This window comes from Telmatherina bonti (assembly GCF_933228915.1).
Source record: "Telmatherina bonti genome assembly, chromosome: 2".
Taxonomy (NCBI): domain Eukaryota; kingdom Metazoa; phylum Chordata; class Actinopteri; order Atheriniformes; family Telmatherinidae; genus Telmatherina; species Telmatherina bonti.
In genome coordinates, this window is record NC_136620.1 from 28,942,028 (window position 1) to 29,086,206 (window position 144,179).

Here is a 144,179-nt window from a genome sequence, read left to right on the forward strand (position 1 = left end):
TGTAAAAAGTCCATTTCAGGAGAGATTCTATGTTTGTATCAGGCTAATTAACTTCTTTATTTGTTGAACAGAATTTGCTCATTGACTTTGTGAATTTCATTTCACCCTCTGTTGAAGCAATAACACGTTGACAATCGATGCACACACAGTGTTTCATTGTTGCCAGAAATTATGATGCCATCTTTAACCAGTGTAGTAAGAATTGATCCTATTTATGTGACTGTTTGTCCTCCGAGGACGGTTTTTATAATTGCTGTCATATCAAAGCTGGTTGTTGTTTTGGTACCTAAGTTTGTTTCAAATTAAATGCCTATTCTACCATCAGAAAGCTGTCTCAGTCAGGTTAATACCCTGGATAATTGGAGATAAAAATCACTTGATGAGGGATTCCAGTTTGACGAACAATAAATACAACGGGATTACTGCAATTACAGAAGCCTTTAGGTGAGAAATGTTATTGCCACACATTAACCGTTATTTAAACTTTCTGAATTCATAAATGTGAACATTTTGCTGAGGCATGATCATCGAGACTTTTCACAGAACCAGTTCTTGCTTTTTGGTTTTACACTGCAATTCTGTGCATCTTAAGATTTCATCCACTTTATCATAAAGGCAAAACTCTGCATTCATTAAACTACCATATTTTCTGTGTTTTTAAGACGTTTTTGACACTTGTGCATATTATCACTGTTTTCTAATCAGTGAAACCAGTCTGTGCAGCTTATCACTGCCTCTTCCGGTTAAGTCTTGAACCTGATTCACCTCAGATTATCCCCAGCATCATTTACGACTTAAAAGTTGTGGCCAGAAGTCTGCAGTTTTCCACCTGGAGCCTGACTATACATCACTGAGGTGATACACTGTGGAAAATCAACAAAGACAAGGTTTCTAAAGGCTTTTGAACGACTTAAGGATTCTATTTTCTATTCACACACATACACCAAATTGCATCAGACAGCACAATTTGATATTTAAACTTTTAAATTCTATTAAAAATTAAATACAATTTTATTTGTCTAGACTGTGTAGTATTTATGCATTACATCACATCATAAGTCTATAACATAACAATGTTTCTGATAGTATGCTATAGGACTGCAGACATTTCCAAGGATCACATGCTAGTTCAGGTTTTTAGTGACATCGTCCACAACATGAAGAACATAAAATCATTCAACCCTGAAATACATGTAAAAACAATATCCAATTTAGTGTTTAAAATTATTTTCTGCAATCGTAATAGATGTGGAACTTGGACTCATTGGCGATAAACACTATTTAACTGGGAGAAACTGCAGCGAGACAGTTCATCACTTGTTAGGTGTTCCTCAGCAGACCTCCTAAGGCCATAGATAATCAAAATGCAGCGCACCCACCAACCACCACCAACAGTCAACAAGCACAGAGTGATACCCCACTGACAGGAAATTGAGCCCGTAAGTCAGGGAGATTTAAGGTGAGCTAAAAAGAAAGAGAAACTAAGTGACGAGGTCACACTGTACCAAGATGAGAATTCAGGTATATTGATTTTGCAGCTTGATGAAAATGATCACAATACATTTAAAAAAAATCTATGTGCTATTACACCGTCGGGGCAGAGAGTCAAATACAGCAACAATTTACTTTTATATATCTCAGATTAAAATCTGAAAGATGAAGTAATTCTGCTTCTCTGTGGATCCTTTTATATAGGAGCTGAAAATATTGAAGCTGCAGCAGGAGAGCCATGCTGCCTTTCAGCTGGGTCACTTATGCAAGAGACAGGAAATGTTTTTGATTTCCTGAGCTTTCCAAGACCTATCTTGATTAAATTTAAATTCAAAGTGTGTCATCAAATATGCAGTTACAAAAGATGCAAGCCCCTATCCTGCTCTAAGGATCGCCATGTCCTCAGTTAAACATATCTACCCTCCTTTGCACTCCATCATTTCTGTTCAGTCAGTGTCAGTCGGGATTCATTTGCTTTTTTATAAGCACATATAGGCTGTTTAAATTTTAAACATGGTATTAAATCAGTCCTCATGCTTGTGTTTTTTTAGGTATTCGTTCTATTAAAAGACTTAAAAACACTTAGTAGACTTTAATCAGTATAAAACAGTTATATCAGTTCCTTTCAATGGAGTGAAAAGTCAAATTTTTCAGGCCAATTCTTGGATCATGATGTACAATTCATGACTCATTTTTTATTTAGAGTGAAATTACTTGCTAGTAAAATATTTGCTTAGAACAAGAACTGTAGTCTGTGTCCACTTCAATTACTTTGAGAGTGTTTCTCCAGCTGCAACAATAGTGATGGGGATGGGTAAAATAATAAACAGCTATTTTAAATAGAAATTCACAATGTAAAACAGTTAAAGTAAGATTAAAGGTGATCCTTCTGGTTGATACTTGGCCTGGAAGGGTTCATTCTTCCGTAATGCAAGTGATGTGGTACAAAATTTAATCTTACATGCTACTCTGTGGTTACACCCAGATATATCATTTAAGAGAATCTGTCAGATAAAAAAGAAGTAAAAACTTTTCCTCCTTCTTAACAGCACAGTGTCAAGAAAACCAAAAATGTGGACCTTTATAATCAAAGGTAAAACTTTAAAAGATTGTCTTGATTTGTGTAACATGTCCTGTTAAATTTTCTCATAAGCATCCCAGACAGAAAATATAGATTAGAACATATATTTATACCGAACACAGGCTGCGGATTGTAACCCCCCCCATCATTTCCAAATGTAATTGTGTCAGATAAGTATCTCAGGATGAAAAGGAAGGATGATTAAAGTAACTAACAACTCTTTCAACATTCATATCATCCTTAAGCAGCAAAAAAAAAAAATCCACATGTGTACTGCGCATGAAATAACAGAGCTTAGAGAATTTGCATTTAGTTTAGGCTATCTTTAAGATGATTATTGACATATTAAAATATTGAGGAGCTCAATAAAGAGCTGCAGGGATTTTCCCTTATTAATGCGAGCTCTAGGCACAATTAATTTTCCCGCAGCAAGCCTGCCAGCTGCAGCTTTCAGCTAAAACTGTCTTTCACCTGAGCTTTCACCGAGAAGAAAGTTTACCTTTACAAACTCTTACATAAAGCACTGTCTGCTGGCCACACTGCTAGACTACCTGTAACTTTTATTTACCTTACATCAGCTTTTTAGGGCTAAAATGGTAGATTTATGAAGGAAAAAGGGTATAAAGTAATTGTGAAATGTGTAAAATGACCCACAAACTTTACACAAAATATTATTTTCCCAATAATATTGTGCCAGCAAATCAGTTTAACCGTGCTTTTGTTTAAATATTCATCCTCTGGCTGCACTCAGCTGAGGCTAAATCTGTAGCAAAGCTCAGCTGCAGATCTTCATTGTTGTCACGTCTTGCCAGAACTGTGGTGATCCAACAGACCGGCGCTGGGTCTTTACTCTGTTATTCTTAATGCATAATCAGTATTCATCTCAGTCTGGTGTATAGTTTTCATGTCTCTATGTCTCTTTCTACCCCTTTTCTGGATCACCATGTACCTTGACAAGCATAACTGCAAAGAAAAAAGCCCTTTTAGCAAAGTAAGGTTAGAACAGCAATTAAATGAATAATCTGAATCACTTTAATTAGCATCCACACATCTGCGAGAACTTCTCAGAAAAAACTTTCTAATTACATCTAAAAGAAGCTCAGTTTCTAAATAAAACAGACCATGTACAAAAAATTGTCAAGCTATCTTAACTGCTTTTTTTTATTGCTATGACCAAGCTACTGAGAAATGAGGCACAGATATAGACCTACAATGGCCAATTTTCAGCTCAATGACATCACTTAGCAAAGAATGAAACAATTTGAATGGAAATATTCATCAGTATTTATCTGACACATCCTGGTCAAATTGAGCTTTTTGCTTATACCAAAATTTCTGGCAGATTTTTGCTCATTAAATAAAGTTTTATGAAGGACTAAAATACCTTAAAACAGTTAATTCCGTTTATTTATGTCACTGCTTAATTTAATTAATTTATTGTTTCTTTTAAATGGCAAAGAGGACAAATGACAAAACAGTTATTGGTTGCCTGCTCAATAATTATTCTCATCATCAACGCAGACTGTTAAGTTTAGTTTGTGGACAGAGGAAACAGAGGTAATATTCAGGAATCAAGTATAGGATATTCTGGAGGTTTTGTAATGTTGCAGACCTTTTCTGGCACTTCTTGTTATTCAGGAATCATAGAATTAGAAGGTTTTAATTTTCACAAATAGATTCTTGTAGTACTAATTGACAGTAATTATTAATAATAATAATTTTTATTCCAGACACATCGGTGTATATCAGCAATTAATAATAAAAGAAAGAAAAAAAATACACAAATATAATTATGAAAACATCCGTAGAAACACATTCATTCCAGTGCTTCCAAAAACAGAAGAAATATCTCTGTCACTTAATTTTGGCTCAGTCATAACCATTACAATTACATTTTTTGACTCCCTTAGTTGTCACATAAATCTATACATGAAATTCCTCAGTACAGCATGAAAGGTAGGAACATTATTTAAGACAAGCATCTGACTTCCACTACATCTTGGAAGTAACAACAATATTCTAAAAGCATCATGAAATGCCACCTGAAGCTTTTTCATTTTAGCTTTGCTAGTATTGCACCATATATGAGCAATAATTCTGTTCAGTAAAGATTTTGTAATTTTAATGTGATATTATAAATATTATAATTATAACATGCTGTAAACTGGTGTTCTAACAATTTTAGCTTCATGCTTCCTGGACTATACACACAGCAGCATTATTGCAAATGATATGCAGTCATGATCAACTGTATTGGGACTTTCCAAATAAGTTACAAAAAATATAGAGCTGTTACCGAATTGGGTTCAAATAGACAATAAATAAATAAAAATAAAAATTAAATAAAACATTTTTCTAAACAGCCCTACGAGGGAGCCACTGCCATCAGGCATTTTCTGTAATTATCAACTTCTGCACCTCATGGCAAGTAATGTGGTCTACAGCTCATCAACAAAGTGCTTTAAATGGTCAGTAACAGTTGATTATTATTCTGATTATTATTATTCTGATTATTCTGATTATTATTATTATTATTATTATTTTTATTATTATTAACAATAATAACAATAATAAGAAGAAGAAGACAGCTACAGATGTATATGTTCATAGATAATATCTCCTCATCTTGTAACGCGCTGTCATGTGGTTCCATGGTGTAATGGTTAGCACTCTGGACTCTGAATCCAGCGATCCGAGTTCAAATCTCGGTAGAACCTTATGTATTCCCATTAACCTTTTTTTTGTTGTTGTAAACTTTTGCTGTCAAACAGATCTCTATCTCTATCTCATTTTAAGGACTTATGGACTCAATTCTCACAATAGAAAACACAATGCTGAGACACTGCAATAAGGAAGCAATCACCCGTTGTTTATGCAAAATACTACTTGCTGCTCCCTCTTTTTTCAAGAAACTAATTTTAGCCCATGGTAAAGATATGGTAAAGATAGGATTCGGCTAGGGGTTACATTGGTAAAAAATAATGTCAGAGTCCAGTGATAATTGTTCAGAATGTTGATAGAGGCAGCAACAGGAAGTCCGGGCAAGATGACATGAACGGATCTCAGAAAAGGAACAGAATGTGTTTACATGTTTCAAGACACTAAGTGTCATGATGCACAGACAGCAATCTTGAAAGGACAGAATTTCCAGCTTAGTGTAAAGTGAACTTATAGAAGCATGAGCTTATAGAAACAAAAACAATATCTCTATAGGTTGCACCCATATTTTCTCCTTGGCCAGCTGAGCAGTTCACGTAATAAGATTTTTTTCTTTAAACCAGTCTAACATCTGTTGATTTTTTTGAAAAATTTTTTTATTATTATGGCTCAAATCGAAGTGTGAGTTGTCAGTGTGTGTGGAAAACAAACTTCCGTGCTTTTTGTGCATTTTTATTTAATATCTTGATCAAGTAACAACTTATGTTTGTTAGACTTGTTCACCCTAATTTGTTTTCCTCTTTCTGATGGTAAAAAATCTTTTTGGGCACACATCACTGGTATAAGCTTGCTGCCATGGATGCTCTTTTTCTCCAGCTTTTGACAGCTTCTGCATTGAAGTTATTGTCATCTTCAGATTCTCATTGTGCTTGTAGAAAGGGTAGCACCTGCAGTTCTCTTTTTGATCTGTGGCTCCTGAAATCATTCTGAGCTCCCTACTGAGATCAAACCAGATCATGCATTGTCAGCGCTGAGCACGAATGTTTCTGTAGAAGCTTTAAAACTTCATTTTCTTATGTTTTAAAGAGAAGGAAGTCTGAACAAAAGATTATAACTGCTTGCCAAATGTTCTTACTCATCAAATGTGCTCTTTCGCTGCAACAAATTTATATTAAATAACAAAATAATTTACTGAGCCATGATGAGTAATAGATGAGCAGAAATTATATTAAACATGACTGCTGTTAGCTGATGCAGATGGATATTAAATATTCACACTCATCAGGGTGAGTCTGAATCTATTTTAACTCACAAACTTTTAGGCAGTTCCAGTTGGTACTGGATGAATAAGCTCTTTAAAAATCCAAACAAATGTGGATAAATTTAACTAATTTTTCACATTTTCTGTCATGCTGAATCCTTTGAAATGAAACCTTTGTTAAAACTGAGTGCAAAAGCAAATGTGATTTTTAACAATTGAGTATTACAAATTAAATCCACATGACTTTGCTCAGCCTTTATTAAGTTAAGGCAAGGAAAGGCAAGTGCCTTACATAAAAACATCAGAAGTGTTACAGACGTCGTAAAGAAAAGACAGCAAAAATAGCAAAGATCACCATAAAATAATAAAGATTAGATTTAATTAAGGTAAGTAAAATCAAGATCAATTAAAAGTTGTGCAGATTTTATGCATTGAGGACAACACAATAACTCAAATTTGAAATTCCTTTGAATGTATGAAATGCTGTTAATCTAAACAGTCTAAACGTGTCTTTATAAAAACACAGGAGATCCTCCACACATCTAAGAATAGTTTAGATGTGTGAAATAATTAAAACTTTCATTCACTTTTTGAACTTGCATGTTGAACTTTTTCAGATTTCTTGGCTGTGAATGCCTTTAATATCAAGTAAAGTCTATGCAACACGTAGCCTCAGGTCAGGTGAAGGCAGATCTGTTTATGTTTGATTTAATCTTAGAACTGAATTCAATTCATGAATACTCCTTCTAAGCATTCATTTTATGCATTCAAGTCGTTATTTCATCAGTTCGGATTTTTTTCTATTCAACAACAGTTTTTCTACATGAACCGCTATTGTAACAAAGGCAACATTCAATTTGCTACAGATATTTTCACATATTTACTAATCTATGCCGGTGTTTTAGATTTCTGTGAAATCTTTAATCGGTGTTCTGATGTGACTGTTGTGACTTTTACACTACAAAACTGCAGCATCAATACAATATGGATATCTGTGGATTATTGTTGTCATTATTTATGTATCATTGCTGCAACATCAGAAGATGACACAGCAAGATAATATGAAAATGGAGATCACCTAAACTGTAGGTCATACTAACTACCACATGAGGGCAGTAGAGGGCATTTTACTGAACAAGGTCAGCCTTTGAATAATTAGTAAAGACTAATTCATTTTTTCCATTTGAGCACTAAATCACCACTTAGACTAGGTTTATCTGAGGATTTAGCTGACAGAAGGCCGACTGGGTGGAAATACTCTGGCAAAAATATCTTGACTGTGTCACAACAAATTTAATACTAAAGGCATGATTGATAGGGAGTTGCCCAGTTCCATTATTTTATTAAAACCAACTAGACTGTGTGTACGGTGTTGTATGTTGAGTGTAGCTATTCCTTATAATTTATTTTTCCAAAGAGAGACTATATATATATATATATATATATATATATATATATTTATTTATTTTATTTATTTTTTTGACACAGCACAATACGTAGCAATGATCTCTTTAGATCACTGACCACTTGCAAATTTTTATCATATGATTAAGTATTACTTTATGTAAGACACATATAACTAATTTATTATTATTATTATTATTATTATTATTATTATTATTATTATTATTATTATTATTATTATTATTATTATTTATGTCTGCTTCACGCACGTAATAGTGTAGAAATATTTCTTCACCGTTTCAGACGTGGTTCTCTGTCACAGCTGCCAGCGGTGTCATCAATGACGTAGGTAAGGTTTGTAATCAGTCACGTGGGCATCGCAGGTCTGGATAAAACGCTGCCCAGGATAACACCGACTATACAAGTCCGTCTCATCTACAGTGATTTCTTTATTATTTTTTTACTGCTACTACGTAAGAGAAAAAATAAATAAAGACCATAAGAAGCAAACCAAGGAATAAATATCCATTCTCTCAACAGAAACCTGTTTTATTTGGACGTCCACTCATATTCGACAGATCATCTCTCCATTGTCGTGATGTGAGTAAATTTTTCATTTTCTTTCAATAAGAACAAACAAAGCCCCCACCCTCATAATGAATTTAGATGCCCCCTTTAGTCATTTTTACAGTATTTTGGATTCGCGATCTCAGGTATAATGTTTGCTGTCTGTGATGCGCTTAACGTGATCCTTTGCATACGGCTATGATTTAATTATTTAAAATATAATACAGCGCACAGACAAGTTTAACTGGTGTGATTGTTGACATGCAGATGTTTTTATGGAATGAGTAATTTAAGGCTTTATAACGAGCATCGCTGCCTCTGTGTGTGATCTGCTGTGCGCCTATTGGTTACATGGAGACCTATGGACGCTTATTTTATTGCGTCCCGCGCTGATGCTCCATAAGATGGCTTCTTCGGATGTGGTCAAAGGAGAAATCCCCTGTTGTTGTGGTCGATATTTTGTCAGATGATTTTGCCTCCCATTTGCAAGCTTCCTACACCTTTAAACGGAATATTGCCCGTGCACGTGATGCTAGCCTTTGCAGGCTTATCCTGCAGTGCTCTTGATCGTTTTTTTTTTTTTTACTTCCAGCCAGCACCACCTTGGAGTATGTTCACCTTCATCGTTCTGCTCTGTTTATCTTGGGTGTGTGTGGTCGCCTCATCGAGCAGGCGGGGTCCCCCATGTCAAACATCAGGAATGCAAATGGCTGGTGAGGGTGAGGGTCGCCTTCTTTGCTAAGGGGGAACAGATGCTGAGTGAAAAAAATGTTGTGGTGGTTCCCTCTCAGATCAGGCTGCCCATCCTCCCTGCCCTCCTGCTGTTAACACAGCCCTCTAATCCCTGCACACACTCTGACTGTCACAATTACAAAAACACGAGTCAAAGTCATAAATCTTGTTTCACATCCCAAACCCAGTAAATCTTTTTTTTTCTTCCTTTTCCTTTCTGGTTAATTTAAAGTTTTATAAGAAAATAGGAAATGTTCCTGGTGATATGTTTAAAGTCTCATATTTCAATGTGATCAGTGTTTAGAAATACAACATTCTTGCTCTTAAATTGTATACTTGTAGCATTGTTTATCTTAGTTTCATCTGCAAACACTTTGGCAGTTCCATCTCAAAAACACAGCCTCCACTGGCAGCTAGTAAAATAAACATTCGAACAGCTGCCAGTGTTGTTGAAATGTTTTCTCCCTTTGGTGCATCGAGCCACAAACATTATTCTTTCTTTCTATACAAGACAACAAACAGATGTAAAAAAGATTCCAATTAAATGGAAAGAGCTAAACAAAAATGTGACTTAAATATCCACAATTTCTTTTGTAACTACGCCCCAACTTAAAAAATGACAGGTTGTGTAAAGTTGTCACTAGGAAAGGAGGGCACTCTGATGTTCTCAGTGACTAGAGGTTAAATGTTAAATTTGAGCCTCTTTGAGAAGAAAGTCCCACTAATCAAATGATTGGGACATTCTGGCACAAGTGATTAACAAATGACTGCTAAGCTGACAGTTCCAGATGACTCATGAACACAATAGTGGATGTGAATGGAGAAGTAGTTAGCTGGCTGGCGAGAAAAGGAAATCCGCCATGTCCTTATATGTAGTGTTATTATGAAGAAAAGTGTGGTGAATGAGGAGATTGCAGTTCCTGAGGAGCCCATGAGTCACTCACTTCCAGTCTTGAGCTAACGGAGGGTTGTCACAAAGAAGGTGTCAAAAAAATTTAGAAAAAGGATCTTTCAGATTGTTGTAATAAACATTAAAACTTATTAAACACAGTGCAGAAAGGAAGAACATGGCACCTCAGCAGAAGGAGCTACAGCAGCTGTTACTGATCTATCAGTATCAAATGCTGAGAAAATGTTTTCCAGACAACAACAACCTGGAAAAACGTAACTGTCTGCGATGATTAGGAGATAGTGATAAACTGTGATAGTTAAAGGTTATTATTTTAGCTAAATGTAGGCAGAATGTTCTTACAGAAGGGAGAATGATTAAATCTTCACTTCACTGCTCACTTTTCATGTTGTTGCTATGGAGAGGATTTGATTTAAATTTAGATTTGTGCTTCCTGCTGGGGGGGGGCAATGAATGCTGTTGTAGTTGGAAATGGAGATTATGCCTATATTTAATGTAGAACCTTTCAAGTATTATATGGCACATGTGCCCTGCTATCAGATGCATATCTGCAGGGCAGCATAATGACAGATTTATGAAGTAACTCAGAGCCGGTATTTCATAGACTGGCTGAGGTGTTATGTCACACTGAAGAAGAGGCGTATTAGCTGGACAGAAGAATTTTAGATCATTATATGAAATAGACTGTTAAGACAGATTACAAGGCCTTTTCCATTATACATAAATTGAGCTTGCTTTTGAGTTTTGACATCGATGATGTAAAATCAGTGATTTTAAAGCAAACTTACCATATTGTCTGAAATTATGCAAGTCTATTCTTAAAAGTCGTGCAAAATGTAAATAAAAATGTTTTTGTCAATAGCCAAGTTATCTGAGGTTTACATTTAAATGTAAAAAAAAATTATGTAAAAGGCTACAAATCAAATATTAAAGAGAAGATATTTTGTAAACTGAAAACTTAATGGAAGCAGTATATTTAGAGAAACTGAGGCAGAGATATACTTAACGCTGTGTTGCATCACTTCTTTCATCAATACTTGTAGGTGTTTGTGAACACAGCAAATGAACAGAATAAGTGTAAAGATTTTTCTGTTCTGATGTGATATTAGATTTCAGCTCTTCTTCATGCTTGTTTCATAATGCAGCAAAAGTCTTCTAAGAGCAACAATTTTACTTCCCAGAAGCTGCTGGAATCTGTTCCTTGCCTTGTTGAAAGAAGTAAGACTTTCTCTGAAAAAAGGTGTAACATTTAGTCCAGGACACAGCATCTTGCTAAAAAACAAAACAAACAAATAACACAACAGCTTGTATCTTTGCTTTGGCTCATCTTCACCGAGCTGGGGTCCAAAATAGGCTGACTTTTAGAAAATATAACTTTTTGTTTGATTTTTTTGTTTAGTTTTTCTTGTATTATATTTCTGTATTTGACTTGTGACACAAATGTATGGAATGTGTTTTGTGTCAGGCTTTTCTGAAGTATTCTTGCACCCATGCAGATCATGTCACATCTTTTTATCAAGCGAGCATGCCTCCTGTTCCAAACATCACAGCCATTCGCAAGTGCTTTTCCGGAGCACAGTCACAAGGAGTGTCTGGAATCCAAATCATTTATGAGACATTCCTCTGGCAAAGTAATTTCTTTATTGTGTTTGACACCAAATATCACAATTCTGGTATTTAATGTAAAGCTAACTAAGTTTTTCTTCATAAAGATAATCCAAGAAAATTTTACGAAGAAGAGAGAAAATAGCTATTACAGGAAGCCTAGAATAGCTATTTACCTTATATTACCTTTATACCTGAATGGCACCTAGTCGCCGAAGCATTCATTTGGTTCATGCTCAGTGTTGAATAGTAAAGAAAAATTTATTTGTTGCATTGATTTCTTACAAGTGGGGTTGGTATATTTTGTGTAGATTTTTTTTTTTGAGAGAATAGAAAATGAATTTCTTAGTTTCCTTCAGTGAGAAGTAAAAAAACAACAGAGAAAAATGGGACAAGTTTGGTATCAACATTATATGAAGGAGTCGCTATCTGTGACATTTTCGACCTTTTAGTTTGTGTTTGTTTTTTAGTCATGACCCAGCAGTGAAGGAAGTCAGGAAATAAAAAGCTGCAAACACTCCTGCTGAATCATCAAGTATCCCCATAGGGCTCAACAATGTAGCCCTCAAATAACTCAAACCAAAGAGCCATCAGCTACTAATGGAAATCTGGACATGAGCAAATGTCAGTTAAAAGCCTGCAAGGCCACGAGCAGCTTCATGTTGATGAGTCATAAATTATAAAACCCTTTTTTTCCAAATGCAGTAAACAGGTTTATGAAACAAGATAGACATTGAACTAAATAATGTTTCTAAACCGTTTAGAACGGCGTTAATTATTTCAAGTAGTGATTACCCAGATGCCTAAATCTAAACTGTTGCTGGATGTATGACAGTCTAGCCATTTCTGACCAGCCAGTCATACATCTCCTCTTTTGGCTGAAATGCATGACCTTGCATTGGTTGATTATGTGTTAAGCCAGTAAGTGGTGACTGGCTATCTGCCCCACCGTACAGCTGCTGGGAAGAACACCACACAGATACATCAGCTGTAAAACTAATGGTGCCAAAGTCCTGGAACAATGCTAAAGTTTTCATTGTTCAACATCAACATGTCCAGCACAGAGGAGGGGAAAGGCTTTCTGCTAACTCACACATATCACAGTGGTGGAAATAATAAGCAGCTGTTTGTTTGTGAGTGTGGAAGAACCTCTAAAAGAGATAAAGCAGCAGGCTCTTCAGCTGAAGCACTATAAGCTGGCCCAACGTTCAGGGGGCTTTCAAGGCTCTATGCCTTGTGATAAAACCATAACAAGCTGATTCACAAGTGCTTCTACTATTCTTTTCATTTATCTCTGCAATTCTGAGCCCAGAATAAATGCTGTCTGATCATTACCTCCCTACAAGCTCAGTAAAAGCTGTTTTCTACACAGCAGAGAACCCACACTTCATTTATGCTTGTTTACTGTTCTGGTTCTCTCCACATGTTCTTTCTCTCTTTCTTTCTTTTCCAGACGCATGTGTTTTACTTTACATAATCAGTCATGGCATATACTGTAGGAAGGTCATTGGTCTTGCTGAAATATTGTGTTTTGGCAGACAGGAATGTATGTTAAATGCTTCCAGATGCTCTCATTACATCTTGCTATTTCTTTGCTATGATGTATATATGTACTGTAGGTGGTGTAGATGATTTCTTTGCTTTATTGTAATGATGCTTCATGTAACAGTCTGAGCATCAGACAATCATTACTGTCGTACTCATGCAGGGAATTTTAATGTGACATTGTTTTACCCGGCTTAGCATGATTATATCATACAGACAAAAACCTTGTTTTTAAGCTGGAATACATTCTGCAGTGTTAATATAATGATTAATGGAAGCCCCCTCCCTGCTCTTTCCCTTCTCTCCAGCCCACAGTGTGGGAATGGGAAATGATGGAGGATAAAGGGCCTCGCGTAGCCGACTACTTTGTGGTTGCTGGCCTCACCGACTCAACCAAGCCTCTGGAAGAGGACCTACACTTTGATGATGCTGGTCCCAGGTCTGTTACACCTAAAGCTCCCATCACTGATGTCGCTGTGGTGATCCGGTCCCTTGGTGAAGAGGTGCCCCCAGGATTCACCTGTGTGGAAAGCACCCCCTCTGGTCTCTCTGCTGAGCTAAATGGAGCCAGCCTCAGGGGCCCACAGATCTTCTTGTGCTTTAAGAGAGGCAGAGATAAGCCTCCACTGACAGATCTTGGGTAAGAAATAATCCCCGCTCACTGACCCTTTACGCACCCAGCACCACTAATCACTTTGCTGCCTTAGGCCACAGTAATCTGCTCTTAAACATATCCTTTAGCTTGACATCTTTTCCATTCATTTTAATCAAAACACTCCAGTTCCACAAACCTCGTATAAAAAGTGCAACACTGCCTTGTATCGCAGGGTCCTGTATGAGTGGAAGGAGAAGCTGAAGCCTGGATGCCACATTGTCCAGACCACACCGTCAGGTCGCCCTGCCAACATCAGCAGCTCATCCTCCCAACGCATCTACATCACCTACCGTCGGGCCCCAAAGAGCCAGCCTCACACTTCGCTGGCTGTCACTGATGTCTGTGTCATCATTCCTGGCAAGGGGGAGACACCCCCTCATACCTTCTGCAAGGTGGACAAGAACCTCAACAGCAGCATGGTGGGAAAAATATCCACATATATTCAGTGTGTGCATACAAAATGCTGGTTTTAACTACTCTGTGTTGGTTTTTCTTTCGCCATTTCACAGTGGGGATCCTCAGTTTATCTTTGTTATAAGAAGTCTGTGGCTAAAGCAAATGCAGTTGCATACAAAGCAGGTAAAGAGTGCAAAATCTGCATCATCTGCTTTGTTTTAAATGTTTCAGTCCTTATGTAAACTCTGTTTGACTGTGTTGTGTCCAGGTCTATTGTGTAGGTACCCCGAAGAGGACTATGAGTCCTTCCCACTGCCTGAGTCGGTGCCTATGTTTTGTCTTCCCATGGGGGCCATGATTGAATGCTGGCCGGCACACACCAAACATTCCTTGCCTGTTTTTTCTACATTTGTACTGACTGGAGCCTCTGGAGAAAAGGTAAAATACTTACTTATATCTGCATTATCAAAAGCCATATATCACTTTAAGACTTATGTGCACACAGAAGACACTTAGAATTACTTAATGTTATTGTTAAGAAAAAAGGACTCATTTCCTCGCAGTCTAAGTTTCATTTACATCATCAATAGTTAGAGTTCACCAAAGTTCACATCAGTTTTTTTTGGCTTTTTAATAAATGAATTCTGCTTTAATTGCCTTGTTTCATTCAGTCTACCCCCCCCCCCCCCCCCCCCCACACACACACACACACACACACACACACACACACACACACACACCCTTGCCCCTCACAGTGCATTAAGATCCCTAATGGATTACCTTGTTGATGAGCTGCAGTAGTATTTCTAAGAATAAGAAACAACCTTAATCAGTTTCTTCAACTCTGACTGGAATAAAAATGGTCTAGAAGCTGTGTTTAGAATCCTAAAAGGCTGTTAGCAATGCAGCATAAAAGATGCTTTTCTTTTTTTCTTTTTTGTGTGTAGCTCATCCTCTGAATAATAGATAGCTTATGCACCACTTGGGCTCGGGGCTGGTGTGCAAGTTTAAATGCCCGAGTGCTCAGTCCTTTTTCCTTGCAAACTCTTGTTTGCAGGCTAGTCTCTCAGCACTTCATGCCCAGACTGATTTGTTCATTTACTTAGGATAATGACCTTCAAAGGACGAAGCAGGGTTTGACTAATTCATTATATAGGAAATGACCATATGAAGGAGTCAAAACAACAGACCTTAGTGTACTCAAAGGACATTAGGCTAATATGGGGTTTGTCTTTGTAATATTTTCATTGCAATAAGCATCCTTGTTGTCATAGTATTGTTCATGCTGATCACCCAGCTGCTATTTGTGTGCAGGTGTATGGAGCAGCTATCCAGTTCTATGAGCCTTACTCTGAGGAGAACCTGTCGGAGCGTCAGCGCTCGCAGCTTGGCCTGCCAAGTTCTGATTTTGGACCTGATGGGACCAGAAATGTTTACAGCAACAAGAGCATCTGCTTACTTTCTCATTGGCCCTTCTTCCAGTCCTTCAGGAGCTTTCTCACTTTCCTCTACAGATATTCAATCTCTGGACCACATGCACTACCTATTGAAAAGTTAGCAAGTTTGCAGATTTTTCTTGCTTTATTTTTAGTTTTGTAATCAACATTTTGGCTCTTATAGCTTTACTTAACATTTTTTTTTTTTTACTAACAGTTTTTTTGTTTTCATTCCCTCACAGGCACATCTCTCACTTCATGCAAAATGTGCCGTTTCCGTCCACTCAGAGACCACGTATCCTTGTGCAGGTCAGCTTGAAAATGAAAGAAACCATTTCAGTTCTGGGTGTCTTATATACTTTGTTTGGCACACTAAAACCAAATATTTATTTATCTATCCATTGAAGCACAAGCCTTTTAATGCCTTTTTGTTTGTCTTTTACAGCTGTCTCCACATGACAGCCTGATCCTGAGCCAACCTGTGTCCTCCCCGCTGCCTCTTAGGTAGACAGTCATAGATTGCATTGCACTATTATAACATGACAACACAGTCTCCTTGTAGATTTTCTAATAATCTGGGTTATTTATGTGCTTTTGTGTGGCAGTGGTGGGAGTCTCTCTACATTACTGCTAAATCTGGGCCCCAAAAATGCGGCCACTCTGCTTGTACTGGCTGTCACCGAACACAAGATCCTGGTTCATTCCTTGCGTCCAGCTGTGCTCACCAGTGTTACAGAGGCCCTCGTGTCTGTAAGTTTTTCTTTCCACATTCTCACAATATTCCTGCAAAAACAGTCAATTTATGTACATAGAATCCCACTAGAGAAAACTGTATATTATAATTAGCAGAAAATGTCCTCTGAAAACAAACATTTGCATGTAAAATCTTCATGTATGAGAAAAGATATGAGAATAATGAAAAGATAGGAGTCAGTATCAGAAAGAAAAAAAACTACAAACTACAGAATCCTGCCTTATAAACCCAGCAGTGTGTACTAATGATATTTATTCACCGTGTTGCTGGATATATCGCTTCTCTTTCAGATGATTTTTCCTTTCCACTGGCCATGTCCTTACATCCCTCTGTGCCCGTTGGCTCTGGCTGATGTGCTCAGTGCACCATGTCCTTTCATTGTGGGACTGGACTCCAGATACTTTGACCTTTATGTGCCTCCAGCTGATATCAGCTGTGTGGATCTAGACACCAACACCATCTCCCAGTAAGTAATCTCTGACCGAAAGGGGTCTGTAATAAATGTCTACCTCCAACCTTATTACACCCAGCAAAAAAAAAAAAAATCTTTATGGTTTAAGTTCATATTGGTCATGACTGAAAGCTATTCCCCAAGGTTATCAGTGTTTCTCACTGAGAGCTTCTCTTATGCAATCATAAGAGCTGGAATGTGAAATGTTCTTACTGTACATAGCACACTTGGCTCCCATATCAACTCAAACAGTTTTGTAAAGAGATTAAGTTGTCAGTGCTGATGTTGGTGTGTCTGTTATATCTTTTTACAATGTTTCTCAACTGTCCACCTTTGCAATGAAAACCATATGGTGTTCTTTCAGAAAAGACGACAAGAAGGCTTTAACGTGGAAAATCTTGCCCAGGAGAGCCTGCAAAAATCTTTTGAATACTCTGAATAAGCTCTATCAGCAGCTCGCAGAGGGTGAGTCCAGTCTGATGCTTTGTCATTTTCTAAATGCTTTCATGCATAATTTAAGTCGCCTACATGAATCTGTTGAGTCAGCCTACACCGTTGACTTTACAGGGAGACTGCATGAACTCACTGTTACATAAAGCCATTTGTGCTCTTATTGCATTTCAGAGCATCGTGCAAATTTGCCATTAGTCACTTCTTTACAGGAACTCTGGACAGGCATGGAGTATTGCAAAACTTTACATGAAGGGCCAAGTTTGATCTTCTTTTTAACCCTCTTTGTTAATTTATTTGCCTCAATATGGACACATTATTTTGTAACAGCCCTAAATAAAAAATAGCACAAACTTTATATTTAACAGTGGAAAAAAAGGAAGCAAGAAACATTTGCCCTGCTGTTGTGCTCATTTATAAACCTAGTTTTTATGCTGTTATTGATGTTTGTTGAGTGTAGTGATTGATCCATTTTTTTCTAAGAACAGTTTTTGTCTCCATTCAGATGTTTCTCCTGTGGGTCAACCCGTCAACAATAAAATTAAATTTACATTACAGTCCACATAGTTACATCTCTCTACATATCCAAAAATGGTATCACAAGGTAAAGTTTAATATCCAGAGATGGAAATGTTTAGGCTGTTTTGTATAGTATCCACATGTCATTGCAGGTTTGCTGATGCATGAATATCTGAGAAGTTATATGTTGGGATGGGTGATACCAAAATTCTTTCTGTCTATATGATACCATGAGTTTAATGTACCCTTTCTTTCATGAAAATCATGATGTACAGCATACATTAAGTGCTCACTGTACAATCAATTTATTGCAAGGGTAATATGAAATATAACTAAAACTCAAGAGCATTGACACTTTAAAGAAACGCTTTGAAAACAATAAAAATTAAACTAATGAAGAAATTAAACAAAATAGGATTAAATCAATAATTTCAAAATTTTGAAGTAATTACACTACATATTCATTCACTCATTATCCAAACCGCTTAGTCTGATTAAGGGTCAAGGGGAAGCTGGAGCCTATCCCAGCAGTCTTTGGGCGAAAGGCGGGGTACAACCTGGACAGCTCGCCAGTCCATCGCAGTACACTACATATTGATATAATATTATGGAAAATAAAAAAATATGTATATTATGTAAAAGTGATATAATAAATCATAATGTGCAATAACTTGCATTAGATCAGTAAATTATAAAAAGAAAATCAAAACACCATCACTTACCATAGCAGTAGCATCGTGACATCATGACATCTGACAGGTTACCATAATCATGTGACACAGAAGAAATATACTGTGTCTGGGCTTCACGTGCAGTTTTATTGCCTAAAACTCTCAAAGGTAAAAAAAAAAAAAAGGCATGTTTTGTATCAGAAGAGTGGTATCTTGATACTCAAAAAAGTAAAGAATGGGATTCTATACTTTTTTGAGTATATAAAAAAAAAAGTATCGATATCCAATATTTTGAGCAGCTGATATCAAAGTATCAACTCCGGAGTATCGATACACTAACCCGAGTAAAATGTAGTTTTCAGAACATATTGTAACCCAGGTGGAAAATTTGCCCTCTTACTCATCACATTCCTGTTAAGATGTTGCTTCCATATAGGAGGCAAAATATGAAGCTTTTATGCAGATAGCAATTCTTTCTATCTAGTTGTCTAATGCTTACAGATTCTGAATCATCATCTCTTTTGCTCTCAGGGGGTCATTTGAACCGTGATGATGTTCAGATGGACCACACAATGACTGACAGTGAACTTTATGGTGGAAAAAGCCTTCACACTCTGGAGTTAGAGATCCAGGAAGCCTTCCTTCGGTTCATGGCAGCCATCTTACGAGGCTACCGCTCCTATCTGCAGCCCATTACCCAAGCTCCGTCTGAGAAAACTACTGATGCCAGCTCACTTTTCGACCACCAAGGTAAGTTTCAGCCCCACCCTTTAGTTCAGATGCAAGAAATAAATCCCTGAAAGTTAAATGAAAACAGTTTTTTTTTCTGTAACAGGTTTAGTCAGACAGCGATTATGTACAATTGTATGTTAAAGGTCAGACCAAATTTTATGAGGGGAGTATTCTTAGTTTTTGTAATCATGAAGGTTGTTAGCAAATTGTTGTTTCCCTGCCCCTGTAATTTAGTGTAGGTTAGGGGGTTGAGGTCTGAGTGTTGCTGCTTGCTTCAAAATTTGCCCTAAATCACTGGCAGTGATTTAACTTAAGCCTCAGTGGAAATTAGGCTCTGATGACATTTTCAGAGAAGCAGCATGATTAATAGCTCAATGTCCCTGCACATCTGTGTGCTCTTATGCAAACAGAGCAGCAGAGAACAACTTGTTTCATACCACAGTGTTTATTTCCTGTAATGATAACTAAGTGTGCATCTTAACCCTGGAGATATTTTATAACAGAATGTGACATAAAGGTCGGCTATTTGCAGTCATATATTTGGCACAGATATCCCAGTATTTCCCACTTTTCAAGTTTGTCGACATTGTTTATTTATTTTCCATAGGTTTTCTGAAGAGCAGAGACCGCTCCCATCAGAGATTTTACACCCTCATGACCAAGACTCAAATGTTCAGCCGTTTCATAGAGGAGTGTTCGTTTGTCAGTGATAAAGATGCTAGCCTGGCTTTCTTTGATGAGTGTGTTGAAAAGGTAAGGTTTGTTTTGTGCTTTTTTATTTTTTTTTTTTCTTGTCTTGTGTTTTTGTTTTCTCATTTTCTGCTTTTTGCTCTTTCTGCCCTTTGATTTTATTATGGCTCCTTCCTCGTAGTTATTCACCACTGGAAGCAAGGTAGGCCACTAAGACCTTAGTAACACTTCTTACTTCTGTATCAATGCCACTAATTCCAGTGAAGCTTCTCATGACTTGCTTGCTATTTACTGTCATTCCATGTTTTTCTATTTCCTTAACTTTTTTTTTTTTAGTTATTTGTTTTTATTGTTGAATCCTCAGAGATATGGCCATATTGCACTCATGAACAAATTATTTGCAGATGTTACAGTATTTATGACCAAAGCCTGTCAACATGCTTTATTGCACACATTCAAAAGACAAAACTCCCCTCCCCCTCCTCCTCCAACTCCTATCCAAAGCAGAAAAAAATCTATCTCCGCTTGCAAACTTGTGCAATCAGGAAGTCACATTTACATCCTGCAAAAACAGTTCTCGTGTTAATGGCCACTGCAGTTATTATTAAGAAGAGGAAGCATTGATTCATTCAGTACTATTGGTGCTGGCGTTGACAACATGTGCGTGATTTAGAAAGAGCTCTTGGGTGCAAGAGGAAGGACAACAAGTGGAGAAGCTCTGAACAGAATTGAAGTGAGGGCAAATAGGTCAGTCAGTTGCCTGAATCATCCACTCAACTGAGTGGAACAAACCCTGTAATTCAGTACCACCAGGGATCTATGCAGCTACTGCCATAATATGAATGTTTTGTGAAACTTGTGTGTGAGATAAACTAAAATCAATTCATATAAACTACGTCACTGCACATCAGCTTTGTGGGATTTTATGATCTCACTTACCTATGTTGGTGCTGTTCTTCTGTGAAAGGCTGGGAGAGACGTTTTCTACACTTCTCTCTAAACAGCAGATCAATCAAATAGGAACTAAAACTAATGTGACACTTTAGCGTCTAGGACTGCTGCCAAAGCAGCGCAGTCAAATGGTTTCATGTCTCTAGAGCAGCACGGCATCAGTTTTGTCCAAGTCACTGCAGCCTAGTCCCATTTAGCCTTGGAGGATTTGTTGGACCAAGCCTGTGTTATGGCAGTGCCCTTTAGATGAATGAAGTTGGGGTAAATGCCATATTTTAGATGTAGCCATGAGTTCATTAGTGACAGCTGTCTGCTTTGACTGACCCTCACATTCAATTAGATCTGAGTTCTCATACAGTTGTATCAGTGAGCCTCAAGTCAGCCTGTACATCTGTAGTTTTATATTCATCACAATGTTAGGTCAAAAAATGAATAACAATGACAAATATGTGCTTGTGTTGCAAATCAGATGGACAGCGACCGGCCGGAGGATACCAGACTTATTGAGCTGGATGAATCCCATCGCAGTGAGCACACGGTCTATATCAACCCTCCAGAGCTGCCTCCGTTGCCTCAAGGAGAAGAGCATCCACTCTGCTATAGGTATCAGTCTGCACATCGATCTTTAAATAACAATGCCAATACAAATGGGTTTTTTTTCTCTCTGCTTTGTACCACTGGGTGAAAACTAATGCTGTTCCCAAGGGAAAGGCTCGGCATAAATTTGTTCTGTTGTTGAATACTTTGTGTCACTGCTGCTGGGAAGTATGATTATTTTTAGCTGGAACACTTTCAGATTTGCATATTAATGCTCAAGCTTCAGAACAAAATCATGGCACATGTTACTTGCTTTTCTAGTATTATTGTGGGATCGATATCTATTACAGTTAATATTATATTATATTATTATGTCTGTTTGCAGCTACTCTGGGTTCCCTGCGCTCAGTGCTGAGCTCCTCGAGCCACTAGAGGTACAAAATCTGTCATCGGCAGCCATAGCCTCACGTCACAGCAGCCCAGCCAGCCCAACGGCCATCTTTAGACGCTCTAAACAGGTCAGCTGTATACACAGAAAAAATGCTTTAGTTAATAAGCTGTAATTAGCATGATGTTTGCCTGAAACCCTAAAAATAACAAATGATGCTATAGCCATTTACAATCCAACCAATATTTTCCTTGAGTATCAAGCTTTTTTTTCCCCATAACTTGTTTTCTGATCAAACAAAACATAGATGACTAACAGGAATACATGTCAGATTTATTATTCGGTTTGATTCTTTTGTAGCCTGTTTGCAGTTTAATCTTATTTCTTTGCTGTTGTATTGAACATGAAAGGATCAGAAAACAAAATGCTAATCTGGCTGGAAACATGAATTACCTCCTCATGTGTGCTTTCTAATTGCAGGAGATCAAATCAGCTCAGAAGATGGCCAAAACATACTCATCTATGCCACAGATGTGGTCCAAGTGTCTGCTGCGCCACTGTTATGGTCTGTGGTTTATCTGCCTGCCGGGATTTGTTGGCAGCTGCCACTCCAAGGTGCGGGCTTTGCGCACAGCTTATGATATACTGAGGAAGATGCAAGACAAGAAGCTGCATGCTCCAGAAGAGGTAGGAAACCAACAAGTGAGAAAACTGCAGCGCAGTTCAAAAATGCTTCCATGTTTTTCACCTTGTTTGTTTCCGTTTAAGGTGTGTTACCGTGTGCTGCTGCAGTTATGTGGCCAGTACAGCCAGCCTGTTTTAGCAGTCAGGGTGTTGTTTGAGATGAAGAAGGCTGGAGTTCATCCCAATGCTATTACTTATGGGTACTACAACAAGGTGCGTGTTGATGGTGCACACAAAACCGAACAAATTCATTTAATGTGGCTCATTTACATTTAAACTGTGTTGTATTGTGACCTTCAGGCAGTGTTGGAGAGCACGTGGCCTTCCACCACCAGAGGAGGCTATTTTTTGTGGGGAAAGCTGAGGAACGTAATCTTAGGTGTGCTCCAGTTCAAGCAAGCTGGCATAAAACAACGGACTCCACACAGAGACCCCCAGCTTTCAGGTGAGAAGACATAAACATACCATCTCAATGAAGCTGAGTTGGTATTTTTTGTAACTAAATCTGTTACTTGAAAAGCCCATAATCCAAAGAAAATGTAAAGCCAAACGCCATATGGCTGTATTTCATTTCACTGCAAATGTTAAAATAAGCAATAAGGGTCAATAGATTTTACTGTTTCCTTGAGGAAAAATACATTTTTATGAAGAACACGCAGTTCAAACTGAGCTTCCTGAAGTCATTACACATATATTTTCTTTAGAAATGCACAGAAAGTTATATCTGGTGCTACTGGTATACAATATGCACCATAATGAAGGAAATTGTACATTTCTACACAAACTTATCCAATTATTTCACAATAACAGAAATGTTTTTTACACCTCTGGAGTTATTAAATATAGATGAAACCTTAAAAACACATAAAACTGATTCATACTAACCTCTATATATTTGGTGTTAGAGGTTCAGTAGTAGAATAAAATATGGACAGATTTAGTAAATATAATGTTGATATATTCTAATTAGTTTCTATTACTTGTTGTTGGATTCATGTAAATGAGTTTGATCTGAGTAATTTTTAACATTTATCCAAAGTCTACTTTATTATTCTCAGTTCGCATTTCTTTAATGACACAGTTATGTAAGGATAATTTAACAAAGTGAAGAAGGCCCCCCCCCCCCCCCCAGCAGCACAGGTTAACACTTTTCCAATGTCTGACAACAAACCAGAGTCTCTACTTAGTATAGTGACCCGGGGTGAGGCTGATCCAATGAAAACACTGTGCTTTACACCATAAACTATGTGTGGTAGTGTTCATTTTGAATTGATCCATTTAGCAAAGTGAAAAGTCCAGAAGTACGCATATGAAGCATGTTTTGTAAGTTATTTCAGTGAATAATCTTATCTAAATTCACAGTTTGTGGAATGCAGCAAAGTAACTTATTTCTCATTTTGCTGTGGCTTGAGTTCAAAATAAATCATAAATCTTTAAATGTTTGCCGTCATTCAATCACGCTGAGAGCGGGATGGCATTCAGAACATCTCTGTATCTTTGCAGTGGTTGATAACTTTTACAACACAGTTCATAAAGTGTTTATATGTTGGCCTCATGTGAGGAGGGCTGCTGGTATTCTGTCATTTTTTCAGCTTCTCATCCACTCTTTCTTCTCTTATCTCCCTCTAGACGGCAGTGATCTCGACACAGTTAGTCATGGCAGTTTGGACAGCGCTAATGACTCTGCCGAACGCACATCCATCGACACAGACTTCACTAAAATGGACTCCAGTGATGATGGATTTAGCACAGGTGGGGCGATAGAGCACTATTTCTTCTGGCTGTTCTCATCTCAGTGTACTTAAGTACTTTATTAGCGAATAATAATTGCTGCAAAAGAACATGTTTCTATCTTTTTCTGTAGTTTGACCTTTTAAAAACAATTCTGACTTTGAAGACTTCTTTTCTTTCCTGCTTATCTTGCATTTTTTATTCCGGTGATGTTGCAAGCTGTAAGATCTTAGCAATGTCACTGCACCCTTTTGAAGAAAAACTCTCTGATCAGCTGTCTCTGAAGCACCTATAGAGACTAAAAGCACAGTTTTAATACACTACTCTTACTCTAAATAAAGGAAAAAAGCGTGAGGGGGAAATGTTAAAATAATAAATAAGAAAGAAATGTGTACAGATTTAATACTCAGAGGAGTAAAGCATCTATTTGTTTTTCAGGTGGACAGTCTGACCAAGGTTATGACTCCCTATCCAAAGAGGAGGAGAGGTTGTGCAGCAGAGAAAGTGATAACACACCACCGGTGGAAGACAAAGGGCCACAGCAGTCCAGTAAGTTGTGGATAGCGTTTTACTTCTGCTTTCCATTTCATGACCATATCTGCAGAGTGAGTCAGCTTAGAGCAAAACGAATGTTCTGCCTGTAAAAGCTGAGGAATGATATCACAGTGTGGGTGTAAAGTGTGCTGTGGCCATCTATCTGCTGTTATATTTAGTTGTTTTCAGGAAAAGATTCTTGTAATGGACGTGTTACATAAACCAGTGATTGTTCAAGATTTGTTTTGGATTTACTTGTGAAAAACATGTTCCTTTTCCATCTCTTTCCTGGTCTTCATTATGTCACTAATTGGCCTGGTAGTTCATTACAGGTTTAAATGGGTTATTACTTTTTGTCATAGAAAACAAAACATATTCACTCTCAAATGCACATTCGTCCCTGGAGGATGCGGCAGGTTTTCTTTCTCTCTTCCCACTGAAATAGCTTCATGTTAGCATGAACAGCTTCACACTGGTGACACTGAATAATTGATAAGTGTATCAGTCATTTGTGATTAAAAAAAAAAAAAAAAAAGGTAATTTAAGAATTCTACAAATATACATTACTAATAGATTCAGACTGACTGGTCAAATATTAACAATAGTATTTCAGCTTACCATTTGTTTTTTCTTATACAAATGATCATTTTAATGATGTTCCAACAAGCAGCTTTGCTCTTTCTGCCTGAGGTTGCTAATTCAAAAGATACAAATTTAGTTAAATTGAGTAAATTTGTCATAATGCTATTTTAAATGCATATGAGCAGCACTTGACTTTGATCTGAATGTTTTGTGATGTGATCTTTTTTCATCACAGGCAGTGGAAGCAGGCTGGTTTCCAGTCCATCTACTGACACGCCTTCATGTGGAGTTTTGCCAAAGACAGAGAGGCCCAAATCTTTAGACTTGTCAGCTGGGCAGGGATTTGTGAGGCTCACCGTCCCTGTTCTCAGCTCAGCCAAGCAGCATCATCATTCCGCTGCCGACAGACTGCATGGAGTAGAGGAAGAGGAGACAGAGACTGATAAGCAGAAACCTCTGCTGGAGAGGAGTGCCAGCTGCAGTGCCGGAACTGTGAGAAGGACAGGCATCGAGACGGGGTTTGATCCTCTGTCACAGATGGCTGCAGCAAAACAATGTAACCGGGACAACAGCAGCACACCTACCACCAGCAGAAATCTTACCGAGATGAATAACAGAAACAACCCTCTGAGCAGCCGCACTCCCAGTATGGACCTACAGAACCCTTCGAGCCCATTGTTATGTTCCACCTCATCTGCTCACACTTCTCCTCAGTCCTCCAACATGGTCCGTTCCAATACTCACCTCTCGTTGCCTGCCAGATCCAAGGAGAGGCTAAAACCATCGCCGTCTCTTCCTCTTGGTATGTGTAGCAAAGACAGGGACAGGCCTTCCTCTCTGGTTTCCCCATCATCACCTACTCCTTCCACCTCATCGTTCTCCATGGACTCACTGTTGACCCCAACTCTTGACATCTTCAAGAGCAGCGTAATATCAGCAGGGAAAGGTGTTGCCGAGAAGGCTAGCCGCCTCTACTCACGCTTGTCCTCCCAGACGTCATTAACTCAGGTTAGATATGTGATATTTTCACAAATGTTTACATCACAATGCTGGGAACTGGTTCTGAGAGAAGCTCCAGTAAAGTAGCTGAATTTTTCTTTCTTTTGACCCACAGGATGCAAACTGTGACCGCATGAGCGTTTCGTCCCTGACCTCAGCAGAGGCAGAATGCTCCTCGCTGCTCGATAATGACTCCTGTCTAGACCCAGATGGATTTACTTCTCCCCAGCATGGGAGTGTGTCCCGGCTCAGGAGAAGCCCAGTTGGGGCTTACCATACTAACCTTGGCAGCCCCGGCAGCCCAAACAGAGTGTTCAGACACAACTCCTTTTCTGGTTTGTTGCATTTCCTTTTTATCCATCCGTGCATGTAATAGCATTGCTGTAAAGTTGGTAGTTTTCTGTTCAGGCATTTATATCTCAGCGTTTGTTTTAGAGGAAAAGAACAAAGCTTATTCCCTGTCATAACTGTACCTTTGTTTTGGCATGAGTAGAAACACTTCTTGACAATCTAAATTTAAAGTAAGAGTAGGGCTCAGCAATGGAAAGAGTTGAGTGTTGTTCTGGGGGAAACTAGGCCAGCAGGCATGAGGACTGATTCAGTATGTAGGCTTTTCTGCACCCAGCCACCGGCCCTATACTAAACATCAACACGTGCACATGCACGATTCACAAGAACACAGTCACATACACAAACGTGAAACCAAACGTACCGCACATAAAGAGAATTTTCAATGATTGTAGACTTGAATGAAGAGTTTGCCATTTCTTTGCTGTTTTGTCTTTGTTTATTCTAAACAGGTACATGTGTCACAGCAATTTTAATCTTGGCTTTGTCTGGTGTGTCTAATTGTATAATCCCCCACTTTATCCAGGTGGTTTGGCACTTCCATCAAAAGCTCCTCACACTCCAGATTCCTCCCCTGATGTCTGTCGCTTCCAACCAACCCCTAATTACACCATAGAGGTAAGATGCTTTTAGATAGAAACTCTCTACAGATACAGATCTGATCACGACTCAGCCTTTAATAATTGTTTTTTCCTCCCTAAATTCCGTTAAAGGTGCTGATGTCCAGCTGTTCACTTTGTAAGACATGTGACTGTCTGGTGTATGATGAGGAGATTATGGCAGGCTGGACAGCGAATGACTCTAATCTAAACAGCACTTGTCCTTTCTGTGGCACCGCCTTCTTGCCTTTCCTCAATATAGATATCAAAGATCTGAGACCACGAAACAGGTAAAATACTACCATCACGATCAGACTTTTTCCGCATCTTCCTTCCCCATCTGTCATTTTGTCTGAGTTCAGTAGTAATGACAGGTATAATATCTTTGATCTCTAAATGCTCGATCCTATTTACCAAGTTGAGCTGCTGTTTTCTGAACAAGCACTTGTGCACTCATACAGAGAAACAAAAGCGAAACATCTTTTATCCTTGCAGGCTGCTTAAACTGATCTACTCTGTCTCTCAGCAGGTCCTCTATGAGAAATAATCCTGTTAAAGAGGAGGACATACCAGCACTACACAGTCCTGAGGCCAGAATGTCTGCAGCAGACTGTCAGCAGACATTGCCATCTGCAGGTCCCTCGCAGAACCTCGAGAACAGTGGAAGGACTGGGATGACTGCACCTGCTTCAGCTGCAGTATCTTCCACTGATCAGGTGACAGTGCCGTACCTGAGCCCCCTGGTTCTATGGAAGGAGCTGGAGAGTCTCCTGGTGAACGAGGGCGACCAAGCCATCTCCAACCCAAGTGTGGTCGACCAACACCCCATTGTTTTCTGGAACCTGGTTTGGTACTTCAAAAGGTTGGAGCTACCGAGTAACTTGCCCGCTCTTATCCTTGCGTCTCAACACTGCAACTATAACGACCAGGTATGTGTGTCAGAGTTTGCAAGGAAAGCAGTATTTTATCATCTCTATTCTAAATGAATAGTTTGATATTCCAAAATACATATTCTTATTCTTATTCTATGCAATGCAACATCAATAGATATCTTTCATTTTTGGGAACTTAGTTAAGCTGAAAAACTTTTTTTTTTTTTTAATCTCACTCAACTGGAACATTGCCGCTCCCTATTGTTAGATAAGAAACACTGGAAACAGACATAATGTTGGAAAACAACACATCTATAAATAAGCACCTTTCATTGGTAAAATCTGATGCAATATGAGATTAATCTTCTTTCATTTTGATCTCTTCTAGACCTCTCAGATAATTTCATCTGAGGAAAGTAAGCAGGTGCTTGTGAGGACTATGTGGGACAACTTGAAGTTGCACCAAGACAAAGTTCAACCCTGCTACATCCTGTGGAACACACATTGTGAGTATATACAGCATTTACCAAGTTTTAAGCTGTGTCATAAAAGTTCACATAACCCTTAGAAATGTGTGTTAAAGGCGTTATAGAACGTCATACATAATTCAGTTTAGGTCTTGTTTGCGATGCCGTTTTTTTTGTTTTTTTTTTTATCAGTGCTTTCAGTTCATTTTGAGTGATGGAGAAGAATGAACCTTTGATCAGGGTGACTTTTATCTCTGTGTCTTTGCAGGTGCTAACTCCTTGATCCGCTCGGGGCTGTGTGAAGAAGGCCAGCTTTTCACGGTGGAGCTACTGCAGGGCTTTGTGAGGAGCATTAAAAAGAGTGACGTCTATCAACCAATGAGCCAGATCATCCAGCTGTTGGGGCCTGAGTTAGGTTTTAAGAGACAGAGGTGAGAGAGAAAAAATTATGCGTGTGTGTTGTATGTAAGAAGGATTAATGGGTTTGGAAATTCTAACTTATTTTTTTCTGTCTCTCAAAAAAGGAGTCTCTACAGAGACTTATTGTTCCTTACTCTGGTGGCTTTGGGGAAGAACAACATTAATATCAGTAAGTTTAAATACCTGACTTTCTCTTTGTCTGTTTTCTATGGCCTTTTAACTTGATGATCGGCCACTTTAGTCCATACAGTTAAACAAAAAAGGCTCAGCTAAAAATACATATAAAAGTAGGGTCAGGTCCCATATTTTTGGGGTCTTTGCAAATAATTAATGACAGTTATTTTTGAGCTCAGTCAAATACTGAGGAAAAATCGGATTGTCCAAACCAGAATAACAGGGAGCTACTTGTGTTTGTTGCTGTCTTATTGGACTTCTCTTTGTACCCACAGGGCAACAACCAATGAAATCATGTTAATGAAATAACCATTTTTGTAGTTTTTGATATGAGGTACAGATCCTATGAACTTTTACAGCAACATTCCCCCTCTACTTTTTCCTGCGCTGTGACAGAAACCACTTTTTTTTAGGATTACTTTCACAATGAGGTTTCAGCATTTTATTTTGGTTTATGATTTTGTCTCATTGAAAATGATCCATTGATGCAGACCGAACTATCAAAGAATAGCTATAGCTCACCATCTAAATACCTCCAGACATAAAATTGAACATCTCTTAAGCAAACTGTAGGATCACATTGCAGTAATTCCACTACCAAATAAATATCTATTTACTTTTAATTTTATTTCTTTTTTAAGTAAAATATTGGATTACTTTTTTCACTGCTGATGATCTAATATCAGAGCCATTTGTATGGTTGTAGAATTATCTTGTTTAAATAGACACTTAAACTGAAATTTGACTGCATATTTAATTTTGTGTCTCATTGCAGATGCTTTTGACCGGGAGTACAGGTTGGCCTACGACCGCCTCACCCCCCACCAGGTTAAAATGACTCACAACTGTGACCGGCCCCCCGGAGCAGGGGTCATGGAGTGCAGGAGGACCTTTGGGGAGCCTAGTTTGTGAACTTTATTCTTGTTCATTTTTCCCTTAAACCACAATAACTGCTGCTTTTATGTGGGACTGCTCTTCAGACTCAGGACCAGCTCATCTGACTTGGGCATGAAGCTCTTGTAAAGCACAATAGGAGAATTTCACTTACTGTAAAGCAACTGCCACGAGTTTCTAGCACTGTCAGAGCTGAGAGGTATGAAGGGACGGGCCTTGCTCCTGTAAATATTCAGAAAATCTACCATATTTTCAGTACACTTGAAGTAAAATGTTTGTACAGTTATGAAACAGTATATTTTATGCCTTTATTTCTGTTGAAGCAGTGAATAAGTTTGTAAAAGTAAATGTATGATCACATTGTTGGCTTTCCTCAGTGGTCCAGGTGATCTGTTCAGACTGTTGCTATGTGTGTGCGTGCGTTTGTGTGTGTGTGTGTGTGTGTGTGTGTGTGTGTGTGTGTGTGTGTATAAAATCTACTTGCTTTTAGATGTTTCTGTTTTTAAAAAGCACTTTGATAAAATGAGCTTTTTACTCTGTAGTTACATAATTCATTGGCCCAGCAGCTACAACCCCAGTCACATTTTATTTGGCGATTGCAGGAGTTACTGTCTCATACTCCAACTACAGTTATTAAACATACGTTCTACTGTGCACCCGACATGACCATGCACACATACTTGAACACACTAAAGTAGATTACAATGCAGATAATAAAACATTACACTTTCTTTACCAAAGAAAGGACCACTCACTAAATATATATTTATATGCACAGTGTTTATTTGTTTACCCTTTTGTCCACAGTGTATCAAAATAGCCCAAATAGGAATAATGCTTGTGATTTATTTACAGATTTTCAAACAATACCCCTTGAAGTTAACATTCAATTATTTAGGAATCGTGTGTAACCTCCAAGACTATCCCTTAAAAACAGTTCAATCAAACAAATAGTAGGAAAAAAAATGTTTACTTTTGTTGAATCAACATTTATATGCGATAAAGAACTAACTGACATGGTGATGCATCACGAAAAATGTAGAGAGTATTTGGCTCTTGTATTTTGTAGTTTTTGTTTTTGGTCTTCACTTTATGGTGTATCTGTCAGTATTAGATATTTGGACAACTGTGCACTGTTTCATGTAACATACGGAGAGGGAGAGAGAAAGAGAAGTTTTTTTCCACTTACTGTAAATTGCTGCCTTTTTGAACAAATATCAGTGCAGGTTTTTTTGCACTGTGGTTATTAAAAAAAATGTCAAAGCTCTAGCCTGCCCAAATTCACTATCACTTAAAAACGAGTGTCACAGTTTTGTGTCTCGATATTGTTGTTTAATAAAATCTGTCTAGATTGCATTTATATTGTACTGATTACTGGACTTCACAATCACTTGTAATAATAAAATGCTGGATTAGTTAAGGCTGTGTGCTTGGAAGTAAACACCAATCTCACAGCATGTAAATTTGCATTTCGACCACTTTGTAACAAGTGTCTGAAAACCACTGTTGATCAAAACATGACTTTATGTCTGTGTTGTTTACACTAACTGTCAATTTGAACAATGTTTCTGATGTATTGTTTATCATTTGTAACACTGATACAGATTTGTATGATTTATACATTTAAAAAAAAGAGAAGAAGTCAAGTTTCCCTGGCTGGATCTATAATTTTCTTTCATTTATGAGTAAACACATTTATCCTATGGGTTTTCATGTCTGATTATTTGCAACTTAACATTTAAGAAAACTCATTTTAAGCAAACTCAGAACCTCTAAAACAGTTATAAAACAACAGGTGGTGCATTTGGATTATTACATATCATACAAAATTCACATTAAGAAATCTACAGTGTTCCAGATGTGCACATACTTCTACTCCCAGACATCTACATTCATTCTATAGACGTTTTTTGGTTTTTTTTGTAAAAAGAGGAGATATCATGTAATATGTCTCTGTGGCTATTCTCGAGCTTTACAGTCTATGTACATTAGTTCTATATCACCTGGTTTAATATAAAAAATATATATATAAAGCTGCCTTTGTTACTAAAAAATTATATGTATTAGTGTTCTAAAAGAATTTGCTGTTAACCAGACATGTCAATCATAAAAACACAGATAACCTGCAATACATTTCTGGATGGTTTCAACAGACAGATGATTGGAAAAGTGAGTACATCTCATGGAGGTTCAATGTCTTGTAAAATCTCAGCAAACAAACATTTGATCCTCTTTGAAACAGAGTCCATACAGGGAAAGGAGGGAGCGTACTCTACAAAATTATGGCCAAAAACAAGTTTTTGTTGTAAGTTTTATGAAATAATAAAAAGCAAAACTTTCACAATTGAGATTTACGTGCACCTATATGTTACTTTAACCTTTAAATCCATAAAAATAGAATCTGGAGCTCCCAATTAGATATAAAACATTAGAAGCTAATAATCAGCTAACAGGTGGAAACTTTGACATGTCAGAGGTTACCTACAACCTCTATCCTATTTTCATTGACGCCTTTAATGTCATCATGTCAAGCTTAAAAAAGAAAAACTATTAGGTTAAGAAAAAAAGGTAGAGCTGCATACCAGTGTTTCAATTATATCACAGCAAAGAAAATAATTTATAAGTAATATATCAAAATAAAAAGTGGTCCTCCACCAAACCTTAGCCCCCAGGTTAGAAATTCTGATGCAAAAAAGACCAATTTAAAGATAAGGTGTGAAAACAACTGAAATATTGTGAGCATCTGTTAAACAGTCATGGTGTTAACTCTTCAGTTTTTTGTAAATAAAAGAATTGTGCATGAGCGAGGATTAGTTGGTTAAAAAAAAAAAGCACAATCTGTTTCTACCGAAAATTAAATCTGTTGAGCAGTAATTGTTTGGAAAAGTTGAAACATTAAAAAAATAATAATTTCCATGAGACATACTCACCTTCTTTACATGACTAGCTATCCTGGTCCTTGCTGATGAGATCCATACATGTGAGGGTCTCAAAAGTTCTGCTTCAGTGCAGAGAACGCCAGCCGTGGAAAGGTCCTCTGTTTGCACTTTCAGATTGAAACAGGGCAGATTATGATGCGGTCCTCCAACATCACACTGAGCACCAGGAAGATAAAGTAGAGAAGAAACATGGTGAAGCCAAGCCCCTTGTTCATCTTCCATTTACAAGCTGCGATGGAGATGATGACAAAGAGAAGCATGAGGAAGAGCAACACAATGGCACAGAAGAGCCCGTTGCTGCTGACGGCCACTGGAGCAAAACCATGGATGCCTGAGTACAAGAGCCACGGGACTGGTAAACTTTTGAGTTATAAACGAAGAAAGGAGTTGAAGAAAAAAGAAAAAAGAAAACAAGAAGTTAGTGGCATTTTCACCTTATTTAGAAAATAAGTAAGCAATAATAGATTTATCTAATGACGCTCACCCCACAGTAATGTCAAAGATGTTGCTGCCTACAGAGCTGGACACTGCCATGTCTCCCAGACCTTTACGAGCCACAATCACACTGGTGATGAGGTCAGGGATGGAGGTCCCTGCAGCCAGGATCGTTAGGCCCATAATCTCCTCTGAGATGCCAATAGTTTCTCCCACCTGCGTGGAGAAACCATGAGTTTGAAAGATGCTACAGAACTGGAATGGTTCTCACGTTTTTCTTGAAATTTAAAACATAAACTGAATATCCCTTTAAATCATAATCAGGTACAGAAGGGCTTAATTGAAAATAAGAATCAAATCATTCCATACCTGGATTTTGAGCTACTTTGTGTCCACGTACACAACCAAGAGGCAAAGCAAAACAAACTGACCTGATGGGCCCACCACACCATGAGGTAGGAAAAGATGGCGATCCACATAATAGAGCCGAGGAAAGTGAACACAAAGAACTTTCTGGATTTCTATTGGACAAAGTAAATGGGTGAAATGTGTGATTTTATGGATCATGGCTGATCTCTGTAAAAAGTCTGTGTCCTTAATGTCTCTTACCTGGTTGCGGACATCAGGGACAGTGAGCCACAGAGGGAAGACAATGGGCAACAGGAAGAGGTAGGTGGCTTGCTTACGTCGTGTCTCTGGCCAGCTTAAGGACAGAGGTTCATCTTCCTTTTCCTCTTCTTCCTCATCCACTTCCTCTTCCTCCTCCGCTTCCTCCTCCTCCTCTTCCTCCTCAGATTCTTCTTCACTAGACTCTTCACTTTCATCATCACTGTCCTCCTCATCACTGCCAGAATCATCTGAGCCTGACCCACCCTGTTCAGCTGGGACATCATCCTAAAGGGTAGAACACATCATGATAGATAACAGTAGAAGCACACAGACAAAACAGAAGCAAAGACATTTTAAGACAAAAGAGGCCAGTTGCAAAAAGTCAGAGCTCTGTACAGTGACTCTTACATAGACAGGTATCAAAGATTGACTTCTGGGCTTTTTGAAAGCCACCGGGACAGGATTGGGGAGTACCTTCTTGTCCTCTGGCTGTTCTTTCTTCTCTGTGTCTGTTGCTGGGGCAGCTTCTTGTTCTTTGGTCAGATCAGTTTTCCCTCCACTTCCTGTGAAAGGAATCCCAAACATTTGGTTCATTTCCTTGAAGTCTTATTCTCTCAACATGAACTCTAATGCAAAGACTGATGTACCAGATGCACAGAAGACTGCATGTTTTGAGTTAGCGCTGTCCTAATTGTTTTGATAGTTTTATTGTATGAACGTATCCTTACCTTGAGTAAAAATAAAAATGATTGTACAGTATATTGGAAATAATCTGATGCATTTTATTTATGTTACCTTGTAAATGCTTTATATTTATCTTCTGCAGTTGCTGCACTATGTTGTTGAGCAACATTTAGTGATGCAAATTTCCTCACAGTGCAATAAAATTCCAGTTACTTCTGCCAGTTTTCATTTGGTCAGTAAGTTTTATCTGGCTGGTGACAAAAAATGTCAAATAAATGCTGCTGATGACTTTTTATTTGTTTCTGAGTATCTATAAATTTATTGACAATTTATGAGAAATAGTATTTGAACAAATGTTTATACCCTTGACCAGACTAAGTGGTTAAGAAAATCGATGGATGGATGGATGGATGGATGGATGGTAGTATACTTTTTTGCAAGGTACAGTACTGTCCAATATGAACTTTTCTCCACAGACTGATTCTCATAGAACCTTGTCGACACCCACATAATTTTTACCTCCGCCAAAGAGGTTTTTACCTGCATTTATCTGTTTGTTTGTCTGTTTGTTTGTTTGTGTTCAAGATAACACAAAAAGTTATGGATGGATTTTCATGAAATTTTTTAGGAGTTGTTGGAAATGTAAAAAGGAAGAACAGATATAATGTTGGTGGTGATCCGGATCACCACTTGGATCCGAAAACTTTTTAAAGTCCTTTGCGGAGCTTTGCGCTCTCTAAGTACTTTTCTAGTTTCATGATGTTGTTTACTTTACCTAGATTACATATCCCATTGGTTTAATTGAATAAAATAAAATGCTTGAAAACCAGAGGAAGTAATGTTTCCGATTTGAAATAGTTTTATCTCATCCAACTTAGGTGGACTTTTAAAAATGCTAAATATTTTATTGACATGAAGAATTTCCTACTGAAATTGCTGAGTCTTTAGAATGACATTGATTGTACTGGCTAACCCTTTGGAAAAAGATCACCATTAAGATTGTTGAGCATAACAAACAACCAGAACAGAGAAAAATAACAACAAACCTTCACCTTAGTTTCACCGAAACAGCGATGTAAAACACCAAGCCAGGTGATTTAAAGAGAATAATGAACATTTTTGAGTGGCACAGAAATAAATGGGGATTGAAAGACTTGAAGATCACCCATTGTCTTTTTCATCTCTAGCACAATGTCTCAGGATCTTATGTTAACTATTTATGTTGTTTTCAGGTAGTCAAATAAACCTGTGCACTAAATAATATCTACCACAAGTAACTATATTATGTATTAATATACACAGATACATTACCATGCATGCAGCATCTGTTCAACTCTTTGATTTCTAAAGATGAGCAATTTTGATGATATGGCTTTAATATCAAACTGTATTTTGCAGTCTTCTTAATGATCAGCCTAAAAGGTTGAAAAAGGTCTCTGATTAGTAATTAACCATCATATTCTTTACTGTTACCTTCACTTTTGTCTTGAGCTTTTGGTTCTGACTTCTTTCTAGCCACACTTGTCAGAGATTCAGCCTTTTCTTTAAATTTCCCTATAAAAACAAAGCAAAAAAAAAACCAAGCAGGTTCAATGGAATTACCGTCATCAGAGTAAGATCATTACACACTAAATTATGAAAGAGAAGCAATCCATCTTGCATAAGCAGAGTCAGCACTATTAGGGCTGTTGCAAAGACCACAGCAGCGGTAAAAAATGAATGAGATTCTTGATGCAACAAGTTACACTTTTAAAGAAACTTGCAAAAAACTGATACATTTGTCCTTCGTGACGATACTGAGCTATCACAGATATAAGTTAAGAAAGTACAGGGTTGACACTTTTCCAAAATAAATACATGCAAACCGAGTTAAGATGCAGATAAAGATGACAAAACAGAAAGCGTTTGTCATACGTTGAGCTTTAAATCGTTCTTAAGTTTTATGAATGCACATGACATGACGTCTCCAGAGCGTGCACTGACTTATCACTAGCTGTGATCCACATTAATATAGGCTCATTCAAAAGCTGATTATTGTGCTGGAGTCATGGATCGTTTTCTGCCCTGAGGACTGTAAGTTGAGCCAACTGAGAGCAGGCAACACAGGAAAACAGTCAGACATGGCCCTAATGAGGGCAACCAGAGAATATAAAAATGTACTGTGAGATTCTTCTGGTATGATTTCCCTGGAATCACATCTAAAACTAACCTTAGAAACCTAACTTGGAAAAGTTTCTTGTTCATGAAAGACAGAACAGGCTCCATCCAACCCAACATTGTTTAACCAGCTATAATTAAATCTTTTCACATACTGTTATCTGTCTAACCTAACAGGAAACAAGTTTTGATATTATAGAGCAACAACGCCAGTGACAATGACTTTATGTTACTTTATGGCTCCAATAAAGGAACCTTCTATAGACTTAGGGTGGTGTTTATCTTCTTAGTATCAATCTGGACTTAGTGATGTCTTCATACGGGACACCTAGCTAATCCATTTTACAATGAGAAGCATATAGTACGCAGAAAATCTTTATAATAGAAGCTTCCAAGGTACACATTTATCAGTGAAGAGAGAATTAGTTGCAGTATTGTGGCACTCACCGTCTCCAAGGGGGTCTAAAGTGTGAATCATGAGTTGAAAGATGGTGTTTCTCATGGTGCTGTTGTGTAACGAAGCTGAACTTCCCCCTCGCTGAAGAGATGGCTTCAACTGGGGGAAAAAGATGGCTGAGGTCACGACAGCTACTTACTATACAGACAGTGAAACGTCACTGTTTGACAGTGATCTCCACTTGGATGTGAGGATATTCTTTATTACAAGTGCATGAACGTGATCGTGCACTTGCAGTGAGGTTCATATACATGATGCTATAATAGATGGAACTGCAGACAGACAAATAAAGTGAAAACACAAACATGTAGACAAAAGGTCAAAATAAACAATGTGATAACAGGGCATAATGGTGGTTTTTGTCACTCTTCTTGTTGGTTGATTGATGGATTTGTTTTATTTTATTTTATTTTTTTTACCTTTAACCGATTCTTGTCCTCTGGAACGGGAGGGGCATTATCTTCATCGTCCCCATTTGTCTGTGTGCAACAATGTTTTTTTCAGTGATAATTCATTTCATTTTTGGTAGAGTTGAAATATCATATATGTTAAATGGAATTATATATATATTACTTCTTCACAAACTGCACACATTTGGGCTCATACCAGCATTGCACGCCAGTAGTAGAGATGTAGCTGTGATCCACAATTTGTAAATAAATCTACCCTAAACCCACTTTAAAATTAAAAGCAGTAACATTTTACAGTGGAATGAAAAGGAGCAGCATTTTTAGTAGAACACCATTTCATTTGCATGCATGGAACCCAGTATCAGAAGCACGTACTGCTCAACAAAAGCTCTGATTTTGACCAAACTCTTCATCTTTACTTTGAGTAAAGTAAGCTTCAATCACATTTACCAAGGTTAAAGACAGTATATGTCGATGCTATAGTTTGTGCAGAGCTGCAGCTCCTCAGAGGATTAGTTGGAAGTGGCTGATCAGCTTTGGTTCGCCAAGGCCTACACTAGTAGCTACCACAAGTGCTGTTTCCCACTTTTGCCATTTCTGCATACAGAAAACTACAAGCTACAAGCAGATAAGATTATGCCAAAAGTAATGGCAAATGTGAATTTTGTGAATAAACTAAAATCTAACAAAAAAGAGACCAAATAATGCTACTTAATGACGTGCCATACTATTTGACAGTGCTGCTTTTAGGTAAATATAACTTAGCAGCACCTAAACGGGTGCCATGGTTTGGGTTTTTTTCCCCCAAGAATTTCAAAATAAGGTGTTTTGAACTAATAAAGACTAATACAGTTGGATTCTACAATGGTATACATGCTAATATATCTAAATGGACCTAAACAATGCCAAAGTTTGCAAAAGGAGAAAATCTCCTTGTGTTAACTACCTTAAAATAAGTTGTGTCAGAAGAGTGCTTACCTTTTCTGGTTCTTCCACCGCGATAACTTTCACAATGCTCTTGTGTTTGTGGAGTTGGGTCTTGAACGCTCGCTCCAGTTGCACATTGTACTTCATAAAGACGACATACAAACAGTAACCGGCCACCAGCATTGCACTCTCCCACCACAATATGACATTATCCAAGAAGAAGATGATTAGCATCATGAGATCAAATATGTAGAATGACACATCTCTGAAAAGTGGCCACCAGGTCAGATGAAGAATCTCCCGAGAAAACAAAGCACACATTCCAATCACAAACAAAATGTTGAAAACTGCTGAACCAACAATTGTGCCAATGCCAACATTGCTATGAGCAATGAAGACTCCTATCAAGGAGGTAAAAAGCTCCGGGGCAGAACCTCCTGCAGCCATGAAGGTGGCTCCTGCTACATCATCTGAGATAGCTAGTTTGTCTGTGATTACCCCCAGTGCAGGAACAAAGAACTCATCACAGACAATTGCAAGAGACACAAACATGTACATCATCCCCAAAATGTGGAGAACTACCCATCCTCGCCTGCGATCTTCAATAGAGAAGATGTCTTCAGGGTATTCCCCCTTGACATATGGGGCTTCACCAGGAGACGCTGGAGGGATGGTAGTAACTGGAGGAAATGGTGTGGGGGTCTCTGCTGGTGGTTCAGGGGCCACATATATGCAGTGTACAATAGTTCGGTTTGTGGTTGGCACCTGTGTAGATTCAGTGGGAGTGGTTACTTTGAAATCTGAAGTTGTATCAGTATTTGTTTTCATATCTGTATCTGCATCTGTATGATGTTCCACATGCATCGCTGGTGTTGTTGGATCTGTTGGCTCTATTTGAAGTGTTGCAGTGAAAAGTTCCTCCTCTACCCCAAGCTCCAATGTCGCCCCCTCTGCATCCTCTGTTGAACCTTCTCCAAAATCTTCTCCAATCTGAGGCATTGGCAAAGGTTCATATAATCGGGCACTGATGGACAGCTGGTAGAGGGTACACAGGAAAATTCCAGACAGAAGAAATAAAATCCGGCTCAGCTGCAGTCGCTTCCTCCTTATACAATGCATCTTCCTCCAAAGCAGTGTTGCTTATGGGTATGTTGAACTAGGCAGCATAAATGGGCTTTGGTAGAATCCAGGTCCCTCCCCAACAGACCATGGGGTAACAGAATTCAAAGCTTCAGTGGCAAGATTCATGTCACATGATTGACTTTTTGGAAAATCCAGCCTAAACACCAAAGATACCATTTTAAATATTCATGCATGCACTTGACACATAAAGTAGAGCCTAATTAGAGGTTTTCATCATAATGCCTGATTGTGATTTTCTACAAGAGTAATATGCTGAATTACAGAATTAACTGATAGAAAGGCAAAACAACACCATACAAAATGCCTCAAACTTCAATCTGAATAAAACTAACAAGACGCAGATTAACATCCTCATGAAATCCAATAACAAACAACCATGAATTTTGATTACAAACTGGCTTACCATGAATCTAAACTCTTGCCAGCTCAGGATTGGAAAAACAATTCAAAAATAGCTTTCCAGAGTTTGAGTTGCAGCGCAAATAAAAACTGGAGGCAATAGCCAAAGGGTTATGTAGGACAGACCAAGTCTTCACAAAGGATCAGCATAATACTTAACACCTGAAGTCTTCTAAGAGGATTACATGCATTGTCTCACTCTCACTTCATGAGGATATATTGGTGATAATAAAAGCAATGCAATTTTAAAGTTAAAAAATTATATAAATGGTTTCATGTTGATTAATATTAACATTCTGAATATTGTATGAAACTCCATTTTGACACTCTAAATTGCCCCTAGGAGTGAGTGTGAGCATGAGTGTGGTTGTTCGTCTCTCTGTGTGTGGCCCTGCGATGGACTGGCGAGCTGTCCAGGGTGTACCCTGCCTGTCGCCCAAAGCCAGCTGGGATAGGCTCCAGCTTCCCCGCGACCCTGAATTGGAATAAGCGGTTCGGAAAATGAATGAATGAATGAACTCCATTTTGAAATGCTTTATAGTAAATTACTCTCTATTGTAGCCCACTCATGTATAAAAAATCATGTATATATCAAAATTTGGCATTTACATAATTTTCTTTTTTAAAGTTTACTGAGTTTTTATCCAAAGTGCTAGAAAATAATCACATATAGGTATAATAGAGAAACATTTTTTTTAATGTATACTGCGTCCACCCGGAAAAAAGAAGGTGTGCATTTAAAATAGAATGCAATTTACCCAGGAGTGAAAACCCAATTTTTAAATAAATAAATCAAGACATGACTAAATATATAAATAAATGTTTGAAACATTGACATCTTTCACGTGCAACTCCAATAATTCTAATGTATTGACAGACTGCGCATCTAGACCTCACCCTGAGAGGAAGACAGGGAAAGGAAAAAAAGAAAAGGTCGACCATCTACCGACTTACTATTTTAATCAAAGGAAAAAAAAGAAAAACACAAATGAAACATGCTTATATTGAGCCTGTACTGCTTGTTATTATTGGATAATCAGCATGAGGGGAAAGAATAGAGTTTTGGAAAGTCTATTCACCCACACTTATTTATTTGATACTACATTACTGAATATTAATGCTAGAACTGATTCAAAATAGTACACCCTTAAACTCTATAAACCACAAATGCGAAAGGCTTTTCATGTAGAAATTTACACATTTTTGTTAGTTTAATAATTTCATTGACTTTTCTGTCAATTTTTTAGCCTCTAGAATTAATAACTTTGAATAAAATGATTGGATAAATGGATTTACGGAAGTCAGTGATCACATTTTGGGATTGAGTACTGAAAAATGGAGCAAATTGATATTAAATAGACCAATATGAGGAAGTTAACAGTTAGTTCAACTTTCCAGTTTCCTCAAAGTTAGTAAGTTTTCAAAATAAAACAAAGTGACGTAAAACAAAATTATCCACATTACACCTGAAATAAATAATATAGCATATAAATTTGTTTTTAAATCATTCAACATTGAGACCTTTAAAGGGGTTATATGCCTTTAATGTTCTTCATCTGTTTTAACAAGTACTAAACAAAGAGACAAAGGCCATTTGAGGGTAGATATTAAAGTTTTGTAGAAAAGAAAAAAACAAGAAGAGGTCAAAGATAAATGAAATCACCAAAAAAGTCAAATATGACTTATGTACCATATATGTAATGCAAATAGATTGTTGATAAATATGTTGATAAACATAATTTATTCTTATAAATATATTAAATATGCCGGGTTTGTGGGGGCTACAGTCTTATGAAACAGGCAGGTGCAGGAAAAAGCTTTTAACTAAAAGATTGAAGCCCGAGGTGGTAAAATAACATAACAAGACAAAAAATGACAATAAACTGGCAATCAGAAATGAAACCAAGGGTATACACATATGATTTAATAGGTATGGCCAATGAGCAAATCAAACCAGATGTACTACTGATGTACGACAATTGACAAGGGTAAAAACTACAAAATAAGACAGAACATATATATTTTTTCTTTGTAAATATATATATATATATATATATATATATATATATATATATATATATATATATATATATATATATTTAAGATAGATAGATAGATAGATAGATAGATAGATAGATAGATAGATAGATAGATATGCAACTATTATGTTAACCTTTCGAGAATTTAATGACATTCACAAAAGACAAAAACAAAACACAACAGTAATTTTAAGTTATGTAAGAAACTTAAAACAACTATTTCTAAATATCGTGGTTCACATTGCAGACTGTGAGAAGACAGTTTAACACTTAAATAATTTGCTTTTCACTGATGCATGATTTTATGTTTTTGTCTTCAATTTGAGTGAACACTACTTTAGTGACTGGAAAATGCACATGCAGACATGATAATACACACAAACATATTTGCATGAATACATTAACTGGTTAGTTTGGGAGCTTGAATGGCAACGTCTGCTATTTAAAATGTTAAAGAAGGTTAACACAAGCATGTTAAAAATCAAAACTTTATCCTTGTTATATGCAAAATCATATTCAAAACATTAAACCCTTTCACCAACAGGGCAGACAATGAAACGATATTCCAGCATTACGCTAACAATCAAAAACAGAAAGTAGAGCAAGAGCATGATGGAACCAAGCACTTTACTCATTTTCCACTTACAAGACATAATGGAAGTGATGGCTAAGAAAAGCATGAGAAAGAGAAGCACAGTGGCACAGACAAGCCCATTGCTGGTGACAGCCACTGGACTGAAACCATGGATGAATGAATATAGCAGCCATGGCAGCGGAAAACTATGGAATAAAGAGAGAGAAAAATGCAGGACAAACAAATCATATTACTGCATTCAACTGTCTAGTCCCCATTTTCCCAGATGACAGCTAAGGCTATCAACTGACCCCACAGTGATGTCAAAGATGTTGGAGCCCACATTGCTGGACACAGCCATGTCCACCAGCCCTTTGCGAGCCACGATCACACTGGTAATGAGGTCAGGGTTTAACATAGCTGCTGCAAGAAGGAGCACAAAATGTGGGATCCCAAAAGTCTCATCCACCTGTAAAAACATAAACCAATTAAACCAAGCAGAAACCACAGAATCCTTTTAATGATTTCACAGCTTTACTGTAAAAGTTTATCCGTTATTTAATACATCATAACCTTTAAAAAAAAAACCTGACCTGAAGGGCCCACCACATGCTGAAGCCGGAGAAGACGACCATCCAAAGGACAGAAACCAGATATGTCACCACATATAATTTTCTGGATTCCTGTGGGACAAAAAAAAAGATATAAAAACATATTTATCAACTGTGCCTCAAAACAGCATTTAAGGCACAGTTTACTGGAAATATCCACGTCTGTCTCACCGGTCTGCGAACATCAGGAACTGTGAGCCACAGTGGAAAGATGATGGGGAACAGGAGGAGGTAAATTGCTTGCTGGCATCTCGCCTCAGGCCATTGTAAAGACAGAGGTTTATCTTTCTTTTCCCTCTTCCTTTTATTTTCATCACCTTCTTTTTCACTGGGGCCACCGGTGTTTTTATTGCTGTCATCTTCACCACAGCCTGCAGGGCTTATAACACCATCCTCTCCTGAAGGCACGTTCCCCTCCGAGGCCGTTTGCTGAACATGAAAAAGGCATCCTTACAGTTACTGGCATGGCATCTACATTGTTTCAGTAACAATTTGAACACAGGTAAAGAGTATCTTTCTCCACTCGGTAGACATTCTTTTTCTGTCCTTTTACCCTCTGATGTAAAGATTGCCTGCGATGGACTGGCGAGCTGTACAGGGTGTACCCTGCCTGTCGCCCAAAGCCAGCTGGGATAGGCTCCAGCTTCCCCGCGACCCTGAATTGGAATAAGCGGTTCGGAAAATGAATGAATGAATGAATGTATGTAAAGATTGCACTGAACTTTTTACTTTGCTGTGACCCAGCAGGCCTCTTTCATCAACACTCATTAAGAGAAATGGGTGCATTTGTAGTTTAGCTTTTTTATGGACCTTTTTTTTTTACTGTAAAATGTAGAACAGGATAGCATTCCAGCCATTTTCACATGCTGATGCTCCTTTTAATTTGATCTAATTTAGTGCCTTTGGTACTTTGTCAAACTCATCAAAACAAACAAGAACATCATGTTTCTTCCTAATATATGATGTGTCTGCCTTTGTCCTTATTTTATCTTTAGGTAAATATTAAGGTCTTCACAAATTCAACTGCAAAGATTTACAATTCCTTTACAGATTAATACGTTCTGTTTTTAACAAATGGTTATACAAGTTCAGTTGTCTTCTAATTATCTACAATGCAAGGATTCAAGGATGCCTAGGTGTAACTTTTTTTTCCAGTTTCAGTTCAATTGCTAGACATAGCCCAACTCCTTTATTTATCTTAGTCTTTTTTCTCTTTAAAAAAAAATAAAATCAAGATTTAACAAGAGATTGTTAGTCAAAGGAGAATTTGGGGACAGAACACATCAGTTACTTGATGTAAGTGCTCAGTGCTTACCTCTTCATAATCCATGGCGATATCATTGGTCATAATGCTCTTTCGTTTGCAAACTTGGGTCTTGAATGTCTTCTCTGCTTGAGCATTAAATTTCATAAAGATACCATACAGAATAAAAGAGACTACCAGAATTAAACTTTCCCACCACATTATGATATTGTCCAAGAAGAAGGTGAATAGTAAGATCAGGTCAAATATGTAGAATGATACATCCCTGAAAAGTGGCCATTGGGTCAGACGAATAATCTCCCGAGAAAAAAAAGCACACACTGCAGTCACAAACAAAATATTGAAAACTGCTGAACCAACGATTGAGCCAATGTTCACACTGTTGTCGTTAATCAGAACTCCTATCAACAAGGAAATTAACTTTGGGATGGATCTTCCAGCAGCCATGAAAGTGGCTCCTGCTACATCTGTAGAAATGGCCAATTGGTTCATGATAACCTCTAACGCAGGAACAAAGAACTCCTTGCATACAATTACCATGGACAAAAACATGTAGAATAGCCCCAGAATGTGCAGGATCACCCATCCTTGTCTGCGATCTTCAAGAGAAAAAAGATCGACAGGATATATATATTTTTACATCTGGAACTTCACCAGCAGGAGTGGTAGCAGGAGTTGCAATTGACAGAAGAGTTTCCTGTGATGATGGACTCGTATCCATGTAAGTTACCACAAGATTCTCTTGTGTTGTTTTAGCAGTATACTTTAAACCATGTGTTGCAACGAGAGGTTCCTTGAGTCTTCTGGTTTCTATGGTAGTTTCTTCAACCCTCAACTTTGATTCTTCTCCATAATTATCACCAATCAGAGGTACTGGTAAAGGATAATCCAGTTGGGCACCAATAGTGAGTTGGTAGAGGGTACAGAGGAATATCCCAGAGCGAAGAAACTGAACTTGGCCCTGCTTCAGTTGCCTTAACCTAAACAAACTAACTTGCAGACTGTAAAACTCAAGCTGCAAAAATTGTTTGTTTAAAAGGCAAGTTTGCTTTTTACTCACAAGCAAACTGAGGTGACACAATCCAAACTTTAGTTGCCTGGTCAATTAACTTTTTTGGCCCCCTCGGAAAACCTGTGTAAACAAAAGGGAGAAATATAGTTCATGTGAGAAAAAAAAAAAAACAACTAATAAAAACACAGCATGTCTACCCATAACTGCATGCTGTATTTGCAAATAGTTAACGAAAGCCTATTTGTACAAACAAGCTTCAGTGCAACAACAAAGTCCTTAAACCAAGTCATACATTTATTGTTCAGAGATTTTTTATCTGCTCAATACTTATTCTCAAAGTAATCAGCCAAAAGGTGAGGAAATAACTAGTAAATTATGAAAAGAAATCGCTGTTATCTTTTATTTAATCTACATAATAATACATGTATGAATTGACTTACTTTCATCACACGGGCGTTTCCTCCGAAAATTCTGCTTTGTATCGGTGAAAAAACAAGATACTGTAATGTTACAACTGAATCTTTATATATCAAAGTCTATGGTGTACTTAAAGTGCGGACAGACGTTTGTACACATTTTCCACTAAATGGTGCATTAAGTAGAGGGCTGAGTTAAAAAAAAAAAAAAAAAAAAAAAACAACAAAAAACATATTCGATGTTGATCTCACTCCCACCGCCCCTATTTCTGCGAATAAAAAACAAAACAGTAAATTTGGTCTGACAGTCACAAAATTTACGATTAGCATTAATCGAGGTAATCCGGTTTTAAAGTAACTAATCCTCCACCTGTTAATTCTTTATAACTACTTTTAAAATATATGTAATAATAATCCAAAACACATAGGAACTATGTATTCATGACTAAATACACTTATCCGGAGGGAAATATCGGTGCACATCACAACACAAGAGTTGTATAGGAAGCAAAACGCGAAATGGTGAAGGGGTTTTAATCGAGTAACGTATCTTTTCATTTAATAGTATCATTACATGTAATTAGTCTTTCATATTCCATGGATAGTAATCTAAACATCTTATTAATTTGGGCTTTTGTCGTTGCTTTGCAGGATGCTAACTAACTAGCAAACAGTAGCTAGCAGTCCTGTGTTAACATGTTCCTGTCTTTGTAGCCTTTAACTCATTAAACAAGTGTTGTTTGTTTAAACCTTGACGACAACAGCTGTCCTAAAGAAGGATCTCGGTAGTGACACATCAGGGACACAATATAAGACAGGTTAAGCCCATTTCGACTGTCCCATTCTCCATCAGCAGTAGGCCATGCCTACCGTGATCTTGATGGACGTGTCCCTGTCCATGACACGACCCGTGTCTCTGGACGGCAGCGAGGAGTTTCAGAGGAAGAACCTGGCTGTCCACGGACTTAACATGCTGTTTGAGCACATGGCTTCAAACTACCGTCTAGAATTCACAGCGCTGATGGCATTTTCTTCACTCTGGGAACTATTGGTACCTTTCACAAGGGACTACAACGCATTACAGGTAAAGGGTGCCTTACATGTTATATTTGTGTTAAAAGCCAAAGCACATTGGTGACTTTTCTAAATTACTGTGTGTCAGTTTTTTGTTTTTTTTTTAAAGAAAAAGACCTGGGATTAAATATATTTTCTTCTTCTCTGTAGGAAGCCCTAAGCAGCCTAGAGGACTATGATAAGACGTGTGTTGAATCAGCTCTGAATGGAGTTAGTAACGTTGTTCAGCAGGAGTGGGGCAGTGCTTGTCCCTGTCAGGTATATTGACAAGCTGTTTTTAACTACTACTATAATTTTTACATGCAGCAATATGTATATGATTAAATCTGTTCATCCTATATAAGTTTGTGTTCAGCAGAAAGAAGTTGATGCTTTTGCTAAAGTACTATTCTGAGGTTCATTTGTTACGTTTTGTGTGATGTACTACACTTATTTTTCACTACATATCAAAGGAAAGTTTTGTACTTTAAACTCCTTTACATTTTCCTGACAGCTTTGGTTTACTTCAAACATTTAGATTGTACACAATGAATACTTTTAACAATCTTTTAAAAGATAATACAGTGTTTAAGGGGTTTTCAACATGCCTGCTTCAGTCATATCACAAAAAGCAGCGCTTAGGTAGGGATTGCTAATAGGTCCTCTAAGAAACAGCATCCACAAAAAATTAAATGAAAACAAAGAAGTGTTCACATGATCCAAAAAGTCCATTAAACTTTAAAAAGATTGTGCATCAGATTTGTTATTTTATTCTCTCCAATAAAATTTATCATCTTGATGCCACCAGATTCATCTGGTGCACATAATGTAGGTCAAACTACGTCCAATTTTAGCAGCTAAACTAACATGATGTTTACAAACTGACTCAGTAAAGTGCTATATTTATTAACGTTTCAGTCAAACACACTAAACCATTACTTGGTATTTAAATCCATTATTTTGTGCCATTTCACAGATTTCATAAATTGCACAGATTTACTTTTGCAGAAGTAGAATATTCATGCAGCAAAGAATATGAATCCTTCTCCAGTAATGTTTATGCACTCCCCTATTTTTTCCTATAGGTGGTGCTAGTTACAGATGGATCTCTTGGCATTGGAAAGGGTTCCCTGCGTCACTCTCTCCAAACCCTGAAACAACGACGGGATGACAAAAAGTTCCCACTTCCTTTCCCTTTCCCTACCAAACTGTATATCATGTGTATAGCCAATGCAGAAGAGGTACAGAGCTTTACCTTTTTGTTTGTTAATCTCTAATTTATTAAAGGGAAAAGTGATCACTCAGTGTAAATGAATGAAGAAAATATGATCAGGTGTGATCCATATTAATTTGCACATCATTTTCCCAGTTTGAGTTCAGAGACTCTACTTGGCAGCATTATCGTAGAAATATTACTTTATTAGATAAGTTAGAGAATGCCAGATTTCCGCTTTTATAGTTGTTTGTACACACTTCTTTCAACATTTTTGATCCACAAATCCTAAAATCTTTGTCAGAAAACGGTCACATTACACCTGTCATGTACCATTGTAGTTACAAATGACTGACGCCATGGACAACTTGGAGGAAGTGCTTCGTCTCAGTGGAGGGGACGGACAGATATTCACCATGGATGGACCACTTTGCATGAAGAGTGTCCAAGCCATGTTTGGGTTAGTTTATTGCTGAAAAAGTTGTGCAAGAGTAATTGCATTTTCATCTTTTAAAGGTATAGTTGAGGTATAGTATTATTATTATGTACATGTCCCCAGGAGGCTGATAGATTATGCATACTCCCCCTTCCATGCGGTGCTGCACTGTGGGAACCTGTCGTCAGATGTTCAGGTGTTCCCTCGTCCTGAGCCCGTCGTGGTGGATGAAGAAGTGGAGCCCATGCCTCGAATAGTCAGTACAGGTACTGAGCAGACTTTACACATTATAAATAAAGATAAGTTTAAAAGATTATAAAAGATTATATATCTGAAATTTTTTTTTTTTTTTTTTACACCTTTCAGATCTGGAAATTGTGGGGTTCATTGAAATTGCTGACATTTCCAGTCCTCCTGTAATATCCAGACACTTGGTACTTCCAATTGCTGTGATCAAAGGTTTGTTTTCATATTTTTACCATATCATTTAGTTCATATACTAACATATCATTAACAGATTCATTCTTGCTGAAATACGCGGAGTTAAACAGAAAAAACATTGATTATCAGATATTAACTTTCTATTTTGTGTTTACATATTTTAATAAATGTTGGTGACTGTGATGAAAATAAATTGTTTTCGATAAAAAAGATCCTGTCTTTAGTCGGGACAAAATAAAAAAAAGTTTCAAGTTTTAAAAAGCAATGAGTGAAAATGGGGGGAAAATAAAGGAAACATACTCCCTGAACCCCTACATAAAATCAAGTCAAACTTTATTTATATAACACTTTTTGTCCAAAAAAGTACAACAGAAAGTGCTTTACAAGATAAAATAAAATGAAAAAGAAAATAACAGCATATAATGAAACCTGAGTCCCCCACCTCCAGCCCAACCTATAGGTGGAAAACCACCTATAGGAGGCAATCCACACAGAGACGTTGCAGTCTGCGGCCGCAGGTAGCGCTACCACGGAGACCACCCCGACCCGAATAGACCAGAATAGACTCCACACGTGGTGCAGAGCCCCCCAGGTCCCTGTACCTGGGAATCAGACAGTTTCAAGTGTAAGGGCCCCAATTAGGAAGCACTGGAGCTAAAAACTTAAATTAAAAGACAGCAAGAAAATATAATAACAAGAAAAAGATACAATAATGACAAACTATACAAAAATTTTGGATTTTCAATGAAAAACTTTAAAGGTTGAATAGTCATAAAGTGTACATAGATTAATAGGAAGAAGATAAATAGATAAAAATCATTAAAAATATCTGAGATTTTAGAATAGTAAAATAAAAGAAACACAAGAGTAAGTGAAGACCGTTAATACGCCACTGATGACGTGATTATTTTTTACTTGATTTTCAGATGTGGATGAAGTTGGTGCAGGAGCCACGGATGAGCTGGAAGAGGAACCTTCTGCCAGCCAAATGGCAGGCAAAAGTCCAAATTTTTGTGTTCTTCTACATGGAAGTCTAAAGGTTGAGGGAATGGTGGCACTGGTCCAGCTGGGGTAAGCTATAATAGATGTAAAAGCCTTTCTTCAGAATAAAATAAATAACTCCTGCTATGCACATTTACACAATAATAGAGAATACGTTTTATAAACAGGTGGCTAAACTAGGTTTCCTTTTTTATCTCAGGCCAGAGTGGTATGGTATGTTGTATTCACAAGCAGACAGCAAGAAGAAATCAAACCTGATGATGTCTCTGTTTGAGCCTGGGTCAGAGCCTCTGCCTTGGCTGGGCAAAATCTCATATTTGGGACCAATTTCAGGTAACCTTTCCCCCCCTAAAATATGTACAATTTCTTTACAAACACAAACTAATTGTTTTCTTTGGGTTTGCAACACATCGATACAAGTTCTCATTATACTGCTGAAAAACTCCATGATAGTTTCAAAAACTCTTCGTGACATTTTTGAGAGATTGTGTAACTTACCATTAAACATGACGCTCTAGCCCTTCTGTGAATAAATGATTGTGTCGTCCAGAAGACCAAAGGGCTCTGTTTGTGTATATAATCATGCAGTTAATAATTATCCACCTTACTGCTTTGATCGTCATGTGGCGGATCGACTGTCCTCATTTTGATGTTCCGTGATCTTCTTGGTATTTTAGAGGCTGCAGAAAATCCATACGGTGAGGACGACAGTAAAAGTCCATTCCCTGTGCAACCACAAGTCAAAAGAAGCTATGCCCAGAATGTCACTGTGTGGATTAAGTCCAGTGGACTACAGGTGCTCTTTAATCACTGTTTATTTGCACTGTTAATTGTTGGAGAAAAGACTCATTAAGTAAATGCAGAGGATTTTTAACAAGTTTTTAAATCTGATCAAAATAACTTCTCAGAAAAGAATAAGATATCAGCTCAAAAAATGTGTTGGTTGCTGCTAACTAATCAGCAAGCTAATTTGCCTCCAGTTACAACTGCTGACTTCTCTTTGTAGCTGGTTTATGCTTATTGATATTCCACTAACTCGCATATCTTTTAAAAATCAGAAGCTTTTTTAATTGCAAGTAGGTCTTTTTGTTAATATCCAGTTTATCCAAACAAAACAGATATGTCCCATCACCACAAGTCCAACATTTAGTATTGCTGAATCCAAATTAAATGCACAGGGGGTTATATATGTCCAGCATCTACAACATCTCATAATCATATAATGCAACAATTTGTGCTATGGCAACCTTTCCCTATTTTTAGCCATTCATATTGTATTACTTGAACACAGTGCTACAGTTTTTATTATGCTCTTCGCTAAATTCATTTGATTTTCACCTACCTGGATTGTTTTCATATCGAGTCATTTCCTGTGATCAGACTTATTTTTATTATTGCACAGACTGATGTCCAGAAGATCCTTAGGAATGCAAGGAAATTGCCAGATAAAACACAAACCTTTTACAAGGTAGGTTTGGCTGAATTATCTTTCAGCAATGAGAGATAAGATTAGACTTCATTGTATAAAATATATGTAACTTATGCTTTGAATCTGTCAGGAGCTGAACCGTCTGCGAAAGGCTGCTTTGGCTTTTGGTTTTTGGGAGCTCTTGAAGGGAGTGGCTGATCTGCTGGAGAGGGAGTGCACCCTTCTGCCAGACTCTGCCCATCCTGATGCTGCTTTCCAGCTCACCCATGCTGCACAGCAGCTCAAACTAGCCAGCACTGGTGACTCGCAGTACGCTGCTTTTGATCACAACATTGCTCCCATGCACACTGATTTCTCAAGCTGAGCCAGGTTGTGTGAATGCACTGAAGATGGAGCAGCTTGCGCCAGCATGGACTGATGCAGGGCAGCACTGGATTTTTCCAGAATGTCTGTGGGTTTTTTTTTTTTTTTTTTTTTGTGAAAATAAGTCAAATGGACAAATGAAACCATTAAGTGTCTGTAAATATTTTTCCTTAAACATTTTTCTATGTTTTTTTTTTTTGTTTGTTTTCTTTTTAAATTGGTCAGATTGAAATTGAATCATCTTTCCGTATTATAACACCCACAAATACAGGACCTGTAAAAATTCAAGTCGTTGTCAAAATAAAACAGCAGAGTGAGACGCTGCCTACAGTTTTGAAATTGTTGGGTATTTTGGGCACATAATACTTTATATTTCATTAAACACCAGAATATATTTCCCTGAGTTTTGTGTGATGATTTAGAAATAACTGGGGATATTGTTTGGTCATTTATATAACAGTTATTTATAAATTAAAGCAGTGTCTCCTCAGTGCTCACAGCATTCCTGCAAGTCAAAATGCAACATTTAAAAAAGCAGGGAAAAAAAAGAAAGTTGAACAAGGGATGTTAAGCACTGTGGCTTTTCACATTTCTTCAATCTATGACACTGATACTTATCAGTACTTGATAACTAGTATGTGTCTATGCAGTGATAAAATACTGCGTTAGCTGGAGGGAGTTTGAATACAAATAACTAAGTCGACAGGAAACCAGCTTTGGAAAAGAAAGCATTGTAAAACAGAACTGAAATGGCTTGAGCAAGGTGATCTTAAAGTCTTCAGAGAAAAGCAGGCAGCAGAGGTGTTTGAGAATGTTGTTAAAGAGTTTTAATTTGCTTTCCTCTTCTTTGTGCGAAAGCGCCTCTTCCTCAGCTTGTAAAGGTGACGAAAGTTGATCAAAAGACCTGAAGAGGGGAAAGGAACAATTCTGATATCAAAATTGAAATAGGAACAAATGATAAATATCAAGATACGTGGTTTTATGGTGACTTACCTAAAAACATAAGGACAAGATAGATGTGGAGAACATGGGAGAAGTTGATAGAGGTACCGATGGCTTTTGGCAGAGGAATGCTGAAGAGTTTGGTTTCATCAAAAATGGGAATGGACTGTATCACTGCAACAGCTATGCAGGATGGAGATATTAATTAACATAATACATGAATGTATAGAAATTTGTATTTAGAGAAAAGCAAACATGCTCACCTTCTGCTAAAACACCTAATGGATACAGGGGTATCCAGACTGTGTAACGCAGCCAGGTGAGGGTTTTCCACTCTGTATTTAAACAGCCCAGCATGTAAAATGGATACCTGAAATTACAGCACCATGTTGGCTTTAGGCCGAGATGTAATTGCAATCAACCAACTCACATGTTTCCAGAACAATGCATCCTTGTAACAGTGTTATGACTACAAATGTTTCATCTATTTCCAACATTGTATAAAATTTTCTGTGAAAGGGGAGAAAGTGTTCACAAGTTTGGTAAGATATTATTTGAAAAGGGGAATTTGTATAAAAAAACAAAACAAAAACAAACCTCTTTTTACCATTACTACTGATTATGGCCAAATTCTTACCTAAAAATCTCGATAGCACTCCACAGATAGAAAACAAAGAACACAACTGGCTGGTTGTGCATTTCCTCCAAACTTCCAAAAATGATAAAGAGGATAAAATTCCTTCCAACCACCTAAAAAAAAAAAAAAAAGGACCAAAATAAGATTCTGTATAACAAATATATTCTAAAACTCACACAAAGCAACCTTTTTTACCTGTATAACAGTGGGGATGACACCTGTCCGGACTACACCAAAAGCAGCATTCAGGACCTCAACGGATGCCAGGATCTGGCAGAAGAACATCACGTCCGATATTGTGTGAAATGTGTCGTAAAGAGAATCTGAAAGGTTTCAGATACAAGTCTTATTTACAGGCTTTTTGTCATATTTACAACCAAAACTAAAAAAAAAAAAAAACTTTTACTAACAACAGTGGAATACTTCATACCTTTGCCAAAAATAAAAAGCCGCACAGTCATGTTAACAAAGATCCATGAAAATCCAAGAAACTGCACCAAGTTATAAATGAACAAAAAGCCAGTTTTCAGGCTGATGAACCCTAGAAGCAATGAAGAAGCAAAATGACAGCTGAACACAAAGTACATCCAGTGTTTAATTTTTCTTTAACAATTGAAAATAATGCAAAAAACTTTTAAATCACCTGATAGAATATGTGCTGTCATGTAAAGTATTAACACTTACCTTCTTGTTGATGCCTGAGAGCTCTTAGCCTGTTCCTTCTCTCCTCCTAAAAGATTAAAAAATGGATGGTATTTATTTTGTACAATTATTTCAGCAATAGTGGCATTTTGTGATATTTAGTCTGAATGTTATTTAACACAACTGGGAAAAAAAAGCACAGTGACTACAAAGAAAAAGGGTCACTGATGAAAAAACACTGAATCTCACCTTTTCCCGGATCTCCATCTCAGCATCTGACTCGTCTAGCCAGCGGTCAAAGTCTGGTGCCAGAAAGACAGGTTTACGCTCCTGCACAGTCAGCCTTTCCCACCAGCCTCGCTTTTCTTTCTGCACGGTGACGTTTACCTGCCGCTGTGTTGACTTGTGGCTCACCTGTGCATACAAAGCCATTGAATGAATACAGACAAAACAGACAGGTACAAATGTGAAAATGGGGAATTTAAAATGAATACATACCTCTGACTTCACTGGTAAGAGAAACTCCAAGTTGAACTCATATTCATTTTGTCCCTTTGCGCCACGCCCTTGGGCTACACATAAGATGAAAAAAAAAGTCACATATCTGTTTTTTGTGCTGCTTTCGCATCAAAATGTAGAAGGAAATTAAATATCTCACCTCGGAATTGAAGGACATTTTCATGCACTTGGACATCAATATTCTGCAGACAAATGAGCAGATGATGAGCATATTTCTAATTTAATGAGTTTAAGAACAACTTCCTGTGTTGTGCATTACAATACATTACTGCAAGACTGATTAGTCAGATCGAAATTAGGATAAGATCAGTTTAACAAAATAAATGTAAGATTTATTCACCAGTTACATTAATTTCCTTCATTGGAAAACTATTAGGGAAATAAGTTCTTTGACAGTTTCACAGAAACAACATATTAAAACTAAAAAATAAAATACTAAAATGATCGATAAAAGTGTTAAGGTGAGCTAACATCGTTCCCTCCCGTGGTGCCAAAGGGCATGCACGTGTGACCGACAGAACACACACACACACACACACACACACACACACACACACACACACACACACACACACACGTTTTCTTTAAACCCCGACACCACTAATTCCTTACACAGATAAGGTTTGGTGAGGTCAAACCTGGCAACTATTGACACGAGTATTGTAAAGATTTTTTTTTTACACCTAAAATAATTTTTGTAGTTATGTTCCAACATGCAAACAGAAAAGCTCACTTTTTAAAAACGTACAAGCCTGATTTGATATTCACCCTCGGAAGCATAAAATGAAGCTTTGGCAGCTCAAAAATGCAGGAAGGAAATATATTAACGCTCACCTGAGCATCTGTCAGTTCTACTCGCAGGTAAATTTCTTCATGGCGTTGAGCCCAGTAAACAAGAGGTGTGAGTGTCATTGCTGACTTTTTACATTGGCTGTTTATAATAAAAACGGAATGTGGGATTAATGAATGAAGTAGCCTAGCTGTATGCTAACTTCCTTGAAGCCTTCAGCCAATACCCAGAATTTTCTGTGGACGTGCTCGCTCACAGTGTCAGCGTAGCAACGTGCTCGTAATCGAGACAAACTGGAGCGATTGTGCTCTCCTCTGATTGGCTCGTAGTGAATATTTACGGAAGTGGAAACGAAGCGGTATTGTGACAGCTTGTTAATAATAATTTTTTACTATGCTAATATGCAGACAGACGATCGTGTATCGTCTCTAAAAAATGATTTGTTAAAATCTTCCGAAACATTTCGGATTCTTGTTGGTGTAACAGGAAGTGTCGCAGCTTTGAAACTGCCTGCTTTGGTCTCCCAGCTTCTTCAGCTCCCTGGGGTAAGCTCATTCTGAACTATATGTATAAAAGGAAAAAAACAATAATAAAATATAAGAACACAAGAATGAAAAGAAATTTACTGCAATTTTTCCTATCTGATTTTTTTCTCAAGTATGACCTTACATCCACAAACGCCCTTTATTTCTTTAACTGTAGCATGCATAGCCTCACTGTTACACAATGTAAAGTTGAAGGTATTGTACTTATCAGAATTTTGTCTGATTTACCTAAACAGAGTTGAAACTGTTTTTAATTATCTTCAGAACAGGTTTAGCTTTTCAGGGCTGCAAAACATCTCTTTGTGAAGTTGATATTTTCACAACAGTTAAAGATGTTTTAGTAATACTGATTGAAGCAATGAAAAACATCAAGTAAGTGATTAAACCTGTAAATGCATATTAAGTTGCACAACAGCGCAGGTTTTTGGTCACATTTTATCTTTTTAAATTTTGCCACAAATTATTTACTGCAGAAAAGTTGCAGACAAGCCAGTCCAGAACCAGTATCCTTTTCTTTACCAAAAGAATAAAAAATATGGTTTTGCAAAATATTGATGTTACTGAAAAAGATGCATATTGTAGGAAAAATATGTTGTTCTAAAATGTTAGTGAAGTATTGTATGTGAAATTTGTCATCCCATAATAGCAAAAAGGCTTTTGTCAAGAACTCTGAGACAGAGCTTTGTCACTTTATTCCAAGAACAATTCTGAATATTGAACTTTTTGTCCAGATTAAACATTTCACATGTATTATGTCCATCCCAGATACATCTGAGCTCAGAAAGTTAACACTAAACCCAGTCATGGTTAAAGTTGATGTTTGTGTAGAGTGAATCTTTCTGGTGAAATTAAATGCAGTCACATAATGATTGAGTCAAAAAAAAACAAACAAACTCCAGCTTCACTAATGAACATGCCAATATATTAGATGCATGATATGACTCTAGTAAAGTTTCTGAAAAACCCATAATACTGTCTTGTTTTGTGCCTCAGGTTGATGTAAGAGTAGTTACTACAGAGCATGCTAAACACTTCTACAATCCAGCAGAGGTCTCAGTGAAAATCTACAGTGACAAAGACGAATGGGAGGTAATAACAAGTTTGACTCAAGTATTCTTTTTTAGCCAATGTGAACTTGGGGCTACTATCGATAACTTAAATCAAAACTTTTTTCCATTAGTTTTTTTGCAGTAGATGTGACTTATGTAATATCTCTATACTGTCCACATGTCCTTTACTGCTTTCAAAGTTAACTATATAAAAAAGTTCTTATTAAAATCCTATTGAATGAGTTAAAGTGTAAGATGGCTTGTCAGTTCCTTGCTTAAAAGTTTTTAAAGTTATTTCCAAGAATTTTTAGACAGAAGAGAGACAGAAGAGGTTGTGAAATACTCATACATCCCCTAGAGGAAGTTCAGAAATACGTGTCTCACTAGTTGTTTGCCAAATATCCTGTCTCTTATTTAGCTTTGGACTCAGAGATCTGACCCTGTACTTCACATTGAGCTAAGACGCTGGGCAGATCTGTTTGTTATTGCTCCCCTTGATGCCAACTCTCTCGGAAAGATTGCCTGTGGCATTTGTGACAATCTTCTGGTAAGTGCAGAAAATTATTCTATTTATTAGTGCCTGCAAAATCATGCAATTCATCATACAGTTTCCCTGAAGTTATTTGCAGGTTGACAAGACTGTATCCTTTTCAGACATGTGTAGTCAGAGCCTGGGATACCAGTCGACCTCTCCTTTTCTGCCCAGCTATGAATACAGCTATGTGGCTGCATCCCATTACAGCCCAGCAGGTATCCAGACTGAAAGAGTTTGGATATGTGGAAATCCCCTGCATTGCTAAGAAGCTAGTTTGTGGAGATGAAGGTGAGTTAATAAACATGTTCAAGGTTGTGACATGCCATGGGGCTGCTTTGTTGACTCTGGTGCTGGTGGTATTGAAATTATGTGTGGTACAATCTACCAGCTGTGTTGATCTTGATGTTTAGTTTGAGCTGTGTGTGTTTCAAAGCTTTACTTGATTCTTTTCCCACTGCTCCAGTTTACTCTCTGAATCTGAGTTCAATTATCTTCTTGAATAACATCCATGGAGGTCCACTTTGGTTTAGTGAGCCTTTAATTTTGTAATTATACTAGCAGCTATGGTCACTTGAACATCAGATTGTTTGGAAGCGGTTGTTTTTTGGCAAATATTTCTTTATGTCACCAGATAAACATCATACCTAACTGTTTTACATGTATTGTTTCATTTACATAATCTGAATTACAAAACCCACATTGAAAATAGACAATAGTGTACGCTGAAAATCCTAGTAATTAAAATGTGTGTGCCACTTTTTTAAATTATGTCAATACTTTTTTCCTTGTCCTGTTCATTTGGATTTCATAATTTCACTTTCATTGCAAAAACATTTAAGTTGTTCATACATTTGTCACCGAAATACAGTATATTTGTGGAATTTGTTGCAAATTTCTATTCATGATATGACTTGCACGTGCTTGTTAGTGAACATTTTGGTGTTTAAGTGAGGCTGCAGGTAGGCTAGAGGAGAATCATGAGAATATTTCTTCCACCCTTTTCATATTAGAAGAATTTGTTCTTGATTGAAGAGAGTCTTAATGGTTACTTGCAGATCGGCTGATTATGCCTGTGAACAAATTGTCAAAACCTAAAAAGTTCAAAGATCCGTTTTATTTAGAGACCACATTTAATAACAACCTCCATGGGCCAAAGTGCTGTAAAGCAATAGTAGCAACATTATTAGAATAAAAGTAATGTTTGTGAAAAAAATAAATAAACAAACTCAACTAACACTGAACTGAAAGCCAGAGAATACAAAATGTGTTTTAAGATTTAAAAACAAATAAAGTTGGAGCTTGTCTTAGATATAGAGGCAGCTGGTTCTACAGTTTAGGAGCCACCTCTGGAAAGGAGTGGCTGATCACCTCTGATTTCCAGCCTTGACCCTGACCAACCTAAACCAGGTGATCAGCAGATCTGAATCATCTGGGGGGGCACATGAGGCTAAAATAGGTCAGACAGATAAAAGGTACTGGGCCATTAAGTGTTATAGGTCAACAATAAAACTTTAATATCTACCCTAAAACGAACAGGATGCCAGCGAAGAGAAGCAAGTGCAGGAGAGGTATGTTCATGCTTTCTTGTTCATGTAAAAAGCGAGATTCTCACCCTAGACCGATTGTAGCCAAGAGATCAAAGCCTCACTAACACCAACTTATAAAGAATTACAATAATGAAGTTGCAATGTAATAAAAGCATGAATCAACCTTTCAAAGTTCTTGAGAGTTAGAAAGGATTGCATCTTGGAGAAAAGCCTCAACTTAAAATATAATCTCTTAACCTCTGAATTAATCGGTTTCTCAAAAATTGAAGTTTGAGTCAAATATCACACCCACCTAAAAAGCTTGTTTGCATACAAAAACGTTGTTTTAAGAGAAGTGCATAAACATTGTTTAACCTATTCATTACCACCAGATGGTGATAAGATGTTCTGCTGGATTGCCAGCGGTTAAGGAAGTGGCTGGAAAAGCAGCTCCATCACTTTCTGGATAACGGGAAGGAGTGGGTTATGAGCATCACCAGTTCACATTCAGTAACACTCCTGTGTTTTTGAATGTGAAATGCTTCGAAGTTTTTCAGTCCATACATTAAGTCTCCAATTACAGGGAATGTTGGGACAAAATAGTTCATTCAAGACTTACAGTTTATGCTGTGGTGAAAAAGAGCACTTCCTGACAGAGTGGCCCCAGTTTCAGAACAAACATCACCGTAGAGCAAAGGAGGGCATGAATCAAAGGAAATGGTAAATGCCAACCGTGTGGGAGGTCACATCAACCTACTCACTGCACTGTGTAAGATTATGTCCTCAAGTAATGATTCATGTATTGTTGTAGGTTCCCTGATAGACATGTTTTGTAGGCTCATTTCACAACGCTCTGTGCTAGTGTAACCCGGTGTGCTTTAAAATGCTTTTATAATTGTCTGACACCCCCTCATTCCAAAGCAGGGGAGTCATTCCTTTGACTTCTGCAAAAGAACAAGTAAGCACACTTATACATCATTTGGTTTTGTTTTCACATTTCACCCAATATTGTATTTTGTTTAATTTAAGTAACTTGTCTATAAATGTGGCCGAAGCACAAGAGCTGAGTCTAGCCAGATAATCTTGTATCCATTACTGCTCTCTTTTTAATTTTGATGCTCAGAATGACAATACTGTTGTGTTAAATTATGCATTGATGAGATTTCAGAAAAGTTAGTTTGCAACATATTTTAACCTTTATATTGTAATGAACCTAGGATGCGTTGTGAGTTTTGATCATCAGTGTGCATCTTGGTAAACCTTCCCATGCATTGACATCCACCTTCCACAACTTGCCTTTGTTCATTTAGTCACATGTGTTTATAAATAGAAAGAAGGGAATGTTGGAAGATGCTAAACCAAGAACCTTTGTGTAAAGAATAACTTGTCCAGAGCCATCCGGCCCAGAGTTTGGTAGTTATGGCACTTTTCTGCTTCCTTTCCACTTGGTCCTTGTTTCTGAGACCTCACCATTCTTGAATGATGAGGTCTCATAATTACAAAATGCGTATTTGAACTTTTATAGAATTAAATGCTCAAGCCTTACATATTTTAATTCATAGGCCAGAATCCCATTATGTTGCATGAACACTGCATGTGTTTGCCTTTTGGCTGTGACCCTGTGTCCGCCACTCCTCCTGGACACCCCAGTACTTCTAATATGCCTCTCGTGTAAAGACTTGGCATATATTTCTCCAAAATAACATGGCAATGATCCATCAACAAACATCTTATAAATGATCCATGCTGGAAAGTTTTGACTTCAAAGTCGTTACTGCAAGAAGTGTTTAGTTTTTTTGTTGCTAAAAGAAAAAAAAAAAGGGAAGAAATATGAAAGAAAGAAAAGGGAAGCTTTGTCTTTAGGCCGTGTTTAGGCTGCAGTCTCTGGTCACACTGTACGAGTTGTATTCAAGGATTTTTGCTGAATTTTGTAGAATTAGAAAAGTCTGAGGGATCTTATGTAAAGGCTCCTCAATGAAGCTTAAATAAAGACTAAAAGTACAAAAATAAAACCATTTTCTTGAGTTTCCCATGTCTGCTTAGTGCATGTTAGTCCTCACCCCTCCCACCCTCACTCCCCTCACCACTGTGTGGTTTGGATACAGATCATTTTTAATTGGCCAAGCCTTCTAGTAACCCACTTTCTTTTTTTCTTTTCACTTGTCAAGTTCTCTCCATTTAGCTGCACATCTGTCTCTCTTCCTACAGCTGGGTGTATCCCAGATAGGGCTATCAAAGGTTCAAGGACTCTTATTCGAGGAACAGTGGCTTTTTTATTAACACGATTACAGTTAAACAAAATAACGTATGTCGTGGATTTATTTTCATTGCTAACATGAGGGCCATTTTTGGTGGTGCTGTGATTCAGTGGTGGGGTCGGATGCAGGTCTTTCTCTGTAGGCAGGCTGAATCAGACTTGAATGCAAGCAATGTGAGTGCACAGAAAAACGTACAAGCTTTGATGTATGTGTATGCGGTGAGCATAGAGCATGTGCAGAGGGATTTGAGTAGCACACGTTTATGTGTGTTTTTGTTGCTTATTGACTTGTTGTTTTCCCCTTCATATAGCACTCGCATAACAATTTTTTCCTGACTTTGCTGTAGGTAAGGGTGCCATGGCAGAGGTATCAACTATCGTCAGTGCTGTTGAACAATATCTTCAGAAATCAGAAGAGTCTTCACAGAAAGCATGAACATCACATCTCATAGCACGATCCAACAAACACCAAAGGCCGGTAGAAAATAAAGCACAATGGCTTGCATTCACATTTGCATGTAAAAGGTCCTGCACTTGTAGTACGCTCAACAAAGTTGTTTTCCCTTCTGTGTTTCAGACTCTATAGGTGTGTACAGACATTTCTAGTTTACTGTTGTTTTTTGATAGGGTAGGGCACTTTTGCCTGACATGTGACTCCTTGCATGTTTGGTTCAAACTGCAAAGTCTGTAGCCTTATCAGCCTGAAGCATAGAAGTTTTAGCTGTTTAAAGTTATCATGGGTACGTAATACACACACACACACACACACACAGATATATATGCATAGTTTAATCTACCTGTATTTCTGTTGTCTACAGTCGTATTGAACAATCTGATTATAAAATCTGAGCTGCTTGATATGGTTTATTTACTTTTGTGTCTTTAATGACGGAACTGAATAAATAGTGACAATGTAAAAAAAAAAAAAAAAAAAAAGGTCCAGTTTCATATATATTTGATGTGTTTTAATTCTTTTGTTTTACAGCAAAATGTAGTTTATTTTGTTTTGTGAATCATTATGAAATAAGTTTTATCAGCAGGGAAAAATTTAGGGAATTTCACCCACCTGAGACAGAATTGCCAGTGTGTTCAAACTGCACCTATTGTACCATGTTGCTTTTAAGAAAATACATCATCAGATCTTTCAGCAAAGATTCATGAAACCGATTGATGACATTTGGATTTCTCAGAAAACTTTAGCAGTTGGCAAATATGACATCCTACACTGATTGTGCAGACAAGATTGTGTAAAATCTTTGCAGAGGATCTTTACCTTTTTGTTTTAAAATGGCTTGAGTATTTTCTTTTTTTTCCTTCCAAATTCTTTCAGGCACCACTTCAAAGGTCAAAGGTCAGCAGTGATGAAACCCAGAAATCACATTAGTGTTAGACATGTTTACTGCTGTGAAAACCTTCCATCTCCCAACAAAGAGATACATACTGGTCTGCAGTGTATCCTGAATAGACAAGCAGGAGAATGGCAGCTCAGGCCAGGCGATGATTTGTTTACATCAGTGAGGAGAAGCAGACCGTAACATCTGTCCTTCCTGTAATAAACAAAGAACTGTATGCTGTAGGTGGGAGTTTTATTGGTTTTTCTCCTGTGCAGTATTAAGAGGCATGCTAGAAAAATTAAAAAATTAAAAACGCAAAATGCAATCTTTTAATACGATGATGATATAATGACTTATTGTACTCTTGAACACCGATTCTGTTATGTAGGTACAATTTTCATGATCTCACACACTGGAGAGACACAGTACTGCATTTGTTTTGTTTTATTTTTTTTCTCCACTGTCCAGATAAATATACTTAATCTTGATTTGAAGTGTTCTCACCAGATCCAGTGAACCAAAGTACATTTGCTTTACAAATAACCAGGGTGCATCGTTACTGTCGAACTGTCAAGGTTGCAGCACATGGAGCCATGTGAATGGTTCCCGAAGTGAGCGGCATCCTCTCCTTCGCCATCACCTGTCCCGCTTCTACTGGCTGTGGTGTCACTTTGTTAATGAGACCAGAAGAAAATGATGTGAGCTTTACACTGATGAGAGGGAGTGTCAGCATGGCCTTGACAGAACTGTGGTGTTTATAGCCTCCAGGTGCACTCAATTTGAATGAACACTGTTGTCACTAGCAGGGGAGAACATTTTAACACTTTAAATAGGTTTGTCTCACAAGTAATGTTAACAATCTGAAGTTATGAAGCCAATATTATCCCAAATGACAGAGATTTACTGTCAATAGTATTACCAAATATGATGGATGTGAGGAACCAGACAACTCAGCTTTGAAAACACACAAGAATAGAAGGACATAGGAATGTCTATACTACTGTACATTTGTAAATATAAAATAAAAGGGATTTCTTATGCAATGTTTGCTCTGTAAAGACAGATTGAAATCTTTAAGAATAGAAATAAGAGGAAAACGTTTCGCACAAGTCATAGGTGTGAATAATAAAGACAGAAATGTTGCAGAACTGCAGTGTTAATACAGCGGTCGAACTGTTATGTGGGCAGAGTCCTTCAGTGAGTAGTTTATTGCAAGAAGAGGAGGACATTAGCATGATGGTATGTGCTGTCATCCTAATTAAAATGAATTACGAAACCCTGGTTCACATCTCATAAATTTGCTGTGTCAAGCAGAACTTGCTATCTTTTATAAAAATGCCTTATTTCACAGCTTACAGCCTGCTCAAAACTCAAATGATGGCTGAAGCTGTACATAAATATACTGCTTATATTAAGATAAATGTTGATATGCAATTATTGTGCTTCAGTAAAGAGTTTTTTATTACTGGTTTTATTTTACATTATGATGTAAAATATGGTGATGATGTTCTTTAACACAGTATTTGATTATGTGCAGAAAATATTCATTTAATAAAGAATATTCACTGAAATAGAAAGTAGATAGAATAAACATTTTTGAGAGCTGCTACAAAAATAAAATGAATACAAATATAAATGAATTATCTTTGAGGCCATGTGATGAAGTTAAATAAGTGCATTATACTTCAATGAAACACTTATTCATACTTTATCAACTAGTACTAGTTTCTCAATCCTTTATTTTTATCAGTGAACTAAGTGATTCTTTTTTTACTTGCACCATAAAAGGCAAACTCTGTACTCTTTCACTTTTACCACAAGACAGTTTGACAGATGGTTTTACTGCTAAAGTGACTTTTTAACTGTGCTGAGGTTAACATTAGTTACTGGTGAAGAAGTAAGTCTTGCTTTGTTTCTGGAAATAAACAACACAACATTTTCATAACATCTCGTAACTCTAAACATTTCAAATGTTTTTAGAAGCTCTTTAACATTTTTTTCTTTTCTTTTTTCTTAAATTTAACAGCGATCACCAGGATTACAGTTTACTCTGTAAAATCCTTCTGTTTCCTAATAAAGTGAGATGAACTAGTCTGAAATGTTTCCAGAGAAGTCCGACAAGATGATGTCAAATAAAACCAGACCACCACAGTAACAAGAGTAAAGTATAATTTCAACTTGGTACACCACCACTACACATCTGGAACAGGGTATACAAGAGTGATTATTTTCTTCATTATTTCAGAGGCGTTAAAGAGGTTGTAATCTGATTTTTATTGTGTTTACAGTGTGTTTTTTCTTCGACTTTTAGCCAAACATTCCCACCACATGGAGTTATTTCTTCCCACACAAAACACAACTTTTGAACTTTCAAACACACTTTTATGGAAATCAAGCTTTTTACACCCTTTTAAGAAATCTAACATCACAGTGAAAGACATATGCATTTTGCGCCAATATCATTTGGTTTAGCACAACGTCAAAGGAAACTTGTCAGAGCGGCTGGGAAGAGTTTGGTTAGTGGTGTAGTGGAATGTTGAAAAGATCATGTTTTCTGGAGTGAAAACACAAATTAACTTTAAAAAAAGAACATCAAGTAGAGAAATTGTCATTCATATTCTATTTACAAATCATTTATTCTTATTTTTTGACACTTTTTCTCCGGTAAAATGGCCTGTTCTTTTATTGTGTTCACTACATTTTTTTTTTTTTTTATTTTTTTTTTTTTTTAACAACAATGGCTTCCTGAGCTTAGTGAAAGAGTAGTATGCTTTTTAGGAGAAAGGCCATGAGAAGAAACAAATTAAACAGAGCATTTGAGACAATTATGGTAATGTGCCCATTGCTCAAGGAGGCATGTAAACCTTAACACAAAATCGAGTTGTGAACTTGTCAATTAGCTTTTTTTTTAAAAACACAGTTTCTACATTTTACAAGTTCTAACTGTACACACAAAACCATTTATCAATATGATTGATTTAATACATGTATGAACATCCTTGCAGCCAAATGACTGCATCCATTCTTGAACTTACAGACTTTACTGAATCCTGAGTTTCCTTCTTTGAGATATTTCACTGCAGCTGCCTTCAGATGATGCTTGTTTGTGAGTCTTTCTTCCCTCAGTTTTGTCTTCAGTAGGTGGAAGAACACTCAGCTATCTTGAGATCTGCAGACAGTCTTCCATCTAAGGACATTCCAGTTCTTCACCATTATAAACTTTTGGGTTACTTATGTGGTATTTTTTAGCTTTTTATCTGTCGTTGCCAGCCACACATACTCCCAACATCACAGTCTGTTCCATGTTTGACAAAAAATTTAAAATATTTTGGATCATAATTCCCTGTTTTTCCTTTGCAGACACGTTTCATGTCATCATTCAGTTTGGAAAAAGTACTGGTTTCATATGTCCAGAGAATTTCATGTCAGTACTGTTTTATAGTAAAGTAGACCTTCTGTTGTAAAGCATTAGAAGGGGATTATGTTTTCAGATAAAACTCCATTTTGTTAGATCCAGACAACACCTGATTGTACATCAGGATAATAATACTTTTCCACAAGTTGGTTCTTGACCTGGTGAAATGATTCAAAAATTGTCTTCATAGGGAAAGATTTTTGTAGTCATCAGTTGCCAAATATGGTTTTATAAGCCATCTGCTGCTGAGCTCACCACAAAATAAAATAAACCTTTCTGGTATCTCTTTAGCCCATCTACTTGTTAAAAAAAACAAAAATCTATTAGTTCCTCCTTCATTTGCATGAACTGCCACCAAATGCAAATTTGATTTCAACTTTATACCTTTTATCTCCTTAAGTCCAAAGCAAGGATACAAACTACAGGACGGCTTATCAATCTTTTGTCATAATACTAGTCAACCTGTGGAAATGGAGGTATCATGTAACAAAAAAGGTTTTAGTGACCAGGTGGTTAAAACAGTAGTTTTTAAGTCTTTAACTGACTCTTTTATTATGTGTATTGTTAAACTTGATTCCTTTTTCCCTTTTCTTGCAGGAGCGTATTCGTTTTCTCTACAACACAAACATCTCACACAATCTGGATGAATCATAGATATTATTTACAACCCCAATTCCAATTAGGTTAGGATGTTTTGTAGGACAAAAATAAAAAAGAATACTATCATTTTAACACTACAAAAATGAGGTTTTAATGTTCAAATTGATAAACGTTTTTTTTGTTTGTTTGTTTTTTGTCTTTGCACATATGCAGTCATTTTGTGTTGATGCCTGTAAGAATCTGGAAAAAAAAAGAAAGCTGGGACAGGGAAAACAAAAGACTGGGAAAGTTGAGGAACACAAAAACATCTGTTTGGAACGTTCCACTAGTGAACAGGTCAATTGGAAACAGGTGTCATGTCAGGTTTAAAACCCCTGTGACATGTAAAATAAAGAAAGAGACACGGACTTAGAACTCAGTGTAACCTTTGCAAAGGGGAAGAGAACAGTCTCAGAACTCGCACAGAGACTCCTAACTGTCTTCTTCGCTTGCGCTTCCTCTGCTCAGGCTTTTTATTTGACAGATAATGGCATGACACATGTCATGAGTTCATCACACATTTTCCAGTTAATGTATAGTATTAACTTAATTTACTCCTGCAGCTGCTAAAACAATAAGCATCTATTTTAACAGACTACCAGAAGCAAGTCATGAGTAAAACATGAGGTGCAAAGATAACAATAGGATGGTATGTCTGAGTGAGCCAAGCTCATTAAGCATGAGGCACCCTGCTTCACCAGAAAGAATCAATCTTTGTTAAAGTAATCTCAAAAGTTTAACATATGATAAAAGAAAAGATAAGTCATGAACAAATGATAATATATAAATTTCCTAACATGTCATAATTGGGTGTAAAAGGAACATCTCAAAAAGCTTGGTCATTCACAAGCAAGTGAACTACTCCATGAGCAAATAGTCCAAAAATATGATAAAAATATTTCTCAAAATACAATTTACAATAAGGAATTTAGTCCATAATATAAAAAGATTCAGATAATCTGGAGAAATCTCTGCACAAAAGCAGATAAAACATAAAGGAAAAATCTGCTGCGACTCGATGAGTTCAAATTTAACTTTTTTTTTAGGAAAATGTAGACATTGTGTCCTCCAGGCAAAAGAAGAAAAGGACTGTTGGATTGTTATTAATGCAAAGTTTAAAGCCAGCTTCTGTGAAGGTTAGGGGTGTCACTGATCATGTGGCCGTATTTGGATTTTTCAGTACAGAACCTTCGGTATGGAACGCGGCGCATTGAACGTTCCGTACTGCCTTGCACCTCCTCCGGAGTGCAGCCCGGCATCTTCTGGTTAGCAGACGTTATAGACAGCGATAGTTTCAAGCAAAAACCATGACCTCAGCAACCTCTTCCATTGAGAAAATCTCCAGTTTGGGATTAACTTTCTTTTTTTTCCTATGGCGTTTAAATTGTTTCTATTTGAAAGACCCTGAAAAAAGGACTTTCTTATATTCTAATGAACAATGTAAAATGGTTAACAGGTTAATACTTTGAATACAGGTATCTGAAAATTTGCTTATTTAAACAATCTTTATTAACCAAACAAGTTTTGCAACTTTTTGGTTTCATTTTAAATGTCATTAAACATGTTTCGGACTATTGAGCAACTGAAGTTGTACATTAAGCAGGAATGGGAAAGAATTCCACTCACAAAGCTTCAACAATAGTGTTCTCAGTTCCAAACGCCTGATTGTTGTTAAAAGGAAAGGTGATGTAACAGTGGTAGACAAGCTCCAGCTTTTTGGAATGTTTTGCTGCCATCAAATTCAAACTGAGTGAATATTTGCAAAAAAATTATTGATAAATAAACAAAGTTTACCAGACTGAACATTAACCATCTTGTCTTTGCAGTGTATTAAATTAAATAAAAAAATTTAAAAAATGTGTAAATCATTGTATTCTGTTTTTTATTAATGTTTAACACAATGTCCCACCTTCATCGGAAGTGGGGTTTTGCTTGCCATTGAACTGAGAAGGTGCTTGATCCCGCAGCAGTTACACGTATGTTAATTATCAACAAGAACCTACCCTTTACAATCAACAGTTGTTCTAATGTTCTTTATCTTTCCAGACCAGATACAGTAGTTATATTTTATCTTGGTTTATCCTTGTTCTCGCCAAATCTAGTGTAGCTGGGGGAAATTTGCTTTGCAAATAACCAGAGGGCATTGTTACTGCTGAGCTGTCGAGGTTGCAGCACATGGAGCCATGTGAATGGCTTCTGAAATGAGAGGCATCCTTCCATGAGCCATAACCTGTCCTGCTGCTATTGGCTGCTGTGGGATTCTTTTAATGAGACCAGAAAAACATTACATCAACCATATGCTGACAAGGGGAGTGTCTGTGTGGCCTTGACAGAACAGTGGAGTTTATAGTTTGCAGGTGCACCTAATGGCATGAACACCGTGTTCTTACAGCTAAGAGACAAAATTTTAAACCTCACAGGTGTCATGAGACAATCTAAAGTGAATTTTTCAAGACAAAGCATACTATTTTTCTCAGAAACTATAATACATTCTGCAAGGTGGAATGACAAATTTGTACTTTCTATTTTTCATATACAGTGTAATACTCCTTTACTAAAATTTAAATTTTTTTTCCTAGGATCAAATAAGTGATAAGACTATCATGAGTCCCAAAATCATTTAAACTGTTAAAGAGATATTGTTTCATGCAAAGTCAACTGGATGAAGGCATCCTTTGTCTTTGCTGCTTGAATGAAAATTGGTTTGGCAGTCTCTGCAGAATCTATGTGCTTCTGTTCACTGGCTCAGTTCTGTTGTATGTAAAAATCTGATTTAAATTTTATACCTAAACAAATTTGTGTAATCTCCCTTAATTTTCCCTAATATTTACTTATGCACACACTGATCTGAGGATGCCTTGACTATACATGAGGGAGTCTACAGGAGAATGACTGTTGTGCACCGGAACTTAAGATATAACTAATTTAATATCTAAATTTGCAACTTACAGATAAACTTGAGACATAAGATTATAACTTTTTAACTTTTCTATATAAAGAAAGCATAGGAATGAAAGATGTGTCTTACCAGAAATTTGTTCTACACCAGACCACACTTTCATGTTGTGCATGCACTTCTAGCTCTCTTTGATGCATTTTGTGGTTTTAAAAAAAGAGGAAATGCGAGGCCATTTGGAAGATATAAAGATAACTTGTCATCCTGTTGTTATTTTTATTTTCTTTTACACAGCTAACAGAAGACAATCAAACTGACACGCTGCACATGACTGTAGCCGTCAGTTAGCCTAGCCAATTTTAGGAGTTAATTGCCACCCTCCAAAAAGTACGTAATTTAGCAAAGAATAAAAAAAATCAGTGCCAAAAAGGTTATGTTTACCATTGTATAACACCCCATCTTCTGTTAACAACTCTCTGTAAACATCTGGGACCTGCAGAGACCATTTGCTGAAGTTTTAGGAGAGAAATTTCCCACCCTGTCTTGATGCAGAATTACAGCTGTTCGGATTTTTTTTTTTTTTTCCAATTTTTGATATTTCAAATGTACTCTTTTAATGAAATTCCTGGACAGCCAGCAAGTCAGTTCAGCTGTTGTGATGGTTGCAGTTTGTGATTTAGCATAGTCTTGCTGAAATAGATGTAAGCTTTCCAACAGTCTGCTGATAAAAGGCAGGAGAGTCCACAGGACTCCATGTTTTCCAAAAAGAATTTCATATTCATCAGACCACAACACATATTTCCTCTTTAGAAAAGACCATTTTAAATTAGCTTTGGTCCATAGAAGGTGTCTGTTTAATGTAGTACCACACCGGTGGGCCAAAGATCCCAAGTTTTCAGCCAACAATCAATCGATCAAATTTTATTTATAAAAAATATTTATTTATAAAGCAATTTACAACAACCACAGTTGATCAATGTGCTGGACAGAGATAAAAAAAAATATATATATATATATATATTACTGACTTGGGTTCTCTCCGGGTACTCCGACTTCCTCCCACCGTCCATAGACATGCATAGGTTAATTGGTTACTCTAATTTGCACCTAGGAGTGAGTGTGAGCGTGAATGGTTGTTTGTCTCTGCGTGTCCCTGAGATGGACTGGCGAGCTGTCCAGGATTTACCCCGCCTTTCGCCCAAAGACTGCTGGGATAGGCTCCAGCTTCCCTGCGACCCTTCATGGGACAAAGCAGTTAGTATAATGAATGAATTAATGGGTTACTAACTTGTTACTAACTAGTTAACCGAATTAGCTGTCAAACGTTCCTCCAGTTGTTTTTGTAATTGTGGCAATTACTTGTCCAGTCTTTTGTTGCTCCTGCTTGGCATTTTTGAGGTATGTTACTGCCATCAAATGAAAAAAAAATTGTATTTTTCATTTAATCGTAAAACGTCTCAGTATCAACATCAGATGTTTTTTTTTTTTTTTTTTAAATGTTTTATCAGGAAAAAATGATTGGTTTATGAGATTGATAAATAATTGCATTCTGTTTTTCCTTATATTTTACACAGTGCAAAATTTGGTGGAATTGTGTTTGTAATACTAAAAAGAGCATTTCAATGTGGAACAGCTGCTTTGTAGGTAAATTCTGTGTCAACAGGAACACATGCAGCCTGTGTGTCTGATGCAACTCAGTTTGGTCTCCAGGCTACTTTTGCCTCTGGGAATGTTAGTGTTTAATCAGGAACTGCATCCTAAGAGATCACCTGCTTTGCTCCCTGTGTCACCACAACTCCGTTTACTGGGAGTGAAATGTTTAAAACTGGTAAACACCTGGATCCGCACAGGAACAGGCAGAAATCATCGTGTATTTCTCATTTCCTGCTTGAGCCATATTGTGATTTATCTGATGTATTTAATGTACTTTGATTATATTACATTCATACACTGTTATAAATTTACAAATTATGCCATTGAGAAATATAATGCAAGCTGGTTAAAATATTTTAAACACATATTAAACACATATTCAAATTTGGTCATTTAAGACTTTTTATGGCTTCATTGTGAGACCACTAACATATATGTTGCACAATCTTGATCCTTTTCTAAAAATTTCTGCAGCTTCGGTCTCAGAACAAAGTGCACTACATGTGTTTCATGCATAAATTTTGCCCTCTGTGTTTGGTGATTTGCTCCCCAATGCCTTTTGTTGGTTCGGCTCAAGCTTTAATTCCATGGTAACAGGAAATGGGGAAGATCCATAAGGGAAAAAGAACCCTTACTTCTTCAGTCAACCCCTCCATCCACCCACCCCCACTGACAGGTATCTCTCTCTATCTGCAGGGCCACTGGGACTGATGGAAGCCACCAACTTGTCTAGACTAAACTGTAGCACTCCCCATAGGACACATAAATTAGACTGTGACTCACAGGTGATGAGGGACAGACATGATGCAAGTATAACAATAAATTGACTCATTCAGAGGTTTAATCAAACAAGACTGGAAGAATTCACAACCATATTAAAGAACTCGCTAATTTGATCTGTCTGTAAAGTTCTTGGCAGACTGGTAACTGAAACGTTACTTTTAGTTTACTGAAGATAGACGGCGAAATGATCATATTGTATTAGACTCATGGACAAACACTGAGAGGTGAAATGTGGGTCATGATTAGTGACAGCCCACGGTGACAACAGATAAAACACTGCTTGCAGCCATGACAGATCTCATTATAACTTTGGTCAGTTAAAGTCAACCATTAACTATATTTGGATGAGGTCAACAAAAGAGCAAACAGAGCTTTGCAAATGTCTTTTCACAGCTGGACGTTTTATTGATGTAAACCTATGCATCTTTGCCATACTTTCTACTTTGGAATATAATGCCTGTTTATTATGTTAGATTACATTTTTCTATGAGGAACTCATCTATTCTAAAGTAGTGTATCTGCTGTATAAGAGGACTGCACTGTGACATTATCAGCCTACAACAGACAAAGGGAAACCACTCACAAGTGTGTTCACGTGATCATAAAAGTGCGTTTGGGAGAATAATTAGTTGATCATGCGTCCTGATGCCTTAAGAAACCCGAGGACACACTTTTTCTTTTAAGTTGCTTCCTCCTGTCAGTATTTGAGGAGTACAATTTTGGTGATATCTGATTTATTTTGATGACTTCAATTTCCGAAGGATTAAGGTTTGGAAAGCAAAGAAAGGCATGAAATAAACAGAAACCAGCTGCACACAAATATGCCATCCGTAAGTGAAAGAAAGAAAGAAATATGAAGAAATATGGAGAAGAAAAAAAAAAGACTTCATTTTTGGTGCCAGCTGGTGGCCGGGCATTTGGGATAGAGCCAATAAAAGCGAGGAAGTCACCAGCGGGAAAACATCACATGTGAAGAAAACAAGCCGTGGTTCGACTGAGGGCATGACTCCGCCTATTGATCAAAGACCATCCTCCTCCCTTTTGTCTTTCCTGCACTTTGTTAACTTCACCAAAAGCCTCGTGGATTTCGAGCCAGCTGCGTATAGCTCTTGGCATCCCCCCATTTGACTTGGTGGGATTTTCGCGCATGGCATCCTAACGACCCCAGAAGTAGAGGGAAAATCCCTGCCCCCCCCCCCCCCCCCCCCCCTTTTCTTCATGATAAGCTGCGTTTCATGGAGTTCATGTGGAAATCATTAATGACAGCGGCGAGGTAAGACACTTTTTTTTTTTTTTTTTTTTAAAGTGACTAGTCTTTTTAAGTGACACATTATCAAGTAAAGTTTGCATTAGGGGCGATTTGGGTAAAGCAGGCGCGTGTCCTCTTGAAAAGCAACAAGAACGTGAAACCATTTCATACAATCAGAGCAGCGCCGTCCACAGCTCCTCGGCGTCTGAAACGGTGCGTCTTTGCCACAGTGTGGTTTTAGTTTTACCGTGGCTCGCGACACTTTCGTAGCGTGTATGGAAATGACTCGCGCAGGGATAGAAAGCCAAACTCCTACGCGTAAATAATTTCCATAATATTTGCGTTCTGCCATTAATTTGAGCCGTCATCTACTCGGGCAGGACAACAAACTCGCGTAGAAACATTCCTAACGCCATGCAAATGGCTTGGGATGTCAGAAGAAGCTGACAACCAACTTGCAGGTCAGTTTTATGCTTCATTAAACCTCAGTAAATATCACTAAACAGTGATATTTGGGATGTTTATGTATTTGCAGCTCAGCGTATTTACAGTTCACGGACTGATATATATTTCGTCCCTGTTCTCATGCGGTGGTAGGCTTGTCAGTTTGGACGGTTTTCTTTCGGAAGCCACACTCCATCACCCTTGCTCTACAGATCATCACAGTGGCCTAGCGCACGCACGCACGCGCTAACAGAAATACAGCTCACCAGTGTCAGTCCGCAAACCGTCCTGCGCTGCTTCCTCCATGCACAGAAACCGCATTTGTACTCCTTGCTGCGCACACAGCCTTCACACTGTAGCTGCTTTCAGAAAGGTGTGAACAGGATGAGCTGATAACATCATTAATTCCGCGAGGCTGCGAGCTGACAAGAGCTTTGGTGGGACTTAAAGTGGGGCAACGCAGTGAAATAGGTGTTTTTTTTTTTTCACCGCAAACTCATCTAAGCCTTCAGTTGGTTTTTTTTTTTTTCTTTCTAATGAATTTTTATATAGTTCCCCCAGGTGCACGTGCTCCCTGGAACTGATGCAGCTCTTTTTGTTGTTTTTTGTCTAAAGGCAGCAGGGATGTTTTGTGCTAGTTTGTGTTACTGGCATGACTGCCAGAAAGTTGGACAGGGGCACCAATAATAGATTTTAGTCTACCATGTGATGCTTGGTGTTGGTCCAGAGTTGAAACACAAGCAGAGCTTTAAAGTAAATTCCATTTAAACAAGTTTAAACGTTCCACTACCCCTTAAGTGTCTGTTTGAAATTCTGTATGTAATCTGACTGTGCTTCAGGAAAACTTAGCTTTTTGATACCATATTTTTAACTAAATGACATATCAGATCGTTTTTTTCTCCAAGGTTGAAGATTTGTTAACTTGAGTGGATTTGTTGCATGTCTGTTGCATTTCTTTACAAAGAAATTAGTCTAATTTCTGTGAAATTAAAAGGATTTCTCACCTGTTTTTGACAAATATGAAACAGTGTATTTTAAATTCTGGTTTCATCTCATTTTTGTGTTCAATTATATAATTAATTTGCTTGAGTTTAGAGTCAGCTAACAGTATGGATTATGCAGGGTAAAAAAGATTTTCATAAAAAGTAAGGCAGTAGGATATTGCATGTCGGCAGTAATTTTGCTAAGCATCTACCAATAATCTGTTTTTTTATACACTTCAAGTCAAAAGTTTGGACACACTTTCCCATAGGATTTTGACATGTGGTGTATTTATCAATAAAGCTTAGAAAACTGAACATAATTCAAATGAAATTTATTGTCTGAAAGGATTTTTCAGTTCCTTTTATGGTACTTGATGTATTTTCTGACTCACAGTTCCTTGAGCAGAAAGAACATTTGTGGAAGCAGGAGAAATTAGACACTTCTGTATTTTGTCTTTCTTCTCTACATGCTGAATATAATATCACAGCAAACATGAGGTGTAAGACAACCCAAAAACTGGGTACTGGGTCCTTTTTAGTGTTAAAACTTTACTTTTTGGTCTTCTGTTTTATATATCTGAGGGATGTTACGCTTGTTGGTAGGAAAGCATATTTGATGTAAATTATTTGTGTTGTAGAAAATTAAAAAGCAGAGGCAGAACGGTTGCAGCATCTTTGTAAAAACATGATTTGAGCATCGCTTCACTTTTTAGCAACTTCCTTCTTTTCTGTTTTCAGCTGCTTGAAGTGGAAGCGTTGCTGTTGCTTCATGTGTGATACTTAACTGAATGTTTGTTCGGAGGTTGCAAACTAAACATTATAAAGCAACAAATCCAAATCATTGAGCTCTTTCACAGAATATTCAGCAGACTAGCTTAAGATGAAAACGTTATCAGCCGCAGCCAAAGGTTGAAGAAGTGCTTCAAAAAAAGGAACTGTGGAATGACTGAAGGTTTCACAATGCAGAGTAGAAACCTGAAGTCCATGCTTCTGTTTTGCCTTATGATGTAAGTAGAGACAAGGGCATTTCAGATCACGTGATCACATTCTGGTTTGGGTAAACCTGCTGCGGTATGATGGAGATGAGTTTCTTGCATCTAAAATGAGCCATAGCAAGACAATAATAGACCCTGTATGATTCACATATTGTGTTACTTCATGTAGTAGTTTTTCAAATGCAAACGTGAACCAAGAAGTAAAGTCGCCCATTGATTAACAGCTAAACCACCAGGAGCAGAAGCTGTGAAGCAACATGCTGTTATCCTAGCTGTTCTCATTTACTCTTTTCCTTGCATAAGCACTCAATTAAAAAATATTCTCATGCATTCCTCAGATTGCAATTTCTCTGCCACTTGTTGCATATTGTGTCCACCATTCATGTGCATCAGCTGATAAATGTGTGTGTGACCTGTGTGATAAGCCACGAGATTTGTCAAGGTTGTGACAATGCCTCAAGCAGGGTGTTATCTAATGATGGCTCTGTTATGTATGTGCAAAGTTTTTATTTTTCTGCTACATATCCTGATGTCCTATTAGAGGTGTGACTTTAGTCAAGTTAAATGTGTGCTTTGTATAGTTGAAATAAGCCATAATCAATGCTGGTATCTAATTTGTGCTTTTTATTATATGTATTCTCAGGTTGGGAACCATATTGGCACACCTTCAAGAAGTTACAACAGGATGAGCCACGAGTCAATGCAGTCTGTCACAGACCCAGTGTTTAAAAACAAAATGCCCTTATTTGATGGGACAGTGGCGTCCACGGGACTGTCAAAACCGCAAACTCTGCCTGGTTTCCTGAGTAAGCAGGCACTGCAGTACAATGGGGCCTATTTTAGTTATGAATCTCGTGGAAAAGAGGGCGCAGGATTCACTCCTCCTTGGAACAACGCGAAGACATCTCCCCTGGATGACAGAAGTCCTGTCGGTCAACTGTCTGGCATGGAGGGACAAAACCACATGATATACCGGCAAGACAGCGCTTCTTCAGAGGAAAGCCATTCTCACTCTTCTGTATGTCAGGCCCCAGTAAAACAGGGTTTTATGGTATACACCAGAAGTCCCAAGATCAGCAGTCCTACTGTTGCTGCATCTGCAACTCTCAGAAAACAAAAAACTGGAGCTGAGAATTCATCCTCCCCATCTCAGAGCTCTGTTTACTTAGCCATTCCTAAGCCAGTTTACGGACATAACCCCTGCTGTAATGAGCTGGGCTGTATGATAGGGCAACGGTACAGTTTGGAGCATGTTTCTTCGAGGATGCCAAACGCCATATATGAGCATGACTGGATGCAAAGGGCTGCTCACTACACAGAAAAGGCCCCCATTCAGAGAAAAGAAGCGCTGCTGCCACAGAGAGGCTTGCAGTATGAGTGCGATGCAGAACAGATAAAGAGGATGACCGTGGAGGCGTACAGCCCGAGCAGTGTCAGGACTTTGCCATCTGTGATTGAGCCAAACTACAGCAGTTACCCCTGCACCCCGACTCGTGCACTCTATGGTTCTTTAAGCGAGCACAGCCAGCCTTTACAGGCTTCTTCCAGAGGCTACTCCAGCTTATACGCCTCCCGTCCCACATATGAGCATATGACCTCAGAGGTTTATCAGGAACGTTCTCCCATGTCCAAATATGGCCAGCTAGCACAGCACCCTGTGTTTTACTATTCCCAGGCAAACGGGGAGGTAGAAAACAGGACACAGTGCAAAGATAGTGGCAGTAAACAGGGAGAAGATGTCCCCCTTCTTCATAAACACACTATCTCAAACGCTCAAGAGCATTATGTGGTGCCTCAGTTTCTTCATGCTGAAATTCCTTTGTCTTGCACTGAAATGTTGCCAAGTCATTCCTTTGTGCAGGGATTTAATTATCCATGTTATACAGTACCTAGATTTCATTTAAACGCAAGCCAGATAAGACCCCCTTTAACAAGGCAACATTCATCGCCTCTGTTTCACCCAGCTCACATAAACGCTTCCAAATCCAGCCAACATATTAATCCTTCTATAACAAAGGACAAACCCAACACCAGCCTGCATTTTGAACAACTACATGGTTCTTCACCATTCCTACATGTAGAAAAAACCAACCCTGCCAGACATGTGAACCAGCCTGCCCTCTCACCATCTAGCATGCAAATTGGCAGATTTTTTCACCCACTCACCAGCCTGCACATAGACAAACCCGCCCCTCCGCCAACTGGTGTGAACGTGGACAGACTCCGAGACCATTCCTCTTGCGAAACCAAAGCAAAGCATCCAAAAAGCCTTCCTGTTTCCCCAGCACCATGGCAACCCCAATCACCCAGTCACGACTCGGATCGAATCCACACTGTTGTGCCTAATGGTGCAAATGTCCAAAAAATGATCCATTCTCCTTGTATTACAACAGGGAGGAAGCACAATGCGTTTGTGTCCAATGCAGGAACCACTGTTTCTAGAAGGTGCTTGAAGAGAAGCATTTCTCATTCATCTCCACCCATCAGAATCAAGGAAGAGGAGGAGGAGGAGGATTTATACGAGGTGAAATTTGCCAACAAACAACAAAAGCTGGAAAAAGAGAACGCTAAAGAAGGGACAAAAAACAATTCTCCTCCAATGCCGGTTATTGACAATGTCTTTAGTTTGGCACCTTGTCAGCTTCACTTGCAAACCTCAGGAGGGTTTTATCCAAGCAAAGTACCTCAGAGAGCCCACCTGACATCTGAGAAGCACGAAGACGAACTCAAGCAAGCCAATAAAGAAAAGATGCCAGATCCAAACAATCAGCAACCTGTTGTCTGCGTAGCCTCAAAAGAAATGTCTCCAGATGCTCCAGCACAGAAGAAGGATGCGGAAGCGTCTGAACTCAAATTTATTAAAGAAGAAAAAGTAGATCCATTGGCAGAAAACAATCCCGTTGACACCAAAAATGACTGTGGAAAAGTGATAATCAAAAAAGAGCCTGGAGAGACTGCTTCATCTAACTGTGGGCCAGTGTCAAAAGAGAAATGTGAATCTGATGAACTTCAAAATAAGCCCTCATATGCAGGTACAAATAAGACTTCAGAAGAGTCCAAACCTGCAGAGTTGACTGCACAAATAAACTCATCTTATCAGGCGGACACACAGCACAAACAGGCGGTAACCCTTCAACCCAAATGTAATATTCCACCTTGGTCATCTGAGAGCAAAGTTAATTTCAAAAACATTCCACCTCATTGTCTTAAACTTTCCACCTACAATATAATTATCCCTGATGGCAAACTATGCAAAGCTGCTGCAATCCCAGAAAAGCAATCTCCACAACCATTAACTGTACTTGCATCGCAACTAGAACCCCAAACACCAGTCCGCAAGCACTTCTTTGAGCTACATCATTCTCTATGCAAGCTATTATCCAAATGTGTGTCGGCATCTTTGGAGCAGGACCTCAAAAACTGGTTGTCTCAACTGGAAATAAGCAAACCTACACCCCAGTCAAACAAAGTCCAGAAAGTGTCCTGTTTGTTGGGAGTGAAAGCCAGAGAAGTGTGGATCAATGAGGAAATCAAATCGGCCCTTGGTAACATACACAAAAGGTTGACAGAGTACACCACTCAGGAGCGCTGCCCTTTTCCACACGTCATGCGCACGGGAGCCGTGTTTCTTCCCATGCTGGTTGTGAAAGAGCTGTTGTTTCCCATGGTCCAGGGCAGCTTTATTGACCAGGTCCTGCAGGAGCACAAAGTGGAGCTGCGGCCCACTACGCTCTCTGAAGAGAAGATCCTCATCCAGCTTCATAAGCGAGCCTGCTCCTCTAAGCTCAGGAGACTGATGTCCCTCAAACACCTGCCTGACATCTACACTGATGTGGTCAACCTTCTGTATTACACCTGCGTCTGCAAACACCTGGGTGGGTACATGTTCACCGCAGACATACTTTATGCAGAGCTTTTATGTTTGCATGATTTCTCTTTTTTTTGCGTCATTATTGTTATTAGAAAAGATTTGAGTGGCCTGTTTAGTTTGTTTTTGTTCTTATTTTCACATATTTTCTGTTGGTTTTTCCTCTAATCTGTGATTTTTTTTTTTTTTTTTTGCTTCTGGTGTTTCTATGACAGACTAGTCCGATTACAGCTGCTGCAATGAGCAACTGTTTACTTAACACCCTTCATGAGCCAGTGTTAGACACAGCCACTTATCTGTCCAGCATTGAAAGAAAACAAATGTTCAAGGATGAGCCAGGAAATGAATGAAGGATGGTGCATAAACAGACATAATCAGAGGCCTTTACAGTCCAGTCCAAGTAATTTACAGTTACATCAGCGTTACATTTATCAACAAAGTCTAGTTTTCAGGTCAAGCAGGATTTCATACTATGTTCCTTCATGTGAAAAAGAGATATGCAGTTTACTGATAGAGATAAATATGATGGACCTCAAGCAGCAATAAAACAGTTTTTTTTTTAAGGATTTGTCAAGTATTGTGAAAATGTAATGCAGACACGTGCAAATCATTCAGAACGGATGTTTTATTAGAAATAGGCTAAAGAGCAGATGACATGGTAAAACAGATTTTTCACATTAAAAAAAAACAAACTTGTTTTTAATGCCAGCAACATGTTTAAAAACAGTTGGGACAGTTCCAACAAGCGACTGAAATGACTGTAATCATAAACATGAGGTGAAACATCTCACAGCTGGTGAGGTCTTTCAGAACTTACATAGGGGAAGGTTCCACTACTATCCAAAGGAGTGTGTTGGCAACATGTTCAAGTAATTCAAAGTAAAATAACTATCAAATTTGAGCTTTTAATAATAATCAGCTCTTTGTGCCATGAAGTGATTCAAGGAATCCTAAGACGTCTAAGCTCAAGGGGTAAAAATGAAAACAAATATGGAATGCTTGTGTATATTTAGATCCTAAACTGCACTGAAGAACTTAATTCTGTAGGGAAAATCACTTCACTGGTTCAGGAAAGTGTTTGAGACCTTTGTTGCATTTACAATAGCAAGTTAAATCTTGACTATGCAGAGAGAAAACCAGAAGATTCAAAGACCGCAGCTTTTTTTCTTTTTCTTTACTGAGCTCATTGAAAACTCTCCTGTGGTGAAGAATAAAAATTTAGAATTTTTTGGGGGAGATTCTGGATGCTGCATCTTCCTAACTAAAGAGAACAAAGACTATCTGCTTCATTAGTTATAACAGCGGCATTTGTGATGGCTTAGCTTTGCATGGGTGCACGTCTTGGGCAGCGAGTACGTTTGAGGCAACATTACTGAATAATGCGTTCAGGTTTGGCATCAGCAGATTTTTTTTTTTTTTTTTAACTTAAAAGGAGCTTGCTTATTTCTGCAAGCCAGCAAAAGATGTAAAGAAACATGGTGGAAACCATCATAGCTGCAGAAGTTCTGAAGGACTCATTGCAATGTCAGAACAACTGAGTTATAAAACATTTCAAGTCAACTTTAAGGCACTTTAAAACTGAGCTGTAGCAGATGCAAACATGATAATTATGCAGTATCACATTGCGATGCAGGAGGAAGAAACCAGGATTGGTTGGTTTGAAAACAAGCCAAAGGCTGGCTATGGCTAGACTTAGGTGGACATTAAGGTTCCTGTGTAAGCAGGCAGGCAGACTGATGTCGGGTCAAAGTCTTGAGTGTGTCTGGAGCAAATATAAGCCAGGAAAGGAAAAAAAGTGTGTTTGTGTATGTATATATATATATATATATATATATATATATATATATAAATGATGTGGCAGACAGCAATCACACCTTGATTGTATGAGACTCTTTGCTGTATAGATTGCAATTTGTGTGTTTCTCATTTAGTAAATTCCTAAAATAACTGGAAACTTCCAGCCTGCCTTTCTTTTGTCTGAAAGTCCCAGGTGGAGAGAGAGAGAGCGCTGCAGGTCTTTTTTTTTTCCATATGAAAATATAAGTTTGTCAAAAGAAGCAACTTGCAACCATGGACAGTGTCAGTCTCTCCACAACACCCTGTTTTAACTGTTTTTAATTTTGGTGCTGGCATCAAATTCAAACTGAGATTATTATTATTATTATTTTTTTTTAAAGTCAAAACTTCTCACTCGTTATTTGATGTTTTAAATTTTTAATAAGAGTAGGAAAGTGACTTGCTTTATTTTCATCTTACATAACGTGGTTATAGATATTCAGCAAGGTTTTCTTAGCATGTACAGAACATCTTCATATCCCTTCAGATACTTGCAAAGATTATAGCTCTCAGTTGATAAGCTGAGGATGTGATGTATACAACATGATCACCAAATATGACTTCCTGCTTTAGCTTTCATATTTCTGGAAATCCCCTTTGGGTGCACGGTGTGATTGATTGACTCCTATGTTTGAATATAATACGTTTTAACTGGTATCTGTAGCATTTTTTGCCCTCTGACAGTCTTTTTTCCCCCCTTCATTTTCTGCCCTTTTGTAAAGCAAAAACAAAATGTAATTTTAAAAGATATTACAACAAAAGGTAAAGATAAAATTCAATATAAAATCCATTTATTTTTTACAGAACCAACCTCTCCTGATGTCCAAAAGTGAGTCCAGGTATATTATTTCTTTTATGTTGTCCCTCAATCTCACCACTCTGCTGTTTCTGATTAGAAAGCCGGAAACCTTTTCGCTAACCATCAGTTGCAAATCACAAAAAGTTGCATGATTATACTTGTCTGGTTATGGAGGGAGAAGTTGGGGTGGTTTGCTGAGCTTGCCTGATTATGAAAGTCTCATTCATGAATATATTACAAGACTAAGTAGATGGGTTGAGCGAGGTTAAAAAAAAAAAAAAACTGAAGGAGAGCAAAAAAGACCCATTGTGCTGTTTATTCACAGGAAAAAATGGGAACTATTTATTTATTCTTGTCATGTAAACATTTAATGTAATGTGTGTGTTGAAAGGACAAAAAGCTATAAACAACATGAATTTCAGGTTTTGTGACTATGGCTTACAGAGCCTCCAGTGAAACTACATATTCAAAATAACACCAAAAATATATTTTTTCCTCTAGGTGCAATAGTTTCCTCACCAGCTGTACTTTGTCTCCTGGAAGGAGTGTATTAAATTGACTTAAAACAATATATATGTTTCTGATAATGAAAACCTTACTTTCAACTAATTAAAGTTTCAGCTGCACAGACAATATCTAATATTGACTGAGAATAGCCTTCCCTCTTTTCAATAACTCTTTCAGCTGCTATGATTTTAATAAGCACATGCATCTGCTTACTAAATTGAGCTCAATTGAATTTTTGTTCACCATCATGAGTTCACATGGCTTGGGAGCACTTCACTTTGTACACAAGTATTGCTGTTGTCCTGCTATTGCCTTACTGTTTAGTCTCCGACTGATAGTATCGCTTGTAGCGACTGACTTTGTTCCCAGACTTTGTGTTTTATTCCAAAAGCTTTTTCTTCTATCTCTGCTGAAAGAACCATGGTGGAGGTTCATGCAAATTACCATGTTTCTGTTGTTTTTAGTTTCTTTCTGTGCTTGTGTACTGAACAAGTGCCCAAGGAATTTTCTAGGGATTGTCTTAAGAGAAACAGAGCAACTTTACTAATATAAATTGTTCTTCTTTTGAATGGGATGTCATTAAATGCCTTCTCCAGCTTGCTGTTCATAACTTTTCTCTCAGCACTAAATATTTTCTAGACACTTCTTTCCCCCTTTTAGTATGCAACCTGTTTTTTAATCTATTTTTAAGGTGTAATGCATATTTCAGTTATGTGGCTTCCCGCTGATTCTGAAATTCCTTTTTGTTACAGGATTAAATGTGGACTCTGATTCTGGAGAGCAAGTTGGAAGTTTTGAAGGGTCCAACCTTAGAAGGAATCCTGTATTTTCAGACATTGCTTCACCAGCCTCGCCATCAGAATCTCAGCATCAGAACGAGCAGGAAGCGCCATCCGATCTGAGCAGGCATGGAACAAAAGGCAGAGCAAAGAGCAATTCAAGGCATAAGTTTCCAGATGACACCTGTTCAGATGAGGAAGAGGCAGGTGATGTAGAGAAGATGGGCACTGAAGCTGTTCCAAGCATATTTACAGGGAGCGACTGTGTAGCTTATAGACCTGAGAATAAAGGAACTGAGCACATGGATTCATCAGATGCTTCACAAACCACAATCTCTGAAAATTCATGGGTGTGTCCTTTAACGTTAGATGAGCTATCTTCATCTCTTAGCGACACAGAAACAGAGAAATCTTCAGATTTGTTTAGTAATCAGTCCACAGAACCTCAGGTCAAATCCAGGAATTGCTCAGGAATGATCCTTAAACTAAGAAAGATGTTCAGTAAGGGTCTGAACAGAAAAAGGGCCTGCTACCAGGCAGTATCAGTGCCTGGAACGTTTGCCGATTCTTCAGTGTCACAGGTCGATGATGAAGAGGTTGTTGGCAGCAAGACAGACCTGCAAAGGACATCAAAAGTAAAATATAGTTTGCAGAGAAAAAGTTTCTCTCATGCATTAAGACCCCTTAGCAGCCCTTCTAAAAAGAAAGTCCGATCGCTTCTCAAGATTAAATACTGTCCCTACTTGTCCACCTGCCACAGCGCTGAACACAGGAAGCGATGGGTCCTACGCTCAGCTGTTCAGAGGGCTCGCAGGGCCATGAGGCTCTACTACCCTGACTTGGTGGGAAAGAAGATCCGACATTTGTATGAGGAAGACGACAAATCAGAAGTGTGGTACAGAGGAGAGGTACTGGGGATTCATGAGGCCCACACCAACCCTCTAAAGACTATATTTGAGGTCAGGTATGATAGTGAGCCTGAATGGAAGTACTACCTCGAACTGCTGATAGACTATAAAAAAGGCTGGCTAAAAATTGAAGACTAGTCTTCACATTTACAAATGCAGTTTGGTCTTTAGGTCACAGAATGCAACGACAATCAGTCTCGCCTCAAGAATGAAGCTTGGCTGGATGTCTTTTTGTGATGAGCTCATCTGAACATTCCTCGCGATTTGGGAGCAAATAGTTGCTTTCCTTACAGATGGGCTTTAAATCCAGTGTACATGTTTAATGTTTTGTGTGTGGTTTTTTTCCCCCCCCAATATTCACAAACGAAAATTTGTTGGACATGCAACATTATAAACTTAATGCCAGCAACAATAAAATGATTTATTTTGAGGTCAATGTTGGCTGCAGAACTGAAGTTCTGTGACATTAGTGACTTTGATTTGTAAATAAATAAAAAAAAAAAGACTTCAAATACAGTTTCATAGTTAGAAATTTGGAAATTTTTTAAAATAAAATTGTTAAAAGGGATTCACCGTGGTGTGCCTTTAAATTACAAATCTTTTTTTCCCTATCATGATTACTGTTTCATTGATGTAACCATGATTAAGATTTAAACCCATGTCTTTATTAAGCTGCTGCTTTTTTATATAAACAATGTCAATGTTTTAAATCAATTCATACAAAAATTTAGAATTTTTGATTTTCCTTTGTACAAGCGTTCTCACTTTTGTCTTAAATTAAAGTTTGTATCATTTCTTTTTAATATTACCTGTCCAGTCGTCTTCATTTATGCAGCACTCTTTACAATCTTAACTAAGTTCTTCAAAGTGTTTAAAAAGGTGGCCCACACCAATACAATACTTATTCACCCCTTTTTCTCTTTAAACACTGATATATGTTAAACTCAAATAACGTGTCACATTTGATACCTGCAGTTGCTTTTGCATCTCTATTGTAAAAACTTTGCCTAAACCCTGTTGTACACAGTTGGATACTTGTCTTCTGCCCCAGAGTTAACATATCTTAGTAATAAATGATAAATGTACTTTTTTTTAAATTAAAGGGCCAAAATAAAGACTTGAGATAAAATAAATAAAATAAATCCCAATTTTTCTTTGGTCGGGCTTTTCACTTCAAAGAGTTAATGTCCATCACTTGCAGAAGCTTTGGAGGTCAATTACCGCAAATCAGGCCATATGCTAATGTTCAAACGTGTGGGAGTATTTGCGCATACTTAATTTTTCTTGCACTTGTGCTTTTCGTTCACATGCAAATGCCGTTTTAGGTGAAGAATAAACCCAAGTGTGCCGTTTGAGTTCCTGTTTCGCCAAGTCAAATTGGGCGCCGCCATCTGAGTGGCTTGTGTCCCACAGACACGTCTTTTACTTCAGACCTGGCCAACATTGTTCCAGAATTAATATTGTCAACAGGAATATTGTTTACATGTTTAATATTTGGTCGACAGTTAATCGTCGACTATACTTAAAACAATGTGTACGTCAAAACGCGTTACCGGAGGAGTTACTAAATAAAAACTATCTTCTTGCACTGCGGAAGTGATCATTTTTTGTCAGGCTTATGATTGGCCAACCGCTTGGTTTGGACCAGTTTGTCATGGGTCCGTTTTCATGTAAAAACTTAAGTTTGTATTATAAATGTTATGCAGAAGTTATAACTGACCTACATCAAACCTCCCATTTAATATTTGTTGAAATATTGAGTTATTACCAACTGCATCACCTCAGCTCACAATGCAGATATTCCATTTTTACACTGAACAAAGTGACAGCACACTGAACTGGTATTTCTGAATCACATTTAATAGACTCTTAACAAATCTGTATATCCCTTTAATTATATAGTTTATAAATGTATGACTGATTGTCTTGTGATAAGTTTCTTTTAAAAACAAATTACTTGTGGTTATGGAGCCTAACAATGTTAAATGTTGAATTAAAATCTGTTTGTCCCCATCTGGTGGAATAATACACAGCTTCGTGTTTCCCCCTTTTATAATGCCAGTGTTGTTCAGATGGATAAACTCCTGGAAGGGGTTTACCTTACATATGACCTAGTGGTACAGTGGTATTCTGTAAGGACACAGTTTAAAGATGCATACACTTAATGTAGCCATGAGAAAACGCATACAACCAAAACAAATGTGTCCGTAATCAAGCACCCATGCGAAACAATGTTTGCAACATTTTGCACTTTAATATTTTCTCCAAAACAGACATCTAATTTTTCCCACATTTTTACACTAATAGGAAATAAAACACCTTTGATAGCATAAAGAAAAGATATGTAGAAAAGTATTAAAAGTTTTTGGATGTCTCAATTTAATGTAAATAGCTGCTTCTGTTACTTCAAACGAAAAGTTGAAATGGTCATGAACTTCTAGCAGACAATGAAAACAGAGTGAGCCCTGGAGAGCAGATTAGCCTGATGATCACAGCTATAGTGGCTGTTACTGCAAGACAACTTTAAGAGAAGAGCCCATCTCTTATCCATTCATCCCGTGTCATTGGTTTGTGGCTCAAGGCAAAATGAATTCAAGAGACAAGATACAAACAACCACCTGATCTTTATCATACAATCTGCAAGTAAACAAAAGTCCTATTTTTTTTCTCTTTTAGATAAAAACTCAAACTTATTGAAAGGTTAAATAAAATTAAATTGAAAAAAAAAATCCACTATTTTCTGGAAGACAGCTCTGTCAAGGTCTGTAGTATACAACTTTGCAAAAATACACAGCGCGGAAATGGATCATGAATGTTTGGCTAATAAGTGTTGAGACCAAACCTACTCTAATGATTCACACAGTACTCCCAAAAATTAGATTTCTCATGACATTTATTCAAATAAACAGTACAGTTTATAATTTGCTAGGATAAAATAATAAGTTGGAACACATATGAAGCATTTGGGAAAAAATTCCCCAAAGATCTGAAACTAGGGCAAAAGATGTATTTTAACGATGGCTGACACTTTGGTGTCATCTTTCGGACTTGCATCAGTGCCTGTAATAATCATGTCCCCCTCCAGTCAATCTTGTGAAGACTGCCACATTGCTGAGACATGAATGAGCATTTACAAGCAGAGAGCTTGACAACAAGAGCAACCACCCAATGGAACAATGCAAAACCTGGAGGGGCACCGACATTTCAATGTTGAAACCTCAACCCATGAACGAAAAATACCCTCTTTTATGCAAAAGCTGAACAGTATTACAAAACACCCCTACAACCTTTAGAAGTTTGCCCTATTTTCCTCTGCTTGAGGATCACTACAACTCCATCTGTGCAGCCTGGTTTAAAGCAATGTTCAGTCACTGCAAGGCAAGAGATCTCTTTAAAAGGTGCGGCTCCTATAAGCCTCACGCTGTCCAAATATTCTCTGCAAAAGTGATGCCTGACCCTCTGACAATGATCAAGCCCTATTAGCAGCACTGCAACACTGTGCTGTCAGTACATTCTATTACACTCGTTCAATCCTCAAGGTGCAAAAACTGAAGTACAAGAGGGCTACCTCAAGCCAGGTCAGGAAGGAAAGAAAAAAAAAAAAAAAGAAAGGGGGGAAAAAAAAAAAGAAGAGTGAATGTCACTCAGTTTGGCTCTTGCGAATAATAAGTAAATGTTAAACCTCCTAATAACAAAGAGGGTTTCGGCAAAAGGTTAGCATAGAGAGACCTGTCCATTCTACAGTACCTTTGACCTGTAGAACCTTTTTCAGCTCTTGGTTTCTGCCTTCACCATGTAGTTTACCAATTCCTTATTCTGATCACTTCATGACAAACAGAAATGGTTCAAGTCTGCATTTGGAGTTACCGATAAGGTGTAACTTCAGCACTAATCTGAAGAGAATGAGGATGGTACGACAAATGCCTTATTCCCCACACTTCCAAAACTCAGTTTATGGAAGGACTCAACAGACTCAACCTAAATGACAAAAGAACACCTTTTTTTTTTTTAATATTGGTAAAGAATAAATATTTCAAAATGATGCAAACACGTGCCACTCTTGCTCTTAAACTTCCATGCATATGAACTATTTACAAATTGAAAAACACAGACTTGCTATTTTGTTCTTTTAATGTTTTTCCCCCATGAAATGTCTTTGCCCCTTTGCAATCAACCTATCAATAGTCACCCATCCAGACAAGGATCTCAGCACACATTGCAGACATGGCCAGAACAATTAAAGCTGTGTTGAAAACATTTTCACACTAATGGAAAAACAAAAATCAAACTCAAAACAGAAGAGATCCACAAGCAAAAAAACGGAAGAAAAGATAGTTTAGGGGAGGATTACAATACAGGCCAAAAGGATGTACTTGTTTATGATGGATTTTTCTGCTTTCTCAAGACTCCACTCTGTTGCTAACAATACTGTAGTACACTTTCTTTTTATTACTCTACATTTTATTTAAATATAATTTACTTTGAAGATTTTTGTTAAACAAATCCAGGAAAAAATGATGCAAAAGTGGTTGGTTTGCCAAAGGAGAGGTGGCAGAAGGCCCGTGCTGCCCTGTTAAATTGCATCAGCGCTCTAGTTTGTCAAGATACTCAATAGTCCGTTGCATTGGGACGTGTCCTCAATCCTCAATGTACTCCCACAGGTCCTTCTCATAGCCTTCATGCACATGCTGTAGCAGCACTCTTCGCCTGCTCTCACAGTATCTATAGACACAAGACATTGCTTTTAATAACATTCCAAGAATGTGCAAATGGAACTTTAGCAGGCAGTACAAGACATTTTTTTTCCACTGACCTGTACTTATCTTGCACTTTCTGCTTGATATCCTGCAAGGAATCCTGGGAGATGTCCCGCTCTAAGTAACCAGACAGCACCTCAGTGGCATTTTCCAGGTCTGCCTGGTTGTTCTAGGGAAAACAAATTTGAAACACAACATCATTCAGTGTTATAGCACAAACTTAAAGGTAAATTCCACCTATGATCATGTTTCCTACACTATAATAAAATTCTGTACAATATTTGCAAGTTGATCTTGGATGCCAGGAGGATCACAGAGGAAAGGATAATGGAATATTATGGGACAAGGGAGGAAAGGGAAATGGAATGGAATATTATGGGACAAGGGCACTTAAAGTAAAATATTAAAAAAAAGAATCTTAACTGTATAAAAAAGTAGACATTTAGTTATTAAGGTTGTGTTGGACTTGTGAAGGAACAAATGGTATTAGTCGACAATTTCATTCATTCAATTCATTTAATATCACTCAGATGGTCCTCATGAAGACAAATACAGTCCTAGTTTTACGTTCAGTGTGACCATATTTATTAAGATGTTTGTGACAATTGAAACAGTTACTGCCATTATATCTTACCTCAAAAATAATGGACTGGTTGTTCTTCTTGAGGTAGAAGGCAAAGACGTAAGTGAACATGAGTGTGGAGCGGCACTGGCACAGCACATCTACAGCCTTCTTCAGAAACTGAACCTCAATCCAGGACATGTTGTGCTGCTGCATCTCCTCCATCTTTTGCTTAACCTGAGCATAGAGCTTGTGCTCAAAGCGCAGACTCTGCATGTGGTTCATGTAGCGGTTGCAGTAGAACAGGTACCTCTGCAAGGCTGCCCTGGAGCGCTACACACAAGACACAACTAGTTTAAATTCAGGCACAATAAATCTAATCTAACGAAGCAGTTTCCTACCCATAAACTGCAGCCCTGAAAATGTCCAAGTTCTGAACGGACAGTGTGTGAAAAAATCTGTCCATAACGTTTGTTTCTGACCCGTTTTAGGAAGCCATCAGTGGACCTCTCCCCAGCATTGGTTCCTTACATCTGTAAGAGCCCTCAGACATCTTCTGATTAACCTCCAGAAATATTTACAGTGAGCTAGATTACACATTGGTAAGTTCTGCCATTTCATACCTTTCTGTTGACTTCTGTGTTGTTTTCCACTTGCTTGGTGAAATTGTAGGTATGCTCACAAGCATGTGGTACTTCTACTAAGACCCAAAATCAGCCAGTAGGGCACAACACTTGAAGAGAACCTCCTGCTCTCATGTTTATGCATGCAGAAACTGTTTGGATAGGATTGTCCACACAAACTCAAAATATATCCAGTGTTTATGGGTCAGAATGACTTTAGATAAATTGTGTTCATTTATTTAGTTCCCTATTTGAGGGAGGGGAATCAGCTGCTACATAATCATGTTGTGACAATTTAACCTTCATGGAATAACAAAACAATACTTGTAGTTATGCCACATCTGTGTTTTTTAAAAAGTCCAACTAAACTTGTTGCAAATGTAGATAAATGATGCCCAGAGACAAAAACAAATATTATGTTCTATGTGAGAAATGAAAATAATTATGCACATACACTTACCTCTTGAGCATCCCTGGCTGCCTTGGCATCATCCTCATTGTAGCGATTGCAGTTGTACCTGAAATGTTCATTAGATTATACATTATTGGGTATTAAAACATCCTATAGGCTTGGATATTACCCCCCAAATAAACCACTGAATGCGGTTGTCTACACTGACTGCTGCTCAAGCTGGCAGTACAGCCATGACTCATAAATCCATTATCTATATAGCTTCTTGTTGGGTGTACTAGCTCATGTCTCAGAAAGTATGACATGCAAATTTAAGTATTTCAGCAGTTTGTCAGAGCAGTACATTCTGGATTATTTTGATGTTTTTAAGCTATCCTTAAACATGCTTATGGTGTGTTACACCACCAGATATACTGGTTTTAGACCAATTCAGGCAAACACCAGAAGTAGACCGGCCTCCATTGCTGAGGTGGCATTTCTGTGTAAGTCAAAGCAGAATAATTGAGAATTTGGACAATTATCTTAATGATGACCACAAAATCTGGAAAGCTTGGCACATTTTTGACTGTTTCAACAACAACAGAAAACTTTAAAAGTGAATATGAAGATTGCTGTTGCTACTTTTAACAAAAAAGCACCAGCACACTACATATGTTGTGAATGACTCAAAAACAATTTCTCAGTCATAGATTAATCAATAGCAAAGCATGTCTGAATATAGAGCTTTAAATAGAGCCAATATCTGCATCTAACAACTAGCTTACAGGGGTCCTATGATGGTATTTCAAGTTTTCTGAGCTTTCTACAGAGTTACAGTGCTGAATCCTCATCAGACATGTGAACGACACTGTTTTTATCACCTAAACGCATGTTCAAGTTTGAGTTCCAGCACTCTCTCCGTTCGGTTTCCATGGCGACGAAAAACGCGTCGTTTTGGAGAGTTTTTTTCTACTTGGAAATCCTTGAGACGTCCCGGGGGATAAGGCTCGGTGATTGGTTACCTTCTACTGGTTAACAAGGGCATGTACAAATACATCAGGCAGGTGGAAAACGTCAGATAAAGTTATTTCCAACGATGGCTGGTGAGTTTACCAAAGAGAGACATCCTGCTGCATTCGTTGCTGTTTTCCACTTTGTTTTCAGGGTCTGATTCAGGTTCCAACATGTAGGGCTGTATGCTATGTGTTGAAATTGTATTTTGTTTTTTTTATTGAGTTCATATTAGCCTAATCCTTCTGTTTATGAGATGTTACAATGACAGCAAAAGCAGGTGCGGTGCGCCCCCCCCCGATGTAGTGCAGTCGCAGGAGGCGGGGCTTAATGCGGAAGAGTCTCAATCCACTCGTTTTGCCCACAGGCTGATCTGACAGCCTACGGAGAGGGTCGGTCTGAAGTAAATAAAGTGATTTGTGACAATAACTCCATCAATCCCAGCCCTTCTGGTCTCAGAAATAAAAATAAATTAGCCTGAAATGCACATAATAGTTCCACTTTAATGTTGGATTTCTAATTTTCTATTTCCTTCTAATTGAAGTTGTCTAGCATGGCTCTCTAACTAGTTTTTTTCTTTGATTAGAAAACAAGATACAACCAAAGACAGAAAAAGAAGGAGGGAAGAAAAGATCATGATGGAAGTTAAGGTCAAATTCCCAAAGTGTATGTTTTTATTTATATATTTTTCAAATTAAAAATTGAATGAAAAGGCAACAATGTTAAGCAGCAGACACGATCATACAACCCCTATTGATAATTAACACCTTCAAAGGAACACGGAGGCCTTGTTCATACATAATAGGATTATCTCGAAAAACAAAGATATCCTACAATTTGGCCTGTCATCCACACGAAAGCACAGATTAACAGCATTAAAAATGATTCTTTACAAAAGTTAAGAAGCCAAAGTTAAGATTTGCAAATACTTCATTTTTACACCTGCATGTAGACCTACATAACCAGGGTTTTAAGTTTCAAAACATCACTGCTTGTGCCAAAAAATTCCCAATGTCACATCACAACCTGGGCTTACACTCAGATGCCCTCTGAATGTGCTTAACAACACCCTGATGAAGTTAGGAGTGAATGGGTTTTTTTTATTTTAACCCGTGTTTCGTGGACTGAAGTCTTATTACAAACAGAAGGGAAATGATATTCAGTTTTATAAAAATCTGGGTTCATCTGCACATGACCTGAGACATCAAACCATAACTAAGGCATCACACACATCCGAATTGTGCTACTTTTACTTACCAGGCAGAGCCGTGAGGTTCCCATGGTCCCAGACAGACCCAACAGAACTCCGCTTTGCAGTTCTGGTTCCTACAAACCATGTGATTGCAGCCACCATCTTTCTCAATGGTAACATGGCATTTTGGACACTCCTGTAAGGGAAAAGAAAAAATATTGTTCTTGCCAGAAACTTGCTGAAATACTGAAAGGCTCTGAAGAAAAAGTTGCATGAAAACTGATTTGACTGACTGATTAAATGTACTTTAGAGAAAACTTTTAGTTTAAGTAAAACATTTTTTAAAAAATGTGTGCATATTAATCACAAATGCTTTATAAGTAAACTAGAGATGAGCGATAGAATCTACACAAATACAATTTCATGTTCAAGTCTTAAAAAGTACTGAAATGTATCCATGACTATGTATCCATAATTATTTCTCTGCCAAAAGAAGTTTTAGAAGATGTAAAATACTGCTTCCATACCTTGGTATTTGCTGCAATCCAGTTGGAAGTTTCACTGTCGTCATCACATTTCTTAATCCATTTTCTCAGCCACTAAAAATGTATTAAAACTAAAATGAGTACGATTTAAGCAAACGACTGCAAATCCTAATGCAATTTTATTCAAGATGCTGTAAGAAAAGGTTATGAGTTTAAAATGTTTTTTCCACATTTGGCATACCTTACACTTCACAGGATCGTGCCAATTCTCTCCGCAGTTGAAGCTGAAAGAACAGGACTGGCATCAACCCAAACTCACATTATATAAACTTAGATAATTCACAAAAATCTAAACAAGCTGTTTTACCAGAACTGACGGCCACACTTGCACCTCACTGGTCTGGCGTCTGGGTATTGGACTTTCACAACATGATGGCAGTCTGGGGCAGGACACCACTTTAATAGTCGATTGCACTTCAAGCAAAGAGAGACAGATTTATTATATTCTCTTATATAAACAATTGCCTCAACTTTCTGAAGACTCCACAACTCATTAGATTTAAAAAATTTGAGAAGAAAATAAACTCTCGGAGCTTACCTCTACAAAACTATTTGTTATTAAATGCTGGTACTTTAACTTCACTTTTGAATCTGTGATGAGGCGCCTATGGGAAAAAGAATACATCATAAGCATTCATGTGGGGAAAAAAACACAAGAAAAAAAATCAAAAGAAAAAATAGACCCAAATATTTTTGGGTACATATTTTTTTTTAATTGAACCATGTAAAAACATTGAAGCTACACTTGCAAAATGCCATAAGGTTTTAAACTGTGTTGCAACCAAAGGTAACAGGACGATTGTTAAACATTTGTGAACAGGTATAGTCTGCTTTTTTGTTTTTCCCTTTAAGGTTGTACAATGAACAGGAATTAAGTCTTAATGATGCCTAAGCAATTGCTGGGATAGGTCAGAGCCGAGTCATCCTTACACGAGAAAAAAAGAAAATTGAACCAATAGATCAAGGTGACATTGAGATGCGCCCCCAAAAAAACCCAGGTGAGATCAATACCAAAAGGAAAAAGCACTACATGTCAACCATCAAAGGATTTTATATTTACTAATGGGGAAGATTTATACAGGATACAAACCATTTATAATTTGACACAACATATAAAATGCATAGGACAGAAATATCTAAAAGAAAGTTATGGAGAATTATTTAATTTCATAGATACTAACTATATATCTAACTATGTATCCATTAAGATACATTAGTACCAGAAAGGTGAGAATGTGTAGAAGCTTCATGACAGCCTGTGCTTCAAAACAATTTCAATAAAACCTACAGAATCAGTATTATGGGTTTTGAAAAGTAAGAAAACTGAATATTTTGCAACTGGAAAATTACTTGTCATCAATGGGATGTGGACAAACTGAACATGTTCAAACCAAAACTAAAAACAAAAAGACCCACAAACAAGCAAACACTAAAGGCAATACACAGTGTTGTGGAGAATGATAGCACTGTGTAGTCTGGCTATGAATTGAAGACTTCAGAACGTTTCTCTCTAGGTAAAATTATGGATAAAATATTATGCTGAGTATTTCACTTTTAGTTCTAGTTTGTTCAATTACATATAAGTAAAAGAAAAATTAAGTTTTTTCTGACCCCTGAAAATTCCTAAACTGTGTTCAAAGAGCAGTGACCCTCAAATACCACCACCACCAAAATATTGCATTGTAATGGTGTTAATTTCAGAAGTGGAGGAAATATCTAACATCAGAAGAAAGCTTAGAAGTACATTATGGCACATTCATCCACTCACGCACACACCACCCCAATATGTGGGGACTGGTATCAGTCTACCAACCTTCCAATTGGAAGACAACTGCTCTTCAACCTGAGCTACAGCCCCATCCCATGATCAATAGAACATGGCATTGGATGTCTTTAAATGTTTTGAGAAACTGCTTTCTTTAAATATCTGTCAATTCAGCATCACAAACTTAGAGGAAAAATTTTGTTCTGACAGGAAAGAATTATAATTATTATGTCAAACAGTTGCTTGTTTTACTAAATATGTATGTCCATTATTTTGTAAGCAATATGAAACAACAGAAAACAAGTACACAAAGATACTCACATGACTGTGTTGTCATCAACCAAAATGTCACAACTATGAGCAGGACAAGAAATAGTCTGAGAAGACAACAAAAAAGTCAAATAAGTTAGATATAAAAAAAACAATAATGTGCTTTCAGACAGCAAGTGGCCCCCCCAAGCTACCTGAACTGGTTTTAGCTTGAGAGAGTGTAACGTAGAAAGAAAGCTACCATTCTTTTTGCAGATGTTTCAACAAGAAGCAAGAAAAAAGTTATTTTTTGTCCGGTGAATTCATATTCCACATCCTGCAACAGAGCAGGGATCACTGAGAAGTCTGTGCTCTTATGTGCAATGAACCTAGTTATTTCATATTTAACAAGAAACTGTGTCCGTGGCAGGCATCGTGCACGTGACTGGGCCCGTGTCTCTAAATGCCACATGTTGTAAAAATATTTATACTTTATTGACGCCTCGATCAGCTGCTTTATTACAACTATTCATTTAAACTGAATGTAATGCGGAAGCGACATCTGTCCGCTTGATGCTTTTCCCTGTTAACGTCGCCTACCTTAAATGTCTAACCAATCACAAAATGCTTATCGGAGCCCCATGAGAAGAGAGCTCTGCCTGGCTGTAGAACAAGATGCAAGATGTTCCGAATCACATCCACTAGAACAAAAGTGCATCACTTTGTTCTTGTGGCCTCGACAATAAGAAACAAGTTCTTGCTTTTCGTGGGGTATATAACAGGCTTGACTATTATCAACTGATAAGATTATGGATGAAGCCTGGATACACTGAGGCAGCTTTGCACTACTTCACAATGAGAACACAAATGTTGCCACTCACTGTCTGAAAACAGCACGACATTGATAAGTGAATTGTATTCTAAAGAAATCTTAGTTTGTACCTGGCCCATTCCTTCCTCTATGATTTTGGTGGTCAAGTAGTCTCCCCAACACTGCATGCAAAACTTGTGCCCACACTCCAGACCTGTAAAGTACTGCATGACAGACACATTTGTTCAATGTGAAAAAGGACATTACAAATTTAGATTCTAAACATATGTGGTCTTGTTAAAAAAAAGTGTCTAGCTTTTTTGTGCTGATTTTGTGCTTATTATCAAGCTTTGTTTGAGAATAGAAGCCCACTATTTAAACAATAAACAATAAATTGCTTTGCTTCTTTTTTATATTAAGACTAATAAAAATTGATAGTGATTAACTTTTAAAACTGATAAAAACATTATAATGAACACATCTGTCTCTTTCACTGGGGCTTCTACTGTATTACTAAAGTTAAAAGGGCCTTAAAAATCTGCCACTGCCATTAGGTTAAAACATGCTTATGATGTGTAACAATTTTCAACAAAACTACAATAACTGAACATTCAACTTGTACGCTACAGTGTTGCTGTAACCTTGTAACTCACAGAGTTGGGGAAATTCAGGTAGCAGATCTGACATGGCATGTCCTGTGCAGAAGATCTAGTGTTGATTGGTGGACGGGTTCGAGGCTTCTTACTTGGATTGATGACATGACACTCAGAAAAAAGCTTGTCCAGATTACCATCAAAATATCTACATGGATTAAAAAAAGACAGCATTACAAGAGCATGTTCATATTTGCATTTAATGGAAGCTGATATTTATTAGTAGGGGTGGGAAAATCGAATAGAAAAATTGAAAATCTGGATTTTATGCTTCACAATTTTAAAATAGATTTTTTTTTGTTAAAAAAATGGATTTAAAAAAAAAAATAGAAAAAATCCATTGTACATTTTTTTGGTCATTTTTAATGATCTTTTTACTTGTCTTCTTGGGCATTTTAGCAGCAGAATGATGGTCTGGGTTTTTGTATTGTTTTTTCCCAATTGAAATCAAGAAAAATGACGAGCAAAAAAAGTTTTGTACATTTTCTTTGTTTTTAATCTACAAAATTCAGCAATATCGAAGAATTGTGAAAATTGCTATTTCAATCGAATTGAGACAAAAATATCGTCATATCGTCACAGCCGAATTTATTAGCTGGCAGTAGTTCACTTTAAAAGTAGCAAATTATCAATGTAATTCAGAAGATTAATATTACCTTTCCATAAGCTTTTCTTTGTCCCAGTTGAAATGACTGAGAAGGATGCGTGTTATTGTTGCAGGATTCTAGAAGAAAAAAAAGGTTGGTATATACTAAGTCAAATACTTTTTTTCACTGTTTATTATAAAACAATTAATAAAAGTTTAAATTTCTCTTGTTGAAAAACATCTCAGATGTGGCTTAAGAAAAATAAATATAAAAAATGACCCACAATTACATCATTTTACAGATTTGCAAATATGTATTGTCACAAGTTAGCATTTTCAGTTTTTTATTTACATAAAACAGCCCAATGAAATGTTTAAAAGCCAAATTTAGAAAAGACCTTGATTTTCATGATGAACATATAAACACTTTCAACCACTGTCACATATACTTGTAAAGAAAATATCAGTTTCCTTTATATGTATATTTCATTTTTATAATGTAACTGAAAGCTAAGACATGTGGATTCTAAGCTAATGTTCATTCAGAAAGTCAGAAGCTAATAATACCTTATATAAATGAGCAATAGTCTAACTTGCAAAGAAAGTATAGAGTTGAATAGCATAATCATGATCCTACAGACATTAATGGCACACAGTGCCAACTTGACAGTGGGCTAAGAAAAGAAACTGCAGAAATGTAAGAGTGTGTACCCAAAGAGAAAGTTGGGGTGAGGCTGACAACTCATGTCTTCTTCCTGAAATGTCGAAGTTGACAAAAAAAATTCCTGAGTACATTAGTAATATAGGAGTGGTTTGTTATGAGTAAAACTAAAGAACAAGAGATTGATACAATGTACAAATTTTGCCATTGGTTGAATGCCAAAATGTGAAACACAGAATTTGATAAATCATCTGAAGAGGTTTTACCCCAGCAACTACGCAGGAAGCTTGGAAAGCAGAACCAATCGACAAGTCTCACCATTTGTGGCCCCAAAGCCATATGAAAAGTAATCTAAATTAATCAAAGAGCTTAATTAATTTCAAATTTCATAGCAAAAGACATGATGGGCTTGTGGTTGGTAGAATTAATTTGAAATGGACAGGATTAACAAACTATATATTGTGATAAAGACTGTATTTGTTTAAGAAAAACTTTCAAATATATTTACATTTTTTTGTCTGATATCTTAAGTTCCATAAACACTTTACATTTCTTACAACAAAGGAATGACTATGCCACAGCAGCTAAAATACATTATAATGCAGAAAAATGATTCCACAGTTGGGTTATTTTCATATTGTGTACCATTAAATCAGAAAACTATCATCTAGAACTGTTAATACAAAAGACAGCAATCGCACAGTAGCTATTACACCTAGCAGTAATCTCCAAGTAGTGATCACTTGGAAATTCATGAAACCATTACATATAAAACGCAATATTCTGAGATGTGGTAAGTGATATTGGGTCTATTATTCCTGAAGTGTGATAATACAATGTGTAAGGTATATTATTTATTTAAAATACTTTATAAAACCGCTCTGGCTGGAGCACAGTCCTTCTCAAAAATAAATACATCATATACTTACTACTCATTTGTAGTATTGCTAAAAATGTCAAATTTAGGAAACCATAAATGCGCTGCTGCCAAACACCAAGCTGTCACATGGTGACACTGTCCCTGAATCTAGTGACAGTGGCCAGAAACTTTGCTGTTATTACAAGGGTATAGATGACAAAACGACTCTTAAGTAAGGATTAATAAAAGTCCAAATAATTAATAATATTCAAGTTTTGCTGATACTGTTTTAGAAAGTCACTCTCATTCACATTTGTCTTTTTTTGGAAGAGGACATATCTCCTTTTTTTCCCTTGATATTGCGCAGACCCAAAACTAAGGAGCCAGAGGAAAATATTGTTACAAAGGAAATGTCAGGGTTCTTTGCATCTGCGGAAGCAAAAACTTCAAATGTGGTTGTTCTGTGTAGCACATTGCTATATTTCCGACATTGACTATCGCTTATTTGACTTAATTTGTAGTTTAATGTTAAGTAGATCAAAAAAGTGCAGTGCTTTTCCCTCAAAACTGAATGGTGGCGGTTCGACCAAAACCACTTTCCATTTTAGTCAGAGCCCAACTGGACGAACGTGAGGAAATGGAGGCCCAAGTTAACACAAGGCTAAAAGGAATTTCTCCGCGGTGTTACAGAAATGTAATCTTTCGCTGGAGCAAAATCACACATTTTTCGAATGATTAGTCCAAATTCATTGGATGTCAAGATGAGGAGTACGCGATAATTAACATATCAATTTAACATATAACTTACTAGCTGAGTCAATGGCTAAGCTTTTAGTCCGACGATAGAAATAACAATGACAATACCTTAACTTTACTAAATTTAGGAAAGCTGGGTTGCAAGTGACAGTTAAGTGCACTTTAAATGTCGTCTCGTTAGAGCTGACATTTTATGTTGACCAGATCAGAAACTGAAGACGGTGTGGGTTTCCTGGACTGTGCTCGCTTAGCTAAAGGTGTCAGCTAGCAAAGTAGCAACTCAGCTAACATTAGCTTAGCAAACGTTGCTGCCAACTTCTGAACGGGGATTATACTACTTCCTGGAACACAAATCTAATGAAATTACTGTCTTTCTACCCACATTTAACGCTGCTTGTATCTTTATTTAAATCACTGCGTACTAGTAAAACACCATATTAAAACGGACTGATTTTCACATCTAAATAATTCCGTGCGACTGTCACCTTCCAGCAAGTTAACTACTGCTACAGGACTAGCAGCTAAGCTAACGCTCATGGCCCGTCGTAGCTTCACACAGATCCAAACCCCGGTCTTTCCTGAAACTAGGACTCAGAAATACCTACCTGGATGACCTCGTTGACCTCCCTAATACACTCCACCATATGCTGGAGGATCTGCTCCGCAGTCAAAACTTCAAAGCGATAGTCCTCTTCTTCTTCCTCACCGGGCCCATGGCCACCTACACCAGTCTCGCCGCTCTCGTCTCGCTCCCCACCGGCCACCACGGGATCGACCAGTTCCACATCCCCGATCTCCAGGGTGTCGTCGTCGGGCTCCTCTTCGCCGCTGTCCTCGCTACATTCGTCTTCGTCGTCGTATTCATAGTTATAACCCTCGTCTGAGTCCATTCCTAGGGTGGTTACCTGCCCGTGACAAGCAAACCTAAAGGTTTAGAGAGTGAGATGTTTCTTGCGGAACAATACGAAAACCAAAATTATCCGAGGCTGTTTTTCAGCTGCGGCGAAAATAACAACAAAACGTCGCCGCTGCTAAGCCAACAAAGAGATGCAGCGTCACCAACTGACGCCGGCCTTACGTCAGTTAGGCTGAAAAAGAAGATGGGCTGAAACAACAAAGTTTAATTTCAGCTGAATATTGCAAACCGCATTTAAAGATTAAAAATGTTAACAATAAAAAATACGAGAATCTGTAGAATCTATAGCAGCCTCAACAAATTCTCCTTTTATTAAAAGCCAACTCTTTCGGTTAATTAGCAAATAGTTGTTTTCCCTTTAGGATATGTCTATCCTCCACATCTATATTTGCTTATAATAATAATAATAATAATAATAACAATTCAATTCAACATTATTTGTATCGTGCCACTTCACAATAATGTTGTCACAGGGCACTTTACATACACGAATCAACATACACATCATTTCGAGCCAATTCATACATATCCTATAATGGAAACCAACTGATTGCATCGATTCATGAGATCCAATCCCCCATCCTGAGCATGCACGCTGCGACAGTGGGAAGGAAAAAACTCCCCTTTAACAGGAAGAAAACCTCCGGCAGAACCCAGCTCAGGGAGGGCAGCCATCTGCCTCGACTGGTTGGGGTGGAGAGGACAGGAAAGACAGATGAACATGTACAATTGCACTTATTCAGGAAGACCTGCGGAAAAAATGAGAAATAAGTTAGAGATGGCAATATTGGCATATATTTACACATTGATATATTAGAGAAATAGAGTGAGGTACTTCTCGGTGCATCAGGTAACATCCCCATTGCTACATAAGTAATGGATGGCTAGATTACCCATAACTATAAGAGCAATGAGCATAACCTGGACAGTTGGACACCTGGACAATGATGCATACACAGAAAGATTATCATAGCTATCATTATTACTATCTTCACCATTGCCAGTAGTAGTAGCAGTTGTTTTTGTAGAAGCTCTTTTGTTAAACAAAACAAAGCCTATGGTCCCAGTCACATGACTACATGTTCCCTGACAGTCTCAGTTTGACAGAATAGTGAATAGGTTGATTTGAAAGCCATGTGCTTAGTAAATTCCAAACAACACACTTGTGTATATTATATTTTACAAATATTGATGAGTCTCCAGGTTGGTCTAAACATAGTGGAGGGAGTGTGGCCATTGCCACAAACTTTCATCTCCTCAACAGAGAGATACACGCTAAACCCCCAGGCCTTCTACTTTGGTTACCGGAGAGAATCAGCTGCACAGGAGGGTTGTTCTGTCCTGGATGCTGCATTCAAGAGATACTTTTCTCTTATTTTTCCAGACTGTACTTCTGGTAAGTGATGCAATAGTGTGGCAAACAAAAGAAAGATTTAAAATGTATATAAAGTTGTATTTATTAAATTGGTCATTTTAATTCTGATGTTTAAACTACACGTTTAAAATGAATCAGTTTGCAGAGATTTAAAACAAAATGTTCAGTAGTGTTGTTTGTTGAATGCTCTGTTTGTTATGTTGCCTTTTAACGTAGATCAATAGGCTTTGTAGAGACAGCAGTTTACCAGTCAGCCAGTATACCAGCTCTGAAACGCTCAGAGACAATGGTCCGTACTATCACAGCTTAGTATGTCTGCTGTCAAAAAAATACCATACTATATTTGTTGGTAACATCATTCAGATAAAGGTATGAACGTTACTTTTCTCACACTTTGATCTGTCAAGCACTTGTAGTATTAATTCAACTTATAATCACCAGGCAGCGATAAACTGCAATTCAGTGAGGATAAACCATTTACTGTCGAAATTGATGTTGGCAGTCAGGATTGTGAGAGTTATCCAAATGAGGTCTCATCTGAGAGATGTAAGTATAAGCTCACAGACTACCAGAGAATAATGTGGGAAAGAGAAAAGTGTGACACTGACAGCAGCTGTAACAATGGATTATCCAACTTGCACCTGTTTGTGTTCCAGACAATCTGAGTGTCTCTGCAGGACAAGCATATCTGAAAGCAAAGACTGTGTGGGGGGCTCTGAGAGGTGATTATAGCACTGTAATACATATTTGAGAAACAAACATTTAAGACTGAAACAAAAAATGATGTAAAATCAGTTCATGTTGGCAAAGGAAATGTTTTATTTGTAATGTATTATATTTTGTCATTTTATTAATGCATGTCATCCGATGAAGCACAGGTCTGGAAACATTCAGTCAGTTGGTGTATCAAGATGAAATGGGCTCAGTAAGTTCAAATGCTTCTACTCACTAGGTCTCTCAAGTGATTACATTTTCAATACTCACTTGCATCTAGTTGCAATGTTTGGTTAATTCTTCTCTCGTTATGTGTCTTTTCTTTCAGTATTTTGTGAATAAAACTGACATAAAAGACTTCCCCCGCTTTCGGTACAGGGGCATTTTACTGGATACTTCACGGCATTATTTACCAGTCCAGGCCATTTTAAAAACTCTGGTAATAATCAGATGAGACAAACCTGATCTAAACTTGAGGCTTCTCTATGATCTCATTTATTATCACTGACATTTCAATATATGTTTGTTGTTAGGATGCAATGGCCTACAGTAAGTTCAATGTGTTTCATTGGCACATTGTTGATGACCCCTCCTTTCCTTACCAAAGTCGCACCTTTCCAGACCTTTCCAGTAAGGTATGTAGATGAGGAAAACAGTTGAATTTAAAAAAAAGAAAAACATTAGCTGATTTTGTATTTTGTTTTTAAGACTAGATCTTTATATTTTAGACTTGTAGGCTTAAAGCCTGTGGATGCATGAGTGCTAGAGAGTAGCCTCCACCCTAACCATAGACTTCTGGCTCTGATTCAGGGGGCTTTCCATCCGATGACTCACATCTACACACAGTCAGATGTGAGAAGGGTGATCTCATATGCCAGGATGCGAGGAATAAGGGTCCTTCCGGAGTTTGATTCACCAGGCCACACAAAATCTTGGGGAAAAGGTAAAATTCACAGACCGAGTGAGGAACATTGAAAAAAGCAGCTTATTATAGATTTTTTTAAGCATTTTGGTCTCCAGCATGAAAAATAGTTTTCTACGTCTTGTTTGGCCCAGTAAATCTTATTTGTGCCCAATGTAACTGCCAAGAATATGAATTGCCACATGATATGTACACGTGTTCGACTCACTTCTTATCTGGACCATACTTAAAGTGCCTGCAGAAAGTTTTCAGACTCTGTTAAGTTTTCTACATTTTGTTACGTAGACATGCTGACATAGATTCAGCATTTTTTCCTCTTCTTTCTACAAACAGTTTTCATTAAGGGCAGAACAAAAACTCGCAGGAATGTTAAAATAGGATAAGAAAAGATAAGATAAAACAAGATAAGATAAGATAAGATAAGATAAGATAAGATAAAAATGTAGTTAGTAGGACTACGAGTATTCAGACCCACCTTTTCATATTTGAAACAGCTCTGGCAGTAATGACTTAAGTGAGAGATCACACAAACTTGGCAAACCATTTCTAGAATTAATCTGGGTTTCTACTATTCTTCATGGTGAGATATTTAAATCTGAATGATGTTGAATGGAGTTTGTTAGTCCAGAGTTCATGTTATCAAGTCTCTCCTGAAATGCTCGAGAGGGTCAAAGTCCAGACTCGAACTGAGACACTCAAAGACTTCTGCAGAATTTTTCAGAAGTGACTCCTGTGTTTTTTATGTTTGGTGCTTGTTTTTTGGAGCTCATTCCTGGTCATTGTTGTACACGACCTTTTGCCTGGCCTGCAGTCTTCAGGCTTGCTGTGTTTATCCCAGCCCTCATCAATGTAAAGCATAGAAAGATTCTGCCATCAACATTTTTGAATATGAAGATGGTGGTGACGATGACCATATAAGGCTCAACACCTCATTCATTGCATTGGAGATTTTCACCTGATGGTTCCGTCATGCCATCAGATTAGAAGATTTGGTTTCTCCAGTCAAACCAACTTTGAGGTACCTCTGGGTAAATCACAAGTCAGCTGGTATGTGCCTTTCAGTGAGAGATAGTTTCTGTCTGGTCACTATTTTAAAGACCCGATTATTTGAGTATTTAACTTTCTGATGGATAACCTTCCATAAAGTCCCCGCACCTTGCGATGGACTGGCGACCTGTCCAGGGTGTACCCCGCCTCTTGCCCAAAGACTGCTGGGATAGGTTCCAGCTTCTCCACAACCCTTAATCAGACTAAGCAGTATGGATAATGAATGAATATATTACTGAAAGTCCCCCACATCTCCACTATTAATCTTACTCAAAAAGAAGCCCTTAGTCAGTTTGACTGCAGCCAGATTCAGGAAATCTGTAGGTGATACTAAACATCTTCCAATGATGGAAGCTATTGTAGTCTCCATATATTATTGAAAGCATCTTTGATCGTTCCTAAAATCTATGCCTCAGTGCAGTCCTGTCTCTCAGGTCTGCCGGCAGTTCCCTTGACTTAAAGTCTTTTTGTAAGCTTTCATAAGTTTTGTAGACATCAGTGAGTCTTTTTAATTATGATCACTGAATTCCGTTAGGCACAGACAGAGTGCTGCATCAAATATAATTTATGAGCATGATACACTTACAATCTAAGTGGGGAATTACAATCTTTAACCTTTTCATAAATATATATATAAAAAAGAAAAACACCCTAACAAACTGTGACAAAGTGGGTGAGACTGTAATTGTTCACCACTTGTCCCTAACATTTACCTTTTGTCCCTTTAACTTTATTCTGTTATTTCTGTTGCCAGGTAACCATGCTGCACTTACCATCCCGGGGTGTTAGTGTTTGCATTGTGTTGCATTTTTCATTGTTACCATTTAACTTTATTCTTTGTTTAAATCCACCTTGCAGGATAGGTGTTGGGGAGTGACCAACCCAGCACTTCCTTATTGCAGGTGTGAGTGACTTCTTAGATTAGTTGATTGGGAGAAACCAAGTAGGTGAGCCATCACCTTATCGTGGTGGAGGGGTTTGTGTGTCCTGAAGATCCTAGCAGCTATGTTGTCTGGGGCTTTATGCACATATACACATAGGTGTCTAGGGGAGGGACCAGACCAAGCATGGCTCATCGACCTCTATGATGATGACAAACCTCTGGAGCCAGGCCTGGGGGTGGGGTACGAGAGCGAGCATCTGGTGGCCGAGCCTTTGCCCGTGGGGCCTGGTCGGGCTCAGCCCGAAAGGGTTACATGGGCCCAAACTCCCGTGGGCTCACCATCTGCGGGAGCGGGCACCCTGGCGGTCCGATCCCCAACTGCAGAAGCTGGCTCTAGGGACGTGGAATGCCACCTCTTTGGTGGGGAAGGAGCCTGAGCTTGTGCGCAAGATTGAGTGGTTCCGACTAGATATAGTTGGACACTCAACTCGACGCATAGCTTGGGCTCTGGAACCAGTACTCTCGAGAGGGGCTGGACCTTCTTCCACTCTGGAGTTGCTCATGGTGAGAGGCGCCAAGCAGGTGTGGGCATTCCCATCAGCCCCCAGCTTGGTGCCTGCACATTAGGGTTTACTCTGGTGGATGAAAGGGTAGTTTCCCTCTGCCTTCGAGTGGGGGGACGGGTTCTGACTGTTGTCTGTGCTTATGCACTGAACAGCAGTTCAGAGTACCCACCCTGGAGTGCTGGAGGGTGCTCCTTATGGGGACTCAATTGTTCTGCTGGGGGACTTCAATGCTCACGTGGGCAATGACAGTGAGACCTGGAGGGGAGTGATTGGGAGGCATGATTCCCCCCCCTCTGAACCCAAATGGTGTTTTGTTATTGGACTTCTGTGTTCGTCATGGATTGTCCATAACGATCACGATGTTCCAACATAAGAGTGTCCATATGTACACCTGGCATCAGGACTCCCTGGGCCGCAATTCAATGATCAATTTTGTAGTTGTATCATCAGACTTGCGGCCATATGCCTTGGACACTCGGGTGAAGAGGAGGGTGGAGCTGTCAACTGATCACCACCTGGTGGTGAGTTGGCTCAGATAGTGGGGGAGGAAGCCGGTCAGATCTGGCGTGTTGTGAGGGCCTGCTGGGAACGTCTGGTTGAGTCCCCTGTCAGAGCGAGCTTCAACTCCCATCTTCAGCAGAGCTTCAAATGTCCCGAGTGAGGCAGGGGACATTGAGTCCGAATGGCTGTGTTCTGTGCCTCTATTGTTGAGGTGGCCAGCAGACTGTAAGGTTGTTGGTGCCTGTTGTGGCGGTAATCCCAGGACTCGTTGGTGGACACCAACAGTGAGGGATGCCGTCAAGCTGAAGAAGGAGTCCTATCAGGTCTTCTTGGTCTGTGGGACTCTGGAGGCAGCTGATGAGTACCGACAGGCTAAGCAGCATGCGGCTTTGGCTGTCGCCAAGCGGCTGGGATGAGAATCAGCATCTCCAAATCTGAGACCATGGTCCTCATCCGAAATAGGGTGGATTGCCCTCTCCGGGTTGGGAGTGAGGTCCTGCCTCAAGTGGAGGAGTTTAAATATCTTGGGGTCTTGTTCACAAGTGAGGGAAGGATGGAGCGTGAGATCGACAGACGGATTGGTGCGGCGTCTGCAGTAATGCAGACTCTGAGCCAGTCTGTTGTGGTGAAGAAGGAGCTGAGCCAGAAGGTGAAGCTCTCGATATACCAGTCGATATACGTCCCTCATCTATGGTCATGAGCTGTGGGTCATGACCGAGATCTCGTACACGGGCGGCTGAAATGAGTTTCCTCCGCAGTGTGGCCGGGCTCTCCGTTAGAGATAGGGTGAGGAGCTTGGTCATCCGGGAGGGACTCAGAGTAGAGCCGCTGTTCCTCCACATTGAGAGGAACCAGTTGAGGTGGCTCGGGCATCTGGTCAGGATGCCTCCTTGATGCCTCCCTGTTGAGGTGTTCCGGGCACGTCCCTCTTGGAGGAGACCCCGGGGAAGACCCAGGACACGCTGGAGGGGTTATATCTCTCGGCTGGCCTGGGAACGCCTGGGACCCCCCCCGCGGAGTTGGCAAATGTGGCTGGGGAAAGGGAGGTCTGGGCTTCCCTGCTTCGGCTGCTGCCTCCGCGACCCGACCCCGGATAAGCGGCAGAAGATGGATGGATTGGAGAAACCAAGCGGAGGATTTCCTCTTTTGTAGTTTCTTTAATTGTGGACTTATTTGAAATAGTGTATTAGAAAGAGTGTTGGTTTTGTGTATTTTTGTTTGTTTAGGAATTTGGTGTGGTATTCATGTTGGTGTAGAATAAGATTGCTGGGGATAGTGATATTGGGAAATGGTTTAGGCTAAATCATATCAGATGTGTGTCTAATGGGGTATATAAGTAGTGAGTTTTGGGAGTTCGCGAGGAGAGAGAGAAAGAGAGAGAGAGAGAGAGAGAGAGAGGGAAAAGGATGTGAAACTGGTGACTGATTGCCCTCAGATCTTTGAAATTGTACTGTGGACAACTCTTGGAAAAAAAAAATGTTAATCTTTAATGAAATCCCACGATTGCTGGTTCTGTCTACATCTGATCTTCTTCAATTTTGGACACACTACCTCACACAAACCAAAGCCTGCCTTTACTTTGCATTTTGACTGATTAAAAACAAACAAAAAACCCCAAACAAAAAAAAGTGAATAAACACGCTCAAACATCTCTCGTCACACACACACACAACAAAGACTAAGATTTTGTGAGTCTGAAACTATGTGCAAAAGTTTAAAGGGTTTTAAGACTCAAATAATCTATATTTATATTATATGATGCACAGACTTTACAGAATTTAGAAGATTTTCAGTTTTATTTATTTTTTTCCGTTTCCCTTTTGTTCCTCCAGGGCAATTAGATCTGTTGACTCCCTGCTACAGAGGGGGTACTCCTTCAGGCACGTTTGGCCCTGTTAATCCAGCATTACCCTCCACTTACTGGTTCATGACGTCACTGTTTAAGGAAGTGTCATCTCTGTTTCCTGACACTTATATCCACTTAGGAGGGGATGAGGTTGACTTTTCGTGCTGGTAGGCTATTATATTTTAAAAAAATAAACAGAAAAAGATGGAGAGATAAATGACTACATAATATCTAACTGAAGTAACTGTCAACTGCTAAAACAAGTGTAAGTAACAATTGAAGCAAATATGATTTTAGCTAACTCCCACTGCTTGTATTTGCAGGAGATCTAACCCATATATTCGCACATTCATGCAGAAGATGGGATTTGGAGTAGACTTCCCTAAGCTAGAAGCATTCTACATTGAGAAGTATGGTGTAAATGAAATCACACAATATAGGAAGTTGTGGGAAATATGAATACAAACAGATTAATATATATATATATCTTTTCAGAATTGTGAATATCACATCAGCTCTTAACAAGACATCTGTTGTTTGGCAGGAGGTTTTTGACAACTATAAACAAGTAAGTGAACCCCATAAAATAATAATTATCATCAATTATTATTATTATTAGGTATTTGGGATATTACTCAGACCAAGTCCAGCTATTTGCACTTAGTAAAAGTTGCATTTCAAATCATATAAATCATAAAGCATTGAATGTTTGCTTTAAACTTCTTTTTAAACTCAACAGGCTTAGTGGACTAAACCAGGTCACTAACAGATGACAACTGTGTGTAGTCAAATAACATTCAGCCAATGCATTACTCATCCCGTTCATGTGAGTCTAACAGTCTTTAGCTATGTGTTGCAGCGCAGTTCTCTATCGATTGTGGAGGTATGGAAACATGGCTGTTACCTGTGTGAAGTACGCAGAGTCGTTAAAGCAGGGCTGAGGGTAATTCTTGCTTCTCCATGGTATCTGGACCAACCAGGACCCACATACGACTGGGCCCGCTACTACAATGTGTGGCCCCTTGCCTTTACAGGTCAGGAAAAAAAAATATTGTGTACAAAGGCTTGTTGTACACTGTTGTGGTTTTCTTTTCACAATACATTAAAGGTATCAAATGGTTTTCTAAATGTGATTTACAACACTGTGTACAAGTCTCAAGTCACTTGTCATTTCTTTATATGTTGCCAAGGAAAGAGGAAGTAGGTGCAAGAATATATTAAAACAGCAGCAAACAGATATGGTGTCTAAGGCAAAAACAGAGTTTAGACAGTTCTAATAAGTAGGTATCAATATTGGGGATTTTCACTTTTCTTCTTGAACACATTCTAACCACCAAATTTTTTGTTTTATTTCTTTAAAACAAAACGGCTTCTTGAAAGGTGACCATTTCTGCTGAAGCTTTGTCTTTAGCAAGTCTTTGCTGGATTTTGTTGTAAATTTAAGAACATAACTTTCACATTATTCATCAGCTGTATTATTTTTCTCTTTTTTTGAACAGTTTCCTCACAGACTAATATCTGCCAAGATTTCAGCTAAGTGCAAAAATATTATTTTAGTTTTGTCCAACCTGTCTTTGGCATTCTTTGTTGATTAAACTAAAGAAATGGGAACAAATAATGCATCTTTCGAAATAAAAACCATTAGTCACAAAATGTATGTAATCAACATAATAAAATATTGAATGTACAATGGACTCTTCACTAAATTCTGTTGTTTATAGTTAGGTGTCTCTTAGCTTTGAATGATTCATTCATCAGTGGTGAATTTTTTTTAAATTAGTCAGATATGTGGACTGGTCAAAACTTTTGCACAGTAACACATGCCAAATTAAAAAAAAAAAACTGTTATTGTGCTACTCCAACAAAAAAATCCATTATTCATAACCAATCCACAAGGTGTCAGTGAACACTGCTGTTTATGCTTGGTGTTTTGTGCCCCATTTTGTTATATGTCCTTAAAGAATAAATAATATATTTTAGACTGGCTTTTATGCATAAAAGTGTCAGCTTTCTTCTCAGGTAATCTATTGTGTGACATGATGAGTTAAAAAATATTCCATATAATTGGAAATTGGTGTTTGATGTTGTTTCCTTGACATATACATGCTACTGACCTCTGTAATTAGAACATTAGGCTTTCCAAACTCTAACCATGGGACAAGCTTGGAAAAATAGATAATTACTTCTGTGAAATGACAGTAGGAACAATTGTTTCTATGGAAATACTCCAAATTACATTTGAAAGGACAAAAGACAAACTTTTTAAAATAAGCTTTATCTAAGTATTTGTAACGTCCCCAGGAATACAAAGGGCATGTTTGTCTTCGCTATCAGGGTTTTAGGTGTGGTCATTTATGGGTCATTGTTGCAATGCAATTCAGTTTGATTTTAAATCAGGTTAACATTAACATGTATTTGCAGGCTTTGTCTTGAAGAGTTGAATTGTAATAGGCTCTGATGTTAGTGGGGAAAAAAGTCAAGCCAAACCAGTTTTAATCTTTAGTTGAGGTGAGATATTTTTTGTTAAATAGCACAGTTTTATGCTTTTTGATTTCTTTCTTTTTTTCATCTCAACTGTGTAAGCAAGTTTATATATAAATGCAGTTTTGCTATGACTTTTAAAACTTTTAGGTGCCGCCTTCCCAGATAACAAATTTACCATAATCTATTAGCCCACATTCTCCAAAGAATGATGGCCCAGAGGTGGGCCAGTTCTGGTTTTCGCCTATAATTGTTGCTGTCTGAGTTTCACTCTGGTAAATTTGATACCATTGTCCTGCAAAACATTTTATAAACTAAATCTAAAAATCATTATGTTGATAATCACCATCCTCAGTGTTGTACATCTTGAATGGTGTTGCAGCTAGTTTTGAGTCAGAGCTCTGTAGGATTACCAAATGGTTATGCTGGATTCCCCATGACATACAACCACTTTTCCTCTTTTCAGGACATAACAGCATAACTACTGTTCAAGCACAGAATTAATCTTATTTGTTTATGGTTAGCATTGTATACCATTATAATCTGGTTGTGTTAGGTGTGGGTTTTGATGTTTTTCTAATATTGGGGGCTACCAGTAAAGAGAGACCTATAATCAGTTTAGCAAGTCTTTAATTGCAGCCATGATCATTTTCAATGAAACAGCGAACTCAATGCAAAGTCTTTTGTCATTCCTTCACAGGTACTGAGGAACAGAAGAGGCTGGTGTTAGGAGGTGAAGTCTGCATGTGGGGGGAATATGTAGATGCCGCCAACCTCTCCCCACGACTCTGGTAAAACATTACGGCATCAGAAATGTTACATTTCTGCTGTACAGATCAAATCAGATCTGTACAGCAACAGTCTCGATTATTCTTTTACTGAGACTTTTTATTAAATATTTCCCTCAAAATCACAGGCCAAGAGCAAGCGCAGCTGCAGAGAGACTATGGAGTGATGGGAAACAAACTTCCAGTGTGGAAAAAGCATTGCCGAGATTGCTGGACTTTCGTTGCAAGCTCCTTAGGTACTTTACCTTTTCGGTCCTGAATGTAATTTTTATTGGCCTGGAAGACACACATATGCTTCTGTTTCACTTCTTTAGGCGCGGAATCCAAGCAGAACCTCTAAATGTTGGACACTGCAAACATGAATACCAAGGTGTTTGAAGGCGTTTGACAAACAGACTGTTGTTTTTTTTTAAAAATCAAAATAAGTTTATTGGTTCAGTCATGGTTAATAGGTTGGAGGAAAGGGGGGTAGACCTACATTTAATTCATATAAATGATTTAATATTTTGTTTCTCCACTTTCTAGGAAAGTATGTAGATAGTCAAAGGTTTTTCTCAGGGACTTATATATACATATATACACTCTTTTTAGTACACTCTTTTTAAAGTAGTTTTTACTTTTTAAAAAAATATTTTGAATATTACTTAATTACAATATGGGGATGCAATGTTAAATTGATGACAACAGAATGCTGTATTCTGTAGATAACACTTTTAGACTGAAATGTAATAAAATCATATTGATGTGTAAAGCATACAATGCTGTGTTTTTATTTGAAATACTGCAGAACAGTCCAGTCTGTCTTACAGGATGACTCATGTGGCTTGACTCAGTTCTTATCAATCAGTTTCCTCTTCCTTTATAACTGCATGGGACAATCAAAGGATGTCTGTCTCCCTCTAGAGACTGACCAGTGGTTAACAAGTGCATGTTCTCATTGTGATTTTAAATTCCCTGTTATGATATTACTATTAGTCTATTATTATATAGTATTTGTCTGTTATTATCTAGTATTATTTTTTTTCTGTCTCTGTGATGGCCTGGGAACTTGTCTAATGTGTACTCCACCTCTGGCCCAGTAGCTCCACTCCCCTCTGACTTAACTTTGGAAAAAGCTGGTAAACAGAATGAATCGATGATGGATGGATATTGCTATGACATTTAAATTTTGCATATCTGAGTTTTAAAGTATTTACTGCTTCTTCTTTTCACTGTTTCACTATGAGCAAAAAAAAAAAAAAGAAGGGAATAGCAAATAATGTGACAAATTATTTTAGTCATAATGTAGTTGATAGAATAATAGACAAAAAGAGATAAATTAACATTTTATTTGATGTGTGACATGGATCTTTCACTAACGGTCAGTGATGTTAATTCACCTGTTGAGCTAGCATGACTTTGATGTAGACTGAGACAACTGATGCGCTCATTGTGTGGATTATAGTAATGGCAGCAGATGGCAAGGCGGTGCAATCCCCAACAGTCACAGTGCTGACACCTCAATCCTTCTTCATCTGACTTGGGGGCACCAGTGGAAATGCTGAACTGAACATAACACAGCTTACTTAAAAGAACTAAAAAAAAAAAAAACATTCACCAGAACTACTTGGAATCAAGCAGACATGTCAAATGCAGAGTGACTAAAGCTTAAGCAGAAATATTAATATAGTTGATGTAAAAAAAAAAAAAAAAATCATATAAGACCATTTATTTACATTTTAGTTGTCTAAAACACAAGCACAATTCTGTTATTTTTCTAATGTTTTATTGTAGTAATTGTTTCCTTTGATATATATATTTTTTAAATGAAAAGCTTAAATTTAGATAAAAGAAATGAAAAACCCATAATTAGTTGCAACATATTTTGTGCTTGAACAACTTTCATATAACTGCTCTCTGTGCACAAAGAGAACAGTGACAACTTGAAAAGTTAATCCCACTTTTTGACAATAGCTGATATAGAAGGAGATTATATCAAAAAGCTGCTTAGACTGATGCAAAGATTTGTGAACTGGCGTTCAAGGGCGTCTTCTCAAGGACAATAAAGTTCTGTCTTGCACATATTATAAGCCTGTGCTACACAGGATTTGCATGTATAGGCTTCAAACCAGGCAAAGCAGCTGATTGGAGGGAAGATTTTGGATGCATGCACTCTAAAGAAACCCCTAAATGCATGTATAGCTGGCTATATGTAAAATGACCAATGTATTTGAGGATTACTGTCATAAACAGTGGATGACTTTAACCTGACAAGTAACTGAGCCAAGATTTTACCGGTGACGTGTATCCAGTCACCTGCAAGGCTCTGTCATCATAAAAGTTTCCACTAAATACATAATCACTTGGCTCATGGCAGCATACTGCTAAAGATTGACCTGTATCTGCACAACAATCACAGGGCTCAGGTGTGACGAAACGTGACAGTTATCCTGGGCAGGTAAAACCTTAAAGCAGTGCTTTGCTGATGGCTGCATTATCTTAGCTGTGGCAACAACTGGAGAGCGAAGCATTCAAACAAGCCAGTAAATGCAAGTAGGAGAAAACTATTGCAAGATTTCTGTTCATGTCTCATTTATTTTAGATTAATTGGGATGTTTGGAAATTATCAGTGATCACAAACAATGAAATTCTAAACTTCTCAAAACAGGAAGCCTGTCTTGAAGATGAAATTTGAGCATGCCCTTAACTTCATGTCTTCTAGACAATAACCAGACTCTTCTGACATGTGAGCAATGCAGACGATCCATAATTTGACTTTATGCATTCATTCATTCATTTAGTATATCGCTTATCCCAGTTCAGAGATGCAGGGAAGCTGTGTGGCCTACCCACACAGACAGCCCCTGTTTGAACCCCTCCCTGCCTGAGAATCAAACTTGTGACTTTGTTTTTTTAACCCATTTTTTCAGTGAATCCTTGCACTTTAAGTGTAGGGTCCCTTGTTCTTTAATGCAACGTTCACAACAATCTATGAATTGTAAAGTCACTAGTAGTGCAGTAGTTGTGCATAGCTTATTGAATTTCAGTACATCCCTGATTTCACACCATTATGATGAAGAGTTGAGGTTACTCATACTTATTAGAAATTAGTTTAAAGGTCATGATATATAGAGACCTGTTGTGTAGAATATCCTTTCTTTCCATTTTATGTGTCTGTTTTACTCATTTCAGGATCATGGGAGAGCTGGAGTCTTCGCTAGCTGGTTAGAAGCTGCTAGAATCTGAATACTTTATTTTAGTTAGTTAAAGTTATTGTTGAGGTTACTTAAACAAGAAGATTTAAAAATATATATATATTTTCTTGGATTTGCCAAGAAAGCATTTGATTAGTTAGGTTCTATAGCTTTGTTTTGATGTCTCGCTCTACTATAAGTGCAATTTGTTATCCTCACCGTCCGTTGTGTGCACTTTTCCGCTTGAATCAGTCACAGGACTTAAATTGTAAACAAGTGTAAAATTTGTAGGATAGAAAATCAGTTTTTCCAAAGCTTTTAACACAGTGAGATGCACGATATGACACCAACAATTATTTTATCATGTAGCCTACTGTTGCATTATGGCACATTTGCTGTTGAAATGTAATAATTTTGTTCTCATTTTAGCAGAAAAAACTGATCAGTTTTGCAATTTCTCTCTGAGACTGATCAAATAGTTTGAATTTAATTTTGTTTCATGTCATTTCAGGAAACAGATTATAAGTTCATTTGGTCGAAATGTGCACAACTGTGTGGAGACAACCTCAGTTTGTAATCCCTTTAAACCAGTTTAGGCCAACAGGGAGAGCTTTGTTTTCCATAAAGTTGGCTTCTTAAAATCAGGAGTGACTTAGGACTAAACACACGATAGTAATCAGTCGGTGAACAGGGCAGACATTAAAATATTTTCACTTTGGGAGAACTGTCACCTTCTGACTGCAATATTAAAAAGCATGTTTGTTGAATAAAGCTTTTGACCTTTAAAAGTAAATAGAGGAGCGAAAATAGTGTTAATAACACTAAATGGCTCTTCATTCACTAATGAGGCAGACAGAGGCTTCAGAGAGCAGCCACCATATGGCAGAAGAGTGGAATTAAAGGCCAACTTGTTTCTGCTCTTTCAATCTCTGCACTAATTGTTTTTCTTCTCATCACCCTCTCTCGTGATCCCTCTCCAAGAAAGAGACTTTTACAGAAAGTTAAGCTACTTTGCTGATTTGGGGTGGCTGTATTCCTGTTGACCTGGCCACATGGACTACAGGAAGATGAGAAGTGTGTCCCCTCAGAGTGGGATTCAGATTTAGTACGTTGATAAGTTTAATACCAAATATAACTGCATGAAAAAGAAATAAGAAGTTTGGCTCAGCATTTCAGTTACACGGTTAAATAAACTTATCAGGCTCTATAAGTGCCTCATCAAACATCTCGATTATGTCATCTACAGATGATTACAAGCCACAACGCCATTACTGAATTGACATTCTGTGTTTTGACATTTTCACTTGTTATTTTGCTGTTTACAAGATGTCCTCCATTGCAGCGGCTCTAAAAACATTTTGAGCCACAATGCGGAATATAATATATGTTGGTGTTTGCTACCCCTGCCCCCCACCCAACCACTAAGTCATTAATCGTGTGATATCAATCAAATGTGATGTCTTGGAGCCATCCTGAAAACTGTTAAATATTCATCAATAGAGACGATAAAGTCTTTTTAAAAATTTTTTTAATAGACTTGGTTCACCGCTTTGGCAAGGCACCTACATGCCCCAAAACAGATTCTTTTAAGGAGATAGTTACTAATATGGCATGTATTAAAAAATTAAAGGCACTAATTTCACAGATTTATCTCTATATTTATGGTTTAGTTTTGACTGCCATTGTAAAAATCCCAAATTTATTTATTAAATTAAAGCCATACCACTTTTCAATAATCTGGTGACCCCCTGAAATGATCTCACAACCCACATGGAGGTCCAGACCCTCAGTTTGAGAAGCACTGTTTTAAAGAACGCAGTGATCCAGAAATGCTCAGTCACAGAGAAACTCTTTGTTAAACGTTGGTCTCTCTCTGGTGTTTGTTGGTCATAGAGTTTTGTGGGAATAAGTGTAAAAGCTGGCAAATCCTGTTGTCCTTTACTTGTTTTAATAAATTTGGTGCCTGCTAGTGGTGTGACTGATTGATTTACCCCTATAGGCAGTAAAGATTAAGAGGATGACAAATCAGCATTTGCTTACACAGCGCCTGGTGCTAAGCTTCTTGTCTTCCTCCAGAAAGCCCCAGACACTTCAAGCTCTCACACTCACTCCAGCAGACTATCTTCATTGACCCCACATTACATCAGACACAACCAGCAGATGGACATTGCCACGGGAGTTTACTTTTCTGCAAGGGTTTTAAAACAAGCTTGACTTAAAGGAAGAAATCTACAGTTTGTGGTTTCTGAGGGCATTGTCATGTGTCAATACTTTTGACAGAAAACCTCTCAGTTAGCAATTTGTATAAAGGAGGAAATTCTTCTAGGAGTGACTTTATATTCCCCAAAACAATTAATCGACACATTCATATACAATATAAAATGGAAGACCACATCATCAAAATGGACATGTTTTCATCGGAGCACAACGACAATTTCCCAAAACAGAACGAAGACGGAAGTCAAGCAGGTGAGCCATCAACAGCTGTGAAACATTTGATTTTAAGTAGGGCTACACTGAAGTTATTTTCTGTGTCTCAGATTTATGATTTCTGTAATGTAAATTCATGCAGCACTGTAAAGGACAGAATCAAAGTTTAAGCTAAATCAAATCAATACCAGTTTTCAATATTCTTTTCTGATGTCTGTTTACACAGAAAAAGGTGCACGTAAAACTCTCACCCAAGGCCTGCTTTGTAAAGTGTGCTCTGATTCAAGCAGTGGTAAACACTACGGAATATATGCTTGCAATGGTTGCAGTGGCTTCTTCAAACGCAGCGTACGACGCAGACTCATCTACAGGTGAGCAAGAGCATTTTTAAATGATGGCATCTGCAGTAAATAATAGACAAATACTACTTTGATGAAATTGTATCATTTGACCTAAAATTAGTTACATAATTGTTCATCTTTTGACATCGTAGGTGCCAGGCTGGCACAGGCAGGTGTCCTGTTGACAAGGCACATAGAAACCAGTGCCAAGCTTGTCGATTAAAAAAATGTCTCCAAGCTGGCATGAACAAAGATGGTGAGAAAATTAGTCACTGCTACCTGCACTTATAACTACAATTTAAATATAATTCAAAACAGTTTCCAATTATGTATTCTTTGTCCTTCCCTTTGCAAGCTGTGCAGAATGAGCGCCAGCCTCGAAGTGCAGCACATGTCAGTGTGGGCAGTAAAAAGGAGCACCTTGCCACCACACAGGAGCTCAGCCCCTTCAACAACCAGTCACCCATTGTCTGCAGACCTTTGATCACTTCATCTGCCAGCAACTCTGACACCATCCAGCCCTGCAGCAACCTTAATAACAACCACCGCTTCATCGTTAGCCTACTGACTGCAGAGACCTGTGCTAAACTGGAGCCTGAGGATGGTAAGATTGCATGAAAAAGGATATGAAATGAATCTAGATATTGGATTTGAATGTGTTCAAACTAAGCAACATGGGACTCCTGGTGGTGTTAATTCCTTATTTCTATTTTTTTTTCTTCATGAAGTGGACGAGAATATTGATGTGACAACAAATGATTCAGAAAAGGATCAGACTCCTTTTGATTGTCGGCCGTTTCCGTACAACTCCACCTGTTCAGAGAGCATATATGAGACTTCAGCACGACTTCTCTTTATGTCAGTAAAATGGGCAAAAAACTTGCCAGTTTTTGCTCACTTGCCGTTTCGAGACCAGGTGAGGCAGACTGATTTGTTGTAATGTTTTGCATATTTGGTTTGGAACCAGTTTCCAAATATGTAAATCATGCGAGCCTCATCTTTCTGTAACTTCATCAGGTGATTTTGCTTGAAGAAGCTTGGAGTGAGATGTTCCTTTTGTGTGCCATCCAGTGGTCCCTATCCATGGACAGCTGCCCTCTGTTGTCTCTGCCTGACCTTTCCCAAACACAGCAGGCCAAGATCAGCCTTCCCACAGCTGACCTGCAGGTCTTGGAGGAGATCTTTAGTCGCTTTAAGGCCCTGGCTGTTGACCCGACTGAGTTTGCCTGTTTGAAGGCTATTGTGTTGTTCAAGCCAGGTAAGGAATTATTCACCTTGCCTCTGTTGACTGGATCATATAACCATGTTCCTCTTTTAACTCTCCGTGCAGAAACAAGGAGCCTCAAAGACTCAGAGCAGGTGGAGAACCTACAGGACCAGTCACAGGTGTTGTTGAGTCAGCACATTCATTCAGCATACCCCAATCAGAATGGCAGGTGAGTCAATTATTGCTTTATTTTCTCACATAACAATTTTCAAACAAATGAGCAGCTCCAATATATGAAGCTGGCTATATATGTGAAAAAAGAGATTTTTATCTCACACTTTGCTTTTGTCCAACAAGGTTTGGAAGACTGTTGCTTCTGCTGCCATCCCTCCACTTTGTGAGCTCCAGGAAAATAGAGCAGCTGTTCTTTCACAGAACCATTGGCAGCACTCCCATGGAGAAGCTGCTGTGTGACATGTTTAAAAACTAGAAAAAAAAGCATGAACAAAAGTTTCCTGGTTGTACATGTCATATTATGATTATAGTGTGTTCCCCATACATCATCCCTGTGAAACAACTTGTCACTGGAGAGATTTACACCTGTAACCACATCTGTAAATTATGAACAGTAATTCTGACTGAATTAAAATATAAATGCTTTTAGGATCCAGGTACTGTACACAGTGATGTACTTTTATACACCAGAGCCTTCTGACCTGTGCTTTTCTGCTGTTATACATTCAAAATGTTGTCACATTTTAATTTTTTTTCTTAGTTACATAATTGCACATTTTACTTTGTCAGTATTTCAGTTTTGTTAACTAACTAACACAACAATTCTGCATGACTGTTGCATACAAAGTACAGTACCAGGCACACATTTGTACCAATTTGGACACGCCTGTACAATCAATGTGCTTAGTCAGGTGTGTCCAAACATATTTGCGTTGTATATGGAAATGCAAATAAAGCACTGTTCTTATCTTATACGAAAATATGATTGTTTGATTTTTGAAGTAAAGTCTTGTGTGGTTATTTCTTCTTCATTTTTACTTTCATTAACCAAGCACAAGATATTACTCTAAACATTTCACAAAGCTATTCTACAAATAATGAACACAAAAAAAAGAATTTCTGGTATTACAAAAAGATGTAAAGTACATCCCTTGAAGTTCTCAACATAACACAGGACAGACCTTCAATTTACCTCTGGCATAAACTCAGACTCATTAAAATACCTAAAATACACATATTCACACCGTGGAAGGAAGTCAAAGCACTTGGACAAAAACAGTAATCCAAAGACCTTAACATAAACTTACTTGCTGTGAGATTATGGTGCTTATCACTAAAAAAAACCAAATAGTTACTAAGCTACTCCATTTCATCATCCATTTGCATTTTTAGGATTTTAGGTGCCAAACTAAGGTGTATATTATGTATTGGGAAAAAAATTACAGGACAGAAATAAGACTGGCAGGAACAGGCTCTGGAGTAGTTAAGGAACAAAAAAGTTTTATCAAGCATTTTTACAAGTGGCTTAATCCATACCCATGTTAATATTACATTATGTACTTTGTATTCATAGCCTATTTTTGTTTTATAACACAGACAGCCAAAGTGAATTGAATTTCTTTGAGTCAATGACTTAAGAACAATCCAAAAACATTTGTTAATTTACGGCGTTACATTGATATAAAACAGGTGCCCAGGTCCTGTCTATGGTCCTGGAGAGCTATCCTGAAACTTCTGTGAGAAAGAGGAAACTGGATTGAGCAGCATCAGTTTCAGCTACAGACGCTAGATGGCGCACATATGTAGGTCTACAAGCGACCAGATTTCAGCTCCGAGAAGAAGAAGGCAACAAAACACGGAAGTTGTCGTTATTTGGAAACAAATTCGTGTTGTTTTCGCTCTTTCGCATGTAACCTTAACTAGTATGAAGTTGTTTTAAGTGAAAAATGAAATTTATTTAATTATACGGAGCAATGTTTAACCGCTCTTATCAGCTGCTCCCCCAAAGGGACACCACCGCCCCGAGGACCCCTGGTTTATTTGTGGACTCTGACAGCTTTACAAAGCCCAGCTACCAAAAAGGGTTTTCATTTGACTACATCCCAAATGTCTCTGCAAACGATTTTACTGGTTGGTAACTAGTTAACACGATTGGTATCGAGTGTGTGTTTAGATGAGATTAGGAGCAAATGATCCGCTATGGTTTAAAGAAGATAAATTAAAACTGCCTCAAAACTAAGAGTTTGTATTTGAGGATTTAGACTATAACATATGTACGCACCGGGCTTGATATAAATCATAAATAATAATCTTGGGATATATTATAGCTTGTGTAAACACACCACACTACTCACACCATTGCTATGATAGTTTGAAAAGGTTTGTGAGACATTTATAAATAAAAACAATGAAGCAAAAGAAAGAAATATCTTCTTCAAAATAATTAAAAAAAAAAAACAAATTGAGATTTTTCACATAATGTATTTTCAGTAATTTTTACTGAGACTTGGCAAAATTGCATGTGCTTTTAAACCCTTTTCTTTTTTAATCCAGACTTTATGTGTTTTTTTTGTTTTTTTTTAAAGATACATCACAAGGATGGCTGTCTTGGATTTGCAGCTTGATTGTCATCTGCCTTGTTTACATCTGCACCTTCATAACATTTCCAGTAACAGGATGGTTTGTACTGAAGGTAAAGTGATCATTTCTGTAATCATTTACATCCTCAGCAGTTAGACTTACTTGCTCAAGATAAAAATTATTAATTCTGACTCACAGACGGTGCCGAACTACCAAAGGATAGTGGTGTTCCGTCTGGGGCGAATTTGCCCTCCAAAGGGTCCCGGTATTGTTGTTGTGCTGCCCCTCATTGACCAGTGGCAGAGAGTAGACCTGCGGACCCGTGCTTTCAACATACCTCCTTGCCAGGTAAACTGCATGTGTTTCAACATTAAATGTTAAACTGTTGGGATTGTTGAAGCCTAATAATGTTGGTTTTTTTTTCGTTTCATACTGTCTTCATGAACAAACTTCTTAAAATGAAAGTTTACTTCCACATCAAAATCAATTACACTTATTTTTTTCTCTGCTCTACATTGCTGTTTAAATAACATAGATTTGTAGAAGCTGATTGTAAAGATGTCTGTCTTCTTTTAGATAAAATGATATTTAGTTGCTCAATTGCATAACAGGTACATTTTCAAAACAGAAATGGGATGGGCATAATTAATTGATGGTGGATTAATTATTTTTTAATTGCTTTATCTAGTACATCTTTTAGAATGGTGTTAAAGTATGTCAGTGCATATTTGATGAAACACACTTTTTTTTTCTTTTTTTTAATTTTCACTCTATATAATGTCTATAAGTACTAAACCTTAATATAAAAATATTAATGATTAATAAAAAATCGATTCATTTTTAGTGATTGATTAACACATTTTAATTGAATGCTCATCCCTTGTGACTAGCAATCATAACCTGGTTTGTCCAGAAAATCCACAAACCTTGTTAATTTCATCCCAAATGTGTTAAAAAAAAAAAAAAAAAAAAAGGAATTTCTCTCTAACCAAACCTGAACACTACCTAAGTAGTGTTTGATTTTATTTTCATTGGACTAGGGATCTTTATGTGTTATTCACTGTGATTTGCACTTGTTATTGTGGCATTAAAGAAATGGCTCAGCAGTATTTGTTATTAGTTTCAGATGTGATGTAAGTACTTGTCATTTAGGACCTGTTATCTTATTGTTATATCGTATTGTTATATAAAATCTTTTTTACAACATGGTTCAGTTATTCTCTTCACCAAGGAGTCTATGTTTATGGCCATGTATTTGTTAGCATCTTTACATAAAAAATGGTAGGCAGAATTTGTCTTTTCTTTTTTTGGATCTTGTTTGTGATCCAGAAGGAATTGTGGACACAAGACTTTTTAAAAGTATTTTTCACAATATGGGTGAAAATGAGCTGCTTCGTTGAGGTCTGGGCTCTACCAGTGCATTTCTAGTTTTATTTATATCTTTGACAATGTCTTTTGGTCTTTTATGTAAAATTGAAAGGTTTTCGCATTAGTAATTTTTATCAGTAATTTTCAATTTAAACATAAGCACAGATACAAGAAATACCTTATTTCTTTAAGTGCTCTCAAATCATGCTTGTTAATCTACACTTTCTGTTAGTTTTGTACAGATCACTTTGTCCTGCAGGTGGCAGTCTTGATGCACTGCTGAGCCCTTTCTTGCCAACGGGAGAGATCTTAGTCATGTGTGGCAGGTTGTTTGCGATCATTAAAACTTTATTTTTTAAAACTTTTTTTTCGTCCCAAACAAAATAATCACATTGAAAATCCTTGTGGAAATTATTTTATGCTTCTGACTTTAAAAACATGTGTTTTTGTATGAATTAACTTGTAGTGTCTCATTTTTTTCACTTTAAACAACTAAATGTTGCTCATTCAAGGTGAGATATTTGTGTATATTTCATGTTGTAGTATTGTCTGTGTTAAGCCCAAATAAACTGACCAATTACTTTTATTATAAAATGGAACTCTGCCATGATAGGTGACTAGTCGGGATGGTGGCATGTTGTCAGTCGGAGCAGACATCCAGTTCAGGATTTGGAACCCCGTCATGTCAGTAGTGTCAGTCCAGGACCTGAATGTCTCCACAAGGATGACGGCACAGAATGCTTTGATCCACAGTCTTGCCAAGAAGACTGTCAGGGAAATCCAAACTGAGAGAGTGAAACTAGGAGACTATCTTGGGGTGAGGCCACTCTGGAGCTGTTACATTTTACACTGCTATGCTTTTCTTCTAACATTTGTTTGTCTTCTCTACAGATGGACATAAATGAAATGACTCGTCCTTGGGGGCTTGAAGTGGATAGAGTAGAACTTACCATTGGCTCTCTACTGAAAGCCCCAGAGGAAGGCCAGGCTGCGTCGCTCATCGTGCCTCCTTCTGTACCTGGACTGGAAGGCCTTACTGGTCCCATTCAGCAACTGGCCATGCATTTTCTGAGCCAGAGTAGCACTTCACATCCTCACCAGAGTAAGACCAATCACTTTGCATCTGCTTTAGTCCATCATCAGCAAAAGTGTATTCTCTAAAGCATGTCTCAATTCTCTTCAGACGACAGCATAGCATTTACAGACGAGCTCCACTGTGGTCCTGAGTCTGTCAACACAACGCTAAGCTGTATCGAAGAGCTGCTCAGTAGTGTCCAGATGCTGCTTTCTGAATCTTTGGTCCACCAGGTTGGAGCCTCTTTTCAGTTTGAAGTCAGCTCAGCAGATGGACAACAACATAAATACTATTTGGATTTGAATCAAGGTAATGGGTGATGACAGTGTGGCTTTTTTTTTTTTTTTTTAACTGAAATGAATCCAAGAACCTAAAACTAACTAAATCTGCCTTATAATGTTGCTGTTGGTGTTAGATTTGTTTACAAAGTTATTTTAAAAACAGAAGTAGTTGAAATAAACTCAGTGCAATACCACTCAAAGCAAATGTCTAAAAAAACTGATTGTTAGGTGAAGGCTAGGTTTCAAGCTCAACTTGAATCAATGGCAAGGAGAAGAGATTGGTCCTTACCAGCTGGTAATGTTCAGTTGAGTAACTCTAAAACAAGTGCAGCTTTACCAAAGAATAATGGCAAGGACCAATAAGGTGATCACCTTTGCCTGGATATGGGAAGATCCAGCAGACTGTTGTTGTTCAATATCAGTTCTTTGACTTGGTTAAGTTTTACAACCGTGTTTTTTTTATGTTTCGGCACTCTGTGTGATCACTGTCTTCTGCTTGCCAGCGATGAAGAGATAACTGATCTAAACATTTACAGTGCTCTTAGTTGAGAAATAACAAAAGAAAAACTGTTGAAAGTCTGGGTGTGAGATAACACCTACAGCTAAGATGAGGGAGAAAAAGTCTTGATAATTAATCTGGTGTGTTTGGATAATTTGAACAGCCAGCCAAAAATCACAGAAAGTATTTACACTAATGACTGATTAGAATAAATTTCAAGGCCAAGGGGTACATAAGGTTTGTCCAAACTAAATAATCTCCGTTAGATTGAATTTACATTAAGAAATGTAAAATCCACACTGATATATCTTGGAAGTAGTTCAGCAAAGACTACAGTTAGTGTTTGTTTTTGTGTGTTAATTAGGTAACGGTGCAGTTGGATCGGGGTCCTTGTGTCGAGAACCAGATGTGACTCTGAGCATGAGTGACCACGACCTCCTGGCCATGTTCCAGGGTGGGCTGCAGCCATTTGCAGCTTATACCAGTGGCAGACTGAAAATCAAGGGAGACATCAAGACAGCGATGAAACTAGAAGAACTCGTAAAACTACTGAAACAAAATTTGAAGTGAATTTGTTTGCTATTTATTAACTCTGTAATTTTCTAAATTGTGAATTTCAAGTTTTAAATGTGTGATGTGATTACAGGTTTTATAAACTCAAATGTGTCATGGTCTTTTCTTAACAGATTACAGGAAATACTTGTTTAGTAACACAGATGCGTTAATTATAATGAACTCTAATAGGCTGGTATGAGAAAGAGAGGTTTATAATTCCATGAAACTATATAAAATGGGCAGATGCATCTTTAAAACAAAACATAAATAGACATATTGTCGTTTGGCATAGTCCTTTGGGCTGTCAGTTCAAACTGGAGAGCCTTGATCAGCACAGCAAGGGGGGCCGACTCTATAGACCAGCCTCCTGCCTCCCTCTTTTGCTCCAGATGTCCCAGGGAGAGCACGAGTAGCTGCTGAGTTTAAACTAGAGTGAGCATTTTTCTCATTGAGACGGCCAGGTGGAGGATGTGGCGCAGCCCTGTGATGCTGCCCCTGTCCTGGATGGAGGAGCTGACAACATCAGGTGTGCGCCGCAGCAGCAGCATGCCGGTGATCCGACAGTCGTACTCGGAGAGCAGCAGCATCGTCAGGCCGTTCAGTGAAATTCCTGGACTGTGGAAGAATGGGCTGGTCAACTTGTACAATTTTTGGAAATTGGATGGCTTTAGAAAGCTCCACCACATCATGGTACAGAACTTCAATACTTTCGGACCCATTTACAGGTAACAGATGAGACACTTTAACATATATCACGCAACAAGTAAGATAACTCCTTGAGTCTGTTCATCAGACAAAACAGACGTCTTTGAATGACGTCACTGGAAAAAAGACAGAATCTATGTTGATACTTGTCCCACAAGGTCACATAATCTGAAAGCAAACAGCTGATATTGCATTTACATTTCTTCTCCTTTCTGGATGACAGAGAGAAAATAGGCTATTATGAAAGTGTTAATATCATCAAACCAGAGGATGCTGCAATCCTGTTCAAAGCAGAGGGACATTATCCTAAAAGGCTCAAAGTTGAAGCATGGACATTGTACAGAGACTACAGAAACCACAAATATGGAGTTCTATTGAAGTATGTGTATTTATTCTCCTGTCCTAAATGTGTCATTTCTGTTTTACAAAGAAACTCTAAAGCAGCCAATTATTTTATTATGCCAAAAAAAGTTTTAAATATCGTCTCTCTATAGGAACGGGGAAGACTGGAGGTCAAACCGTGTCATTCTAAACAAGGAGGTGATTTCTCTGAAGATGATGGAAAACTTTGTGCCTTTGCTGGATGATGTGGGCCAGGATTTTGTGGCCAGAATTCATAAAAAGATCAAGCGAAGTGGTCAAAACAAATGGACCACAGACCTCTCTCAGGAACTCTTTAAATATGCATTAGAGTGTAAGACTGTTCTCCATTTGAACAATTTTTAAAAAATCTCTATGAACACAGAAAATTTTTTCTCCCCACATAACGCTTGGTTTTTTCTCATTGAATGTGTCTCACACAGCGGTGAGCTCAGTGCTGTATGGTGAGCGTTTGGGTTTGATGCTGGATTACATAGATCCGGAAGCTCAACACTTCATCGACTGCATCACCCTCATGTTCAAGACTACCTCACCCATGCTGTACATACCTCCTGCTTTGCTGAGGCAGATTGGGGCAAAGATATGGCGGGACCATGTGGCAGCTTGGGATGGGATATTCAACCAAGGTAAGACAACGAGGTACTCAGGATTAACATTTCAAGTATTTCAAAAGAAGAGACTTTGGTTCTGTTGGTTCTAATGAACTTCAAATGCATTCTGTAATGGTGTAAATTTTTAGTTCATTTTCTCCTCTTTGTGCTTCAGCGGACCGCTGCATCCAGAATATCTATAGGCATTTACGTCAGGATGCAAGTACTTCTCAGAAATATCCAGGAGTTTTGGCCAGCCTTCTCATGCTGGACAAGCTGTCCATTGAAGACATCAAGGCCAGTGTCACTGAGCTGATGGCTGGAGGGGTTGACACAGTAAGACAAGACAAGAACGACAGAAATGATTTCATTTTTGGATTTCTTCTCAGAAGGCTGCTTTGTGTCTCCTAGACTTCTATAACACTCCTGTGGACATTGTATGAATTAGCCAGACACCCCAACCTGCAGGAGGAGCTGAGGGCGGAAGTAGCTGCAGCTCGGGTTGCAAGCCAGGGAGACATGCTGGAAATGCTGAAGCGAATTCCTTTGGTTAAAGGTGCTCTGAAGGAAACGCTGAGGTGAAAATGTGCTACAATGTGCTACATCTACCACAGAGAGGAAGATAGCAAATTATGACTTCTTAGGTTTAAATATATCCACATTTTTATGTCACAAATACATAATTATGTAAGTGTATTTTTAATTTGATCAAAATTTAAAATTCCAAGATTATTTTGGAATTTGTTGCACTCTTTTTCTCTACTTGCTTATAATGTTTGAATGTTTTTGCAGCATGTTTTTGAAGTAATTTATTAGTTAAGGTTAATTGTTTCCTTGACTAAAACGGTCTAACGTCGATGCTTCAGGTTGCATCCGGTTGCAGTGAGTTTGCAAAGATACATTGCAGAGGATATAATTATCCAAAACTACCATATCCCAGCTGGGGTAAGAGACAATCATGCATATGAATAATATTTATAAAAAGAAAATAATGAATCTGCAGTGAAGTATCCTTGGTTTTACTGTTTTTTTGGTATGTTTTTTGTGTGTTTAGACTCTTGTCCAGTTAGGACTGTATGCAATGGGCAGAGACCCCAAGGTGTTCTTTCGCCCAGAGCAGTATCAGCCCTCTCGCTGGCTCAGGTCGGAGACACACTACTTCAAAAGCCTGGGATTCGGTTTTGGTCCACGTCAGTGTTTAGGACGCAGAATAGCTGAGACGGAAATGCAAATCTTCCTCATCCATGTAAGAAATGTATACTTTAATGAGGAGTTTCACCATGTGGTATTGTTCCACTTCATATGACATGCTTCAACATACAACATGTTTTTCTGTTTAAGATGCTGGAAAACTTCAGAGTGGAGAAGCAGCGGCATTTGGAGGTACAGAGTAAATTTGAGCTCATTCTGCTGCCAGACAAACCTGTTATATTGACTCTGAGACCTCTACAAGCTGGTCGGTAACACACTCTTGAATGAAATTTGTGGTGTGTGGTGAGTTAAGGTAATTTGTGAGGCTCTTCAATAGATTTAGTTAAAATATGTTTCCAAAAGCATCCACAATATATAAAATCTTCCAATTGTAGATGAAGAGCAACACAAGCATTAGGAAAAAAAAGAAAAATGTGTGTTAATTACCTCAATGATTTATTAACTTGTGCAGAAAGTTATTATGTGGATTGTACAAAACTTAGTGGAAATTGTAATTAACTATGTAAATGTATTTCACTTTAACAATATATTAAAACATTGAAGAGCATTTGTATATGAAAAGAAAAAAGTATACATGTATCTATATAAGCCAGTGATGAATAAACAATGCAACTCATAGATGGTATATGTTGTTGTTTTTTTAATGTTCTTTGCAAATTAATGATGGATTTTGTGTTGATTAAGAACATGATGTAACATCAAGTTCATATTTGTGGTGTCACTGCTCATTAGAACAAATCACAACCCTTCTGTTGTAATAAGCATTGTTTTAAATGTCTTTTATTGAAAAACAGGGTCTTGATTTGGCTTCCAATCAGTTCTACAAGTTTTTTTTTTTTGGTTTTCTAGATTTTCTTGATATTGATTTTAATTTTTTTTTTTTTTATAAAACGTAGCCCCTCCCATCCAATGGTACATGTTAATATTTCTAATATTTGATGACTTGTAATTTCACATTCAACAAACTTTTAGTTTTATCTTGGTCTCCCTCCTCTTTCAATATTCCTGCTTCTTTGCATTTTGTCTTCTCTGTGAATTTGCTTTGGTCTGCTTTTTCCATCCTCTCAATTACCTGTAACTTTAAAAGCAATTATAAAGAATATTATCCAATCATCATCCGATCAAACCAATTTATAATAAGATTTTATAGAATGAAACATTTCCTGTTTTAGAATCAGATAATTACTGCAGAAGAGACAGTCTTTCCTCCTGTTCACCTTCAGCTTGTTCATTATGACTCCCATAGCTCCCATCTTTAGCAGTTAACAGGTGATTCACTGCAGAGACGGTTAATATCTGTGGTCTCTAAGAGGTTTAGCAGCTCTTTCTCACTGCAATGCATTCAAATACATAACAGAATATAAAATAATTAAACACAAGACACAGCTGCTGGCCTAAATGGTTACAAATAGTGTTTGGTGTCTCTTCTGATGCTGATCAGCTCCTTCTGCAGCTTTAGGATCCTGTTCCTCTGCTAAGGCGTACTACTACTCTCTGTCCAGTTTGAAAGAACATAGCACAGCATATATCACTGCATCCAGGTAATAGCTTCCCTGGCTCATTTTTGCAAGTTTTTGTTGAAATATGCCAAAGTTTGTTTTTTAATTTATTTATTTTTATTTCTGAGATTAAAATGATTTTTTGAGAAAATGATTACATTAAGTTGAGTGGCTAATTTTCCCTGCAATGTACAAACCTAATGCCAAGAAAGATTGCGTATCGTTTAAATTGTATATAAAACTATAAGGCAACGGTTTCAAAATCTCAAAAAGCAGTATTTAATTCATATAGAGCAAAGACAATATGTCTTATTTAGAAAGTGCACTGTGCAGCATCTGGTTAACACAATTCTGCAGAACTGGACCTTTTTGGAGAAAAAGTTGTTCTAGTGTCTGTTTTAGTATTCTGCCCCATCAATAGTCCTGAATCATTTTAGTGATATTTTGCATTTCACAATGCCCTAGATGCTTACAACTGGTGAAAGTACTGGATTGCAGGCAGACCAGTCCAGCACCCCGACTCTACGACAAAACCACAGAAAAATGCAGAATGTGGAACGTTAGCATTGTCATGCTGGAATACACAAGACCTTTCTTCAATAAGATTTCATCTGAATGGGAAAAAATGTTGCTGTTAAACATATGAATACCATTTAACGTTCCAGATTTTTAAACTCCCAGTTCAATGTGCACAAATACACCCTCATACTATCAGAACGGCAGGCTTGCAAACTGATCACTTAATACAAGTTGGATGATCTCGCTTCTGTTCAATGGACAGTGGATTATATATATATATATATATATATATATATATATATATATATATCTCAGTGTCATTTCCTTTTCAGCCTTTTGTTACCATGTTCCAACTTTTTGCTGTCATCAAGGATAAACTAATATTGATTATAAAGAAGCAAAATGTTTCTCAAAACTTGGTGTTTGTGAAGAAAATTTGGGATTGTTATATTTGCAAATCATTGCATTTTGTTTTTATTATATTTTTCACAATATTCTAACTTGTTTAAAGTATGTGTCATACAGAGAAATTAAAAAATGTTGGTTATGAAGTGTAGGCTTAAGAGCAATAATGATCACAATATTCACAAATAAAAAAGCTTTACACCTAAATTTTATTTTATTTATTTATTTTTTTTGTCAAATAGGATGTTAATCCAGTCTTTTTACTTTAGTGCTGGCAGACCGACTGTAAGGAACATTCTTTCAGTGAGGGTCAAAAACTGTCCTTCAGGAGATAAGGACTGTTAAAACCACTGAGCTTATCAGGGTCCATGGCCTAAATGAGCTGCCTTATCACAGAACAGCACAGTCTGCTTAGACACAGAGCATCACAAGGATTTGCAAACGTGCAGTGAGACACAATCTGTGTAATAACTTTGTCTGCCAATGAAGAAATCTTAAGAACATGGATGTTGCTGCATTAGTCTAATTTTAATGAATTAGTTCTTTTCTCCTACATTAGATCTCAGTCTTTTTCTACTTTAACATAATTTGGTCTCATGACTGTTCAAACATATAATTCCGATGATCAGACGGGAAGTTGAGCATTAGAAAAGGCTGTAGTTTTTTTTCTGGCCGCTCATTCATCTTAACTTTGGTCATGACATCAGTGACCAAGTATCCAGCAGATCTCAGCCAAGGTTGTGGTTCATAGACAGATCTGTGGTACTGACTGTTTTCTGTCTCCAACGTCACCAGCCATGTCCTCCGATTTATGACGTCTTCTACTATTTTACCCTTGGCTAAATGTTTTATATATGGAAAAGTAACAACATTTTGGATGCGGGTAATATTCTTAAAAACTCTCTATCACCTTGAAACTTTGTCACCTGATCACTTACATAAACAAAAATCCTTTTTTTTTTCTTCTTTTTTTCAAATGTGCATGATTTTTTGACTACAGAGAAGTGAATATTACAGTCAGGTTCAGGCTTAGTGTTTCATTTTGTTTATATTTTATAATGAAATAAAATGGAACTTTAATAGCTCCTAGTTACCACATAATTATTCCGCAGATCTGCCTTTTGCGGTCATGAAATATAAACCAAACCTTTGTGAAAATATTAAGACAGAAAACAGGATAGTTTATATTCATGTGGGAATGTGGATTCATGTGGATTTTGTGAGAATGTTTTTTTTTTAAAAGATTCAACAGGTAAAATAAATGAAATGAATGAAAATGGTCAAATTATACATGTTCAGAAATGTAAGGGTGGGGAAACCTTCCTTGAAGGCCGGAATCTTGCAGGTTTTCCATGTATACCTGGTCAAGTATGCATCATTCAACACATCCAACAGCTCATGTAAATCTGGTGTGTTTGAACTGGGAGACTGGTCTGTATTCTAATCTGTAGTGTTGCCTTAAAGGAAATTAGATCCTATTTTAACTTCTTTTTCAGTAACTGAACTCCGTGTTGGGATCTTTTGTGTTCAGAAATTCTCTGTATTACTTAATAAAAAATAGCCTGTGACATGAAAACTAGTAAATATATTCTTACAGCCTTAATTCAGGAGATTATTCAAGGTTACCGACAAATATATGGCTGAAAACCTATAATGAATGTAATCAGTAAATGTTTCTTCTTTTTAAATAATTCACTTTTTTTTTTTTTTTTTTTTTTTTTTTTACAAATAAATAAACTTACAGTTTATAATACATGTAGTTTTTTTTTTCTTTTTTAAACGCATGTTTTTAAAACCTTCAATGCCTTATCATGAGGACATTTCACAAAAGTTAAACACCTTTAAGAGATGTTTTCCTTTCTGATTTTCTCCCTGAAGGGGTCACCATGGTGATTCATCGACTCCAGCTACCAAGGTGATATGGAAGCCTTATTCACACATTTGTACTTTGGCCCATGTTTTATGCCTGATGGTCTTTCTAACAAAACACTCTGCATTCATCTGGGCCTGGGACTGCTCAGGACACTTCTGTCCCCTCTCTGGCCTGCAGTGTATGGGGAGCAGGACTCAAACCACTGATCATGAGGTCACAGGACAACTGGCTCTACCATCTGAGCCACGGTCACCCCGACTTGTAAAAAGATAAAAAGTCAAACTTTTCAGAGTGGCACTTAAGGCTCAATTTTTTTTTTGCTCATTTGCAGATGTAAGTCACTTTGGAGAAGGAATAGAATAGAATAGAATAGAATAGAATAGAACAGAATAGAATAGAATAGAATAGAATAGAATAGAATAGAATAGAATAGAATAGAATAGAATAGAATATAACTGAAAAGGATTACAAGATGATAACAATAAGAGGAGTTATCTGTGGAAAAGACTGGATATACATAGAAAGTCAGAAATGGATTTTAAAAGAAAATTTGCTAATTGTTAAACATGACCAGAATATATGTGGCAGATTACTGGGAACAGTCAACGATGTCTTTTGTCTTTAATTTAGTATCAGCTGTCGCTGACAATAAACCCAGTGACCTTGCTGGGCAATGGCTCTTTGTGATCATCACCACTAGATGTCTCTCAACCCCATCTTTTAATAACATACTCTGATCCAGTAAACAGGACCACACATCCCAGCAACACATTTGTGTGGTTTTCACAATGTTCTTTTTCTCAGTAACTAATTCCTTTTGGTTTGAGATTAAAAAAAAAAAAAAAAAAAAAAAAAAAAAATATATATATATATATATATATATATATATATATATATATATATATATATATATATCAAGATATTACTCAAAGGACTTGACTGGAAACAAAAACACAATAAAATCCCTTAAAGTAGGACATTTCTGTAATTAGTTGTTTATGGTTTAGTAAGGCTGTTTGACTCCAGATTCTCACATTTTAAAGGGTAAAACATGCAGCATTAATGTTTTTTTTTATTATTGGTGCTTGAACCAGAAGTTATTATGAAATATATGTTCACATTATACCTTTAATGTGTGTTTGTGTGTGTGTGTGTGTGTGCATCCCATTCTTAGTACCTTCTTTTTTATTTGAACAAAAATTCCAGTCTGTCCTATTTCCAGGAATTATGCTCTGTGCCTGCTGTTATCACGTTGTTTCTCTGGACAAGGCATGCTTTTGTTATCTGGCTATGTCTATCACTGGATAGATATATCCTTTCATTGTTCCTCGGTCTGTCACGTGCCCCTCCATCATGTTGACAAGAAAGAATTGAGTGGATACGAAGAACAGGGTCCAGCTGTTTGTATGAGGGGGGTTGGCTTAGAAGGATCCCAATCTGAAATGGTGTTGTTGTGACTCCTGTGGGACACAAGGGTGAAATTGAGCATCTAATTGAAAGGGCAGGGATGAGGTGACAATCATGACTATAGATGAGATGGCGTCTCCGCTGGGGGCCCCACATGCATGATGGGAAGGAATCTCCCCATGATAAGTCTTATGAATGCTTTCAAAGATGCTGTTCAAAAAGGAAAAAAAAAAAAAACTGCATCTGCTTCTGTCTGTGAATACATGAGTTGCCTTCTTCCTATGTTTGGAAGACATCAAAGTAGGCTTATTGTCATTTACACAGACAGCTTAAGACAGTTGCTTACCACACAGCTGGACTCAAGCTTGAGAAATGGACACTTTAATTAAACACTCCACTCTAGTCTTATCATGAGCAGCGTTGATACCCAAGCTGAAAGACCAAATGTCAGCGACCCCACAGACAAAACTGTATGAATATGAATGAAATCAAAAAACAATCATAACACAGAAAATGTCAAGAACTGCATATCTCAGACAGGTGTGAGTTTCACCAGCTCCCTCTGTGTAATTAGACATCGAGAAATGTTAATCTATTCCACAATCCACTATTTATATGTCTTAGCTTGGGTGTAACCAGTATAGTTTCCCATCTCATCCACCATCTCTTGTCACTGTTCACTAACTAAAGCTGACACTGGGGATTGCTTCACTGATTGATTGCATAGTTAAGGTATTGATTGTGGTCATTCACCCTACTTTGAAGGTTACCGATGTGTGCCATGCTGAGATCCCCCTCAGAGTCATATATGAAGCATGAACACATTTAAAACAACTGTTTTACTAAAATGAATCTTCATTATAGTCTGCAGCTCATTGCATGAAGCTGAGTTGTATACCATTTGTGTGGATGGAAATACCTGAATAGATTCTGTTGGGTTTGTTGCCTTGTGTAGCTTCTGTCTTCTCAGCTGGTGCATGCTGTTCCTGCTGGGCTCTACTCAGTCTTTGCTCTATGGAGGTGTGAAGGGTTATCTGGTAGGATCTGTGCCAGGGCATCATGGGGTGGAAGATTGTATGCATTCCTATGAAACTGAAGAGCATATATTGTTGTTTACTGTCAAAACATGCAAATATATAATTTCCAGTGCAGATTTAACTGGTTCTCTTTAACCACTTCAAATACATGTAAAGTTCAATTGGAACTACTTTTCAACACAATATTGAACAGATAATGTATAATAGAATCAATTGCAACATATGTTTAATAAGGTTACATTATAGATGCTCATATTAATTTATTTTACACAGCACTATACATCCAAAATTAACCTCTCGGTTTATGATATTACAATTTATTTTAAATGAGTTCATCAAAGGTCTAAGGAGTTGAAATTGATCATATCTGAAAGGCCGACTTATTTTTATTTTTTTTTTATTTTTAATTTTTTATTGGAGTTGCTTAAAAAAAAAAAGAAAGCTAATCTAAACCATGTGAAACCAAAAGCAAGGCAAATAGTAATTGTCAATCAGAGTGAAATCTGTACACTGTGGAAGTAGTAAATGACCTCTGGTTGTCTATTTTTTTATGTTTATTGTTTATATGGATTAAAGCCTTTATCCGAAAATATTGTAGCTGTGATAACCTCACATCCCAAGTGTGGTGTGAGGTAGGCCTGTTCTAACTCCTTAGCTGTTGAATATTAATGTGACATCACTAAACACTTTTATTACAAGAGAGGTCTCAGTCAACAACTCTGAAGTACCTCAGTTCGCAATCATGTAAATGTTTGATGATGACAGTTGCTATGCAGCATAGATTTGTAAAACACACATGCAATGGAGTCATTATGTATTTTTATCCCACAGACTCTCTCCAACACAAATACCTCCACACTTTTTGAGCTTAGAGTTGCAGGACTTCCAATGTATTTACTTTTTGTAAGCTTTGATTTTACTAAAATCCTGTAATATTACGAGTCAAATTTATCAACAACAAAAACAACAACAACAAAAAAAAAAAAAAAACACAACAAAAGTAACACAGTACCTTAACCTTCTTTTTAGAAATTGAATTTCAAACTTGTACACTTTATTATTTTGTTATGTAGCTTGTATTTCTCTGTAGGAAAATTCAGTACCTTTACCTTCACTATTCATTCAGTAAATTTATTTGATTTTACATTCGACACTGTACAGAACTTAAATAGTAGCAGACATTGTTAGTTGCAGGTCTAGCTGTGGTTAAAATGGTTTTAGATGTAGAGGCTGCCATGTCTGTTGTTATTTTACCTGTAAAAGACTGATTTAGTTTCTCTGTGACTGCGCTTGGTTGGAGGTGTAACTACATAGGTAGTTAGTTGCAGAAGTTGCTGATATGGTTGTAATTGCAGTGGTTGGTTCAGAGACTGGTTTGGTGGAAATGGCCGCAGGTGTCACGTACATCGCAGCTGTTTGTTAAAATGTCTTTTTAAAAAAAAAAAAATTATCATTCAAAAAGCTTTCCTGATTGTTTCTGAATGCTCTTTTGCAGCATTTAAAAGCAATAATGAAATGTATATTTATACCAGCAAGCAGTGTGTAGCAATCAATAGAATTCAAGGGGGGGGTTCTTTTCCATAAATATCACCCCCCAGATGAATCCCGGCTCAGTCTGAATAAACAGATTGATGGGAACTGACTAATGATTTTTAAGTAGCATGCTGTGCAGCAACTGTGGCACCCTCTGAGAATTTTATTAGCAGTTTCACTCAGTGTATAGACCGATGTAAAGTCAAAGTAATATTTTATTTCAGATAAATGAGCTGAATTAAGACACAAAATACCAAAGTTATTTTTGTTTTGTTGTTTTGATATGAAAATATTACTAGTTCAGAGATCTCTTCAATTTCAACTATGGGTTGACGTAACTATCATACATACAATATTAACACAGATTATTGTTTATTTCTTATTTTGGAGATTTAATAGTTTTACTGGTGAATGACAAAACCCGAAAACCTGATGACCAGTATGTCATTATAGATGTTGCATTATCTATAGAATTGTTTAGTGTGTACTTTTTTCAGTTTTCCATGCATGAATAGATGCAAATGTTCGAAACATCAATAATCATTGATCTATGACTCTCTGGCGCAGGCAGCTCATTAACAGTGAAGGTTGGGATCGACAATTATCGATGACACGTAATCTGATTCAGATGTAATAGAGAGAGAAAAGGCAAGGAGGTAGAGGTCTCATTAAGACAACTGAGCTGCAAACATTGTTTACCTCACAATCTGTGTCTGTTTTACAGAAACATACGTTGTTGGATATATATATATATATATATATATATATATATATATATATATATATATATATATATATATATATATATATATATATATATATATATATATATATATATATATATATATATATGTATATATCAAATATGGTATACAGCAGATCAGACTTAGAAACATCTGGCTTTGTGGCTTCTGCTGTGAACAAGGAATTAACTGTGAGACTTTAGTAAACAGTTTGCTACAATGAATTACCTGAAAGGGCAAAATAGTGCATATCATGGAAAGTAGTCCCCGTTTTTAGTTAAATCTTCTTACAATGTCCCAATGTTTAAGACTGACCCAATGTCAGTCCTAAACATGACCAAATTATTACCACAAAATTTGCATTGATAAATGGGTATAAATGCTTACTTTTAAACAAATACTTGCCTAAATTGCTGCTTTAATTCATGATAATTAATTCACAGGATGCTGTAAGCTATGTGCTCTGCCAGAAGACATAATCACCTCTAATCCAACAAGGGAAAAGCTGTACAAATGAAAACATTTCCAGCATAGTCTAATATCACATTCTCATGCATGAGCTTGCTCTACAAATTTACAAAATCCCCAATACAAAATAATTTATATGCACGAGTTGAGCTTGGCAGTCACTGCTCGTGTTCAGAAAGCCACTGACCCTGTTATGTATTATCCTTGGAGATTTGAGCAAGAAGGGACTAAGATGAGTGTTGAGCAGAAGGGAGGCGGGGTGTCTCGGCGACACAGTTAGTCTGGGCCTCGGCTTTCCGTAACATCATCAGAATTCAGTTCACAGCCTGCAAAATGTAGCAAATGTGCTCTTCACTGGAGTGACAGCTCTGCGTCTGCTGCAGCATGTAGCTTCAATTAGCCTGCCAGAGCACAGCAGTTCCCAGGAGCTTTCTCTGCCTCCATCACCTCCACCTTTCCCATCCACTTCCTTTTAGTTTTTCCCGTCAGCCCTTCATCTGACCCCCCCCACATTTCTATTTTTGCCCCTTTTCCACATTTGACCTTACCATCTTCTTTAAATCGCTATCCCATCCTTCAGCATTTCCCATGCCACTATCTACACAGGACAAGCCAAGCAGAAATATGTGCACTAATGGACACAAAGGTGCCAGGTGTTAAGAAAAAAAGAAAAACAGTTGAAGCATGAAGAAAAAAAAAAAAAAAAAGAAAGCTGGTTTACAGGAATTTAGCTGTTTGAGTCGTTCAGCTTGTCTTCTGTATGTATAGCAGCTTTGATCTTGAGGATGCATTGGATTAAATGCATGGACAGTAATTGTAATTACACTTATTTACAATTAATGTGTTTATCTAGTGAATAAGTTATCTGCTTAAATAAAAAATGAAGAAATGGAAGAAAAAATAAATTTAAAAAAATTACATGACATGCTGGGAATTTTTTTTTGTCACAAAGCTACATAATTTACACATCAAATAATTCATTATAGCACTGAATTATACATAGAACATTTTTAATCTAAGTCATAATTCAGACAAATTACAAATAATTAGGTTCCATAAGCAACGGCATGATAATACTGAATTAGGAAATATTGAATGTAAGCCAATTGTGGCGAACGTGGCCCCCAAAAATTTAATTACAGAACTCCCCTGAGAAAATTACATTGGCCGTGGATGTAATCATATCTGTGCCCTGTCAGCAGTCTGGAATCGCATCTGCAGTGAGTGGTTATGTGGGTATAAAGGTTTTTAAAATGGCAATATGGAGGAAGAAAAGGAGCTGGGGGGGGGGGGGGGGGGGGGGGGGGGGGGCTGTGTGTGTGTGTGTCAAGGACAACACATAGCTTTGACTCAAGGACAGACGAGGCTAACAGCCACTGCCGAGGTTTATAGTGAGAGCGAAGCCAAGGATTGTCTGTAAATCAACTTCTGTCAATTACTCCTATGCTCCAGAAGGAGAAGTGCACTAGAAAAAAAAGATGCTTAGAGCATGATGGCTTGTTTGGTCAGTGGATGCACAAAACAAAGAATGCTAATCAATAAAAAAAAGTTGAATCTGACATTAATCACATTCACAAAAGACAAAGAAAATAATCTGGTGCAATTAAAAACAGCTTTCTGTAAAGGACTAGTCCACAAGATATGTTAGCCAATGGATTAATCATTATTTTTCTGAAATGAAACTTGGACGAATGTGGATTTTTCTTGTGGCTTAACAGAAATGTTTAGCTAGCAGCTTCTACAAGAATGGTAAAACACAGGCATGAAGACCAGTTTAAAGGAAAACACAGTAGAGAACTACATCAGATGTGATCAAATGAGCTTTAGTCAGAGTTAAAACTTTAAGTTACAGATAAATTTATTGCAAAAGATAAAAAAAAACAAAAAGGTGAACTATTAGTTATGATAAATAACTGTAGAATCCCAATTAAGTTTGAAAGATACAGATCATATAGGAAATACAAATTTTATTGCCTAAATATTTTGAGGAATATTTGAAAGTATTGAGATAGAAATAAATTAAAATAAAAATAATAACACCTTTTAGTGTGTTACTGTATGATACAGATTTTGGGAATTAATATCATGTAATTTAAGATTATAAAGATGTGAATAATCTAAAAATATTTATGATGCTTGTTTTTATGTTGATCCTCTTATCGCAGTCTGAGCCAAACGTTAGCTGAAATTGATTTACGTATTTTTCTTGTTTGTGTTTTATACATTTTTTGTGGTAAAGAATGCAGTAAATTTGAGTGAAACAAAAAAGTCTTCTTCACAAACAAACTTGTCAATAATCAGCCTTTTCGTTTGACAATTACAGCTCTTGGATGTTAAGTCCTGGTCAGTCAGGTAGCATTTCATATAGAACAACAAAATAGTATGAAATGGAAATGTCGAAGTAAAAAGTTGGTAATTAAGTTCAATTTTGGTAATTAAATTTTGTCCATCGCAGATTTAACAAAAATGTTCAAATTCACTGTTTTTAAGTTTTAAAGTTTCAAAGAATGAAGGAAACTTTTGATGTCTAACTTATGTACTGTTTTATATCTGGACTGTCAAACATGCAGAACTGATATAACAGCTCCCACATGTCTCTCAGATCTCATCCATACCACATCACTTAAATCCAACCACCAAAACCTGTTCTGTCACAAGCACCTCCTGAAAACCAGTAGGGACAAAGCTTGTGCCTCCACTTCCTCCAGACTCTGAAACACTCTCCCTGCCAGCATTAGATCTGCTGACAGCTGTAAGTGTCAGCTCAAGACACATTTGTTTAAAATGTCCTATGGTTAAGCCAAAATTTCTGTCATAGATCCCTTTATAGACATTTTTTGCTCTATTTTTATGGGTTATTTGTAAAGTACTTTGTAAGTTATCAGTGAAAAGTGCTATAGAAATAAACATTAGGTACTTTATATACATATAGCCCCATTTCTACTCCACTCTAGGCTGGCATCCAGGCTGCAGTCAGCCACAGCACAGCAAGTGTCAGTGACTGCTTTTCCCTACAGGCTTCACATGACCTTTCCAAAATGCTTTACAACCCGAGCTAAATGACTTACACAGCCGTTGACATTTACCAAAGCCAGCTTGGTGTTGAATAGTTGAAAGAAACATTAAAATGCTAATGTTGCTTTCATCAAAAAGTTCTCCAACATGAGTGACATGGAGGACGATAAGGATCAATATCATGAACAACAAACTGTAGCCTGTAGCAACTGGGGACACATGTTGATAGATTACGACAAGAAGAAAACACACACACACACAAACACACATACATACAAACACTCAGAAATCCCCAAACAACAACAGAACAAATCCAAATGAGGTTGTTTAAAATGAAAGACACCCCGTTCTGTCTGTGAAAAGGCCATGAAGATAGAGAGAGCTGTAGGCGTGACTGTTGTGTGATGCATCATTCACTTCTTGGCCGAACTGTCACTGGGATTGAACTTATATCAGAAGGTGAGTGATGTAATGATGTCAACACCCAGCCACACACACCCCTTTCCAAAAACATGAGACTGAGGTCAGTCAGTGAAACAATCTGATTAAAGCCGAGGGGAAAATTTTAACTTCAAGCCCAGATCCTGTCAGGAAATGAATAGCATGAGGACACATTTTTTTCTGAAAGTCAGTGACCTGTGATTCATGAAAGCAGAAGCTGTTTGAATAACTGCCTTAGAAAAAAAAGGTCAGTAGATCCAAATAATGACCACATAAATTGCCCCCATTGCTGCAAGTACATTATGGTGAAAGATTTTTAGAGAGTGGTTTGGTATGCATTCACCAGTCTGTGCAACTGTGTAAAAGAACATTTGTCATTTGTATGTGAAATAATACCATTAGCAAGGGGTCCATCAGAAGTTTAAAGACCTACATTAGCCTCATATTGACCCAGGCAAGCAAGTGCAAAGCCTGTGAGCACATCATTTACATTTTCAAAATCAGATAAGACCGCGTATTAAGATGTTAACCTTTCAACCCTTTTTATGTGCAGGGCATTGTTCTGATCTTTAATGAGCAGGCTGCTCCATAGAGAGGGTTTTGTGATGGACAGCACTGCATAAATAGACTGATGATGGACCATTAGCTGGAGCTGAGCTGATACAAGACAAGCTAGACAATAGCTGACAGGGCTGGAACAGCTTCATTGTGAAGCACCAGAGACCATTCTGTATTCAGAGGCTATTGTGCTATTACACATTTAGCTGAGGTGGGAATATGAGAACAGCTCTAAATCTGCTGTACACAGCTGTGGAATATAGATACAGGTACTTCAAACAGAGGAACCCAACCCATCCTGCATGCCAGACAGAGGCAGAGCGGCTCCTCACACCTCAACTCGCTGCTTATCAGACGGCAACAGGAAAATGAGCTAAACATCTGAGGAGTTAGTAATTAACTGGGCTCGTCTTGCTGTCTCTTTGCTGTTGCAAGAACAGTGGGCAGAATTTGGCCACTACAGCTCCCATTTTAATTTAAATGTTTACACACATGGTGGTGGCTTGGTATACAAATTTCTTTTACAAACAGTGATAAAAAGGTTTGAGTCTACTCCACATGGTTAGACTGAACAAGTGCATCGAGGTCTCACATGACAGAGCCTTGGTTTGGGATGAGCTATCAGTGCTCAAGGTCTGTTGAACACTTTCCTCTTGTATTTAGAGTTAGACTGAACCCCCCACATTTTTGATCTGCCTTCCCACACACACACACACACACAGACACACACACACACACACACACACACACACACACACACACACACACACACAGACACACACACACACACACACACACACACACACACACACACATATGCATCACTCGCCACATCCTTCCTTTCTGCTTTTGTCTGTCAAGGCCATCTTCATGTCAGTTTCTGCTTTATTTCGCTCAGAGACTTGTGTATACAGAACTGCTTCCAATACCTTTTAACCTTGTTGATTACATTTCGCCTTCAGTTTCTTTGAAAAAGAAATAATCTTTGGCTCTGCATTCCAGTGCAGACAAAACATAACGATGTGAAATTACAGCTGCATGTTAGAAAAGCCTTTACAGAGAGTCAAGGCTGGAGTCGGTTATAAGAAGGACAGATACTCAAAGTAAGAAAAGCTTTTAGAAGTTGCTTTAAACACACAGAATGTGGCAAGAATGCTTATGAATATTTAAAAACAAACAAACAAGCAAACAAATATATGACAACGATCCATTTAGACACACGAGTGTTATCAGAAAACCACTAGATGTCACTGTGGCCCCATTTCATGTTCTGTCTGTCATTGAGGACTCGAACCTCAGTGAGTCTGCCTCTGTAGTCGGACTATTTTGCTGCTGTGTATTAACTGCACAGCTGCAATGTGAGGAAAGTGTCTGTAAAGCTATTACTATTCAAGACCAGTTCCACATGTCCTTTCTGCCTGCAACACACTCAAACCACAACAGTGCCCGGCGGCAGGGGGTTCAGAAATTACTGTACGTTGCAGCTCTGCTGGAGAAAGACTGCATACATTATGGTAGTCTGAACCCAGGGTCCTGCCTGTGGGGAGTTTCACAGCCCTGCCAATAAAATATAGATAAAACATTTCACACATGCTCACCAGCATTGTTTAAACGATTGCAATGGTGATAATACTCAGACATCAGTATGAAAATCAACAATGATTAACATGGTTATGATTAAGCAGTATCAAGAGAAAAAAGCGAGCAAGATGAATATTCAAAGAAGAGAACTAAAGCAATTCCCTCTCTGTAAAGACTTACCTGACTTCATATGAGGCTTTTGTTTGTTCTGACTGATGGGGGGAAAAAGTAATCCGATTCTTTTCAGAGCAGCCGTTGCACAAAATCAATACTATATAAGGAAGCCTGATGAATTTGAAATCTGTACTCAGAGTGGTTATTGATCAGTCTCAGTCAAAGACTTTTGAAAGAAATGTGTATTTATCATCAATAAGTAATTTTGTTTAAAAAAAAAATTGAAATGGTAAATCAGCCGCAAATAAGGGTGCATGCAACAAGCAAACACAAAAAAGATCAGCAGTAATTACATACGCACTTATATGCACAGTCATGGGCTG

General features: G+C 37.7%; 11 protein-coding genes across 11 annotated transcripts; 7 read left to right on the plus strand and 4 right to left on the minus strand.

Moving 5' to 3' along the window:
- Window positions 1-13,583: 13,583 nt before the first annotated feature.
- dennd4a (DENN/MADD domain containing 4A) lies at window positions 13,584-31,734 on the plus strand (the record flags this gene model as incomplete). The annotated part of the gene is made up of 29 exons (XM_079249014.1): window positions 13,584-13,894; window positions 14,082-14,328; window positions 14,419-14,488; window positions 14,574-14,743; window positions 15,620-15,858; window positions 15,984-16,050; window positions 16,187-16,245; window positions 16,347-16,491; window positions 16,786-16,961; window positions 17,311-17,411; window positions 19,118-19,336; window positions 19,926-20,071; window positions 20,190-20,210; window positions 21,429-21,562; window positions 21,882-22,014; window positions 22,365-22,571; window positions 22,653-22,781; window positions 22,869-23,013; window positions 24,198-24,320; window positions 24,738-24,848; window positions 25,651-26,423; window positions 26,530-26,749; window positions 27,289-27,380; window positions 27,476-27,651; window positions 27,891-28,290; window positions 28,622-28,739; window positions 28,969-29,131; window positions 29,225-29,289; window positions 30,070-31,734. 29 exons carry the CDS (start codon window positions 13,584-13,586, stop codon window positions 30,204-30,206), a joined length of 5,097 nt encoding a protein of 1,698 aa, XP_079105140.1. The 3' UTR covers window positions 30,207-31,734.
- Window positions 31,735-33,237: 1,503 nt separating this feature from the next.
- On the minus strand, window positions 33,238-39,925 carry LOC306760868 (sodium/potassium/calcium exchanger 1-like; the record flags this gene model as incomplete). The annotated part of the gene is made up of 9 exons (XM_079246901.1): window positions 33,238-33,487; window positions 33,612-33,778; window positions 33,994-34,083; window positions 34,172-34,456; window positions 34,646-34,734; window positions 36,329-36,409; window positions 37,460-37,568; window positions 37,889-37,948; window positions 38,858-39,925. The coding sequence occupies 9 exons, from the start codon at window positions 39,923-39,925 to the stop codon at window positions 33,238-33,240; spliced, it is 2,199 nt and encodes a 732-aa protein (XP_079103027.1).
- A 3,228-nt stretch (window positions 39,926-43,153) lies between these two features.
- Window positions 43,154-44,920, minus strand: LOC306768993 (sodium/potassium/calcium exchanger 1-like; the record flags this gene model as incomplete). Its single annotated transcript, XM_079257493.1, has 4 exons — window positions 43,154-43,430; window positions 43,555-43,644; window positions 43,744-44,001; window positions 44,888-44,920. The coding sequence occupies 4 exons, from the start codon at window positions 44,918-44,920 to the stop codon at window positions 43,221-43,223; spliced, it is 591 nt and encodes a 196-aa protein (XP_079113619.1). The 3' UTR covers window positions 43,154-43,220.
- Window positions 44,921-46,796: 1,876 nt separating this feature from the next.
- ints14 (integrator complex subunit 14) lies at window positions 46,797-52,604 on the plus strand. Its single transcript, XM_079259827.1, has 12 exons — window positions 46,797-46,810; window positions 47,040-47,348; window positions 47,489-47,596; window positions 48,403-48,558; window positions 48,872-48,990; window positions 49,090-49,232; window positions 49,333-49,425; window positions 50,334-50,478; window positions 50,609-50,742; window positions 51,087-51,205; window positions 51,812-51,877; window positions 51,969-52,604. The coding sequence occupies exons 2-12, from the start codon at window positions 47,127-47,129 to the stop codon at window positions 52,200-52,202; spliced, it is 1,539 nt and encodes a 512-aa protein (XP_079115953.1). The 5' UTR covers window positions 46,797-46,810; window positions 47,040-47,126; the 3' UTR covers window positions 52,203-52,604.
- Window positions 52,605-52,989: 385 nt separating this feature from the next.
- On the minus strand, window positions 52,990-55,867 carry hacd3 (3-hydroxyacyl-CoA dehydratase 3). The gene is made up of 11 exons (XM_079261013.1): window positions 55,776-55,867; window positions 55,081-55,123; window positions 54,921-54,994; window positions 54,672-54,836; window positions 54,465-54,510; window positions 54,211-54,321; window positions 53,976-54,103; window positions 53,781-53,893; window positions 53,407-53,513; window positions 53,195-53,326; window positions 52,990-53,105 (listed from the first exon to the last, which is right to left on the minus strand). Exons 1-11 carry the CDS (start codon window positions 55,851-55,853, stop codon window positions 53,029-53,031), a joined length of 1,074 nt encoding a protein of 357 aa, XP_079117139.1. The 5' UTR covers window positions 55,854-55,867; the 3' UTR covers window positions 52,990-53,028.
- Window positions 55,868-56,082: 215 nt separating this feature from the next.
- On the plus strand, window positions 56,083-63,062 carry ppcdc (phosphopantothenoylcysteine decarboxylase). The gene is made up of 5 exons (XM_079248834.1): window positions 56,083-56,276; window positions 57,270-57,365; window positions 57,744-57,872; window positions 57,980-58,148; window positions 61,991-63,062. Exons 1-5 carry the CDS (start codon window positions 56,133-56,135, stop codon window positions 62,077-62,079), a joined length of 627 nt encoding a protein of 208 aa, XP_079104960.1. The 5' UTR covers window positions 56,083-56,132; the 3' UTR covers window positions 62,080-63,062.
- Window positions 63,063-86,625: 23,563 nt separating this feature from the next.
- On the minus strand, window positions 86,626-101,171 carry arih1 (ariadne ubiquitin-conjugating enzyme E2 binding protein homolog 1). The gene is made up of 14 exons (XM_079254112.1): window positions 100,758-101,171; window positions 97,947-98,014; window positions 97,291-97,438; window positions 96,769-96,861; window positions 95,899-95,954; window positions 94,351-94,417; window positions 94,120-94,226; window positions 93,994-94,036; window positions 93,795-93,866; window positions 93,333-93,463; window positions 91,134-91,191; window positions 90,123-90,383; window positions 89,545-89,657; window positions 86,626-89,453 (listed from the first exon to the last, which is right to left on the minus strand). Exons 1-14 carry the CDS (start codon window positions 101,040-101,042, stop codon window positions 89,369-89,371), a joined length of 1,587 nt encoding a protein of 528 aa, XP_079110238.1. The 5' UTR covers window positions 101,043-101,171; the 3' UTR covers window positions 86,626-89,368.
- A 1,088-nt stretch (window positions 101,172-102,259) lies between these two features.
- hexa (hexosaminidase A (alpha polypeptide)) lies at window positions 102,260-112,569 on the plus strand (the record flags this gene model as incomplete). Its single annotated transcript, XM_079257504.1, has 14 exons — window positions 102,260-102,455; window positions 102,885-102,989; window positions 103,100-103,165; window positions 103,322-103,368; window positions 103,486-103,596; window positions 103,691-103,792; window positions 103,968-104,100; window positions 108,909-109,089; window positions 109,246-109,332; window positions 109,418-109,490; window positions 109,782-109,956; window positions 112,104-112,194; window positions 112,320-112,427; window positions 112,506-112,569. 14 exons carry the CDS (start codon window positions 102,260-102,262, stop codon window positions 112,567-112,569), a joined length of 1,539 nt encoding a protein of 512 aa, XP_079113630.1.
- Window positions 112,570-117,745: 5,176 nt separating this feature from the next.
- On the plus strand, window positions 117,746-119,832 carry LOC306769015 (photoreceptor-specific nuclear receptor-like; the record flags this gene model as incomplete). The annotated part of the gene is made up of 8 exons (XM_079257515.1): window positions 117,746-117,833; window positions 118,021-118,165; window positions 118,288-118,391; window positions 118,491-118,739; window positions 118,864-119,051; window positions 119,153-119,393; window positions 119,466-119,571; window positions 119,700-119,832. The coding sequence occupies 8 exons, from the start codon at window positions 117,746-117,748 to the stop codon at window positions 119,830-119,832; spliced, it is 1,254 nt and encodes a 417-aa protein (XP_079113641.1).
- A 1,498-nt stretch (window positions 119,833-121,330) lies between these two features.
- On the plus strand, window positions 121,331-125,730 carry stoml1 (stomatin (EPB72)-like 1; the record flags this gene model as incomplete). Its single annotated transcript, XM_079257526.1, has 7 exons — window positions 121,331-121,487; window positions 121,943-122,049; window positions 122,136-122,285; window positions 123,919-124,122; window positions 124,197-124,407; window positions 124,489-124,689; window positions 125,525-125,730. The coding sequence occupies 7 exons, from the start codon at window positions 121,331-121,333 to the stop codon at window positions 125,728-125,730; spliced, it is 1,236 nt and encodes a 411-aa protein (XP_079113652.1).
- A 453-nt stretch (window positions 125,731-126,183) lies between these two features.
- Window positions 126,184-128,855, plus strand: cyp11a1.2 (cytochrome P450 family 11 subfamily A member 1, tandem duplicate 2; the record flags this gene model as incomplete). The annotated part of the gene is made up of 9 exons (XM_079247322.1): window positions 126,184-126,440; window positions 126,644-126,799; window positions 126,915-127,114; window positions 127,224-127,427; window positions 127,567-127,727; window positions 127,803-127,969; window positions 128,258-128,336; window positions 128,446-128,637; window positions 128,733-128,855. 9 exons carry the CDS (start codon window positions 126,184-126,186, stop codon window positions 128,853-128,855), a joined length of 1,539 nt encoding a protein of 512 aa, XP_079103448.1.
- Between the last annotated feature and the right edge of the window lie 15,324 nt (window positions 128,856-144,179).

Coding starts and splice junctions, on each gene's coding strand:
- arih1 (XM_079254112.1), bottom strand. CDS start 101,042: ATGGACTCAGACGAGGGTTATAACTATGAATACGACGACGAAGACGAA. Junction 97,439..97,946: donor AAAGAAAAGCTTATGGAAAG/GTAATATTAATC, acceptor TAATCCATGTAG/ATATTTTGATGGTAATCTGG. Junction 95,955..96,768: donor TAGAGGAAGGAATGGGCCAG/GTACAAACTAAG, acceptor TTGTCTTCTCAG/ACTATTTCTTGTCCTGCTCA.
- hacd3 (XM_079261013.1), bottom strand. CDS start 55,853: ATGACACTCACACCTCTTGTTTACTGGGCTCAACGCCATGAAGAAATT. Junction 54,837..54,920: donor TCTTACCAGTGAAGTCAGAG/GTATGTATTCAT, acceptor TTGTATGCACAG/GTGAGCCACAAGTCAACACA. Junction 53,514..53,780: donor AGTGCTATCGAGATTTTTAG/GTAAGAATTTGG, acceptor CTGTAATTTCAG/GTATCCATTTTACATGCTGG.
- ppcdc (XM_079248834.1), top strand. CDS start 56,133: ATGCAGACAGACGATCGTGTATCGTCTCTAAAAAATGATTTGTTAAAA. Junction 56,277..57,269: donor AGCTTCTTCAGCTCCCTGGG/GTAAGCTCATTC, acceptor TTTGTGCCTCAG/GTTGATGTAAGAGTAGTTAC. Junction 57,366..57,743: donor GTGACAAAGACGAATGGGAG/GTAATAACAAGT, acceptor TCTCTTATTTAG/CTTTGGACTCAGAGATCTGA.
- ints14 (XM_079259827.1), top strand. CDS start 47,127: ATGCCTACCGTGATCTTGATGGACGTGTCCCTGTCCATGACACGACCC. Junction 49,426..50,333: donor TCCAATTGCTGTGATCAAAG/GTTTGTTTTCAT, acceptor CTTGATTTTCAG/ATGTGGATGAAGTTGGTGCA. Junction 51,206..51,811: donor TTAAGTCCAGTGGACTACAG/GTGCTCTTTAAT, acceptor ATTATTGCACAG/ACTGATGTCCAGAAGATCCT.